The 105,332-nt window shown below is 41.3% G+C and overlaps 10 protein-coding genes across 17 annotated transcripts in view; 3 read left to right on the top strand and 7 right to left on the bottom strand.

The window, feature by feature from the left end:
* Positions 1-1,051: 1,051 nt before the first annotated feature.
* LOC105281854 (basic helix-loop-helix neural transcription factor TAP) lies at positions 1,052-4,458 on the bottom strand. Its single transcript, XM_011343389.2, has 2 exons — positions 2,600-4,458; positions 1,052-2,383 (listed from the first exon to the last, which is right to left on the bottom strand). The coding sequence occupies exons 1-2, from the start codon at positions 2,783-2,785 to the stop codon at positions 1,844-1,846; spliced, it is 726 nt and encodes a 241-aa protein (XP_011341691.1). The 5' UTR covers positions 2,786-4,458; the 3' UTR covers positions 1,052-1,843.
* A 5,430-nt stretch (positions 4,459-9,888) lies between these two features.
* Positions 9,889-25,948, top strand: LOC105281853 (cadherin EGF LAG seven-pass G-type receptor 2). 6 transcript variants are annotated; one of them, XM_026970299.1, is made up of 16 exons: positions 9,889-10,424; positions 12,836-12,947; positions 13,520-13,699; positions 15,565-15,884; positions 16,247-16,518; positions 16,708-16,872; positions 17,424-17,862; positions 18,149-18,390; positions 18,615-19,139; positions 19,335-19,687; positions 19,816-20,030; positions 20,196-20,755; positions 20,930-21,238; positions 21,309-21,603; positions 23,093-24,740; positions 25,131-25,948. In XM_026970299.1, the coding sequence occupies exons 3-16, from the start codon at positions 13,608-13,610 to the stop codon at positions 25,339-25,341; spliced, it is 5,646 nt and encodes a 1,881-aa protein (XP_026826100.1). In that variant the 5' UTR covers positions 9,889-10,424; positions 12,836-12,947; positions 13,520-13,607; the 3' UTR covers positions 25,342-25,948. The 6 variants fall into 6 exon arrangements, with proteins under 6 accessions (XP_026826100.1, XP_011341686.1, XP_011341689.1 ...); XM_011343384.3 differs by lacking the exon at positions 12,836-12,947; XM_011343382.3 differs by lacking the exon at positions 9,889-10,424 and having other exon boundaries at positions 12,741-12,947; positions 25,131-25,945.
* Positions 25,949-27,300: 1,352 nt separating this feature from the next.
* On the bottom strand, positions 27,301-31,882 carry LOC105281852. Its single transcript, XM_011343380.1, has 6 exons — positions 31,716-31,882; positions 31,487-31,655; positions 29,906-30,339; positions 28,935-29,345; positions 28,236-28,664; positions 27,301-28,034 (listed from the first exon to the last, which is right to left on the bottom strand). Exons 2-6 carry the CDS (start codon positions 31,631-31,633, stop codon positions 27,518-27,520), a joined length of 1,938 nt encoding a protein of 645 aa, XP_011341682.1. The 5' UTR covers positions 31,634-31,655; positions 31,716-31,882; the 3' UTR covers positions 27,301-27,517.
* Positions 31,883-32,606: 724 nt separating this feature from the next.
* LOC105281861 (proline-rich extensin-like protein EPR1) lies at positions 32,607-48,663 on the bottom strand. Its single transcript, XM_026970430.1, is given in 5 exon segments — positions 32,607-34,275; positions 34,318-34,710; positions 34,713-34,938; positions 35,096-35,250; positions 48,591-48,663. Coding segments are annotated over 5 exon segments (2,172 nt in total). The 5' UTR covers positions 48,594-48,663; the 3' UTR covers positions 32,607-32,880.
* Positions 48,664-58,882: 10,219 nt separating this feature from the next.
* LOC105281851 (neuropeptide-like protein 31) lies at positions 58,883-60,522 on the bottom strand. The gene is made up of 3 exons (XM_011343378.2): positions 60,365-60,522; positions 59,866-60,052; positions 58,883-59,333 (listed from the first exon to the last, which is right to left on the bottom strand). The coding sequence occupies exons 1-3, from the start codon at positions 60,380-60,382 to the stop codon at positions 59,281-59,283; spliced, it is 258 nt and encodes an 85-aa protein (XP_011341680.1). The 5' UTR covers positions 60,383-60,522; the 3' UTR covers positions 58,883-59,280.
* Positions 60,523-63,021: 2,499 nt separating this feature from the next.
* LOC113562116 lies at positions 63,022-67,913 on the bottom strand. Its single transcript, XM_026970429.1, has 2 exons — positions 67,821-67,913; positions 63,022-64,863 (listed from the first exon to the last, which is right to left on the bottom strand). Exons 1-2 carry the CDS (start codon positions 67,911-67,913, stop codon positions 63,337-63,339), a joined length of 1,620 nt encoding a protein of 539 aa, XP_026826230.1. The 3' UTR covers positions 63,022-63,336.
* On the bottom strand, positions 67,894-71,824 carry LOC105281850. 2 transcript variants are annotated; one of them, XM_011343377.2, is made up of 3 exons: positions 71,739-71,824; positions 69,355-69,451; positions 67,894-68,653 (listed from the first exon to the last, which is right to left on the bottom strand). In XM_011343377.2, exons 1-3 carry the CDS (start codon positions 71,751-71,753, stop codon positions 68,415-68,417), a joined length of 351 nt encoding a protein of 116 aa, XP_011341679.1. In that variant the 5' UTR covers positions 71,754-71,824; the 3' UTR covers positions 67,894-68,414. The 2 variants fall into 2 exon arrangements, with proteins under 2 accessions (XP_011341679.1, XP_019887998.1); XM_020032439.2 differs by lacking the exon at positions 71,739-71,824 and having other exon boundaries at positions 69,355-69,593.
* A 14,393-nt stretch (positions 71,825-86,217) lies between these two features.
* LOC113562115 lies at positions 86,218-87,088 on the top strand. Its single transcript, XM_026970428.1, has 3 exons — positions 86,218-86,272; positions 86,540-86,730; positions 86,804-87,088. The coding sequence occupies exons 1-3, from the start codon at positions 86,218-86,220 to the stop codon at positions 87,086-87,088; spliced, it is 531 nt and encodes a 176-aa protein (XP_026826229.1).
* On the top strand, positions 87,034-88,930 carry LOC105281849. The gene is made up of 4 exons (XM_020032440.2): positions 87,034-87,132; positions 87,206-87,863; positions 87,937-88,266; positions 88,342-88,930. The coding sequence occupies exons 2-4, from the start codon at positions 87,579-87,581 to the stop codon at positions 88,663-88,665; spliced, it is 939 nt and encodes a 312-aa protein (XP_019887999.2). The 5' UTR covers positions 87,034-87,132; positions 87,206-87,578; the 3' UTR covers positions 88,666-88,930.
* Positions 88,931-89,628: 698 nt separating this feature from the next.
* The window catches only part of LOC105281847, a 15,968-nt gene continuing 264 nt past the window's right edge, over positions 89,629-105,332 (bottom strand). The window contains exons 1-10 of one of the 2 annotated variants that reach the window (XM_011343375.2): positions 99,069-105,332; positions 96,539-96,676; positions 96,129-96,410; positions 93,318-93,426; positions 93,107-93,230; positions 92,436-92,609; positions 91,995-92,153; positions 91,321-91,658; positions 90,969-91,245; positions 89,629-90,567 (exon numbers count right to left, since the gene is read on the bottom strand). The exon at positions 99,069-105,332 is cut by the window's right edge and continues 264 nt beyond it. In XM_011343375.2, coding sequence (XP_011341677.1) covers positions 90,339-90,567; positions 90,969-91,245; positions 91,321-91,658; positions 91,995-92,153; positions 92,436-92,609; positions 93,107-93,230; positions 93,318-93,426; positions 96,129-96,410; positions 96,539-96,676; positions 99,069-99,101 — 1,863 coding nt within the window. In that variant the 5' untranslated portion in view covers positions 99,102-105,332 and the 3' untranslated portion in view covers positions 89,629-90,338. Of the gene's footprint in view, positions 90,568-90,968; positions 91,246-91,320; positions 91,659-91,994; positions 92,154-92,435; positions 92,610-93,106; positions 93,427-96,128; positions 96,411-96,538; positions 96,677-99,068 lie in introns of both variants that reach the window. The other variant, XM_011343373.2, reaches the window with a different exon arrangement.

The raw sequence follows: 105,332 nt of genomic DNA, 5'->3' as shown, positions 1-105,332 counted from the left end.
GTACAGAATGGATCTCGAAAGTTGAGCAAAATTTTCTCGAGGACCAGACAGAAAAATATTATCCTTCCATTTTGGATGCCCCGAGCGGCTGTTTTGACAGATCCTCTCTCGCTCGCTCTCCGTTTGATCGAACGATCGAACTCACCTATTTATTTTGCTAACACTTGGCCGTCGTGCTACAATAAGGGGGCCCTCACTTGCTCTCGTTATGTAAATTGCTTTCTTTATCTAGGTACTTTTGCATAATAACGAGCTATTGTCTCTCGAGTGCGGGAAAATTTACGCACGCTTGCGGAAAATTCTTGTAAATAAATTTCCATTGTTTAGATGTTTGGAAAAAGTATCAATCTCTTATGAACCAATTTTATATTGCTTCCCAAGCTTTATGTAATTTTTAAAATATAATAATTGCCACTATTGTTTGTTAATATAATGCATTCGAGCATTTATATGATCAGTGTATTCATAATGTTTGTAGTAGAATAGTATAGTAATAGGAAAGAGCTACAAGATTACGTGAGAATAAAAGAAATGCGGGATTTATACTCGAAGATGACTGGCTAATTGTGAAAATTGGTTGTATAACACTTATGTCAATTGGACGTTTCGCAGTCATGTTTTACGTGCAATCTCCTGGATTATATAGGTAGATGTAACTTCAGAGGCATGATTTGTGATACATCTGCTCTGCGGTGGCTTTGCTGCAAGACGCGTGTCCTGGCACGTGCTATGGTACATTCTCGAGCTACCATTCCATTCCTGTAAAGTGGATTAAGGCCATTACGTTGGGAGAGTGCAGCCAATAAATTGTGATCTCTTATCCACTATAACTTTTCAATTTTTAATGAAAAATTAATAATATATTATTGAATAAGATACGAATGTAAAGAAAACATAGTTGCTTATTTTTCTATTTTTCTATATCTTACTTAATCTTTTATATTCTACTTTACAATTTCACGTAATTTTGAATTTCATAATTATGCATTTTACATATAAAACATGTATGATAAACGCGAGATGCAGGGGAAAAAAATAGATGTTCGACATGTTAGGTAAAATATGTTTTTATTGATAAAGTATAAATTATGTACAATATATATTTCCTAAATCGGCAATTCCGAATTACGGTAAGAGCACTGGCGGACATAGTGTATACATATATATATTTCTTCAATCAACTTAAGTTTAGCTCAAGATATGCTAAACAAAAAATGAGATCGAGAGTCCGAGATCAACTAAAAGAATATTGATGACTAGAACAAAAGGAACGCAGGTAGCACGTTATTCATAACGTAAGATATCCATAATTATTAATTGCATAAAATTAAATCTTCAATAGCAGATCCGACCATTTCTTTTCTGCACTAAACGTTAAATCAAGCTACTTATAATATAAAATTAGCACGGAAAAATCCACTGAGGTTTCGAAAGCGAGATCAAAGTACCGCTTCAATCGGCTTACATTCACACACAGGCATCATGAACGATTCGATAATATTTTACTCGAATAAAATACTCTCTTATAAAGTAGATAACGATAATCATAGAACACTGTTCTTTCTTTTTACAGTCACATCAGCTTCTCGGAGAAAAACACTTCATCTTTCTTGATGTCGACTGTGGTCTCCTTTTCCGATTAACTCTAGAATAAAATTGCCACAAGGGGATCAGCTTACTTCTCTGCCTCTTCCTGCATCGTAGCACTGATTATTAATAACATGGACAGATGAAAAGCCAGAGTTTAGCTAGAGCTCAGCTGAGTCTACGAATACACGCAGTCGACTATCTCAATTATCAGAATTAACGTGTTGAACGCGTAATCCGCACATTCCGTCGACATCTAAAGACACTGGTACATATTGTTGTGATGAGAGATGTGATGATGAGGCGGCGGGGGCAGCTGGTGCTGAGGACGATGGATCTGGTACATCCTCTGATCGTAGCAGGGCTGATACTGCATTGGCGGACTGACGCTTTGATCGCTGTAGCAATCATATTCCTGCCAGTCCGGCGCGATGAAACGCTCTTGAGGAGGATACGGAAAACCCGCTGCGGTGTGCTGTGGCCCGAGCCTCTTCTGGGCCGCCACCGCGCAACTTCCGGACGACGAGGTGATCATGTTGCCGTTCTCGCCGATGCTGACCGTCACGTTGCCGACGTTCACCGTGATCTCGCCGCTCTCGGAGTTGCCCAGAGTCTGCGACAGCGCCCAGATGTAGTTGTGCGCGAAGCGCAGCGTCTCGATCTTCGTCAGCTTTGCGTCTTCCGGATACGTCGGTAGGGCCATCCTCAGGCGTTCCAGGGCGTCGTTCAAGGTGTGCATTCTGTGCCGCTCGCGGTCGTTCGCCTTTATCCGCCGGTTCCTCTTCAGCCTCAGCACCTGTTTGCGAAATGGACGAATGGCATCAGAATTGACGGTATAAATGTAACTTTGCCTTCGTTCAATCGAGTCTTTCATTATGCAACAATGCTTTTTATAGAAATAATGAAAGTAATTTTTTTATAAGAAGTTAAATTATTTTAATTTAAGAACGATGATCTTAATACAATACAAAGTGTTTTACTGTTAACAGGGGATTTTCATTCACATACATACCTGCGTGGGACTTTTGCAACGAGTGTTCCGCGTTTTTTTGCGCTTTTCTTCCTTAGCCGGAGGGAAGAGCGAGTCAGTTGGTACTTCATGTTTCGGTGACTCGAAACTCACGTCGAAACCAGAATCGGAGGAGCTTGATAATTCGTCGAAGCCCCTCTCGCTGCAAAATTGGTACTCTGAAGACATCGTTGTGTCTTGCTGTAATTAAGCAAAATTTTACGTTATTTCTTTTATATTATTAACTACGTGTACGGCGATTATGGCCACAATATAATTACTGTCAACGTAGTTGTAAATTTAAACACAAAACAATTTCTTGAAAATTTAGCGAAACGGAATTCCACGTACCATGCCGATATCCCGTTTTCAGCTGTTTTAAATTTGTGAACAAACTAGAAGCAGTATATTCCCCAAAATGGCACAAACACATGGACACAACACAAGAGAGTAGAAACCGCACTTCCAAAAGATACAAAGAAATGTTACGCGGTTAATGGAAACTTGTAGTTATGGGGCGCCGACCGAACGAGAAATGAGAAAATAAGAATTCACCGACGAGCGGACTAGGCGGGGTACAATTTGGTACTGTGCATGTGGCAAGGGGCTCTTAGAACATATATACCGTCCCGGGGGTATTTCGCCCCCTCCACCAATCCAGGGCCACCGTGAGGTTCTATGGGGCACCGAGCGAGTTCACCCCATAATCACCATCGAGGGGTACCTCTAGCGTTCCCCCTCTACTCTTCGTGTATGCATTAGACGCGTGCCATGGCGATGTAGCCGCCTTGTTAGAAGATTAGAGGTTTTTGGGACGATTACACCGCTTTGAGATTATCATTCGCGAGCGGGCCCTGAATTTGCAATCAATTTTCTAACGAACTTTTAACGCAATTTGTTGTTTAAAAATGCGGATATTTTTCTGAAAAAAATTGGAATGTTAAATATGTGTCTGTTTCATCATCAATGATGCAGAGAATGGATTATTATAAATGTTAATATTGATTAAGTAATATGTGAGTGTGCATTATGTTGTTTTGTTATGTAATATCTGAGCCGTCTATCTGCAATGTACAACGGGTTAATCGTGACTAGGCGTACGAAATAAGCACAGTGAATGAGTATATAATTCTTTGCTTTTCATTACTTATTTCTAATCTTGTAAATATCATCTATTACATTTTTTAGTTCATATTTGTTAACTGTCGAGATGGTCTGTCACGATAATAATATATGATTCTTTACATTTCTAATGTGCAAATATAAAGTAAGAAAGCTTGTTGTTTATGTGACTATATTGCAACAATTATTTATATCAGTCAGTAACATTGAAAGCTTAAAGCAATTTCAATAATATTACGCGTGAGAAGTAAGTTTGTTACATTATGAAGCGTGCATTTATTATAAAGTGATATATATTTTTATTACTTACAGTTTATAATATTTCCTCGTGGAACTTCGCGGTCTTGTAACGACCTAACGGCCACGTACAATCTACGACGGAAAGTAAATGGCAGATAATCTAATAAAATCAACGACGACCATATGTCACATCCGCTAATCAGCTGATAATGTCCAACACATCGCTATAGAAACCGCTCGCTTTAACAAGATATTCACAGGAAAATTTTAACGAACAAAATTACATTAAAAAAATTTTTAATCATTCAGTGATCGCTTTATCGTCTTATCACACTTTGGTTCCCTTCTGAACTTTCAATCTGTAACAATATACAAGACTCCTAACAAAGAATAATACCTTCTACGTGTATCATATTAAAATTCTAAAATATAATCACAAGTAAAAAAATTCAAGAGCCACCATCATGGCGGTTGTCACGGTCAACCTGTTTATCAACCAAATAAACATTATCGTGCCACAAATGCGAAAGAAGCCGTGGCCAGCAAACGAGACTATCAGAGTGTACCTTGCACGCTTAATAGCGCGACACGGAATATCAGTTTGCGAAGGGATCAGCGACGCGAAGATAGGGGTGCTAATCAGTGATCCGCGCGGAGTATTAGCGCCCATCAATCACGGTGTCACCAGGTTTTGACACATGGGGATTCACGATCCTCCGGAATGACACGAGATTTTAAAGGCTGCGTCCACGTTGATCGGTATTAGCGATCCGAGACCCTGATTCGTGATTCTCCCGCTTGCGCGCCCGCGTAATTCTATCGTGAATAATATAAGATCGGGGCGCAACTCGGGAAGAAAAAATATCAAGAACACGTGTCGGCTCTGTTTGCATGGAGATTTGTTATCGAGGGACATTCATGCATTTTGAGTGTACTGTCAATAATTTGTTCAATCGAAACAAACAGATCCGCCGTGCTCGCCTTCCGGCGACGATCGCGTGAATCTTCGAATTCGCACACGATTCCGCGCGGATCGCGTGCGAATAGGGACAATTGTCGTGCACGTGTCGTGCGGTGACGTGGGGGACGATTGTAGATATTTCTAGTCTATCTGTCTATCTGATTTTAAAAATATCAAAAGTCTAACGCGAGCAGAACGCGCGACAGCAGAAGCTTCAAACATGCGTCACGTGTATGCGTGCTTCTGACAGAAAATTCAACAGAATTTTTAATGAGGATAATTTTAAATATTTTGCATAGTTCGTTGCCTCACACTGACATTAGCAGAATTATAATAGATAATAACAAAATAATTAAATATACATTAAAGTTTTCGAGCTATTGGAATTCTTATTGAAATATTATTGCTATTAATTATTAATACTGCGATTGTAATTAATAACATTTGTCATTCTTGCAGTCAGCAAACAGCATAGTCCATACATGTACAATTGGAACATAAATATTGTTTTCAATATAAATATTATTTTATCGTAACAGTTTATTATTCGTGCTGCGCAATTTGTATTAAAGCTGCCAGGCAATTCTACGAAATTAACTACTTCAGGAAATTGCTCGATCACCCTGAAATCGCTTCTTAGACGCTTGATTGCGGCCTGATAACGAGCCGCGGTGCGGCACGTGGAGTCGCGCGCCGCCGGTTTTTGCGCTAAATTTCTCTTACGCCGTAAACGGAAGATGGAGCGTTTAATGCGAGAGGATTACGGCACCGCTCGTCCAATTTGCATAATTGTAACGCTCCTAAACAGTAATTTCCCGAACGCGTCCCGCGTGTGTGTTTACGAGCGTTGCACCTTGCATAGGTGCACCGACCGACCGACCTGGCACAGATCCACCGTCGATGTATCTCACGCCATTATCCCGCAACGCATTCTTCCGAAGACATGGCAATCGTTGAACCTTCCACTATTTGCATAAGAGAGAGGCGCGAGATACACTATACACTGTTGACGCTTTCTTACTTGAAATTAACTGCGAGTGTGCTATGTATTTTTTTTATCAACTATTCTATTTAAATTAATAATGTATTTATTATTTTGTTTCTATTAATAATGCTACGAATTATCAATTATAGTAGCATTATGAATTTAAAGTCGGTTGTTCAACATTTGTACTTGTAAATGTGGTGCTTAAAAATTTAACGGAGACAGATAGAATAATAGAAAATTTTACATGATTGCTTTTATGGAGATATCTGAAAGACTGAAGTTTTTATCGCGTTTATTTAATGACGGTGGTTTGCTTATTCGCGAAACGTGAAACGTGTGAATTGTGAAAGTCAAGGCAAAAATTGTAAAATACCTATTGTTTTGCCGCGAGGAATAGCATCGAAAAAACTGTTTTACGCAACATTTTCAACGGCCTATAAATTCAAGACAAATAAGATTTAACTGCGACGAGCATCGCGCGAGCTTGAATAAAACCACTTTCTCCTCGCGAGACTATGCCACTATATTCGGCGTTGCGTACCTTCGAATGCTCATGGGGCCCATAAACGCTGCGCGAGAGAAGAAATTGAATAAAGTTCTGGTGCTTCGAGAAATCTATCGAACGCGAACTGATCGATCTCAAATGACTTCCTTGATTGATGCGATAGACATCGATCCAATTTACTTCCCGGAAGAGATAATTTTCTCGCATAATTCTGTGCTGTCAAGTGTCTTTAAACGATCGGTGGACGCAGCACGGCTTGCTGTCACGCTTTCTCGCAGTAGTCGTTATTATTTTGTTGATTCCTTATCACGTCGACGCGTGGAGATACAGCATAACGGAAGCATAACGGAATAATTTTCAGGCGACGTTAAACGTGCTCGCGATTAATCTTCTTTCGCCTTTTACGGATCCAGGAGAAAGAATTTTGACATTAAAAGAAAGGCAAAATATCTGAGCGTTTTGTGATAGCGCATATAGCTGCTGCATGTTAAAAATGTGACTTTTTTTTTATTGTTGCCGTGGAAACACATAAATCCTGTGAAATACGTCAGGGGAGAACGCCTTACATTGATGACGATTTCGAATATACATTTCCTCCGCAGTATCGCTCGCCGCCCTTTGGCGGAAAGAGCCCCAACCCTTTTCACACTTTGAAAATTCGCAGCGCGGTAAAAGGTCGCCGTGAAATCGATGCCGTCGCAGACACATGTTCGATCGGCCGGCGGAAATATTGGAAATTACACGAAAGATTTGTCCCAGAGGCGTGCAGAATCGAAAATCAAATAAAAAAGGGGCGGCGGTCGAGACCCGGAAAGGGTTCGGCTACGATAAAGGCGATTCGCTCTGATTGGATAATTTATCGGCGACGGGCAATCAATGCAATTGCGCCAACTGCCTTCCCAGGTATCCGTGAAAGATTTCCGCGAACTGGGGAGAGGAGGTACGTTCGTAAAATTGATTTTATTTCTCCGCGAACCTCAGGAATCTGCTACTTTATTTTATTTTCTCGTAAAACTTGAAAATGATACGTTTCAAGAAATTGATTAATTCATTCCTTATTTTACGGTTGCAGCGAGGCGTTAAGTTACTTATCCGCGTGCTAGGGAAAACGCTTGTTCACCGTATCGCTTTCCGCTCTTTTTCCCAAAAATATTGCCGCAATGCGCTTGATCACTCGCCCGAAGCAGCGCGATTCCTCGCGCAACCGGCTCACGATCGTAAGCGTAATCGCGTTGTGCGCGGGTGGAGTCGCCGCGTGTGCGCCGATTGAAAAGGTCTCGGCGTGTGAGAGGAGCGAGCGTACGCGTGAGAAGTGGGTTACTTAACTGACAGCACACCCCGTGCTTCATGTGAGTACACGGGAGTTTTCCCATAGTCGTAACAGGACGCTCGTAATGCAACGCAACGAGTCCGCCAGTTGCAGAAATAGACGGAGAGAGACACGCAAGAAAGAAGCAATTGCGTCGATGATACCTGAGCGCGCAAATACGCTCGGTCTCTCCCACGCTGGTTCCTCCTTGTGGCTTCGCCATCGCGCGCATTTTATTATCGTAGAAATGCATATTGCGTGTCCTCTCCGTGGACGCAAATTTGCCATTATGCTTGCGAATTAAAAATATAAAAACACATGTATTAGCTTCTTGGGGATCCTGTCTCCTGACTCGATACAAGCTACGCGAGAACTTCCTAATTTTATTTTATTATTAATTAGAAATAACGAGAACCGTGTGATGTGCGATAAAAGAACGCGCAACTTGTTAAGAAATTAATTACACATATCTGTCGTAATACTGTAAAAATTGTTATATTGTATAATACAATTTCGAAATTGTATTTCGTTTAATTAATCGCATTTTTGTTATCCCTTAATTACGCGATCGACTCGATTCCGCGTCAATTGTGGGGACAGAAAAATCGCGATATGACGGCAAAATGATTGTCCATTCTCCATTGCTGCAATTTCGAAATCGCGCCTCGGAAGCCGAGACACGTGCGCGATTGGAGCCTCGGAATCTGATCCGATCTCCGACAGCTTGGATAGGTCTTGATCAGCGTCGCCTTGCCTGTGATCGCAAGGAGAAAACAATCTCTGTCCGACTTTAGATGCCGGACTGATACTCTATCGTCGAAGGTGGAGTCGCGTTCGCCGCGGCCTTTGCTAACTGTACAAGTCCCCTTCTTTGCTCGCTCTGTAGCGAGGTCCTCCTCTTGCCGGTTAATTTTCTGCCTTTCTCTCGGTTCCTCTCTCGTCGTCCTTATTCCCCGATCGTGCCACGATTCACGGATACCCCTTTTCCGCGTCCTTTTTATCCCCACCGAGCTAGAGAGCAAGAGGGAAGAGTAAGAGAGATGGGAGAACAAGACCGGAGGAGGACGAAGAGAGACGGAGGCGCGCCGAGCCTTCGGCATTTTAACGTTGCTCTTTTATAGCCTGTACACGTTAAGCTCGCATCGCTACGGGAGAGACCTTTTGAACCGTCTCTCGTCAGAGAGATGGACGAGGACGAGGAACTCGCGAGAGATCGGCGAGAGATAGCGGCGCAGAGCCGCTCGGGACGCGATTCTTCAAGCGCGATTTAATTGCCAAAGCTGATGCCAGATTATTGTTTTCTGTGACAAATGGGATCACCTGTTTTATTTTTATATAGTAAATTAGAAAATTAATGCTATATTATTCTGAATTTTAAGTAGTTATACTTTGCTGATTGGATACTGAAGTGATTAAAGTGATTCTTAGAGCTCGAAGGTTTTTGAGCTATTATAGGTAATTTTTATGAAGATCAATGCTTCATTGAATATGAAATGTTACTTTCCCTCGCAAAGTTTTCTCTTCAAGGTTCAGTTATTGGCAAGCGAGTTACTTCATTCCAATGTTCTTACGGCGAGACGTGGGATTTTCATCTTGACGTGGATAAACTTTAGCAGGATGATTTTTCTGACGGTGCGTCTGAAGATTAATCAGAGAGCTATACGTCGAAAGGTTACGGCGTCGTCGAGATTGCTCCTAGCAAACGAAATGTCAGGAAAATTGATGACGCAATTCCATTCCATCATTGACTCCCTGCTCATTACAGCTCTGATCTTTTGTTATATCTCATTACTGTCACATCTTGTGTTAAACAGATGACTCACTACGATCCATCACGGATTGCACCGAAATATCGTTACCTGCGACAGGTGAATCAATCAGAACTTTACTGTGAGAAATTACTAAGACAATCTAAATCCCTTTCGACTTATTAAAAATCTTACAAAACTTTGCAGTCGTTTACACAGAAACATATAAAACATTTTACATACTTATTCGATATCTCCAATACAAAAATACAACGAAACATATGATAGTGAAAGAATTTATGTCACCGAAGAGAATTCTCCTTCTCGAAACGAATCTAATTTCTTTGTCACTTATTCTACTTTTAATTTTAATTTCAGGAGAATCGTCCTGCAGACACGCAATCCCTTCAGGATTAAACTTAGCCCTTTGACTGGTTAGGTCGAGCGCACCGTCGAGGGTCACCCGACACCCCGGCCAGCAAATGGAGAAAAAAGGCTCGCCCCTCATCGTCGTCGTCGCTGCTGGAACGGGCTGCGTTACCGGGCGCAGACTATAGACTCTCCTTACTCCGAGGCGCGCGCGAGACTTCTCTCTCTCCATACCTTCCACTCCCGTGGCTGAGGCCGCATACCTCCTTAGGATGCAGTGTAGACCTGTCCATTGGCTGGCAGACACCGGTCGGTTCTCTTTTCGACTCGACGAAACGACGCCGACAATTCGATGAGACCGACTGGGTAGAAGACACGCTCGTTCCTGCGCGTCCTTTTGCTTACTTGTCCGCAGGTGCGTCATGCGGATCCGCGGACGCGGTTTTGCGAGGGTGTTCGAGTGAGCGCAGTAACGGGGCACAGACCGACGTAGTGCGCGGGAATATCAGCACGTGCGGTGTCGTGACACGATGAGGTGATAACCGCGTTGTGCCAGCGCGTCGACCTCGCGGAGCGATTCTGGAAGGTAAGTCCGCCCGCGTTCCCAGGGTTCATGTGGGAGAGATGGGACTGTTCGGGTTCGCTGGTCGTTCGTCGATCCGCGGCCAGGTGTTAATCGCCGAAAACCTGTCGACCTGCTTATTTGCTCGGAGGAACTGTTCAAACAGTGCTGCGTTCGTGCCGGACTCGATATCGATCATCTTCGGATCCTCTTGCGAAGATACCCGCAGGTCGGGAATGCTAAATATTAATGCTGAGGATTCTGGGTTACATCTTGGAGTCGGGCTGGCGGTCTTTGTTTTAGTTGCTGGTGCTCATTTAGGTTCTGCTAATAGGACGCTAATAGTGGAGGGATCCTTATCGTCTTCATTGTTAGAAAAGTTTGCGGCTTCCTTAGACTCGATCTCGCTGAAGTAATCCGCAAACTTCCGTTTTTGTTCATCAGTTGTTCGGTTTGTTAGTTACGCTTTGCGGAACATTATCTGCATACTGAAAGACATTTTGTAAGCGTCTGGAATTTACTTGGCAAATTGAAGAAGATAATATTGTACAGAACGTACCAAAAAGAGGATACTAGGTCCACGATGCAAATTGACGATCATGCAAATCGGGAAATTGAGGTCGTGGATCGAGGATATCGTTTCGTACCGATGGCGATTTCTTGGCGCAACGGTATCACCGCGTGTTTCTCCTTTTGTTCGGTACCCATGGAACGGTGATACCGCGACAATGTTGAAACCCGTCAGAGTTATCAGAAACTTTCACCGTATCTCTGCACAGAATTATTAATTCTTTATTACTCTAAAAAGATTAATCTTGGCATCTTTACGTAAATATCAAAGAGACAGGAACTTGGGTATTTGTAGCTTTACTATTATATTGCAATAATAATATATAATTATTTATTTTACTTTCACTTTAACGCCGTCAAATTACATTTTACTCATGTAGAAATTTTTACGGTTTGCCAGACGCGTTCCCGAAAATTCGAACGGGTTTATTAGGGGCTATTGGCTAGTCTGGCGAAGCCACGTAAGTCTGGTCGGATCCCCGTTGTCTTTTTCGCGATTCCGCGAAGAAACCAGTTCTGACCGTCGACTTTGCGGCTTGGAGAAGTCCTTTCGAGGAACCGATGTCAAGTTCGCGAAACAGAAAAAACCACGTGGGTACAGATTTTTCGGTTGCGCTTCCTGCGCACCTTTCGATAGTGATTAAAGGGATGAACATCATCCGGAAATGATTAAAACTGTCAACGATTAAGAGACGATGAGCGAAGATTTATATTTGCATGATTATAGACTACATTAATGCGGCAATTTTTATTTTCTCACGTTGAATAGCTCTCTTGCGAAGAAAGAAACTTTGCAGGAATTCTGTTACCAGCAGATTTGTGTGCCGTCAATTTTCAAATAATATTCTTCACGTATCACTTTGCTGATGAAAGTGAAGATCCGAGAAGATACGCACGCAGCAGGATATTCCTTTCCTTCGTCATTCATCCTGACAGTACCTGGTCACGCGCAGTATCAGGATTCCAAGCGCGTAACGTAACGGAGGCCAGAGGAAGAAGGGTGTAACGGTTTTTTTCTTTCTCTCTTGCTCGTTCCCTGCCACTCTGCCGTTCTCTCTTTCCATCTTTCTCTCCATCCTTTTGTCTCTTTCCTGCTACCTGTCCCACTTGTACTCTTCTCTCCTCGTTTTCCTTTTCCCACAATTTGACTGTCCGTTTCGAGACTAGAGTGCGGACTAATTTCTAGAGCGAATCTGTCGAGTGTGAATTCTATTTTTATTATAATACTTACATCATTTTGAAAAATTCCCAGAGAGATGTCGCGATTTTTCTTTAATACGTGGCACGTGTCGTTCGTGGAAGCCTGCGTTTCGTGAAACGCTTATTAAAATGCCAAAGAGATTTCTCCGTGCTGAATAATCGACTGACGTGGTACATAACATTCAACGACCATTAATGACCCCGACGAATAAATATTCCTGAAAAAAGTAGCGCAGATCAGTAATAAGTCCATTTTTTATGCCGTTCCTTTTCCACAGCTATTAATGCAAAATAACACTTCCTCTTATACCGCAAACCATGAAACGCTTTTACGCTTTACGCAATTTGCCACGTAAATTCTTCACATCGATGTGCAACTTGAAAGCCGACAAATACATATGACAATATCTGTCACAAAAGTAATTGCAACAAATTTGATTGTTATAAAAACGTAACAATAATTATTACGAAAACGCGATAATTAAATGTACGGTATCCACAATGCCATGCAATCGCGACGTCATCTCACAAGCGTTCATTTGCAAATCATCTGTTACATGCACGTGGTTCCTCTCCCCTTGCCGCATCACCGCGGCCGGGGTCATCATTCAATCCGTCGGTATCATTTTATACTTGGCTGGCAGTAACGGTCGCTTCTGTTTAAGGTTCTCCACGTGTCGTAATCCGCGCGATGCACACACGGTCATCGTCGTCACGGTTTTCGCATCCCGCAGCTTTCCGCGTTACTCTGGACTGCTTGCTGTTGGAGAAACCGGAGTATGCATTAAGATAATGCGGCCCCCATTAACGTCGCACATCATTTAATACCTGCGCCAAACGAGAGCCGCGATTACAAAGTCTCTCGTGGTTTCTTGATCACGGATCAGTTGCATCGCTGGCACTTTGGAATCTCCTTCCGCGGTGAATCAATTTGTCGCTGAATCAACGTTAACGGAATCTTCCTCTCTTCTTCTTTCATCGAGAAAACTGAAACTGAAAAACTGAATATTGAAAAACACAAAATATTGATGATTAATGGAAAGCGCCAAGGATGTTTTACTGTTACGTGCTAGAACGTTGCTTTTCCAGTATGTCGCTGTGTATGACATTTAATTATAGCTATCGTCACTTTCATCTGAAACTAATTGCAAGCTACAGCAGTTGCACGTTTTCCGACGTTACCCATTTTGCTCGAGGATTGCATTATCACGCGACGAAATCGCGATGATGAAAATTAAGACATAATGCGCACAACGATCCCATTGACCCTATGATGTAAAACCCGGGAAACCCGGATCACCATTTAACAGTCCCATAGCAAATCACTTTGCAAAGCTGTAACTGTTCAGATCAGCCGTGAACGAAGTTCGAAGAAAAACGGAGAAAACGTGGACGAAGGATGATCGCTCAGACTTGTAAAAAGTGACATCAACTTCCATGAGTTTCCAGCAAGAACCTGGCAGAAACTTTCAACCGCGAGAACATGCAGCTATACCATGGTCAAGCAACCACCTTGCTCGCGATCGCCGGTACTGTCTTCGTATCCGCTCGCATCTTATTTCTCGTTCTCTTTCCTTCTCATTCTCGTTTTCCTTCTCTCTCCTACTACTATTACACGCTCGCTCGTGCATGCTGGTGCATTCGCGTGTCGTATCCGCTGAAGATTGCATTTTCCATCGCGCGTAACACGCGCTTCCTCCCATCGCGCGTAAACGGGAACCCCCAGAGAGAGAAAACCGTTCTCAAGATACGACGAAGATGCGAAGAGCCAAATGGAAGGTGTACGGTCGGCAACCGTAAATTCTCCCTGGCTCCGCTCGATTGATAATTACATCTTCTGGAGACAATCCCTCCTGGTGGCCGCGGTCGCGCGGAGGAGAACGCGGAAGTCGAGGCCGCTCTGCACGCACGAAGGCGTCGAGGAAATGCGGGGCCATTACCCCACGCTGTATGTCATTGTTGCTCCTGACGGCGTGATTTCTTCCTGGTAACGCTGTGCCTTATCTGTCTTCTTATCTGCCCACGCGATATTAATGATAAGACAACAACGACTCGCCTCGTCATCTCGCCGCGGATGCTGCGTGGGAGTGTTAATTAAAACGGAGCAATCTTATGGTGGCTAACAATAGCGCTCGTCTTATCGACAAATTTTGGATGTGGATCTCTTGTTTTATTTACGTGATTAATGTCTTTAGATGTTCGAGTAGATAGGATGAATGTTACGTAGCAATTTTTCGGCTGTTTGTTTTTTAATGTAACGGAATGCGTGACATTCTGTTATATTAATTTTTGTAAATTAAATTTGAATTTATTAAGTGAAAGCATGTATTTATGTCTCCTTAAAAAATTTTATGACTGTATATTTAATAATATTATATAAATCCTTTCCAACCTTTATGTTACTCTGTCGTGCAACGTGTGTAGGTATAAGAAACGTATTTCTCTGCATCCCGTCAATTAAGAGCGCGTTCTTCACGAAGCAGCTGCTTAGAAATGTCCAGTTTCCTTTTTCAAGCTAAACTTTTATACCTAAGAAGCACATTTCTCGCGTAACTTATATTTCCTCGAGAGCCGAGTTGTGAGTGGTTCTCCTTGTGGTGAAATAGCGTGTCGTAAAAATGGTTTTCCGCGAGGTCGTTTCGCAAGCCAGGATTTCCCCGCGAGTAGGTACGCATAACGTGCGTTAAAAATACACCTTGTGCTTCTCCGCGCGGTCCAATTTGGTTCGGTCACGTCAGCGGGCAATTCTCACGTATAGACCGAGTCGTGGCGGCTTCTGCGAGCTCCCGAAACGGAATCTGATTTCTAACGGCGTTTCTCCCGGCGGAAAACGCATTCTGACGCCGGCCGGTCGCGATCGCCGGAGGTAGCCAGGAGTACCGGTCGCGGTTTGCCAGCACGCTGTGCTTCTTTCTGGAACGAGCAAAAGGAACATGCTCTTGGATAGTCGCGTTTAAGCGGAGGCTAGGGCTCCCTCGGACCTCGTTGTATCCTACTCACGCGATTGCCGTTTCCTATCCACACGCTCGTTTGCATGCGCCGGTTGTTGCTTGCCGAGTAATGGTTCGACGAACCTCGCTGCAAGGAATTCCACGGTGTCTCCAATAGCACCCTTGCACTTGATAGTAGATAAGTGTGTATTTCAATAGTTGCATTCTTGTCTCTTCTCTAACAGACAAGTGCCGTCCGATTTCCTTTGTTTCTATTGGAACACTCAGGGTGAACACTCGAACTGTGATTCGGTTTGCATCCGAATGTCACGAAGTTAGATTAAGAATCCTTATTCTATTTTTTATAATTACATTTTACTCAAAATTTTCATTAACTTTGATTGATTTTATTCAATTTCTTTTTAATTTGCTACGTTGCGAGTATTAATTGCTCTTTGATAAAGCACGAGCCGATCGCAGGTGACGATGTGGACGATTTTGCTGCTACTGGTCTCCACTTGGTGTTCGTCATGGGGCCAGGTGATAAACAGGGCACCCCACTTCATACAAGGTGGAGACATGGCCAGATTGGCCGTGTCGGAAGGCACGCCGCCTGGTGCCCCCGTCTACACCCTCCAGGGCGAAGATCCTGAAGAATCCAGATTACATTACTCCATCAGCGGAGAATACTTCACCGTCAATCGAGATACGGGCGTTGTGATTCTCAGGAAAGCGTTAGACAGGGAAACGCAAGACCTTATCGAAGTTATTATCAGTATAACAGGTAAAGCGGCATATCTCTGCACGTAACATATTGCATAATAATCTATCGTATATGCACTTTTAAATATTATACTTTTAAATGCAGGCTTACATAAAGTTGCCTGAAAGAAGTTATGTAAGAATCGGGGATGCGTTATGTAGATTTTAGAAAATGTGCAACTACATACACACATCAAAAATCACAAATCACTGTAAACTGGATAAAGCAAAACTATTTATTTAATTTATTTAATTCATTTCATTAATTTAAAGTTGTTATACTAGCAAAATTACTCGCATAATTACTCAAGAAAATTGATTTAGTTTGACATATCATTGAATTGGCTGGGTACATGAGAGTTAATGAAATTTGCTCGTTTCCAGACGAAGGTATCGCCGGCTCAGAACCTAACACGGTGTCACTCCGTCGCGAAATAGCGGTGCTCGACGAGAACGACAATCCGCCGGTCTACCATGGTCGGCCGTATGCGGCCAGAGTGCCGGAAAGTGCGCTTGTAGGTGGCCTGTTGCTTCCTTCGGGCACCATCACGATCACGGATCGGGATGGTGGAGTGAACGCCGACATTCACGTGCAGTGCGTAGCGGCGTCGCGCGACGACGACGTCTGCGAGGTCTTCGAGGTCTCCACGGAAAAGGTAATTACATGTTGCAATTTAGTCATAAATATCAAAACAAGTCAAACATCATTATTATTATATAAGAATTGCTAAAAAATTATATAATTCAAAGTTTCAGGTTTACTTAATGTTTAAAGAAACTGAAATTTAAAGAAACTTGATTAAAAAAAAATGAATTATTAAAATTATCGCGACGGCTTCTTTCAGCTCGCCGAGGGCAGATACGACGTGCAGATCACGCTGGCGAAACCGTTAGATTACGAGAGGAGAAATTCGTATTTGATTAATCTGCTGGCTGTCGACGGTGCCAACGATCCGTTGAAGCGATTGCAGGCCAGAGCGACCGTTGCCGTTGACGTTCTCGACGTTCAGGTAAGTAGGTCCCGATCGCTGAAATAACCGTACGCAACCGGTGGTGATCTTAGATTGGATAATAGCGTCGTTTGCGATAAAATTAGCAGAGGATCATCAACCTGTTATTCAATCTCTGCCTGTCAGCAGCGAACGCTGTCAAGTGGAGACTCATCGCGGCCACGAGTGTTTAGAGTTTATTTGCGTCGACGTAACGAGTCCGTCGGTTAGTTTCCGTGTCACATTCCTCGTACGATCGAATATTTGCTGTTCCACTTTAATCTCGACCTACTTGTCGATATTAAGCAATAGAAAAGATATTAATTTTCGTTTATGGAAATAGGAAGGTAATAGAGATCAATTAATAATGACATATAATATTAGCGATAGAACTGATACATAAAAATTCAGAGATCTAATTAAAAATTATTAAGCAAGTTATCTGAATAATGTAGTTCTATTTTTCGTTTTCGTAAATGAAATTATTTTCAATTAGTCTTCTTAACATCATTTTTTTTAATATAATACTTTAGTCGACAAGATCAATTAATTCCCCCAAATCTGTCGTGCAGGATCAGCCACCCGTTTTCCTGAACGCGCCTTACAGTGCGGCGCTTCCGGAGAACACCGCAGCTAATCACATAGTCCTGGTGGTGCGAGCGCGTGACGGTGACACGGGCCAATCCAGGAGTCTGCTGCTGACGTTGGAGGATGACGACGCAGGCCACTTCGATCTCGAGGTATCCCGCAATGGTGATGTCACCGTGGGCAGGCTGGTCACTACCAACGTGTCCCTCGATCGCGAGAATCCTAAGATCCTGCAGAACGGCGGCATTTACACCTTCCAAGTCAGGGCCACCGAACTGATCAACAATGAGATCCCGGCCGACACCGCGACATCGGCTATTACGATTGTCGTCACGGACGTGGACGACCTGGTACCCGTTTTCAACGAGGATTACTTCAGCATCAGGATCTCCGAAGACATTGGAAAGGACACTCCTCTTCCAGGTCGCTATCTGCTTAATCTCCGTCCGTTTAATTAGCTATAAAATTGAAAAATTGTTAAATGCCAATCCTGTTTTTGTTAACTTATGATTGTATTTTTAAATGTCTTTGGTTTTTAATTTATACATGTAAGCAACAATTCCAATATCGTTTCTGTTAATTATTTATGACAATGGATGTATAATTCGTAGTTTTCTATTGTCTTTTTAATTTCTCTTGTATCTCTCGCTTGTGCAATGTATTGTGCTTCTCAAGAAGATCGTTTGTTGATAATATCATCATTATGCAGGCTTGAACATGATTGTGAGCGACGGTGACGTGGGCGACAATGCCAAGTATTTCCTGGCGTTGCGGGACGCGCCGGGGTATCCGGGAATCAGCAAAGCATTCATTGTCAGTCCCGAGGAAGCTCAAGGCCGAGTGCCGGTAGTGATCAAGGCCAAGAACGTCAATGTGCTCGATTACGACGTCGACGATCCCGCAAAGAGGGAACTGGAGTTTGAAGTCGTCGCGACTGTAGCGAGCGAAGTAGTCAGTATTAGAAATTTACAATTAAAAATTTCCTCGCATTATGCAGAGATAGAACATTAATATTTAATTCGATAGTTAATAAAAAATTATGTAAGCAATTGTTAAACAAATATTAGTTAAATATTCTCTTCTTTATGTGGAATTAATTTAAAGAATTATTTCGCGTGAGCTATTTCGCCGATTATTTTACCGAAAATTCTTACAGGAAATGATTTCCGTTTCAGGTGGCTACTTCCAGAGTGCACATTCAGTTATTAGACGCCAACGATCACAGCCCCGAGTTTTCCCAATCGGTGTACAAGCTCTCAGTCTCGGAAGACGCGGAGCCCGACACTCACTTTGGTGACGTTCACGCAAAAGACGATGATAGTGGTTCCTTCGGCGAGTTAACGTACACATTACGAGGCTTCGGCGCGGACAAATTCGCCACCGATCCGCAGATGGGCGGGATATCCGTAGCGAAGAAGCTGGATTACGAGGTGCAGAAGTCCTACTCTTTGACGATGGAGGCAAAGGACGGCGGGGGTCGCGTATCCGCGGTCAACATTCTCATCGAACTCGACGATGTCAACGACAACGAGCCGGTGTTTGAGCAAGCGGAATACTCCAGGACGGTACGCGAAGATGCTACCAGCTTCGAGCCCCAGATGTTCGTGAGGGCGACTGACGTCGATGGACCGAGCCAGGGCAATGGAAGAGTCGTGTACTCCATCAGCCGGCACAATAGTATGACAAACGACGTCTTCAAGGTTCGTCGTTGAAACGCTTTCTGCAATTTTTATTTTAAGGAAACCTAAATAATTGAATTTTGTAAAGATTGAAAGGAGACGTAATCGCTAAATTTTATAATGCAATTATTGTTTTGCATTCCTCGAACTCAATCTTTCATTTTCTGAATCAGTTTTTAATTATTTTCTTAATTAATCTTCTTCAAAAACTTACAGATTAATCCGGACTCAGGCGAGGTGACCATGTCGAAACCGGTCCGTTCCGGGGACACCGAAAGAGGCATCTACGAATTGATGATCCGTGCGACCGACTTTGGAACACCGTCATTGTATTCCGAGGCGAAGCTGCTTGTTCGCGTTGGAGTGCCCGGGAACCAGAAGCCCATCTTCCGAGGGAACTACAAGTCGAACCTACCTGGTCCGAATACTTACCGGGCGAGGCTCTTGGAGAACGCGTCGCCCGGAACGGAAGTTATTCGCGTCGTTGCCAATGATCCTGATGGCAGGGATAATTTGCTGCAGTATTACATCGCGTCCGGTTCCAAGGATAATTTTGTCATCGATTCCAGGTACGATGTAGATCCTATTGGATCTACATAATGAAGAATTTTTAAGATTCTTATATTTTCTGTCATATTTCTGTTGCAATTTCATATCATTTTATTAAAATTAATTAATAAACTTTTGCCGATTACAGTTCTGGTATCATAACTGTGTCACCTGACGCTCGCTTGGATCTGGAGACCGGCGGTGATAAGTACGAGGTGATCATATATGCGGTTGATTCTGGCACGCCCGTCAAGGAAACTGCTACTACTACCGTTACAGTGAATATTATCGATGTGAATAATAAGCCGCCGACGTTCAATGAATCAACGTACCAGGTTTACGTCTCGGAACGTGCAGCCATCGGTACGACTCTAAAAACGTTTATTAAACTTAATTTTATATTTATTCATTAAATTACGTAATAGTAATTATATATAAAAAATATTACTCACATTGGCTTAAGTTTTGATACTGAAGATATTCGTTGGTGTTTTACACAATTGTTATAAAACATTCTTTTACGTGCAGGTGAATCTGTGTTGAAGGTGTCAGCGAGCGATCCCGACGCGGACGCGTATCTGGAGTACTCCCTAGTGGAACCGATCAGGGCCGTCGACAAGACCGGCGTAGCCTTGAAGAGCACCACTCCGTACGACTACAAATCAGCGTTTCGAATAAATTCCGCGACCGGCTTGATAACAGTTAATCGAGGTTTGGATTATCAAGTGGCCGCTGTTATAATACTGACGGTACAGGCGCAGGACTTGAATGCCGTCGTCGACAAGGATAGGCAGATGGCGAAGGTGGAGGTGACAATCTTCATCCAAGCTTACAGCGACGACAATCCGACGTTCACCAATCCTGGATGGTCACCGAACAATCCGACTGTAAAGATCACGGTTCCGGAGGAGCAACCGCTGGGCACCACATTGTTGATGTTGTCGGCAAAAGATCCGACAACGGGACAGCCGGTTAAGAGATTCGAGCTGGTGAGAGAAGACGACGACGAAGGCTACGTTAACGTAGGTGTTCAAAGCGGCAACGTGGTGTTGAGTAAAAGGCTGGATTACGAAGAGCTGAATCAGAAGGTAGAGAATTGCAATTTCCATTCTTCTATTAGACAGAAATCGTCAAAAATCGTAAAGATTGTTCATTACATAAATTTTACGGTAAAATAAGTAATTTTAATTAATCTTTTTTATGTCATTATGTTATTTTGTTGTTATATGAATATTGAGGCATAATTTTGGTCTCGTTTCCAGATTATCCGCTTCAAAGTGCGAGCACTCGGCAGGGACTACGATATAACGCGGAAAATGTCAGAGGCTAACGTAATCGTCGAGATTCAAGACATCAATGATAACAGTCCAATCTTCAGTCAGAAGGATTACAAGATTTCTGTACTGGAATCGACAAAACCCTCGAAGATTGTCCTGAACGTGAAAGCGATGGATATGGACTGCTCTAATACCGAGCAGGAAGTCAAAAGAGGATACGGAGAAGTGAGATACTCCTTGACGGGCGAAAACGCTAATCTTTTCGAAGTAGATCCGATAACAGGCAACATTCAGGTAGAATTGAGAAACTTTTTAAACAAATTTTATACTATGACAGAATAAGTAACGAAAGGATGATTTCTAGATTGCCGCTAACACGAGTCTCGACAGAGAGAGACAATCGGTCCTTCGTTTCTACGTAGTAGCATCGGATATGCCACAGGGCGGTGCCGAGCAACGAAGTAGTCGAGCCTTGGTGACAGTCGATGTTCTCGATGTCAACGACAACGCTCCCAGCTTCGAACAGGACTCGTACACCGCGGTGATCCCGGAGAACGCACCGGTGGGAATCAGCGTGGTGAATATCACGGCTTCTGACCCGGATGAAGGCGAAGGTGGAATGATTCACTTTGAGATCATCGACGAGGGTGAAGCTAACGGTAGGAGCAAAATCTTAGTCAACTGCAACGTCAATTTACATAAATTGTTAGATGTATAATATATTAGGGGTGTGATTTAGTTTTGAGGGTTTTTTTGCTCAAAAACGCATGTATTTAAATATGATAATGAATGAATACCTTAATCAAAATATTTTCCTTCGTTTTCTAGAACTTTTTCCCATCTTTCTGGCAAGAGATGACGATAAAATGACTCTTCTTTTGAGTTGATTCATTCGTCGACGAATTTTCGCACTTCTTCCAAATTATGAAAGTGTGTATCCTCTAAAGCGTGTTGCATCGACCAGAACAAATAACAATCGCATGGAGCAATGTCCGGAGAATACGCGGGGTGCGGTAAGACTTCCCATTCAAGCTCTAATAGTGTTTCTTTCACTGATAACGCAACGTCAGGTCGAGCGTTGTCACGAAGAAGAATCACTTTCCGTCGTTCACTCGCAATTGCTGGTCGTTTTTGGTCCAATGCTTGCTTTAACTTGTACAATTGGTGTCGATAACGATCAGCCGTGACAGTCTCATGCGGATTTAACAGCTCATAGTACACCATCCCACCAAATACAGAGCATTACTTTTCAACCGTGAATATTGCGTCTCGGAGTGGATGTTGATGGTTCGCCTGGATCCACCCATGATTTTCTGCGTTTCGGATTATCAAAATAGATGCACTTTTCATCCCCAGTAACAATCCGAGACAAAAGACTCTTCTTTTTTTGCCTGGCGATCAACGAAATGCAAATGTTCAATCGATGGCACTTTCCGATAATTCATGTCGAACCCATTTCCCTTCTTTCTGAATTTTTCCCATTTCATGTAAATGTTTCGTAACTGTTGTACGATCAACACTTAATGCTCTGGCAAGTTCTGAAGTGAATTCTGTTGGATTTTCGTGCAATAATGCTTGCAAATCTGCATTTTCAAGCTTTCTTGGTTGTCCCGAGCGTTCTTTGTCCTTCACATCAGTATCGCCACTTTTAAAGCGTCTAAACCAGTGTATTCACACGTCTTAATTGATGGGGCAGAATCACCACAAGTTTCCACAAGAATTCTATAACCGTCAGCCGCAGTTTTGTTTTGATTAAAAAACAAAAGCAACGCATGTCGAAAATGCTAAAGAGCTTTCGGAAGTTGGATTTTTACGATGATATAAACACGACTGTTATTGCATCTATTGCTATAATGCTACTAAATGTGATGGATAATGTCAACACTGTAAGAAAGAACAGTTATCGGAAACAGCTATTGGAACAAACTGACACTACAGCCATCTGTTGCAAAACCCTCAAAACTAAATCACACTCCTGATATATTATCGATAATTGAATAGATTACAGCTATTGAATGTATGCGTGAATTTTAATTTTAGTTTACTTAATTCAATTTAATCACAATTTTAATTTAATCAAATGTAATTTTCGGTTTAGTTGGTTTTAAAAAAATACAGAATATTTATTTTAAAATTGCATTTTCAAAGGATTGTTCAAAATCAACCACACAACGGGCGAGATTTACTCAGCACGAGCCTTGACAGGCAAAGGCAGAACAGAGCCTTACAACATGCGAGTGCGGGCACAGGACGGTGGCAAGACGGTGACTTTGTACGCAGACGTAAGCCTAGTTCTGTATATCGGTGACGTGGTGAGCAACGATGGTGTGCCGCTGTTCATCAGACCGACGTTGGAGGAGATGGCCTACATCGCCGAAAATTCTACCCTCGGCAGTCCAGTGTTCCAAGTAGTAGCTTCTGATCCCGATGACCCGAATCTACCGAACGGTAGGATCACCTTCCGCTTTCTGGAAGACGGCAACTTCGGCAAAGACGCGAGTGCATTCCGGATCAACAGTGAGACTGGGCTGATCAGCACACGCAAGCTACTCGACAGAGAGACCAAAGACAGCTATACACTGATTCTGGTGGCACAGGATCTTGGCGATCCGCCACAGCAAGCGACTAGGGTGCTCCAGGTGATCGTGAACGACATCGACGATCACAAGCCGCACTTCAAGCGCAGCCTGGACAGTCCGCCGATCGAGCTGAATGTCTTGGAAGAGATGCCGGTAGGCAGCAAGGTTGGCGTGATCGAGGCGATTGATGAGGACATTGGCGAGAACGGAATGATCGATTACGAGATCGTGTACGGGAACGAAGCGGGTCTCTTTGTGGTGCAGCGATTGGGGAACAATTCTGCCATCATCAAGTCCAACGGCCGTCTCGATCGAGAGACCGCCGAGTTCCACTTGCTGACTGTCAAGTGTTTCAAGTACTCCCGGAAGCGATCAGACATAGTACCGAAACCGTACAACAGACAGGATCCCTCGGAGCGTCAGGTGCTCGTCAAGGTGCTGGACATCGACGACAACCGACCGCGCTTCAAGAAGGACAACGTGACGTTAGGTGTTCGGTTGAACGTGCCCATCGACACTAGCCTGATCACTCTGGAGGCCTACGATGCCGATTCCAGCGCTCTGCGCATCAATTACAACATGAGCAAGGTGTCCTTCACGTCCCTGGTCGATCCTTCCATGTCGAAGCGTGAGATTCCGTCGCAGTTGTCGCTGAACTCGCGCACTGGCGAATTCAGGACGACCGGGTCTATGGCAGGTTACGCGGATGGCTTCATGGAGATGATCGTGACGGCGAACAATTCAGGGACGCCTGGACGCGAGACCAACATCACCTTGAGGATCTTCCTGCTGCGCGACCGCGACATGCTGAAGTTCGTGTTCTCGAAACCGCCGGTCGAAGTCAGGAAGACATTGGAGGATTTCGAGAGAGCGGTTCAGCAAGCCCTCTCGCTGCCTATCAGCATCAACGTCTACGACACGCAGTTTTACTCGAAGGAGGACAACTCTCTGGACTTCTCGTCGACCAGTTCATGCTTCCAGATGGTCGGCAAGGAGTCGTATGACCTGGACGAGATGCGGGCGCTATTGACCGACCCAAGAAATGAAGAATTGAAGAAGGTGTACAGAATGTACCACGTGGAGAAAGTGCAGCATTGCGCTGCCTTGGTGGCGCGTGCAGACGCCTCCATGACGCAGATGTGGGTCCTGGCCATCGCCGTCCTCGTCGGAGTTGCTGCCATAATTTCCAGCTGTACATTGTGCTGCATGCATTCCAAGTAAGCACCAATAATTTTAATCAAGCATATCCGAGTTGTATAAACATCATTAACTTATAGTGTTAGGAAAACACGCAATTTTGAATTGACGTAAAATTATTTCAACTCCTGTATGATGTATTCTGCTCTTTATTCTATCATAGTTACTCAATGTTTTGTTTTGCATCATGTTAAATAGCATTCTCTTAGCTTTGCTTTAGGTCAATGATCATTTATCTTAACTTCTTCATAAGTCTGCGTCCCGTAACTATTTCGTCAACTATCTGCATGTAAAATACAGCTTGACAGTGACGCGTTAAGGTCGCTTACACGCGCGGGACCTGTTTTCTATCAACGTCATTTAGAAAGGAGGTCGGAACGAAAATGTCGCAAGTTATGTTTCTCTTTCAGATACAAGCGGCAAGTGAGGCACGCACGTTTGCGCGATCAACCACGACCGCCTCTCAGTTACGTGTCTTCCGGACCAGCCATGGTCAGTGCTGGATCCCATACGACTTTGGGCCCGGGCACCATGGTCACGCTGGGCCCGCACGAGGGACCATACGAATGGGGCGCCGATACAACGCTTTACCATCCAAGCACGCTGGGTTCAAGAACGTAGAGATCAGACGGAAATTGCAAAGTGTTTCTTTCAAACTGCATTGACTTTTTCTTAAACAAAATTTGCAGTTAACAATTTCAGCGCGATATATAATAATTAGACGATCAAGCGTTTTATATAAACCGAAAAGCATTTAATTTTAAATTAATTCTAAATTTATCTTGAGGAAGCTTCAATTAGCATATGTTGTTCCGACTTTTGTTATTAGCATTAAATCGAGAATAATATTGTTGCTAAGAAAACATTGATTAAAGAAAGTTTACAATGTTAATTATATTTTGGAATAGTGTGTATGCAATCTCGATGAATCTAAAAAATGACTTAGTGAAAGGTGCGTGGGAAGATACAAAATTGCATACAATGTGTAATTTATAAACTTAATGAAAAGCTGAGAAAACATATCGATGGTGCTATATTCGTAATGTAAAAAAGTGATGTGCGAGTAGGACACATGTGACAAAGTATAAAATGCGCTTGTAAAATGCAATAGTTTGTAAGTAATTTTAAGCCTACCAATTTGTATATTTTACTTATTACTACGTTAGCTGTGCTGTTAAGAAATCGTTCTCTACTGTAATATAATAATATATAAGACAAAAGAAAATTGTACATTTCATCATATTTATAACTGACAATATATTTTTAAATTTGCATAATTTAATTTTGACTTTCTTGGCGTATAATTACGAGTATATTAAATAATATACTTTAAACTCATATTACACATAAAATGCTGAGTTAACATTTCAATCAATCGTACAGCTATATATATCAGTAAAACTAAAAAATTGCATTGTCTATGAAAATCACTAAGAAGATTAAAAACTTAAATTATCTATTTAAAATTTCTCTTTAAAAAGGAAGAGTGAGTCAATGTTGTAACTTGAACAGAAAATAATTTATAGCCAAGCTTCATTATCATACAAACGAATTTAAATAATTTTATCGTCTCGAGAGAGAATTTTTCTGAATTATTTTGCATTACTACTAGACTACTTAGTTTTATAGATGTTTTGATAAACTCATCTTATTTAAAAACATGCAATCCAGATGCCAGCATCACAGTGGCCTATGAAGCAATCCTCTGCAAACAACGAATATCTCTTGATCGTTCTCACTGGAGATCACGAGATTTCGAATAACTTCGAAAATGTCAAGGCGAGGAAGCAGTCCGAGCCGGATTCGAGTAGAGTATATAGACATGATATTGAAATTTTTGATCGATCACGTGGAAAGAATATTAACATCATCCTTTTCTTCAAAATTGGCCAACTCGTAACGCTCTTCATGCTAGTGATTAATTAAAGCCTGTCATACGATTATTGAACTCGGTTTGAAATAGTATATTTATATTACCTTATAGACACGTCCTTGGATTTATACAGGGTGGCCCATTTTAATTTATACAGTCGATTTTTTAAAAAACTAAAAGAGATACGAAAAAATGTTTCAGACAGACATGTCACGATTTCGAGGAGGACATAAGATGATACCATTGGTTTGACCTTGAATAGTCGTTTGAAGGTCACGCGAAGATCACCTTCAATTCCTTAAATTGAAACCCCAACTTTTTATTGCAGATTCTTATTCTCCATCGAAAAGTAAGTAACTTTTGTCTGAAACATTTTTCCGAAAAATGTCATCTTATGTCGTTAACTATTCAAGGACTATTCAAGGTCAAACTAATGGTATCATCTTATGTCCCCCTCGAAATCGTGACATGTCTGTCTGAAACATTTTTTCGTATCTCTTTTAGTTTTTTAAAAAATCGACTGTATAAATTAAAATGGGCCACCCTGTATATGTTGCAGCTTCATTATCAGTTAATGATTTCTTTCCTTTTTTGTGAGCATGAAATGTCTTTCAATGTAACATAGCATCCCCAAAACACTATAATAAATTTTTACAGAAAAACTTTGGAAATTGAATATAAACGAAAATAATATAGAATAGAAGCGATAGAAGAAAATTAAAAACTCTATTTCGTCAAACCAGATACAATAATGATTGCGTTATTTAAATAGTTTTTGTGATTCTAAAGAAACAACACAATAGTAAGTCTTTCTATATGATACTATAGAAGATCGAGTAACGAATCATCGATATTCGACAGTCTCTCGTCAGAATAGTTTGGCGTTCTCCAGCGTAGCTGCACTTTCAAATCTAAGCTGTAATTTCAATCTGAGCGCAGAAGACCGTGGCTGAAGCGTTGAAACCCTTCGATATCCTTCGAAAGATCGATGCTGCCGTTCACGCTGGCCTTCGAGTTGTCGATCGCCTTCGTGCTGTCGCAATTCGCACAATCCTTCTCCGTAGTCACTATGATTTTTTGCGCGTCAATTTCGTACTTCTCCGTGCTGGCGTAGTCCTCGTCGATGCTCAATTTGTGATTCGAAGGCACGATAGTCTCCCTTTCAACACTGTCCTCGTTATTCGAATCTGGATAGACTTCCGAATCGTCGTCCAATACGAGACTTCTGCTATTCTCGTTCTTATTGTCCAGGTTGATCTCCTGATACCGCGCCAACGGCAAATTGATCTCTTCTGAATTTCTTTCTTCGAACTTTGATTCCTCGAGCGCGGAATGAACAGTCAAGTGTTTGGCTATCGATTCCAACGGCGACATTATCTTCTTCGCGAATTGCTGCCGCTCGTCAGGCCCCATTGATTCCGATCTATGGATGATATCGTGTCTGGAAATTAAATTTACAAATTAATACTATGTGTTTTTTTAAATATTTTTGTTCGCTAAATTTAAAAACAAAGAATATATGAAATATGATCATTAAGTTGGCTATCGATTATAGTTAGACGATAAGTTTCAAGTATCAGACTTTGCTTTATAAACTTGATTAAGAAAACGATCAGAATTAAAAAATAATATATTATCATACCTACTAAGCTTATTCTTCTTCCGAGGATATAGATTCAGATGAAAGATCATTTGTTGCCTTTCCTCTTCCTCCGGTAGAGTTGTAGGGCTGGGTAAAGCCACGAGAGGAATCGATTGCGGGGATGGCGGGGGTGGGTAAAATGTAGGTGGTGGGCGATTAAATTGCGGCCTTCTGGAGTCATAATCATCTACGGATCCTTGTGGTCTCGGCCAGGACGTTTTCTTGTTCTGCTCTGTAATATCGGTGATGGGATAAATGTCGAGCATCACACTGAACGGTTTCGGTTTTCGGTTTTTCCCCAAAGTGTTTGTCGAATAAGAGCCAACAGTGTCGTAGTCCGTCATGACTGGCTTGTTGTAATTTAACAAGGGTCGAGAGTATAAGGAATTGTAGTGAGGATTGTAACGGTGAATTCCAATTGGAGAGAATCTGAAAGAAATCATTTTAATTAATACGTCAGTAGATCTTTACACGTCAAGTAATAAATAATACACGATACAATAACGTAATTATTTTCTTATTTTTTAGAAAGTTCCATATTTTATTAAGATATAAAATTAAATCTTGTAGATATATAAGAATATATAAACAGTTTTAATTGCTACTTGATTATTTGATCGACGTTTTCTAACTCTTGATATTCAACAATTATTTCTTCTTTCCGATTCGCGTATTGCAATACATTTTTCAGTTACAAACCTCACGTTAGACGTAGCTAAGAGATTCACGTCCGCCGGGTGCTTCGGTTTGTACTGGTAGAATGGATCGTTGTCATGCGAATTGATCGAATAAGAAGAAGGCGTCTCGTTTTCCTCGGATTTCTCGCTACTCGACATCATCTCGTCTATGTCTGGCATCATGTCGTACTTCTTCGGACTCACGTAAACGCCGGTGAACTTGATGCCGCGATGCGGCATATCAACGTTGTTCGCCAAGTATTTGATGATGTCCTGTATGTTCCTGGACGAGTGTGGATACCGGTACTGCGACAGTTGCGGATACCTCGGTCGTTTGAACGACTCCGGATGCGGCGTGTTGTACCCCTGGTAGAACGGTGTCGGTCGAGTCTTCTCCACGCTCGTGTCCTCGTCCGAATCTGGATGTTTGAATCTATCAAAGGTACGACAAAAAATGTTCAGTAATTTTATAATGACAAATTGGATTCTTCCAGTTGTTTAGTAATACTTGGACGATTAAGATACAGCGCTAAAGATATCTTTCTGAATTTTTAGCGCTCAATTTGCGGCGCGCTTATCTTCTAGACGATGAGATACAAGCGTGATTAATGACACTTCGGTCGATGTGCAATATGCAATTTGAGAAAATTGAGACTCAGCGCGCGTAATGTATGGTACAATGTTACCTAACGTAGAAAGTACCCCTCGTAGCCGAAAGGATGTCAATGATATTCGAGGTCGATCGTTTTCGAATTATTAATGATACAATTGACTCCTAGGACTATCAATCCTTCGCGTTGCAGCGCACAAAGGTCACAAGCATCGCGCCGAATTGGCACTCATAAATCGTTATGTTTCGCTCAAGTTGTGCGTTTTAGGCTTTTTTGGCCGTCACCGTATCCTCGACTCTTAATTTTGACAAACGCTCCGGGAGAAATCGAACGAGCCACTCAAGATAATCGCAGGTATCGATCACGACGGCGCGCCGCTCACCTCTGTCTCATTCGATAAACGACCGCGTGATTGTCGAATTGCTTGGCCTCCGATTCCTCCTCTTCCTTGATGTCTTCTATGGCTTTCAGCATTCTCTTCCGCTGTTTAAAATTCTGCAGATTCTGCGCTCTCATCTCGGGCCCGCTCGGTCTCACGATGCGACTCTCGGCCAGCATCATATCTTCCGTTACGTTTCTCTGCATAGGGGTTGCATTGAGATTCTCGTAATTCTCATCGTCCGAACGGTCTTCCATGGGGAAGTCGTCCGTTCGATTGACCATGGCCTCGGGCCATATCGTGGAGTTTGCGGATTTTCTCGCGAGATTGGGTGACTTCTTAAGCGCATTCTGCAGTATGTATATATGCTTTGTTTCCTGATTGATTTTACTGTTCCCCGACGTGGCGGACGTAAAGTCGTACATAAATATCGCCACCTGCAATGTCGTCAAAGTAACAGGAATTTAATTGCATTCTCTGTATAATATTTCGGGTAAGTTGAATGGCATTAAATAGCAAATTGGGCCTCTTAAGGAATACTCTTAACCGCATTAGTTAGTGACGGTGTCTAATGAAACCAATTAAGATTATCGTGTCTGATCTTGATAAGAATTTTTAACGGCGCATGAAAATGTAATAAATTCTATGAGATATTTCAGTGGACTACTACTGGTTAGCGTTGCGCCAATTTCTAGCAAGAACGGTCGATGCCATTTTTCTGTTCTTAATGAAATTCGTAATGAAAAACCGCTATTTTTGATTCAACTGCATAAAAGAAAATTCGTCACGGTGGTGAATCGTGATCAACAGTTAACAGATTCACGAACAGTGTCCGCATCCAGCTGCTGAAACAACAAACTTGCAATTAACCTTATTCTAAAACAGCGAATGCTGTTAATTCGTACCGCAACACAGTTAACGCTCTATATGTGTAACAGGCAGAAATCTTTGCTCGCTTGGCTCGCCATGCATGGAAGGGATAGCCGAAGATTTGCGGTGAAATTACGATTCCACACACGGTGCCGACATTAATCATCAGAGAAAACGTGCGAGCCGGTAATTATATGTCTATTGTGTTCCTCACGCGTGGAAGAAACTCGTGAAGAATTCCACGCCGTTTAATTATCGCGTCTCCTCGGCGCGTGCAGCAAAATCGTGCGAAACAGGATGCACCGTGGATCACTGTACGAAGACGTTTTGTCGCGCAAGGTCGTTGTCCGTATGTGAACAGAACGTGCAGCAAAATGATCGATCATGAAATGAATGCACAAATTAGTGCATAAAGATGAGAATAATATAAACTAAATAAGAAGATATAGATTTTTAAGGACGCAAAAAAATGCCTATGCACATAATTCAAGCTCTTCATGTTATAGATTAGCATATTATTATATAATTCCGGTGTCATCGACAGAGTTAAATATTATATCTTAAATTTAGAGAACACGATTACTGTAATTAAATGCCATGAATTCATCTCGTAAACAATATAAATTAAAATAAAATTCAGATTAAAATATAAATTGAAGAAAACGATGTAATTAACGGTATTTATTCCGAGTAAATTCTCTCCATCACACTCACCAGTATCACCGTCACCACCACCATGACTCCGATCGCAAGCTTCCTCGCGATCAGACCGTAACGACTTCTGCTGTATCGATCACCGCGATCAGAATAGAGTCCCAGCTCAGAAGTGCTTATGGCAGACCTCCTTCCGGTTTCAAGCATCGCCTTTCGGGAAGTCTGGCGACTGGTATCCTTTACGATTACACTTTGGCGATACTAGGCATCTTTAACTAAACCAGCTTACCGTTGGCATGCTCGGGGATTTCGATGGTTGCGATCTGTCGACTTGCTTCACCTCGCCATTGTCACTAAGTTTATAATCGCGAATTATAGGGGTGACTATCCGGCAACGATTCTTTTGGAAGACGAAGGGAGATTTTTCTCCAGTCAAGTGACGACCTACACAGAGCTCTATATAGAGCACGCGATGTTGCTCTATCAGTGCTTCCCATGCAACTGACGGTCGCGCATTTCTCGGCTCGCAGTTTTCACTAGTGATTCTATCAGGAGCGCGGAGATTTCCTTTGTTCGTGGGGGAGGCTCGTTGTGGCAAGTATGTGGAAGGTAGGTTGTTATGGGCTACTTACTGTAACGCCAGACTCGAGTGCCATCAAGCGCATGACACGCGAGGGAAAATCAAGAAATCTCTCACCGTTTCGGTGCTTGACCCGCTAAATACGCTCCTTACGCTCCGTTATCGTTCGCTCGTTCGTCAAAACGACATCGAGATTTCTTGCTCATGATATGCACTTTGTCACATGTGTCTAACGACATGTCAGGGATAATAGAAAGTGCTCGGATATTCGAAGTGAGAGGTCTAATGCACATTTTGTTTTTCATGTACCTACTATCGTGCATGCGTTTTGTTTTTACATGTTTATACATCATTAAAATTGCTAATAAGATATGTGATTATGATTCTAGAAAGTATGATTTTAATATACGTATTAATTTGATACATATTAGCATATAATTATTCCAATTCACTAGTTTAATCCGACAAAATTTCATATTTTATCTGAAATCAGGAAACCAGAGCTCTATAAAATTTCGAACCATGTTTAATTGCTTATCACCTAATTTTAAGAGCATTTTAGGTTTACTCCATGTTAAGGTAAGAATAATACGCAGCAAGTATTTTCTTAAAAATTTTATTTTTCTTTCCCACACTTATTACACATTTAAGGACGCTTGGCAGTCGATCATTTTTTTTTCGAAAGCAAAGTGTGGTAAAGACATTGATACGTAAAAAAGGCGATATTCTAAATGTCCGACGAGCGACTTAGCGCTATCCACGGCCATTAAATAATAATCTTTGCTAATGTAAATATTATATGCATACTAATATTTCAGATGCGCGATTTCGTTAAACGACAACGCGCGCCAAGTCGCTCGCGTCACTAGTTCTCTTATCGTGTCTCGAATGGAATGTCGGGAATCGGGTAATTGTAGCCTAAGGTGGGTCGAGCAGTCGGGGGTGGCAGAGATGGGGGTGGCGCTGGTCTTCCAGTAGGCGGCGGCAGGGTTGAGGTGCTGGGTGTAATGCTATAGATAACAGAGGGTGGTGGTGGCGCCGTTACAGTAACGTAGACTGGTCTCGCGGTGGACGGTGGAAGATATGGTGGTGGTCGGGTTGGCGGTAGATAGCTGGTTGGAGCGAACGTTGACTTGGTGGTTATCGGCGGCAGGTAGGTAGTTCCTGGTGTGCGCGGTATAGTAGGTGGGAGATAAGTAATTGGTTGGGTTGGCCGCGTGGTGGGTTGAGGGGTAGTAGGACGCGTGGTTGGTCTAGTTGTGGGTCGCGTGGTTGGTCTTATAGTAGTGGTGGTAGTGTACGGTGGCAGATAGCTGGACGGTTGTGTAGGTGGAACGTATCTTGTGGTGGGCCGAGTTGTAACCGGTGGGATATATCTTGTGGTGGGTCGAGTTGTAACCGGTGGGATATATCTTGTGGTGGGTCGAGTTGTGACCGGTGGGATATATCTTGTGGTGGGCCTCGTTGTAACTATAGGAGGTCGGGTAGTGGTGAATCGGGTGGTTGGTAGCGTCACAAACGTGGGTGACCGAGTACTTTCTTCTGGTGGTAGATAAGTTGGTGGTACTGGTCGAGGAGTTCGTGGAGGTTGAGGGGGAGGTGGTGGCGGTATGTAAGGCGGTCTGGTTGGGGGTGGTGGTGGAGGTCTCGTTGGTGGTGAAGGTGGTGGTGGCGGTATATAGGGAGGTCTCGTTGGTGGTGAAGGTGGTGGTGGCGGTATATAGGGAGGTCTCGTTGGTGGTGAAGGTGGTGGTGGCGGTATATAGGGAGGTCTTGTTGGTGGTGAAGGTGGTGGTGGCGGTATATAGGGAGGTCTAGTTGGTGGTGAAGGTGGGGGTGGCGGTATATAGGGAGGTCTTGTTGGAGGTGAAGGTGGCGGAGGAGGCACGTACGGTGGTGCTGGAGTTCTAGGAGGTTGTGATGGTGGTGGTGGCGGTACATAGGGAGGTCTAGTTGGAGGTGGTGGCGGAGGTCTAGTTGGAGGTAAAGGTGGCGGAGGAGGTACGTAAGGTGGTGCTGGAGTTCTAGGAGGTGGTGGTGGTGGTGGTGGCGGAGGTCTAGTTGGAGGTAAAGGTGGCGGAGGAGGCACGTAAGGTGGAGCCGGAGTTCTAGGTGGTGGTGGGGGTGGAGGTGGCCTCGTTACGGGAGGGAATGTAAAAGGTACTTGTGGTGTATCATAGACATAACCTCCTGTACTTGGTGGTGGCGTACGCGGAGGTGGTGTTCGTGGCGGTGGCGGTGGTGTTCGTGGTGGTGGTGGCGGTGTTCTTGGTGGTGGCGGTGGTGTTCTTGGTGGTGGCGGTGGTGTTCTTGGTGGTGGCGGTGGTGACGGTGGTGTTCGTGGTGGTGGTGGTGGTGGTGTTCGTGGTGGTGGTGGTGGTGTTCTTGGTGGTAGCGTGAACACTGTCTCTGGTGTTGAATAGACATATCCTCCACTTGTTGGAGGTGGCGTTCTCCGTGTTGGTGGTGGTGTTCTTTGTGTTGGTGGTGGTGTCGGGAATGGAATCTTTGGACTTGTATAAGTATATCCTCTCGTTACTGGAGGCGGTGGTGGCGGTCTTCGGGTCGTTGGCGGTGGTGGTGGTGGTGGTGTCGGGAATGGAATCTTTGGACTTGTATAAGTATATCCTCTCGTTACTGGAGGCGGTGGTGGCGGTCTTCGGGTCGTTGGCGGTGGTGGTGGCGGTGGTGGGGTATTCGGGTCGTTGGCGGTGGTGGTGGCGGTATTCGGGTCGTTGGCGGCGGTGGTGGCGGTCTTCGGGTCGTTGGTGGTGGCGTCGGGAATGGTATCCTTGGAGACGTGTAAGTATATCCATATGTTACAGGTGGTGGCGTTCTTGGCGGCAGCGTCACCGGAATCTTTGGAGTCGTATAAGTATAAGCGGTAGTTCTCACGGATGGCCTAGCCGTAACTATGCTTGTTCGAGACCCTCTGTAAATATAATCATAATTCATAAAAATATAATCAGCAAAAAATAATATTTATCATTATATACATTATGTAGAATTGCAAAGATTGTTATAAAAATTAATTTAACCAGGCTAATAGTATTACATAAACATCTAAATTTTAGAAAGTTTGTACTTACGCAGGGGGTAAAGTAAACGGCTTGGATGGTGGCTCATAGACATAGCCCTGGAATTGTGGGTTGTTCGCTATTGCACGTTTGCTCCTCTCACGGCTGGCATCTGCATGACACGTGGAGAGCAGGGCCACCAGGGCGGCCGCCCACAGCAGCTTCCACTGTAACATAACTTTCATTAGAATCTACTAAATAATATAAAATTTAATATATTGAACAGATACAATAATTCCATCTCGTAATAAATATAAATATAATTAATTTTCGGGTTTTAAAGCTTTCTGGTTAATTATCTCTCTTAATGCCAAATAACAAATGCATATTCCATTGTCCTTTGCAACAGTTATTTAATATATTCGTATAATCGTAATAGATCGAAGATCATCTTCGTGGGATAATCTCACGCCTCATCCACGTTGGTCTTATATAATCGATCACGAGGCGCTATATAAAATACAGTGATGATGATCGTGAAAGGTTCGCTGGCGTGGAATACGGTGCATCATAATATTCATTGACTAATAAACGTTCGACGGTGCAAATACAATTTACCGTAACAATATTATGCCTTTTGTCATAGAATAAAACATTTCGTACATTTCCTGCTAAGCAAATAAAAATATGTTGTTAAGAAATATGTATATTAATTATTCTTAATTTTTGTGATATTTATTTATATCCAGTATTGATGCTGTATTAGAATACAAGTCTACTTTTAGGGGCAAATAATCTTAAAAGAAAGAAGCGTGAATAACTCGAGAGTGGCACGAGAAAGAGTGGAAGTTATGTTGTTTGTTCGATGTGTGTATATGTAATCTTTTACTTTCGAGCAGGTGTTTCGCGGTCTCGTTAGCGTGCGTAGGTTTAAAAGGACCTGAGACCGAACTGGCGTTTCTGAGACTGGCGAATTGAATTGCCGTAACCGCTCACGGCAGCATCGTCTATTCGAGGAATGATGGTTCTGTCTCGAAGAAACATCCGGTGACCTTTAGCCATATAATTTATGTGGAAGGATGGCAAAGCCGTACACTATGGGGAAAAGACGGCCTCTCCCCATCTTGTTAGTTTGTGAAAGGTCCATGGTGTACAGGTGCTGATTCGCTAAAGAGACAATACAGATTGCGAGGTCACGATTTGGATATCCCAAAAGTAGCATTTATTTAATAAGTTCATCATTTTAATGTAAGTTTAATATTTTTTTATAATTACATACTTTTTTAAATACAATAGCAAGAATAGAGATTAGAAAAACTTTTTTGAGAAACGCTTTTGATGCTTTAATTTCTTAAATAGGATCAACGCCAATTCTGAATAGAAACGCAAAATGAGATGTAAAAATATTTAGACGCTTAAGTAAATGTTTAAATATTTTGACAAAGTTTAAGGTGCGAAATATGTATGTGTGTGTGTGTATCTATGCTGTAGCCAATTCGAATGTAACATTGACTTTCACGCATCGATTGCGTAGTTCCTTTTTAATCACTGTGTAGTTACTGAATGTAACATTTGTTAGCGTCAAACACTAAGCAATGCCATATTATATATTACCAGATTTATGGCACAGTCCTATGTGCGCGCCATTAAATTATCATAAGGATAGAAAAGTTACCGCAAAACTTCTGCATAAATACTCCTAAATCACATAGAGGTGCGTGATAATAATGCAAGAAATAAAATACCCTCGCATAAAACAACAATATAATAATACATGAAAATATAAAAAATATTTAACTTTATAGGATTTTCGTCCAGAAGCAAAATTAACAGAATTGAACCATATATTGGGTCGTCCGGAAAGTTCGTGCCGATTTTGAAGGAAAATTCAAAGGCAACATTTTTTTATGTCGATAAATATTTATTGACTTATATATGCACCGTTTTGTTTCACAACCTTTGTCCATCTTTCACGCAACTGGAAGATTCCATTCTCCCAGAACTTCTTAGGTTTCTCGGCGAAAAACTCCTCAAGGTGGTTTTTTATGTCGATCAAAGAGTTGAAGTTCTTGCCGCTAAGAGAATTTTGTAAAGACCTAAATAAGTGAAAGTCTGAAGGTGCAATGTCTGGTGAATACGGTGGGTGAGGTAGCACATCCCAGCCAAACTCCAACAATTTTTGTCGAGTAGTCAAAGAAACATGAGGTCTGGCATTGTCCTGATGGAACACGAAGCCCTTCCTATTAGCTAATTCTGGACGTTTTTCCTGAATCGCTGTCTAATTCGTCCAGTTGCGAGCAGTACTTATCTGCATTTATCGTTTGGTTGTGTGGTAGGAGCTCATAATATAGGATTCCTTTCCAATCCCACCAGACACAGAGCATGACATTTTTTGGATGAAGGCCGGCTTTCGGAGCGGTTAATGCTGGTTCATTTCGCTTACCCCAGGATCTTTTTCGTTCTACATTGTTGTAAATGATCCATTTTTCGTCACCCGTCACTAATTGCTTCAAAAATGGTACGTTTTCGTTGCGCTTGTACAGCGAGTCGCAGATGGAAATGCGATCCATTAAATTTTTTTCGGCCAAATTATGCGGAACCCATACATCATAGCGACTTACGTAACCAAGCTTCACTACATGATCGTGGACAGTGGTTTTCGATATTTTCAGTATCTCTGCTAATTCACGTGTCGTGTAGCGCGGGTTATTCTCGATCAGTGTCTTGATTTGGTCATCATCAGTAGTAGAGGGTCTGCCCGAGCGTTCTTGGTCTTTAAGGTTAAAATCACCAGCTCTAAACTTAGCGAACCACTTACGTACGGTTCTTTCAGCTAAAGCGCCTTCTCCGTAAACAGAACATATCGAATTTGTTGCTTGTGAGGCATTTTTGCCTTTTCGGTAATAGAAAAGCATCAAGTGTCTAAAATGTTCTTTGTTTTCTTCCATCTTCAAAAGAGTACAAAACTGACACGAATCAATTTATCTGAAACAACTTTTTTCCTAAAGATGCGTTGAAATGTCACCTTTAAGCATATGTATATAAATCGTATGTTTTCAATAACATTGATATATTCAGACATGTTCCAACGCCATCTATTAAAAATCGGCACGAACTTTCCGGACGACCCAATAGAATAGCTAACGTTACATTTGTCGTAACAATATGATTTGCGTCATTATTTTACTTTCACGGAGTAGCTTATTACATTGCTAAATTAAAGTCCGGTCCTATAAGAAGCGTTATATGTCAGATAATTTCTACAACTCGCTGATGTATATCTACGGCACCATTTAAGTCAATCGATTACGTCCATTAGCTCGTCACTGCTTGCCTACCCCACCCTTGGCCTTTACAGGTACCCATATTCGCTTAGACAGGTTCTTTTCTTAACGTGCCATCGTAGGAACCTTATTGTACCAGTAACAAGCATCTACCTCTCTTTCCCTCTGCTGCTCGCTTGAGGCGACACAATAATTACAAGGACTCAGTCACGTCGGTCTATTAGACGAGTCAATGGCAACTCGTGATCCCGAATAGATCTTTGCTGCTTACGCAAAATTGTTGTCTGCAGGATTCAAGGCGCTGTTGAACGCCAAGTGCATGATTTACAATATTACTTTACCGTGATTCCATGAAAAGGAAATTGTTACTTTGCGTCTATGTACAGTTTATTATTTTATATTTAAGTTGCATTGATTATCTTGTGTTCAAAGTAACACCACATTCATTAAATTTGCGATTTATAAAGTTTTTAACATCGTTGCAGTCGAGGTTTTATTCACCGCTTCAAAATGATTGACCATGAACTCGTATCGTAATAAAGCGCATTCATTAAGTCCGATCAAGGCAACATCCGCGTATCCGTTATTACATAAACGAAAGAATTCTAGTGTAGGAAGTGTCTAATAATAACGACAGTTGATCTTATTGAGGCCGGAGCACAATTCACTCGCGGTTCTCGTGGCAAATTACGAGTCGCAGTTATATAAAGGGTCTACACGAGAGGGTAACATTCTTGCATCGCGTCGCTGCCGCATACGATTTCGCAGGAGAGACATAGTTGCACATTTCAAACATCCCCGCGCTCCCACCCCCGGAATGTCTTGGATGGAATTTATGACGGGATATATTTGCGGTCCGTTTACTGGTGACGTGAATAATTATCCAATTCTTGCAGCTGTGGAACGCTCAAAGGCTCAAAAGGCTTCGCGAGAGGGAAGGTCGCGCTTTCTCAAGCGACTCGTCATTTAAATTTACAATGCAACACAGTAGAACGCCCCCGAAAGAAGAAGAATTAATCTCCAAACTTCATTCGACAAGTCGCATTTATCGTCTCGTGGGAACCGACTAGCTCGCGGGACCAATAAGTAGGCCAATTACTGAAGCACATGGTAACGACAAACAGGTAGCACTCACTTCGTGTGCTTAGCGCCGTGCGAATTTCCGTGTAAATGAAGTAAACAATCGATCTCGCTCTCGCCGAGAATCTTCAAACTTAGCTTCATTTACATTCGGAGAAAGCGAGAGGCCGCGAGAGGCCGCGAGATGCCGGCCGATAAACGGGATGGACCTGGATGGCCTTTTTCACGTCGTTGGGTCGACGGACGGATCGTGCAAGGTGCAAAATGCCTCTTGCACAACGCGATCGCCCGTTGAAATCTCCAGCCGCGCGACTGTCGCTAATGGCCACGCGGAAGAGAGCCGATGAACGTTCGATCAAGTCGTACGGTAATTACCTAGAATTTGCTTTGCGCAGATCTTCGCGAAAAGATTGCGCGATAAGTGCAGGAGAATTTCTGGAGGATGTTGTTTCGTTTTACGGGAAAAAGTTTATGGGAGTAAATGTGATTATTATAATCAAGACAATGTGATTAAAGGGGCTTTCTTCACGTAGAGTTTGTGTGTTAAAATGTCAGTTAACTTAACGATCACATAATGGGATACTTAGAATACTCGGCGAGCAGAGGCTTACATCGGCTTCTATAAACGTAAAGACCTTTTACGAAAATCCACTGAAACTTCGTTGCGAGGGGTATACTTAAAATAAAATTTGTATAATTGAGGGAAAAAATTATATTCTCGAGTACGTGTCAGATTTATGCGAATCGCGCGTATAATCGCTCTTATTAATTAAATAAATGTCGAGAATCGAAAGGTTGTTCGTAGCTGAATGAGAAGCATTATGACTTTATCGGATTATCTTATCTTTATCTCGCGCTTTATGTCCGCGCGTAAGAATTGTATGACGATGAAATGTCTCTTTAGTAGCGTTAATGTTTAGCCAGTAGTCGCGCCGTGCGTTTTGCAACAGCGTGCTGTCAAATCGGCATTATCCATTAATAATCGCTCACTAATTGAATATTAATTGCGGAAAAGGCGCGGTGTAACAGGGATTCAACAAACTTAGCGGTACGCATCGCGTTGCGATTGCGGCCATTTGTAACAGGTGGTTTACGCGACGCGGTGTCATTAATATTCGTCTATCCAAACGCGAGTTACGAAAGCCGGCAACTCGTGACAGATGTACAGTCTACAAACGCAGGATTCCGGCGAAATGAATATTTCGCCTATATGTTTAAAAGTCAAGTCAGAACGCGCGCGCGCGCGCGCAAGGTAATTGAGCGGACGATTTTGGACCGTCTCGTTACTTCTTCTTCTGCTCCGAGCAGAATCATTTGTCATTGCGCGATGCGTCTGCGATTTGCATGAGCGAGAAGCAGTTAGACGATACGTATCTGTACACGTTCATTTCTCCGCGCACACGCCAATGAGAGACGAACTCACGTTGCGCACGGTCGCGGTTTCGCAAGACGCTCCTCCGCGTCTCGCATCCTTGACAGAAAAAAGGCAAGTGCCATAATTCGCGAGCGAATTCAGACGCGTGTGTGTCGGTCTCCGCCGCGTCTCGGCACACACGTTAAACCATGGAGAAAGCAATTCGTCGGGTTCCCCTGCTTTAAGGGGGGAGCCTGCTTTAGAACGTTGAAAATAAGGTATAATTTTACGAATTGTTTTGGAGAAACTATACAGCGGATCATTATAAAACTTTGATGCATTTATTAGTGCATGTTTAAAGATAAAAAAAATTATTTTTTTATTTGAATATATCGCCTGTAGAGGTCGTCCTGGAGGCATTTTAGTGCAGCCGGCATTGTAAATCGGTGAGCATTCTCCTGCCTCCAAATTTCATCCAAACTGAAAAATTGAAATATTTTCTAGTTATTTATGAATTCCCATCGTCGATGAACCTTTAATATTCATAAAAACATTAAGTTAAACAATTACTTTTGCATGAAAAAGTTCAACAACTTTGCCTAAAAATCGTACTTTTGTGTTCTAAGCTCGACCATTTTGGCACTTTTCAACTTTTTTCTTCTCTCTTTGGTTCATCGACGATGGGAATTCATAAATAACGAGAAGATATTTCAATTTTTCAGTTTAGACGAAATTTGGAGGCAGGAGAATGCTCACCAATTTGCAATGCCGGCGACGCGGCTGCACTAAGATTTCTCCAGGACGACCTCTACAAGCGATATATTCAAATCAAAAAATAATTTTTTTTATCTTTAAACATGTACTAATAAATGCATAAAAGTTTTATAACGATCCGCTGTATAGTTTCTCCAAAAACAATTCGTAAAATATACCTTATTTTCAGCGTTCTAAAGCAGGCTCCCCCCTTAATGCTCTTAGCGGAGCGGGCGTAATCAAACGCGGGGGGTGCGTACGTTTTAACGGCCGCCGGGTCAACCGTATAAGGTGCAAGTGTAGTCTCTTGCGTAATAAGCAAGACGAGATCAGCGGCCACTCAGTTGCATCTCACGCACTAACGAAATGCAGCCGAGGAGGGATCATCAGGACTCTCGCGCTGTCCTCATTCTTAATTGTTAATGATTATACGCTGTTCTCGCTGCCCAATTTTGGTAAGGGGTAGAAGAATAACGTGAGATCGATCAGGCGGCGTTCAGTAAGGTGCTATTCCGCATTGAGATGCGGTTGTTTGCGAGAGGAATGCGAGGCTGTTTAGATCGTCGACACTTTATCAGCTTGTGTCACTTTCTACCTGCGGAGTCACGTCTCTATCATGCTGGAGAACAACGGCGCGGCACGAAGAGACGACTAAAGAACTATTGTCGAACACCGACAAAAGAGTCCCGGACGTGTGTTTTCGCCGTTTAGCATGACACAGGTTCCCTCCGCTCGTCGGCGGCGCGGGCGTTCGCGCGTGCGAGCGGAAAACTCGTGTGTAACTCCGCTTTCCAACCCCATGACATTTTCCCCGTGCGTTCAGCCGCGGTCGCGTGTCGTGCATAACATCGAGAAGCTGCAGCATTCGCGTCCATTCGCCACATAAACTTCACAAAAAAGTCGCCGCTTTCCTCTTCGTAACCGTACACGAGGAAGAATTGCCGCGTCGCTGTGTTCCGTGATGTCTTCATCGCAGTGAAAACTGTGAGTAAGTTTCGAGTTGATTCTAAGTCGAAGAACAAACTCATGAACTCTTCTAATAAACGATCGCGATAAGAAGATCTGAGTTTAATTAGAGTTAAATTTAATTAATTATGAAGTTAAGAATTAAAGAATTGAAGTAAAAATTAAAACATCCTTTTTCCTCCGTCCAAATTTAGCGATTGCTCATACCGGAGCGGTGCTACCTGTCCTGTCTCAATCTTGTCTCTCCTGCGAAGTCCCTCTTCGAAAAGTGCTCCTCTGATTAATGATCCGGACGAGGTGGACTGAGGACACGGTGGCGGGTTCTCTTTATGAGCTTGCGTGGGACAGAGTGGCATGCATAATTAAGAAGAATCCGTCGCGACGAATCTGCTCGCATCAGCGCCGAAAGGTAGAAGTTCGCGCGCTCGTCGACCGGACGATGGGCTGCATTATAATTATATTTCGCAAGCAGGGCAGTCGACCATGCGCGGAATCGTCCGTGGTCACCTCACCGCCTCCTGGCCGCGGGGAGAAAAACGCGGGATTAGGTGGGAGAGAAGAAAAAGGACACCGGGCATTTATCATTATTGCGAAAGGATGCAGACTCATCTTGAAATTTACTGACCAATTTGGCCCCGCAGCGCGCCGCGCTATTGCATAATCGAAAATATCACGGCAGACGCTGGCGCTGGCTGACTGGCTGGCCGATCCGATCGATCCGATCGATCGGCGCGAATGCGAGAGACGAGGACGGTGCCCGATAAATGCAAATGATCGCCGGCGCTTATGTCAGCGTTACGTCGTGTGTAACTTGAACAGTATGAGTCACGTGTGAGATAGAACCACGTGGACGGATCGATCTCGTATTTGGCTCCAGTCGACCAACAAGTGTTTTGATATTGATGGATCACTACATCATGGGTGACACGAACCGCTTTCTACATCGCGTAACGCTGCTTTGCATTTCTTTCATAATAAATGAATGGAGATCGTAATATCTGAGTGATGATGTTGCACGTTGATAGCTGACAGCCTAGTTGTGTTCTTGAAGTGCCTACAGACGAAAGTAAGAGTTATATCATTTGTGGTCTTTATTTTACTTTGAATATATGTTTCATCTGTATTTTTATATACTCCTCTAAGTTTTGCTCACTTTTTAAGTTAAATTATAAAAAATTTTGTTCCTTGTTCCTTTTAAATTTCAGTAAATTTTATATGAATGCACAGAAAGAGCTCGATCGAATGAAATCGATACACGATAAAATTTTGTAATCTTGGAAAGCATTCTTGGGCAATCCGAATGTTTATGACACGCCGAAAGTCTTAAGATGTTTATGAAATCATCGATAATCTTCTCCTTCCTTTCCAAAAATGTGTGATTTTTGTATTATAAATATCATAAATTTCATCAGTCCTTGAGTGTCGAAGCCTTCACGCAATTATAAATTTATAAGATTTGTTTCTCGGCAGATCACCCCGTGGGATTTCCATTGCTCAACATAACATGAAATTCTCATAACTCCGAAAATATGTGGGTTTCTTCAAGGCCGCAGCAGCCTTGAAGAAGAACGCGGCTTCTGCTCACCGTCATTAACAGATTCTCTCGTTTAATAGCGGTATCATCATTTCCACACCGGCTAATTTCTTCTGATGACCACAGAACTGGCGAAACTCGGAGTTTCTCTTACGTATCGAACGATAAAACGGCCAAACGGAGGATTTCCGAGGACTCTTGTGAAACGCTTGTTTAGACGGACGCATCTTCGATGAAATAGAATTAGAGGCATATTTTTTTGAGGAAATCAAATGATATCGAGTTCTTTCGCTTTTGCTTGGCAAAGTAGCGAAATAATCAGCATTCCTATGTTAACACTTGACTCATCGTCTCTCGGGATGTGACGATGAGCTATAAATTCGGTGGCACCAATATAATCAATTTCGACATCATTATGCTTCGTCGAGTCTCTAAACATTCAATTAATTCGTACAATAATTAATTGATTCAATTATATGAATCGCTGATTTGTTTACCTAAATGATCAATCTTGTGATCAAACTAGCGCACCGCTCCGATCAATAATTATAATGGAGTAATAATTGTAATTGCTATAACACGCTGTTGAACTTTACGTGTAACAGGCATTTATTAAACCTTTTAAGTCATGTCAATCGCAAATCATCGCGATATTTAAATGCCTTTGTCTTCAACTGGGATAACATAATTAAAGATTGGAATAAGATTAGGAATACCATTAATATATATACTCGGAAAGAGACTGAAAATAATATACTTTTACTTTACAGAGGGAGCAGAGACGTGACTGTAAATCAAGTTATGAAAATGTCATCCATGCCGTAATATTGTAAATGCCGTGGTCCAGCCTTCGTAATATATGTCAGGTATGTCCGATGGATTAGCGATCGAAGACAAATCGTTTCGCGACGACGAATACCACGTGCGGACGAACGCGCGGAGACACCGAATTGAATCCGTGCAAGGAGAGAACGACTCTGGGGCATGACGCGTGTCGTCAACCGGGCGATTCATCATCCTGTCGATGGCCGCTAATCTGAAGATTCAGAAAAAGATGTTCCCGTAATGGTGATCGGCTTCGGTGCGATGCGTTTGCGTAACGCACGATGCCTAACACACGCGCACGCTTCGGTAATAATTACGACATTTTTGCGGCTCGCTAACGACGAGTCATTGACATTCAGCCTGAATGAACGAAAGAAGCAACGTGCAAACGAACGACGAGTGCCAGCCAGGCGGTGGATAGATCAGTGAAAGTTACGATTATGTTGCAAGGCGGTCAATTAGCAGCGTAATCAATTAATCTCAGGTTACAGTTCGATATCGCTCGAAAAAACACAGCGTCATCATTCATGATTCGTAATTTATGTTTCATCGCTCAACCCGTCGCGTCGCGGCTTCAATTCTCCTCTTAAGGTGCATGGAGTTTAATCCGCTTTAAGTCGCGCGTGCTTGCCACGGTGATTAATACTTGGAGTAATAGTAAGTTTCGATGTAATTTCATAATTTACGTTTCGCCATGTATAGGCACTTTGCACAATGTGCATTAATTCTGGAACAACGAAGTGCATTCGCACGTTATGTTACGCCTGCAGTGAGAAGCTGATGTTTGTGTAGCTATTGTGATACGACGTAAACGGAAAGTATCGATCCTGATACCTCTCGTAACATGAAAACCTTTCACGTGAGGATCTCTCGTGCGATCGTACCCAGTTGGCGATTGAATATGCATTTCCATTATCTCGTGTATTAAATGCCGGTGAGTGTCGTGGATAAGTGTGACGTTCTTGCATGGCATGCAGAATTGTGCCAATGACGTAAGGAACACAAACATCGTCATTATGCATCTGTGTCCCACCCGTAGTTTCTACATGCAGGTATCGTATGATTGTAGAATTTACAAGCACCGCCGGTTCTGTCATTTTTATACTAATATCTAAAAAAAAGAAAATAAAATATCTAAAAGAAAGAGATAAAAATGAGATCAATGTAATGTGGCAATTATAACAATTTGCATTTTTATACTAATATCTAAAAGAAAGAGATAAAAATAAAATCAGAATTTAATGTGACAATTATAACAATTTACATGTTCATGAAACGTTCTATGCAAGATCCCACTATAAAACCATAATCGCTATAATAATATGCAGAAATTTTCATATATTTCAATGCGTCAACGTTAATTAATTATACAAATGGAACATTACGCAAATTCTAATCGAGACTACGTGCAAGTCGATCTTTAACCCGACACAGCCAAGACTTGAGCAAGATTCTCAATTATACGTATTGCGTCGGGATTTGCGTGATTATTTCGCTAATCATATGGCTTGTGCGCAATCGGTAGTTACTTACTATTAGATACGTTCAGTTTATATCTAATCGAAAGACTGCACCGCAAAGGCGTTTATAATTAATTAACGACATCGTTCGTCTCGTGGCAGGAATCATGCTACACATATCGGCGCAAGTCGCATACGATCGAGAATCGAGAATTCACGATATACGATCCAGGATCGAGAATTCTTAATTTTAACTTCAACCGGAAATTTTTTGACAAATAAACATTAAGATACTCAATCGGAGCACGACGCTTTCAATCTATGCAAAACATATTTTAAATTTCTTAATACTTATTCAGAGTCATTATTTTTTTTTTTCAATATGTGGAATAATTATCGCGGTTTGTCTTGCTAATGTATAAGAAGGATAGTGCACAGCAAGCGACATGGGAATTATTACATGGAAATTGCCGATCTCTCTCTTCTTCTTTGCGCACATATTTTCTATGTAGCTCGGATCGGCGTCTGATTTGCATAGGGCGTGTTGGTGAGACATGAATCGGTGAGAGACTCGTAACACTTTATCCGACGACGAACAGAAGACATGGTTGTGTTATGCCACGAGATCCCCGAGGCCTAATAGCACGCGAACCAAATCGTTTGATGGCGTGTAATTTTTTATGCGCGAAACCGCGCGATTGACCTTTGCGGGACAAAAACCTCCTCGTTGTGTGATCGGACGAGCGTTCCCATTTTAATTCACGTATTAAGCAAAAATAGACGATTCGTTAATTCAATCGATAGAGTTCGGAGAAAAATATGTACCTAGAGATTATAGAAATTAGTAATAATCAGAAGAGACAGGCGCGATCTTTTTCAACTTAATCGTGATGAAGTGTGATTATGATGCGAATGCGCGCAATTGCTCTAGAATTAGGTAATTAACAAATCACCTAAAATGGTATAAAAGCTATTGATGTTTATAACGTTTTATTTTTGCAGAATAATTTGAATAATTGAGGCAGAAGACAGAGAAGATGATCGTCGGAAATTATGTTTACGAGTAAATGTAAACGAGTTGGGGGATTACTCGGTGAATGCCGTGTTTTATAGAAATTTTATGTACTGTGGCCATACTAAGAAGAGAGAATGTACACCTTGCATCTAGTGAACTTTGAAATATAATTTATTAGTCGAAGTAAGTGTGATATAATATGCTAATATATTTTACATAATCTTTATAGCATCATAATTGAAATAAAGTAGCAAACTCAGAATTTCCCTTAAAATTACAGAAAAATGCGGCATAATTTTACGTCAGGGAACAATGATAACCCTTGACATTTGCGATGGTCGCTACAGCTGGTTGTTTCGCTATTAATTCCCACGACTGAAGACTATGCACGCTGATTTACGTGTAAATACCAAGTGGCAGGTTTACCAGCAAAAATACTATTTTGTAGAGAGGAAAATGCAAGTGTAGGAGGAAGGTTCGAAAATTGAAGACCCAAGAATAGTCAGGCACTCGTTCCTGTCGCGAGGATGCATGCGGAATAAATTATCACCGATGCTGTGCTCGATACTTTCTACCGCGAATTTTTTGCGTTATCGCGCACAGCGAAATGGTGGTCCTGGAACAACGTGGTGTGCAGTGTTTCAAAAAATACTTGTGCAATGATAATGGACATGGATAGCCAAACACGAAGAAACAGTCATCTCTCATCGAAATTAAAATATTTAAAAAATTTACGGCATTTGACAAATTGTTCATCTCAGCCAAATGGAAATAACTGAGTTTGATCTTTTTCATTTAGTTCAATTCTTAGATCTTTATCAAGAAAAATCAGAGATCACTTGGCTACCATTATCAAAGTTTTTCGAAGAACTTGTACATTCGTGATTAACTATACTGTTTTCTTACGAGTCTAATTATTTGTTTCACTTGTCCGAAAACAATAACGAGATCGCACTTCTTATTTCTCGCGTTTCCTTCCGTTCCTATCGCGCGGCGCATTTCGCACGGGAACACGAGGTTCTCTGTGAATCTCGTTCGTCGGTACTTATACGAAAATCGGCGAACGGAACCGGAAACGCAAGGCTCAACTCTCCGAATCTCGAGCAGGCGATTTTCCAGCAGCTTGTACACTGTGTCTCACTTTTCAAGCACTGTCTGACGGAAAATGGTCGGTCGCAACCCCCTCGCGCGTCGAGGGCGTTCACCACCCTTCTATCTGCTGTCCCGCGCCTACATACCCCCTTCACGTCACAACTCGATGTTCACGCTCGATTCATGTGGTGCACTGCTACTTACCATGGCTCGATCGCCGCGCGATAAATCGACCGAAGGAAGAGGACCGAAAAAAACGGACACTTCAAAACGGACACATGCCTCACTCGGGGGAGCTCGAGCGTCCCGGGAGGTGACTTCTTCGTCTGCAGGCGACGAAGAGCATTTATAGGATTCATGCGATTGGCTGGTGGGGAGGACGTAGCGTTCGGTCCATGACGATTATTGCCAAGCGCAGACGTCGCGGGAGGATGCTGTAATTCTTCTTCTTCTTCCACGCACGTGTACACAGGTGGGGGTTGGCTCGGTGAACGAGGAGAAAGATTCCGCCGGGAAAGAGAGTAACAGAGAAAACGAGAGGGAGGGTGGGTGGAAGGGAGACAGAGAGGGAGAGAGAGAGAGAGAGAGAAAGTGAGAGTGAGCATCTCGTGAGAAGGACGGAATCATCCGCCGTGTTCCAAAGGTTCGACCGACCGACCGAACGAACAAACGAACGGACATACGATGGATGCTGAATGGTGATAGCCGAAGGACTCCGTATTCGTCCCTGATCTCCCGGAGCGCTGACAAACCGTCCGGTTGATGATGATTTCGAGAAAGACAGAGGGAGAGAGAGGATACTCAAGGATACGCACGCGATTAAAAATGAGGAATGCTGATATCGTCCATGTCGCGCGTCTGGTGCATACGCGATTTCTCGTAGGCGTGAAGAAACGACTTTGATGGCAGCATGATGAATGACGTCTCGTTGGGGAACGAGCTAATTTAGAAAAACATTGTTGCCTTTGGCTGAAGATGTGGAAACAAAGTGGTCGGGCGTATAACGGGGGTGGCATAAGCTTTGTGCTACAAACTTATGTTCTGAAATTTATGAGAAATGCCACTATTTCACGTTTTACGTATTTTTATCGACCGCCATATCATCCAAAATTTTATACAAAATTTATCAATGTTTATTATTCGATATAATTCGGCCTATTAATAAATCTTGACAATTTTGTACATCCTGATAATTCTGCGTACACAGTAAAAAATAAAATGTTAATTTTAACATTTTTTGCATGTCCCAGAAAGTCCACTCTAAATTTTAAGTTAAAGTAACTCATTCGTCATATGTTACTTCTTGACAAACTAGAAATGTTAAGTAATTAACACAATATTTTACATTTATTTTTGTTATTGTAACTTTAAGTGTGATGTAAAAATAACATACAAAGTAATTGAAAACTACATGGAAGAGAAGTTACAATAACTCGTCAGAAAAGTTGATAGAACATTTTCGTTCATACAATATGAACATTTACTTTTTATATTATATTAACACATGATAGTAATTATTTCAACTTAAATTATTTTTGATAGAAACATTTAATTTTAGTAAATTTGATTATTTTATATGTCAAAGTTCATGATTATTTGAAGATTTACTTTAACTTCTTTTAGAATGTTAAACTGACTTTGTGACATGTTGATTGTTTAAAATTATTGTGTTAAAAGCATTTCAAATAATATTCCATTTCTAAGAGACATACACAAAATGTTAAGTTATGAAGTTAACATTAATGTGACATATAAAATTGTTATAAAAATAACATATCAGTTGTATGTTAATTTTACATTAAAGTAGTAATCAAAATATGGCAACACAAGAAAATTTTAACATATGGACGCACAATTTTTAACGGTGTATTTTTCAAATAAACTCGTTGTTAAATAAATGCGGATACATGGAATCGAAACGGATGTATCGAGTCTCTCGGCTGACCGTCCTATCGGCGAATGTTAATCGGCTTGATCCAGACATCACATAAAATAATGTATAATTTATTATAGCATTACGACCACATGACGCGGCCACTTCCGCGTTCCTCCACGCGGGCAGACAAGGATGCCGGGATCGCGTCGCGATTTACCAAAATAGGGTTGACGTACGCATTCCAAAATGCTGGCGAGACCAGGTCTCACTTTACAATTCCTCTTCGACATATAATTAAGCAACGCAGGCACAACTATTATTACTGGATAATTGTTGCTCGCCAGTTAACGCGACGATAAAATCTCACGGTTGCATTGTGCGTGCGTGCGTGCCGTTCCGCTGAGCTCTAAGGGTTGTAATTCAAAGCGCCGATAAATATCGATGTGATGAGTTTTCCCGTGCGATCGGTCGCTTATGGAAATGCTATAACGTATCTCCGCCAGCTAGTAAACGTCACTCCACCGTGTCTATGGTGTGTGCGTTTGTCAAAGGTATGCATATTTGCCGATACTAGCGTAACGTAACTAGCGATGTAACAGAAGCTGAATCGGCCGTTCGAACGGCAATCACGAATTTAATTGCCGTCATAAAGCGGGAGAGAAAGAGGGTAACGATCTCTTTTTCCGTAAACCTGGAATCGCGGGTGGCGCAAATTTACAGCTTGTAAAGTTTGATATTGTTGACATTTGAATGTTGCGCAGGAGCATTACAGACTACGCGTGATGTAAGACTAATCGATTTACGACCGGTGGCCGGACGAAAGCTGTTAGCAGAATTTTGGTAGCTCCCTGTTAATTTCTCTCCTCGTAAAGGCATTAGGTCGATAATTGCTCTCTCTTTTTGGCTCGTGGGCTACAGAAGTTACTTAATAGTCTGGAAGTCTGGAACATTGCTACATATCCAGTCTCGTTTAAAAAATGCGTATTTATCTAGATTATCTTCTACTTCTATTGGGTTGGCCAAAAAGTAATTGCGTTTTTTTCCAATAGATGGACATACATGTCTTGAAATGTAACTAACTGTATTCTAAACCGCAAATTCATTATGTAGGTTAACAACTCACAGTTCAAGCTTGTTTTAGAAAAAGAAAGTACACGATTTCGTTAACAATTGTTTCTTTACCGTCGATTTCAAAATGGAAAATCAAAAAGAACATTTTCCTCATATTTTGTTTTATTACTTCCGAAAAGGGAAAAACGCTGTGCAAGCTCATAAAAAGTTATCTGATGTATATGGCGAAGATGCTTTAAAACTGCGGCAGTGTCAAAATTCGTTTACTAAATTTCGATCTCGATATTTTAATGTGAAAGATGCACCACGCTCAGGAAGGCCAATCGAAATTGATGATGACAAAATAAAGGCACTGATCGATTCCAATCGGCGTTTAACGACACGAGAGATTGCTGAGAATCTTAACATATCGAAATCGAGTGTTGAAAACCATTTAAAACGACTTGGATACATTAGTAAGCTCGATATTTGGGTACCACATGAGCTGAAAGAAATTCATCTCACTAAGCGTATTGACATCTGCGATTCTCTTTTGAAACGTGAGGAAAATGATCGATTTTTGAAACGTATGATAACAGGCGACGAAAAATCGATCGTCTACAACAACGTCAAACGAAAAAGATGGTGGAGCAAGCGTGATGAACCTGCTGAAAGCACTTGAAAAGCAGATATTCACCAAAGAAAGATTATGCTGTCAGTCTGGTGGGACTTTAAAGGTATTGTGTATTTTGAGCTGCTTGCAAGGAATCAAACCATTAATTCAGACGTATACTGTCGTCAACTGGATAAATTAAATGATGCCATCAAACAGAAACGTCGAGAATTGGTGAATCGCAAAGGTGTTGTGTTTCACCATGATAACGCTAGACCACATACAAGTTTGGTCACTCGTGAAAAATTGTTGCAGCTTGGATGGGATGTGTTACCACATCCACCATATTCGCCAGACCTGGCACCATCAGATTACCATTTGTTTCGTTCTTTGCAAAACGCCTTGAATGATAAAACCTTTACTGCTGATGAGGATATCAAATCGTTCTTGGAATTGTTTTTTGCTGAAAAAGATAAGAACTTTTTTGAGCGCGGAATTATGAAGTTGCCTGAAAAATGGCAAAAGATAATCAAACAAAATGGACAATATATTGTTTAATAAAGTTTTTGTTTCCCATGAAAAATTCGTCTTTTATTTATATAAAAAGAACGCAATTACTTTTTGGCCAACCCAATATATTATTTCTCTGTTTCTTCTAATAAGCACGGCGATCTGCTTCTAATTTATACATTTTTTTGTTTAACAAACTAAAGCTACATGAAAAAAATAATTAAAATTTCTCTCAAATTTGTAGTCGCCTCTCACTTTTATCTCTTACTTGAGTTGTCTGAACGCAAAAAACGCATTCTACACGACTTTTTCATTTACCCGGAAAAAAGGCGGTGGAAAAACTCAACTTTCCTTGCGCAAGCATGCAATTAACATCTCCACTTGGACCCTATAAAGTCGTTGTCGGGGTCCGGGATGCTTAGACACAATGACGCTCGAGGATCGTCGATGGGTCATCGCAAATATTACGCGAGCTTCGTCGGCTTGCTATTGCGTGGCTACTGATGCACCGTCTGCCGTGGGGTTCAATAAAAGTTTAGTGCCAGTGGCGCAAGTACTTGGTGTAAGTATTTAAGTCGTGTACTAACGGGTGAGCGAGTAATACTAGCATAGAGGAATCTTCCGTTTTTGCGCACTTTTTCACATTGATTTCGACATAATTAGCAATTAATTGAGGTATTTCTAAAAAAATGACTGGATTGTTAGATCCACGGTAATTCTTGCCAAGAGAAATTAATTTCAGATGTAAACCAAACATAATACAGAGTGGGACACCTTATATACTCGAGATTGGCTTTAGAAGATTAACTCGAATATTGCGAAGCATTAATAAATTATTTTATTTCAATTAAACGCTTTCAGCATTTGTACGTGAACTCTGGATATACATTTTTGTCCGCACCTTAACTACTTTTATATATAATCGTCGCTATAGAGTAGTTTTTGATTAATAAAGAATTATGTATATACATATATTTAATATAAAAATTATTTACAAGCTAACCACGAATTCTACGGTGCTTGGAAGATATTTAGTTTGCGCGGAATGCAATGTTCCTAATTACGCGGGAATGCAATCGTCTCTCGGCGACGGAGTCTGTGTATTTCTTTAGCTCTGTCGATTCTTTTTTGCCATCAATATATTTTATAATGGTTTGCAACACCGGCGGCTGTGCGATGTTAATAAAAAAGCAAATAAACATTCTACCCATAGTACACCGTCAGATTTATCACCGGGATATTTCTCGCGAAAATAACATGCAAGCAAAAACCGCGCATCAACATTAAAATAATTCTAGTAAAAAGTATTTTACCCTGAATACTAAAAAGTGCAATTTAATTGTGAAACCATTGTAAAAACTAAATCGCTCCTCACATTTGAAAATTGTGATCTTCACATTTAACTTTACAATCACTCTTTCTTATTATTAAACTAAATTAAACTAACAATAAATTAGTTTTAAAACCTACGAGCACACTTTATGTTTCTTTTTACGCGTATCACCGTTATGAAAACATGCTTTTTTATTAATACTCGGAATGTTAATTTTATCACGTTTGAGATATTGATCACGTCAGACATGATGTACAGGTCATTACCAAGTATAATGCAATTTTAATGCGGGCGGAATAAATATGAACGCAAAAAAGGATCACGGATCCTCCGCGCAGCGCGTGAGAAATTTCTCCGCCATCGCGCTCCGAGTTGTCTCGTCACGATGCGCGATGATTTCAGAAGCGTGGGCGCCGTTCGTTCCTGGGAAAAAATTAAATAGCAATTTCCACCGATAACTTTTCCAGCAAATAGCACGAGCAGAAAATTGGGAACAAGATTGTTCTCAACCGTTCGCATCCGAATAAGTAATAGCGCACCAGTTTAAAAAAAATTCCAGCTTGAGGTTCGGCGTATAATCACACAAGGATCGGAGTCATGATTGGCGTGACCTTAGATCATCGCTGCCGGCTATCATCGGGATTAATTGACACGTTCCTCCTGACCGTTGCTTCTTTTGTATTCGCCGGTGCTTTTATCGATCCGACCGCGAACGGTAGATAACATCCGGAGCGCCGCAATTATCCATGAATGAAGTTCGTTTCTCGTGCGGGTAACCTTTCGCTTAGTATTTAATTCTCCATTGAATGAAGGGGCTCGACACCACCGCGGAAAAGGTCGTGATCGACGCCAGTACGACCTTCGCTCGTTTCTGCCGGATAACTGCAGGAACCGATATTGACACGCTGGGAAAATCGGCGTTCAGGGAAACACTCTGTCACGCGTGTCTGAAAGAGGCAGTTCATCAGGTAGGTCCGTTATAGGTCTGACTTATTATATTTTTCACAGATTTATTATATTTCTCATTTTTCTCTTTTTTATTCTGATCTTAGATGCGGCACGGTGCTCTTCTGCATAATCGGGACGCGCCTTCTCTGCTCGCTGCAAGATGCAGCGGATGCTGCATCGGGATTTACGATGCGTCTCGCGCAACGATAAAGACCGGCAATCCGACATCGCACGAACGCTTCTCATTATTACCGGCGGTTATCTCCGCTGCGCTTCAAGACTACCGTCTCCATTAAGGTCGATCACGGCAAAATCGCATTATCGGCCTATCAATGTGCAAGCGAATAATTGCGACTTCGAGGCGAGAAACGTTGCATGCAATATTATCACTCATGTTTATTCGAGTTTTGAGACATTCATGGATGTATGGAGTGATGGTATGAAGATTTGTTCTTTCAGAACTGGTCCTGGTCTTCGTATCTGATCATTTGATTCGTATGCTACGCTCAGAACGGCTTCTGAAAGAGACATCAAGTGCTGAGAGTGACATAAAGTCAAGTCTTGTCGACTCGTGGAGTTCGTCGCACGCGCGAGGAGAATCTGACATGGAGTACCGTCACCTTGCGCGGAGAAAAATTCTTTTTTATTAACACGCGTACATTACCCCTTCAAGGTTTATTACATGGCAAGAGCGTATACACATCTCCGTATTAAGATTAGCCGGCGGCCTTAGAGACTTTGGATTAGAATAATTCGCGACCATGAACTATAGATTCGGCGGGCGATTACGTGGCTTCAAGTCCGTGTTTCAAGCACGGCAGGTTTCACGAGTTTCTAAGAATTTGAATATACGTTTGATTTTAATTAACACATTCGCAATAACACTGGCGCTTGCCCAACTTCGTCCCGTAACTCAATTAAACGCGATCCTCCTCGTGAACTACGAAGGACGTACACAAATGCTCGAGGACGCGGAATTAATTTTTATGAGAGCATAAATATCTACATTATCAAGATCATGTTATATTAGGACAACAAAGAACAAGAAAAGGAATGAAGCTGATTTAAAATACGGAAATAAGAAATTACAAAGATAAGTTTCTTGTTTAAACTTTTTACTTGCGTAATTTCAAGAGGATAGTAACACGTATCACATCATTACGTGTTTGCATTTACAATATTATTATTATGTGGATTGTTTTATTTTTAACAAAACATTTATTTTCTTTTGGAATGTTGGAGCTCAGGTAGCCACCACGCATTTAAGAATTATCATTGATTTGCATTTAAATTGTCCAGGATATTATTATCCTCTCGTGCCCAATATTATTGGAATTCGGAAATTCCGAAGGACGCGGCCAGTTCCACACACATTCCTTACTAATGCATTTTTTTATCGAATAAAACTCTGCGTCTTTAACCGCCTAAGGTCGTGTCATGAATTAATTTGACTTTTTCATCGGGGGAACGTTTTTTACCGATTATTATCGAACTATTCACATTAAGAATGTTGCCAAACGTACGTAAAAGCTTACACGAATTAACATCCATAATATTTTCCTCCATCATAACTATTACTCAAGAAGTGATAAGCATTATGATGCGTAACAAATTTTCGCGCCTCGGTAATTAGCGTATCAACTGCGATTACGGGATGCCCGGGCTGCAACGCTATTAGCATGATGCATTCTCTCTTTAGCATGTTTCCCAATTCATTAGTAATGCACATGCGGAGGAGTAGCATTTCGTCGTTGCTGGATTTCAGGCCTACCCGATTTCGCTTCAGCTTGAAGAGTTCACGCTGGGAGATTTACATTATATATTCCTTGAAGACTTATTAGCTCTGTTGCGTTTCGCAGAACGGCGTAAACATGTTGCATACGGCTATGGAAGCGGTCTGAGTCATGATCTTTATCATCATATCAGATCGATTGCATGTAATGGGAATAAAAGGAATAAAACACTGGCAATTATTATACAATCCTGGATAAAAGCGTGGTATATTGTTGATAAATCGCGATAGATTAAACAGATTGAACAGGTAGTCTGGAATTTAATGCTACTTATTTATTTGTTTCAATACTTATCATAATCTTGTCTGAAATATTCAGTTTTTAATTAGCAAATAATAATTAAGTTTGCTTACCTGGATTCATCAAAAATGCTTCGCGCTCTTGGTCAAGCCTGTAGCTGCAATTTCTTAAGTTTCACAGTAGAATAAGTACGCTCTTCTCAGACACGCAAACGGTAAGATGAAAACGGAAGTGCACGCATCGTACTTTTCTTCTCATTAATTGCGCGCCGTTCATTTAACCGTTTTTTTAACCGGAATTTTTAAGTAATTTGTTGAAACGAGGAGGAGCATTAACTCTCTAGTAAATTTAGCAAATTTATTGCAATCTCCGTTTCGTGTTGCTGAAAATTACTTATTTACACGCTACACGATTCATACATAGATAAGACTTCGTTAAACAGTCGCAACCGAAATGATTGCAAATTCTGCAAATTCCAAACAAACAAACAAACCGTTTTACTGCCAAAGTCAGATAAAATATGCCGCCGGCGCCACCGTTCAAGGTTCAAGCAAGTGATAGCAATGATGCACTCGTGACCTCGTCGACAAAATTTTCGCCATTTAAATGTCACGGGGGCGCCGGAGCCGCTCGTGGCAGCCGCGATGCGTTAATCGTCATATTAACTGGCGACTTGCCGTATATCAGAGAAATTTTGTTTATCTTCTCAGAGCTTCATAAATTACCTGCCAATACTATTTTACATCTACTCTGTATAATATCTCGTCGATTAAATTCCAATTAATTATTTCTCAAAGAACCGACAGATATCGGCGATCGATTGGCTGCTGTAATAGAGTTACGCATCCTTTTATGCTCGGTCGAAGTTATCCGTCTGGGATTACTCTGGCGGATAAATAATCATCAAAAAGTCTATGATAATATATGATCTCTCTCACTCTCTCTCTCTCTACCGTTCTTTTTTGAGCTGGAAGGTATTTAGGTCACACAGTCGAAGATGTTCCTGTGAAGATGTTGCGGTCACAGGAGGTTTCGCCTCTTACAGTCGAAAATTGTCAGCCTTCGCTACGCCCTTGAGGTATGGCGAATGTGATTATAAGACATTTCCCGCGATTAAAATATTGCTCGGCAGCTGTTTGACTTTTAATTCCCCGGATAGCGTTACTCATCGACGCGTGCATCGATTGGCTAGATTCTCAGTTTACCAATAATCGCCTAAATCCAATCGTAGATTGACGTTAATGAAGCTGTTGCTATCTACCCAAAGAATTTGCTCGAGAAATGATCGTGATAAATTTATTACTACTCTCGGACATATATTTGTTAATAAATATAATAAATATTATAATTAATAAATATTATTAAATCTGTCAGGATACCTCAAACGAATAATTATTATCTCATTTAATTTCAATCCCCTAGGTTTTGCTTACCGTGTTATTAGTCTTGACATTTTATTGCTTTATAATAATTAATCAATGTATTATACATGAGAAGTTAAATGTTAAATATATTATTGATAAAATCGCGAGGTGAAAACGGACCTTGACTCCCGGCTGTAAATATTTTATAATAGTTCGCAACGATGATTCACACGCGCGTAACAGTATGAGTCTCCGACATAATTCGACACGGATTTACGTTCCCCATGAAATATCAAACAGGCTGGTACACGGCAACCGCGGGCACATGATGAGGCCGTTCGGTGTTACACGGTCAGTCTCCAGCTGTCGTAATCGTGATGTAAGACGAAGGTGGAAAACAAGACAGATGCGTGGTCCGCAATATAATAAGACAAAGAGTTCTGTATCCTGAGAATGAATCTCTTGAAGTGGCCGTGAAGAGGACTCGGCGATCTCAATAAGTACGTGTAGCTGGATGTGCGATGCTCTTCCTCGTCGAGTGCAATCGAAACTCCAAGATCGCAGCGGTTACACTTCGCGTTTTGCATAATCATTTGCACACAGAGACGCTTCGAAAAGTCGTTCTCTGCGGTTGACAAAAGCGTGTTATTACTGACTCACGTCGATGTATTCGCTTTCGCGCTTTCAAAGGCGAGCGCAAACAGATTGCTGAGTTGGAGTTTTATTAGAATTGTCGAACTGAGTTACTAAATGATCTGCAATTATTTAATTGCGATAATAATAATTATTGATCAGTCGTTGCTATTTATGCACAGGTAATACAGAGATTTTATTTTCTTTCATGTATCTATTTGATAATATATTTGATATATTCGCGATATTTGAATATCTCATAACGTAATTGAGATATTGCAATATTTTTAAGAAGGTTTGTCCTTTTCTTAGGATTTTGTTACAGGTTATTATTATTTGCGTGTACGATTTTACACGGGTGTAACATGTGTGTGCGCGCGTGGACAGAAATGTTTTTTCGAAGCGTCGGTTCGGCTTGGGCGACAAAAACGACACGTAATTAAGAGAAATCGACGCAGATCGTCTTCGAACTAGGTTCACTCATTGGATGCTGTTGCAGGAAATCAAAGAGAAGCTCGTTGTTTTGTGTTCGCCTTAATAATAGCCGTGACCATAATGACCACCATAGCCGTAGCCGAACGGATATCCTAAGTAAAAAATGAAGAAATGCTTTAATATTTTTGTGTGAACGGTTTCTTTGTTAGAAATGCATGCGTTGCGTGTGCAAGTGCTTTAACGTCAATGATTCCGTTGTCATGAAGAGACAAGTTCTCATGTATATGTGAACTACTCCCTATAGTTTTGCGTGACGCAAGCTTGTGTAATAAGAAGCTGTTGTAAACGTTCACATTCGAATAAAACTACTTCGCTAGAAATATCTCATTTGCGGATAAGTTATGCTTAACTTAAACTTTTATAAATAAATGTAATCAGTTAGTTTTACATTTACATACAATAAATTATCCAAAATATACTTGATTTTACCTTGATTAAAGATATATATTAGATCAAACTTAGAAAATGATTTATTAAATAAGTATGTAAAATAAAAAATAAAAATTACGAGTATTATGCGATAATGAAAAATTGGACAGATATATTAATTGATGGGAAAATAGCCACTAATGACACTGCGATATTGTAAACTATAAACTGTGTAGATTTTATTAAAAACCTTACCAAATCCATAGCCATGACCATATCCATGCCCGTATCCTCCATATCCGTGTCCGTATCCATGGCCGTAGCCTCCATAAAACGGATACTTATAACCATAAGAGTATGGATAGTAGCCGTAGCCTCCGTATAAATATCCTGGTTTTGCAACTGCCACACCAATTACAACGGCCAAGAGCAGAACAAAGTACTACAAAGCAAAATCAACAGCAGAATCGATTCATTAAGCAGATTGCAAGTAGCTCGAGACAAAGAAATAAGCATATAAAGATATACAAAACAAATCAGAAGGGACAAGCTTCATGGAAATAAAATTTCTTATTTCTCTGCTCAATAATGTCACGTCGTAAAATAATATGAAATATTAAAGTAATTTTTGATATCATCACATGTCACAGTAAATGATTAATTAAAAAGAGAAAAGTGAGGCAAAACACAGTAAATGATTAATTAAAAAGAGAAAAGTGAGGCAAAAGCTTCTCTAGGCTCTCCAGGCACTTACGATCTTCAGACACGCCATCCTGTCGCGATTACAGGTGTGGTCCAGCTGTGGCAGCAGCCTCTAGTCGATCTATGAACTATCTCGTTAACAGTTGCACCGATTAATTTTTCTCATCTGTCGTTGTCGTATACCACTGCCCGCCGTTTCCGCAACACGTTTCTTTTATAACAAAGGCGGGGTCCCGCCGCGGCGCGGTGGACCCCCCACGAGCGCCACGTTTTCCGGGCCTCGCGCTCTGGCCTCCGCCTGTCCTGTGCTAATAGAAAACTTCATTGTTACCCTGAGATTATGTGTGAGTTGCGGCTTTTGCATTATGAAAGAGAACCGCACGCGGCGATGCGCGGTTACGCACGTGTGCGACGGGGGGAGGGGGCACGTGATCCCGCCTTGACATCCAAAATATCTCCCCCCCCGAGACGACGCGAGAGCGGTGGTTGCTCGCGTGCGTCCGCGGCAACCCCCTCATTATATCGCGAGACAGAATCGTACGTCGCAACCGTCGCCGTTGCGATATTTGGTATAGCTGCCGTAATCGCTTATCACGCAGGAAATAATGCCCGGGCCCGAAAGCCGCACGACGGAGTCCGCCAACGTAGACCCGGGCAGGAAGAAATGAGCCCTTTCCCGAGTATCGTAAGCGAAACAGAAAGAGTCGACACGGACGGCGATACGCGCGCACCGCGGGCGACTGTTACGTAACGCAGGATTCTGTTACAAAATCTGTAGCTGGTGAAATTACGATGATACATTGCGACCGACTGCGCGCGACTGATCTATGCGTGTCCACGATTTGCCAATTTCGTGGCGACACGTTTGTCTTCCCTTACCTCGCGAGAAGAGAACACAGGATGATTTATATAAAATGTAATATTTAAAAATATATGTAATATTTAAAGATATAGTATTTAATAATATAATGTAATATTTAAAGATATAATTCCTATATGAAAAATATACGTGACATATGTAAAGATAATTGAAGAGGAGATCATCATTTCTTCACTCTGACGCCTGAACTGGAGACGGTCGATTGGTCTCTCGGTACTTTCTTGAGTTTCAAATATATATGGAATACTAATTCAGAATGACGGCAAATTACTGTGATACATCGTTCGCTGTGTAGGACGCAACGATGAGATATACGAGACGAATTTGCCAATCTGACGTGTAACACAGAATTAATTAATTTAGCGGAGTTTTAGATCCTCGAAGCGTATATCCCACGGCGGATATTCCAATCTATTTTTATCAAATTTAGCGAGTTGTCCCGATTCTCGTCATCAATCAAGCTTTGGTGGGACACATGTAATACACGTCTCGTATAATTCTGGTTGATAATGCTGAGAGATGCGGGTTTGTCGTAACGTATATTGGTGACCGTGTGGTCATCTTTTGTAGACAGTTATTTTGGCAATGCATAATAAATATTTAAATTTATTCTTGTTAATAATTCATATGATAGGCAGATTTTAAAACATTTTTAAAACATTTAACACAGTTATTTTCTATTTTAGCTTGATAGTTGATGCATCGCCTATTAGACTTGCGTTACATTGTATTCCATCTGTAACGTTTACGCAATTAGTAATGATTTGCATTCTGATCGGTTGGTGCATTCGAGGCATCATTGATATAAATATTCCGTGACTGTCGTTTCTTTTTATAGGATGTTTTTGCGTTATCTTTACCTTCACGGTCGATTATCCACATTTTCCACTGATCTATATTCCGTTCCCAGGAGCCGAGCGATGAAATCTGTAATCGATATTCAGAACAGCGAAGGATTTCCTGCGCGTTACATAAATCCTTATGCATTTATCCTTGAATGTATCATAATAATTTATTTTACGGTTGTAACGGGGATCGCAACAATAGTGCAATAAATAACTCACGAATGCCAAAGCAATTATCACACCTTATATGGGATTAACGCGTTAAATTAAGCATCAGATATTTAATCAATTTTTTGTCAAATGTTTTATCACGTTCAGGATTTGTTAACAGCTCCTTCCCGACACAGGAAAACGGATGTGACTAATTATCTGGAAATGAAATGTCTTCAACTTTGCGTGTATTCTACAATCGCGTTTCGTATCGTCATTGACGCAGTAGATGCGACGTATGTGCAAATCGTATGGAGGCCACGAAAATTACTGGACCATATCCACGCCCTATGTATTATTGTCGAGACAACAAAGAATAATTGCGTAGATAAAGGCCGGCAATAATCATGAGAATGTTTTCTATATCATAATCATGGGAACACCACAATGGAAACCGATGATAAATCTAAATGTGCGTGTCGCACGGGATCTGTAATTAATACACCCGTTAATTATCAACTTCTCTTTTGTAGAATCCGATATCGTTGTCACTTGAAGGATAACGATGTGACGATGGAAAAAATGCACATGCTACATCTTACGAATGTAATTACATTTGTTTCCAACGAAAAAGTCTTGCTTACCTATTATATGAATTAATAATTCTAAAGAAATGAGATATTGTTTGTAGAATGTTTCGAACTAACAATACACTGTTCGTGAAATATTTATGCATTTTCTATGATAGCGATATGTAATAATCGATACTTTACACACCTCTCAAACATTCTTCGTCGATGCTGCGGCGTGAATGGAATTTACGACACTCGCCTGTCCATGTTATCAGTTTTACATTTTATTTTTTAATGGAATACATAATTAGCAACAATCAGCATTTAAATCACGCATCGCCTGGCAGAAGAAAAATTATACATAAAATACGAGAGAAATATACATTCACCGACTCGTAATCATCAGTACTTCACCCTCTTAATTCATTACTTAATTTTTTATTTAATTTTTCGCAACCTACTTCGAAATCTGGGGAAAGAGGATGTACCTTTAAATTTTTCACATCTTATATTTCCCTCGCAATAGAACTTCAACTTTACTTTCGTTTGCCAGATTCAAAGTTACCGCTTTTGTAAATCAGACTTTCCGGCCCTCGAGATTAGCCGGGCTGATTCGCTTCGATCCCTTTCGCCCTGATGTTTTGTTGTATCGATTGTATCGATTCGAGCTCGGAGCCGGTGCTACCACCTCGCCGCTAAGCGCGCTGATCCGCTCGGGATTCTCGTTTTGCATGAGTCCTCCAGCTGGTGCCTGCGTCATCTCGCGCGATTCACCCGATTCACCCGAGTCGGCGGGTTTGTCCTTCGGCAAGTACTTCTTACCGTAGAAGATTGGACCGTAAGGATAAGGGAACGGAAAGCCAATCAGAAACGGATCGGCATAGATAGGATAGCCAACTTGGCCGACCCCGCCCACAGGACCGCCTTTTATTACGCCGAAATGATCGTACGGAAGCAGATTGAAAGGGGATGGGAATCCGTGAGGGTGGAAAGTTCCCAGGTGCGGCCCGTAAGGCCGCGGATAGCCGTTTTTTGTCGAGTTACTCTGGGGGTCGGCGGATCCGTCGGTTTGTCTGCTGTTGCCGTTATTACCGTTTCTGTTGCCTTGACCATTGCTATGACCATGACCGTAACCATAACCAGGTGGTCCATAGAAATCGAAACCTCCGTGATAAGGCCCGTAGCCGTATCCGTTCTGTCCGTTCTGTCCGGACGTGTTATTCCCGTTGCCATTGTAAGACCCGTAAAACGGGCCGTGATTAGGTCCATATCCGCCGTAAGGAAACGAAGAATACGGATGATGATAGCCATGGTTTCCGAAGTACGGCGAGCCGTAGCCGTAGCCTCCATAGTTGGTCCCATTGTTCTCCTGTCGCGCGCTCTGCTCCGGAGCAGAGCCCCCATTACCCGGTGGCGGCTCGTCACCCCCGTTGCCCCCATATGGACGATGATGGTGACCGTGATGATAGCCAGGAAAATGCCCGTAGGGCCCGAAACCGGGGAAGCCTGCGTAGGGCTCGGGGGCGAGAGCGGCCTTATGAAAACCGACCCCTTGATAAGAGGAGTATTGGTTGGTGGATGACACGTCGATCGATGGCGCGACATTTACAGCGGATTTTTGGGTCGCTCCAAAATTCTCGTTGTTCGCCGAAAAATCGTAGGACCCGTAAAAGTTCGGTCGCTCCTGGCGCCGGTAGGATTCATATCGAAGGGATCCCTGGAGCCTTCCTTCGTTCGGCTGAGAGCTCGCTAGTCCTGCGGGAGTGTCTCCTTCGTACAGCCCATTGTAAGGGTAAGTGCGTGGTTGATAGTAGCTAGCCGTGTTCGTCGTCTTGTCGACTATGTTGTCTATAGTCGAGGGTGAGTTCAGATCATAGTTTGCATCATTGTTTGCAGGGACGGCGGCCACCAGGTAGGACGATCGGTTGCTGCGGGTCTGTAACTCGCCCAGGATAGCCGGCGACAGCACAGAGGCAACATTCTTGGCGAAGTTTGCCAGTATCTCTGGACCTTGTGAAAAAAAACGTGTATTAGTACAAAGAAAGTTGCAACGGAACCTGAAGAAAGTGTCTTGGATTTTGAGTAGACTTTTTTGGCGAGCGATCTAATGAAAAGCACCTTAGAAACCACCGTTTCCTTAATATTATTGATCATCAAATCTATATTATTTTATTTTTCCATATTTTCCGTTGACGAATTTTAATTCGACTAATAATGTTTCTAGATACACATAAATTTTATCGAACAGTTTTAATTGTTCCGGAGTGCCTGTTCACACCTTTCAAGCTGCTGAGAGAATCTTAAATACCACGGCACCTCACGTGCTCAACATTTTCTATAACTCGCTGTATCAGCATAAACCGCGAATGACTAATAAATCTCGGGAAAAGGTCCATTATGCTTACTGACTGAATTTCTTGCTGTATTTCCGTTGTTTATCGCGCACCAGAATACGATGCATTCCAACAGTATCTGTGAAAAAAGGTCAGCCTACATTTAATGTAACACGTTACAATATTATATACAGAAAATGTATTATAAGATAAAAAAATTAATAACTACTTAATATTCTAAATGCTTCATAAACACTTCGTTAAAGAATTCTTATTCCATCTGTGATATAACTTTGTACATTCACCGTCCTTTTAACGATCATTTAAAAATGATAATTGTAGTATTAAACCAAAATTATGCGAATGTTTAAATATTTTTATCACAATTTACATGATTAATTTGCATAACGTTAATGTTATTACATCAAGGCGATCAAGATAACGAGCCTATGCTCTATATCCCAGCACGAGACGATTCAATAATCGGGAATGGATTTCGGTAATACCGAGATTTCCGCAAAGAGACCGCGAGCTGCGTAACACACGGCGACACGAGTAGCGTGACCGGCGCAATTCCCCCATAGCATTATCTTTTATTCGGCATTGCGCAAACACAGACGCGGAGAGAGACGTGGGTATGTACATACATAAATCCGACGATCAACGCATCGTTTCAGCAGCGGGTTGTGCAAAATCTCAGCGCAAAGAAGCTCCAGGCATGCACGCGCGCGCGCAAATGTCAATCTTCGGTGCGCTTATTACCGTGTTTTGTCGTGTGGAACCTGATTCTTATAATAATAGAATCGGACCGGTCTATGTGCGGTCATGCCGATTGCATTTTCGCGAGGTACGCGGTATGCGCACGCTGAGGAAACGCCGCACGTAGCTTCCGGTGAAGTTACTCTATACCGCCGCCGCGTTGGTAACTTCGCGGTGTGTAATAAAGAAGGCTTTTGCCGCATTGGTCGAAATCTGCGAAATTCATGGACTTTAATTTCAATGTGCCTAGTGAAATCCCTCTGAGAGAGAAGACAGAGAGACTCGGTAATTTGGAAATTTATATACACAATTGGAGATTTTCTTTTGATTTACGTAAGACTTGATGCAAATTGATTATCGTGCGTTATTATGTTATGTATGAATCTCTTTCTCTCTCTCTTCCTCTCGCCGGCTATTATTTCGTACTCGCTGCTTCATGAAATATATGGTTATCAAGAAATAAATTTGAGAGATTTTCTTAATGTGGGCGTCCATGTTCCCATGGGCGGAGAGAGAGATATCATTTCCGCTATGTACTATAACATTAATGTGCCAAGTTACGTCATGCTAAGTATACGTATAATTAACATATATATATATATTATTTTATATTTTTATTGTTCTCTATTGGATGAATCTAATTTATCGGACTAATAAAATTTCATGGGTGCAAGAAGGGTGTGAGAAGAATGCAGAGATTCACGTTTCTGTCACGAATACACCGCACAAAATACGCGAGAAATAAAGTATTAAGATGCAAAGTATAATTGTCGATGGAATTGTCCGTGGAAAAGCTGACAATAAATCATTTATCCTGCATGTCTTGAAGGAAAATTCAATTTTTGTTTATATTTGTTCATTTACGAGATTGATCTCAACGAGTCGCGTGCACGTCTGCATTTCTTTATGCACTTTATACTTTACTACTCGTGAATCATCATTATCGTAATCTGAAATATTGAAGTAATTCTATCATTACGCTCTCGGTATGAAACGGCATATTCAGATAACGTTTAACGGTATTTAATGATGCGTTTAATGTGACTTGTTGGACTCTTCTGAGATATATGTATTTGCGCCTTGAACTTGATCAAAATAGAAATATGTTTTTAGCGCAACACGTGTACGATCTATCAAAGGCGACGTGAATTATAGATCTACAGTTTTTTTACAATTTATGCAATATGCACGTTAATATAAATCCTAAGATTTAAATCTAGAAATAAAGTTGCGTATATTACTTTCATTATAAGAAACTAATAACTGTTAACAGCTTGATAATAAATAATCGTTTAATTACTCCGAATACATTTTCTGCTTTAAGATATATTATTTATGTTAAATTTTATCATGATTTAGCTATAAAGTTTCAGCGTAGGTAGACATTTAAAAAAATTAACAATTATTAATACTAGTATATTATTTTCCAGATCATCTGAATCATTTTGTAGCAACCATTCGCAATACACCGCGCATGTAAGTAAGCAACATCGAGAGGACAAGATAATGATCTAACAGAAATAAATTTATAATAATCTCTAATCGATCATATCAGATTGGGTCACGCTGAGATTAATTCATTCACATTCATAATTATTTATGATTGAAAGACCGATTCTCGTTTCTGTCCAACGCATAAACGTGTAATAGTCACGTCGAATTACACCTCGATAATGGAAAAGAAATGTAAAATATTTCGCAAGTATGTCGTTGGAGATTCCTCAGAGTTCGACACTTGACACTAATCTATTCGGCACGCGCCGCAAATTTTCGTCATTTACAATTTATCTATTACGTTATCGCGGGACCGACGCAGCGTCGTCACAAAATTGCAATTCCTCACGGTTTCCCTGCACAACTTTAACAACGGTTTTTACATGCTGAGGGTACTCACGTGCGACGTGTAATGCATCGTGCGTGCGGCTCGTGACGACTAAGGGACATACATCGTGCCCGATGTCATTTATACTTTCTCCCCTTGAACGCCTTCACCCTCAAGTATTAGGGGGTACTTGGGTACGACAAATGAACCAGCAGCAGTGTTCCATTTTCTTAAAAGCATTATGTATTCGCCGTAAACTCACGTGTTCTTACATACAAATTATAATATAAATATTAATTTAATTATAATATAAATAATATGACAGTAATGTTAACAATGGCGTATAAATACAAGACGCTAAATGAGTGCGTGAGGTGTGTATCGCGTCATGAGATTTCGATCTCCAACTGAAACTTGGAGGAAACCTTTAAATAGTGTATTCTCAAATAATGAACGTTGTTACTTGCAATTACAGGTGATTCGCGCGAGACTCGTCGTCAACGATAATCTCGCGTACATAAATCGACTCGGCGAAAAGCACATGGCTAATAGCGCCTCGTCTGATCGTCTTTATACTATAATTGCTAACACTGTGTTGCAAGATGCAACCTGGCGACGTGAGCGGCTCGTTAGGAGAGAAGATCTCCTCGCTTTACAGTAAGAAGCTCGATTGAAGCTGAAAATCGAAGCGCTGGACATGTGTGCGTGTACGATGGCGAGGATGCCCGACGATTCGGTGGATTAATAGCCGATATGACTGATTGTGCCGACGATGCCAGGAGCGATGACTCCGGGGAGATTGTAAATTTGCACGGGTCGTTGTGCGATTCCCACCAGCCGGGTGGCTCGCAGATTCGGGTTGATAACTATCGGCTGCTGAATGCCACTTAATTGTCTCACTGGAGACTGAGTGTTTACTTCTATTCCGTATCCCGGGTACCTAGCCAGCATGCCGCTTACACTTCCGTACGGGATTCCACCTGTTGAATCACACAATCGATATTTATTACATCAATGAAGCTATTACAGCATAGACTAATAATTGCGACCGTAGAAGACAGAGAAAGAGAGAGAGAAGATATCACACACGTTTTGTAATTATTTTCCTTGTACGAGAATAGTCGTAAAACATTCTGCTTTATTTCTTTGTTTAATGTATTATTGTTTTTCGTATATGATACAATTGAACATCATGTATGAAAAAAATTTTAACTTGTCTAAAACCAAGTAATATATTAAAAATTTATTAAAATGCTGTGTCTGATGTGACTGCCAGTCGGATATTGCTATTTTTCTCGGGTGAAAGGTAAAACGATTTGAACGCGAATGATCACTGGTGCTGCTTTCTGTTGGAGCTTAATCTGAAGCGAATAGCGCGAAGAGATCAAATAAAAATATTTTATTTAATACTCGCCTCTCTCAATCGAATTACGTAATATCAGAATGTATGATTTGAATGGCACAAAAATAATTACAGAGAAAAGAATTAAATGCTTATATACATGATAAGTTTCGAGAGATATCTTTACAAGAAATCATAGAAAACATATTTATTATTTATATTATTCATTTTTACTTTTATAAATATTAAAATGATAGTAAACTCAACAATTTAACGAATGTTTAATAGTGTATTTCTCTTAAATTTGACAGAAAAGTCGGAAGTAGGAGTCTAACTTACCGTACGCCAGTCCGTTCACCATTTCTACTATTCCTGCACTGTCTGGTGCTGCTATTGATAATTTTATTAACGTTGCGAGTCCAAATAGCAGGGAGATCTGCGGAAAACCACATGATGTGAGAAACATCAATTTGGTGACTTCAATGCGTGCGGAAGAAAGTCTTCGTTTATGTAATTCTATCAGGAAAGCGATACAACTATTCATTTAATGTATTTTATGCAACAATATTTAATTTTTTTCTCTTTCTGCAATCGTGGATAATAGATATCGTAAATGACGTAAATAAATAAATAATATATGTATACAGGGTGTCCCGGGTTTTAACCGACAAACTGCGGGAGCATATTCTACTAGTGGAAATAAGAAAAAATTCTTATATCGAGTTTGCTTAGAAATGCTTTATTACAAAGTTATAAACCAATATTCAAAAGAAATATGAGATAAGTAACAACGGAACATAGTGTAGAATTTGGAAGGTCGAAGATGTTTATGTTATGTGTATTCACATGTATTCATGTTCACTATGTTGAAACGATTCAGTATGATTGTTACTTTCACAACAGTAGCTGTTAGATTTCAATCGTCGTGTCAACTAGCAATTACTATCAGAATGCCAAAAGTGTTTTCAAATGAGGAATACACTGATATTCATTTCGTGTACGGATTCTGTGACGGAAATGCACGAGCTGCCGTACGAGAGTATCAACGTAGATTTCCTAACAGGAGAGTACCAGATAGATTTAAAGCAACGAATTACTAATTCAGTTACTGAGATGCAACAAAATTTTCAGGAATGTCGTACCGTAACAAATTCTGTACTACGTCGATGTCTAGCTTGTATCGATGTGCAAGGACAACATTTTAAAATGCGTCACTAAATCATTGCGTAGATAATTTTTATTTTTGTGAAAAAATCCGTTGTTACTTATCTCATATTTCTTTTGAATATTGGTTTATAACTTTGTAATAAAGCATTTCTAAGCAAACTCGATATAAGAATTTTTTCTTATTTCCACTAGTAGAATATGCTCCCGCAGTTTGTCGGTTAAAACCCGGGACACCCTGTATATTAATAGATTTATATATTTACACAGATTCTTCCTATATTAAAAATTGCGTTACACACATATGCGCACCTTTTGGCAATTTTTATTATTAAACCTATTTTTATTATTAAACTTGGGTTTAAAAATAATTTATAAAATAAATTTATATAAGATAAGATTAAATTTGTTACGTTTTATTATTTCATGATCGAAAGTATTATTGATAGCGCAAAGTGATAAATGGAAAAGTTATTTCACGATCTTGCATGCTTTCACAGTAAATTGCTTAATAACAGTTCGTGCTTATTACTTCAATTATGTAACAATGTAGTAACTCGTGCAGTAAAAGATACTGTTTAAGCGGATCCTGGAGTCGTTTGTATTACCGATGAAATGAATACGTCTTTTTTAATAGATCTTTCATTGGTTGCGCAGAATGAAAAATCATTTTGCACAATATCAAGGAATTAATCTTGTGCTCTGTTTTACTCTTGGTCACGATTTCACATACGCGCATATTCACAAAATTTTAAAAAATGGTAATCTTTTTTACTACGCTTCTAAATTCACTTCTAAAGACATCCTATACTTATATACTTTAATCGTGGAAAAAGATTTTTCATTCTATATAATCAATAAAAAGTTTAACGTTTATAAATTTTGCGGTAATATAAACGATTCCAAGATACTCTTAAGCGATGATTTCTCATAGATTAAGCATGCAATTGTGACGCGATTGTGTCATCGCTATTAACTAGCTCATGTCGATCAATAAGTGGGATTCGTGTAGGCCGCGTAGGCGATTGGCCTCGAAACCAGTTGCATTAATATCAATTTAGGCAATCGAAATAAAACAGCAATCGCGCATAGAAAGTGTTTCTTGTACCGTAAGCTTCATTAAATAGTCTGTATTTTAAAATGCATTTTAAAAATTTCTCTCAAAGCAGATAAAATTTCATCTGACTCAATATGATTATTTATTCATCCTTACTATTAACGTAATTATTAGAAAGAGTGTGTGTGAAAAACATAGGATATCATACACCTTCAGAAAATCATCAGAGAAGCATCACTTCTCATTCTCCAACTGTAATTAAAGTAACAATACTATAAAAACGAGCTGAAAAAACAAAAAGAAGAAAGAAGGAACAACACAGAACACACTCAATTATTATCTATTATGAGACGCGTCGCTAACTGTAAGCTGTCATCTTCAACCCTGCAATCACAGGAATCCCTCGCACCTCGCGCACCATTATTCACTTCCCGTGAATGGAACCACTCCCGAAATGATCCCGGAACTCGCCTTTTCTGAGCACGGAACACCTTTCACGTACCTTGGCGGGCAACATATTGGCGTATCCAGCGGAGTGCACGTCACGTACTAAAGGTAAACTAAGATACAAAGGCAAAGATCGAATTATATACGCGTCGCGTAGCGTGCCGCGCGTGCTAAACGTCAGCCAATCGTAGACCGGTGCTCCCTTTCGATCGCGGTCCGTTTTATTCGCATCTGTCTAAGATTTCATTTATCAGCGAGGCTATAGCGAGAGGGCCACCACCTTGGGACACCTTAACCTTGGGCCACCACAATCACCTCTCACATTGCGACTCCTAAGCCTTGCCAAGGATTTCCGATTTCCTCCTCGAGACGGGCGGCATGTCGCTTTTCTCTCTGCTTGACTGGCCGATTCAGCGCGTCCTCGCTGAACGTTGCCGATGATGTCCTTTTAGATTGCGATTGATCGTGCCAATAAATCAAAACGATGCGAATTAGCGATGATGACAGCGCTTTTATTCGCTTTTGTTATCGGAATCCTCGGCGGTGGATCTGAGACGGAGAAAGATGGCAGAAGATAAATGCAACGAGATGAGTAAGACGAGAGAGTGGAAGGAATCTTGAACGGACTGCTTGAAATTTCAGAAAATATACTTCACAGGATCTGCTAGACATGGATGTTGTATGTACGTGTGTATTTGAACACGTCGCGTGTCTTGTCCAGGAACTTTGTTCTCGCAGGGTTCCCAGTAGATTTCTCCACGGATTTCATCGATACCTCCACGGAATTGATTGATGGTTCTGCGCAGAGATACAGCCGCGAGATGCAAGAAGGAGAAGTCCTGGTTGGATATCTTGAACCACATCCGCGCGCCTGCGATTTAGTTGACAACGACGGATTACTCATAGCGGATAGGTATTCGTCATGCCTGCTTGAAAACGGCTGACACCTCTCTTCTAGTTGTGGTCGCCGGCGAGCCATGCGATTGGCCTACGCACCTTTCCTTTCCGGTGCTGTATTCCATTATCGTAACGCGAGACGAAGTTCGTTTTCCTCTGCACTACTTGCGTACGTGACCTAGGTAAAAACGGATCAGTCACCCACCGAGTAATTTTATGCTCGATATAACTTTCCGAGCACGTACCTACAGGATGTCTTTAAAGTAATAAACTTGTGCGCCGAGTCATATTGCGCATTTGTAGAGACTTGTGAAAGACAAGAATACCTTGGAGAGACCATTCGCTTGGAAAGAAATCAACTTTTCCTACTTTTCGTCAGGAGGAACAATAGCCTTGACGAACGTCAAATAACTAAAATTATTGTTAATAAATCGGTAAAAAAATTGGTGAGAGATAAGATTCCGTTACTCGCGTTACGATTTGCGAGAAGAGAATCGTTAAGAGATTCGCCTTAAATTAATTACAATTTAATTAATGACGCTTTTCTAATGCTTTACTGTAAAGTAAAGAAAGATGCAGTATCCGGGGAATGATCTCTAACTTTGGAGCACTCTGTATGTGCGCGATCGCGCAATACGGCACAACGGTAAAGCGGAACGCAACGGTTATTTGCATGCACTGAAACTTTATCGCATTACGCATAATTGCCCGGCATTTTCTTCATTAACGATGCCAATGGATAGAGTAATCATTAATAATCGCTTATATTAAGCAGCTCAAAGAGATTATCGCACTCGTGCACCAAAAATTGGATCAAGGCTATCCGCTCCTCGAAGACGGGCAACGATTACGTAACGAGGCTAATAATCCAGTACTTTCGTAGATCGCAGCGATTGTTGTGACGATAAATATCTGCCGACGAAAAGTATTGCGATTATAGAAGAGAAAGACCGATGAGAAACATTAAGAATTTAATGACAAGAGCGCTTAATTAGGCGCTAATAATGGCATCGTAATTATGTAAAGAAGCAATTGACACAATTTAAAATTTAACGAATTTAACGTGAGAAAGTAGTTTCACTAGATTAGCTTTCCTTGCAGAAAATGTTACATTATTTATATTAATGTCTAAGTATATGTATGAATTATACATATACTATATCTCATAATTTAATTAAACGCGTTTTAGAGAGAAAGAGAGATCAAATTGTCGCGTATTATTAAGAAAAGTATCCGTGAAATTATTTGCTTTCTCTTCTGCTCTACATAGAAAACGTTACACATTATTTTTAATTACGTTAATGAGATAATATATTGTAAAGCGTCACTGTCTTCTCACCGTGCCTACGAATCGTATATAATCGCGCAATTAATCTCGCGTTTTTCTAGAAAATGATCAACGCTGCGCGATTAGCCTAAAGTTCGGTTTCGAAAGCGGATCAAGTATGCCAGGCCGAAAAAAGATCGCGATTATTGCCGGCGCAATGCGAATTCACGCATGGGCAGAAAATCTCAGCTACTAGTGAGATTTCTTTATCGTCTCGAACGACAAGAGAGTTTCTCCGCGATTTTACATTTCTTCGCGGTGCGCGTAGGCCGTGCCACACAAAAGAACAGATAGAGCGGTGTCTCGAATGAGACATTATGTAATCCTGCCGTAACATTTATTTATAACAAAAATATTCTCGACTATGTACAACAATAACGTAGTTACAAGCCAAAAGAAACTATTACAACACCCTCGGCTACGCCGCGTTTAAAACCGCTATCCATCTAAAAATGCGCTTTCTCTGTGATAAAGCTAAAACGGTAGCCAACCAACTATCGCAAAAATTAAGAATGTCGAATTTGTTGAAGTAAATTCGCAAGTATTCGCGACATTATCTCTGCCTTTGTAAAAGTTCTAAAATTCTGAAAAATAGTTATTCGGGTGCAACTTGCGAATATTTAAACATGTATGACGATTTCTAATTTTTTAAACATGATCAAACAATTTCTTGTATTATATATTATTAAATGAAATTAAATAAAAATATGAACATAAAGAGTCTATAATTTGTATGAGCACTAAAAGAATTCTTTATAATTATCCACAGCTCTTAACATTATATGAGAAAATGGAAATGTCTCTCTTCTTAATAATCAAACAATAGATGCGTTGGCTGTAACCAATTGCGTAATAATACGAGAGTTAATATTACGTAATAGTACATAGTATTATTCTACGTAATAGTATAGCCTGCGTTCCGGATCCTTTATATACTCGGTCTGTAATAAACTTGGTCTCCGCGTTTCTTCCGCAGTTTGGTCTTTTCTTTCTTCGCCTACTTCCTCCTTACTGATTTGCTTTTTCCGATCTTCCTTTGCTTTACTCCACTCAATCCTTCCGTTGATTCGATCATTTCTTACTCGATTTGGTAGAGTATTATGCAATAAATTGCTTATTGCGTAAGTCTGAAATCATAAAAGTTTGTTAAAAACCAAGTATGTTAAACGCATAATTGTAAATATATTCAGAATCATTCTTAATCTGTGTCATAATTTATAATTTATGGAAATATTATGTTATTTTATGAAATTTGTTTGATAGATATTCTGGTATTAATTGTAAGTGTTTGTCTGTTTTGTACATTATGAATAAATTATTCAAATTCTTAACAAAAATTCGAATGTGTTTTATATTACAAGCCTGACATTAATTTTTAAATCATTATTATGATGGTATCTTGTTTGAAAATTAAAGTGCAAAAGGATTCGTGCCTTAATAATCGTAATTCTTTGAAATCCAGGACATAGAGGAAGTTATCTGTCTGGCGCCGTATTGGGTCAGCTGAACCGTCCTGTGATGTGGTGACAAACTTACTTCTGACATCCAAAAGTCATCGTTGTTATCATCATTAATTACTCTGTCAGGTAGGCTGAAATTATTTATCCTCTTAATTTCTTCCCTCTTCACTCCAAAACTCTTCAAAGGATTATCTTTGCCTTCGACTTCAGGATTCTCTAATATCGCGAATCTTTTAATTTCATCTTCACCAAAGAACTTGTCATAATCCTCTTCCTCATTCTTCTGCTTCATTAATTCCTTCTTATCATTATCTGTGTTATCATTCCGTTTATTATTATTCTTTCTACGTCTCGATTTGATTTTTAATATTTTTACTGGCTCTGTTCGAGTTGCGTTCACTTTTACAGAGTCAAAGTTTTCGTCTGGATAAACAGTCTTCCTAACAATCTTTTCCTTTGAGATCCTCGATCGGCGCTCGACTGTTCCTGTTTTTGGAGTTGAAGTTTCCGCTGGATGATCAGCGTCGCTCCTCTCAGCGGAATCCGAATTATTATGCGTTTTTACGACTTTGCCCGTTTCCGAATACTTCCTTTGCACAGGAATGAGAACCGATTTACTTGTTTCAAGGTCTGTGCTAATTCTCGTTAACCCGTGAGGTTTCCTGCGTCTTCTTTTAGCGGGTTTGGTGATAGATTCGACAGGAGAGTTGTCGACGGAAATCGTTGAGTTATTTTTCGATATTCTTCGTCGGCGTTTCATACGTTGCCTAGTTGTAGAAGAGATTTCCGTCGTGGATAACTGGTCCGGCTGGCTCGTTGTCTCTATCCGTGACTCTGAATTATCCTCATCTAAATTATTCTTGTTTAGCCTCAGATATTCCCCTGCACTCTCATCTTCTTCTTCGTCTTCATCGGTCTCTCTGCTTTTCAAGTTCTTTGAATCAAAGCGCGAGTTGCTGGACGCATTTCCGTCGACTCGGGAATCCCTTCGTCTTCCGGTTCTCTTTCTCGACGGCTGCGTGACGTTCTCTGGCACGAGCGTTCCTCTGGAGATTCCTCTTTCAGACGAAGACGATGATTTCCGCCCAAATGATGGATAATCCGCGACCTCCCTCGAATCTTGCTCTTCATCGTCCTCCTCGAGGATTTTCTTGATGGATCTGCTGATCTCTCGCGCTCTGGACGACTTTCCCGGGAACGGTTTTACGTCGCTGGAACTGTATTTGCTACTGAACTTTAGCGGCGGTTGCTCACTGTTGGATTCCTCGTTGTCGTTCACGTACCTGCGCGAGATACCGCGTCTAGCATTCGCGCGAGTCGTCGAAGGAACGTCGTATACCTCCCAAGGATAAACGGGTCTCTCACGCTTCGCTTCGCTTTTGGTCTCCTCCTCGTCCTCGTCCTCGTCGTCAAAGATCAGCTTCTTGAACCTGTTGGCCCGTTTCCGTTTTTCTCGTTGCTCCTTCGCCAGTCTTTCCCTTCTCTCCCAAGGATACTCGTATCTGTCCGAGTCGGGCAGCCGCTTGCGCTTATTTCCTTTGTCGGCCTGCCAAGGGAACACGTAATCCTCGCTTTTCTCCTCGCTCTCTTCCTCAGACTCATCCTCGTTACTTTCCTTCTTGATCTTCGACTTGTACCTCGAAAATGGGAAAGGATGATAGAAAGTCTCCTTCTTGGAGTCTTCCTCGTCATCTTTATCATCGCTTTCAGCTGAGGTCGGTCGTTTCGTATACGTGAAGAATGTCTGTTTGTTCGAGCCTTCCTCTTCCCTTGAAGAGAGTTCTTCAGAATCGTCGTCATCCCGCGTAGATGATTCTGTCTTCGTCGGTGTCTCGACCTGTTCCTCAGCTTTCTCGGAAGAATCGTCGTCCCATAGAGGCGCTACATTTTTAGGATAATTGTTCTCTTCATCCTGCTGCTTCTCTTCACGTTCTTCGGATTCGTGATTCGCATCCGCAGCACGTTCACTCGACAGCGTCGTCGTTTCTTCAGGAAACGTTTCCGCGTATCCTGGTGGATCGGACTCCAGATACTCTCGCAGGTTCAAGACTTCCTTTGAGGCCGCAGGAGGATTCGTTGATCTAATTGTGGTTGTGGAAGCGTTCTCGTCAACGTGCTCGCGGACCTGATACATGCTCGTCGTACTTTCCGTTTCCTCTTCGCTATTTTCTTCAGATTTCATATTCTCGAGGTTCTCGGTCTTCTCCGGTTCTGGATCCGATTTGTCTTTTCTGTCATAGATCATCTGCATGACGGATTCTTCTGGATGATGAACTTCGGTCGTGCCGCTTTCTCTACCTCCTCTTATCGATGGCATTGCGCTTTCGATTCTCCAAGTGTTCTCGATAGAATTCAATATCGTGGAATCGTTCCGCTGATCATCTGTTGGGTTGTTCTTTCTCTTGAAGTGATTGTACCGGGGTTCCTTTCGCCTGTTGTCTTCGTCTACCGCCTTCGGATTTGCGCTGAATTTATCGAAGCCCCTTGCGTCCCACTTGGGCTTTGAGTATCTGATACGATCTCTGATCGTGTAAACGATCTTCTGCGGGGGTTCGTTCTTCTGATCGCTGCTCGAAAAGTTTTTTCTCCCTCTATCATCAATCTTCAAAGTCGTCGACAAACTTCGATCCTGCATGTTGATCTGTCTGCTTTCCTCGATCTCCAAATCCGGCATTTCTGACGTTGCGTTCGTCTTTTCCGTCGTCTTTTCCGCCGATTCCGGAATCGTATTATTTCCAACAATAGTGATTCGCGTAGACGCTTCAGTCGCAGTCTTGTCTTTGTTAATTTCCGAGGAATTCCTCGCAGTGTCTTCCGTCACGCTACGCTTGCTCTTGATAGCGTGATGATGCGCAATGATGCGAGAAAGATTCGGAGATCTCAGCAAGAACGCACTGCTCTTGCTCGGCGGTCTCTGCTTTCTGTAACTTGCAGCCTGTCGTAGAACCAAATATTTTGGTGGCGGTATCAAACCTTTGATCATCTTTGGACTATTGGTGGCGTCAGTGACATTCGGCAAAGGGGTGCTCTTTTCCTTCGGTGGACTCGACGTGACGTTTACAATTTTCAACGAGGTCTCGCTTCCTGCAGTCGATAGAGCTTGCACAGCAGGTGGCATAGTGGTTATTTCATAGACTTGATAAGTGTTCACCATGTTTCTGATGTTGCCCATCACGTCCTCATACACCTGGTTCTGGTAGGATGCGGTCTGATACAATTTCGGCGACCGTGTGGTAGTAGTACTAGCGACTCTCGGTCTTGATTTTCGATTGTTCGTTTTGCGTCTCGCGTTGGACGGCCTTGTGCCTCGCACAGTGTGCAAGTAGGCATTTCTACCTCTTCCGGTCTGAGGATCGTGCTTATAATTGACACGTATTGACTCATGGGCCTCATATGGCCGATTCCTATTGCGCCACTGGCGACCGTGGCGTTCCGGCTTCTTCGAGACCTGCTGCACGACATAGTCGTCGTCCTCTTCAGGAAGCACCATGATCCTCGAGGCGAACTTTGCCGGATCCAATTCAGACGGCGGAGTCGGTTCCTCGACTGACTTTTCGGCGAACAGCGGATTATCAAAAGGGTTTTCGTCGAAGTATTTGGCCTTGAAGCAGTCTAGCTTCCTTCCGAGACCACGAAGACGCGGTAGATCTTCTTGTGGACCCTTTCGCTCGGGATCGGGCTCTTCTTTCTCGGGCAGCACTTCGTCCAGGTTTGGCTCTACCTCGTCGCACTGCTTGTAAGCGTTCCGAGACTCGTAGAACTCCATTCCACGCGCGGTCTTCTGCGGAATCGTTCTGGGATCAACGACGTATTTCAAGGCGGACGCGCTGGGTACGTCCTTATTATTATAAAAAGGATACTTCTTCGAATCCACAGCGGCTTCCGTCGTTGCGGAAGGTCCTGCGAGGCTATCCTCAGCGAACTCTTCTATGTAATCGAAACTGGGAACATCAACTTCGACTTTCTCATCTTCTTTGATCTTCGCTGAAGTCGCATTGTCGTCCCTTTCGTTAAAACGTGCGGCGATCTCTTTGTCGATAACGTCGCCGCTGATTTTGGGAGATTCGTCCAGCAACTCTTCATGGCTTCTTCTTTTCATTCTGTTTCTCAAGTTTACTTCTGACTGTGTTTCGTTCCGTAAAATATTTTTCTGCTTCGTCAATTCTTCAGTGTTCGTGACGTTCATCTGTCCATCTTGGTGCGCTGACTGGATCAGTGCTGATTCCTCTTCGGTCAATTTTGGACGATCGATTACTACTTCCCTCTTGTCTTCGGCATTCTCGTTTTCACCGTTAGCAACGGCTCTATTGTTATTTATCAAGGTCGGGGATGTTCCGCTCTCGCTGTCTCTCGATTCCGCGAAGGACGCTCTCGTTGCATCTGGAAATTAATCAGTGCACAGTTACTATCTGGCACAATAACTTTCCTTTCGACTTGTCAGTTACCCTATTGAACGTACTCTTATCTCGCTGCTCCGGTTTACCTTCATTGGTCACACTATTGTTTGCTTCCACTTTCACACCAACCGTGCCATTACGATTCGAATCATTGCAAAACTCACCTTGTTCGGACCTCTTTCTCCTGAAATGTGTTCTCCAGCTCGCCTCAGGGAAATATCTGAACACATTATCATGCTGCTGTCGCTGCTGCGGTTTGCTGTAAGAAAAGTGATGGTCGTTTTGCCTGTTGATCTGATAATTGGCGTAAATGTTCGCGAAAGAAGGTGGCGATGGCGGCAACAGTTTCGTAGCCAGAAACGCATCCTTACGATAGGTCGGATGCACCGGTTGAATAGCAGGGGAGGAATCGAAACGATACGGCAATTTAACCGATTGAAAACGATGCCGATCCTGTAATGGACTTCTCCAGTTGGCCTCTTCCCGAGGCGATTCACTTTCGACTGTTACGCTCGAGTGATCTGCAACTGAAGGACGGTCCGCCGAGAAGATTGGATAGACGGCTTGCTGAGGAATCGGTGGCCTCATCAGCGTAAGATCTTCCGGAGAAACGAGCTTCTTCCTTTCCGAAAAAGGTTTCTGAATTTTGGGCTTGTTTTTCATATGATCCAACATTTTAGTATACTTTGCGTTCAGCTCATTATGGAGTTTCTTCTTTTCCGATTCTTGAGACGGCGATGAAGCTTGTTGATGAGTTGACTGAGGAGTGACGGATTTAACGATCTTCTTTGTCGGTCTCACTAATACTTTGTACTTGACCTTATTTCGAGTAACGGCGATGTTGCTATTGTCAAGTATAGGTGCGAGGAATGGGTTCTCAGCTATTCGCGAGTAAGCTTCTTGCGTGATGTTGAGCGTCATGACGGCCGGGGTGCTGCTGAACGTCGAGTCGTCAAGAACAGTCGTCGTTGAGCGTTCTGTTCTCTCAGAACTTGAAGACAAAGGAGACAGAAAAGGCTGCACGCTGGTAAACGTCGCAACTGTGGATGTCGCGGCTATCACATTAGCGACGTAGCCGCTCTCGTCGTTGTTCTGTCCAAGCAGATGCCGAGTATAAACCTGCGCGGAGCTCGGATCGAATTCAACGCGATCGGAGAACGAATCTTGCGGATGAAAATTGAGGAATGGCGATGTCGTGGTTTCCTGTTTCACCAACAGGTATGGACCATGACCGTCGATAGTAGCCACTGCGATTGGCGATTGTTTCTCCAGTGGAGAGTCCAGAATCGTCGTGTTTGTTACAAACGTGGATGATTCAGTAGTTGATATTGGGTCTTGTTGCGCCTTGAAGTAGTCCCAGAAGAGCTGACTATAACTGATCGTCGTCGGCTCGTCAATCTGCTGGAATGAGGATGTCGCAACCGGAGCGACGTAGCGCAGGGTTGTCCGATCGATGGAGTACACTTGCGAGCTCGCGGGATTTGCCACGAAACCATGGAAACTCGGAAATGCTTCAGGTTTGGCTGAAGTACTCGTTTCCTCAGATGGAATCGCAGTTGTTACATAATTCTTCTGATGAAGCTTCTTCTTCCGTTCCAATCTGCGTGACGGTTTAGTTCCTTTACTCACAGAGTCGACTTTTTCATTTTGCGACTTGGATTTCTTCTTCTTCTTCTTTTTCATCTTAACTGGCTCGCTTTCCTTATCTTTCAATTCATCTTTATCTCGATTTGATTCCTCCAAACTATCAACCTTAATGTCATTGCGAAGTTTCGATTCTTGCGCGTTCTGATAGTCCTTCGAACTCCTCTCAGCCTCCGCGGCATCCTCCTCGACGTCCTTCTCTAGCCTCCGCACACCGTCTTCAGCAACGAGTTTGGGATCTATCTCAGTTCCTTCCCAGAAATTTCTTCCATATCCTATCAGATTATCTCGTCCTTCCGACGCCTCCACTGGCTTCCTACTTTCTTCCAAATGATTCTGATAATCCTCTTGGTATTCCTTGAATTCTTCGGGTACTAGATTCGTGTGTTTCTCTGCCTTCCTCTTACCACTCGACGAGTCACTTCTGTCGTCTTTTCGGTCGTGAAGCTTGCGCGCAAATCCTTCATGGAAATCAGCATCTCTGATATGTCCCGCGTGATCGTACGCTGAATCCTCGTAACCCTCTTCAGTGTAGACCGTGTTGACTTTCGAATTGGTGACGATCTCCCTTAGACGAGGTGCATTGCGCTTCTCCTCGTCGCTCTCCGCGTTCTCGATCGCCTCTTGCTGCGGCAATCTCTTCACTGTGTGAGTCCCACGTACCTGAGCGTGCAACTTTGTTGGCACAAAGTCTAAGGAGATGTCTTTTTCTGGTGGCGGCTTTGCCCAGGTCCCTGGAGCGATGTACTTCGGTCGAGTAGGCACGTTTATCGCCTCTTCGTGTTCCGAATACGGTATCACGTGATTTGGAGCCTCTTCAGGATCATCATCTTCGGTAGAGTCTTCATGGTGATAGGACGGTTCGGCATATCGATTCAGGATATTTGTTTCTGAGGTCTTCAGGGTTTCTTCCGTCTGCACGCTCGTTGAAAAGGGTAGATATGTTGTGGTATCTTGATAAATTGATGTTGTGGTGCTGGAAGGCTGGGACGAGGCGTGGTCGGCGTGTTGATCGTTGCTGGTGGTGCTAATATCGATCGTGGTGGTGAACGCATATAGATCCTCACTCGATGACAACGAAGGATGAACACTCGCGATCGTCAGGAGGACGATGATGATTAATTTACGGGCTTGTCGTTGTTGTTCCATTTTTTAAAATTATTCTCCGCTTCATAGCAATGAAGTAACGAAGTTCGATATGCGACGCGCAATGGACATTAGAGAGTGAAAGTTTCAGTACATTCGTAGATAAACGATTGTCTTTTGTCGCGATTATTATAATGAATACAATTTTTGGGAAACTGACTATTTAGATTAAAAGACATATTACAAATTTATCAACCATGAGTTGCATTATTTTTTAATCAAGCACTAAGTGAATACCAAGTCTATAGTTCAAGCCTTTAAGAATTCAACGTTCGACGGAAAAAGACACTGTTACCCTTCGACTTTTCGGCGACTGTAGAATCGCGTTTTCAACAACCTATCTATGTACTTATCCGTCTCAGAGGAGAAGAGAAAAATTCGTGATTCACGCGCTCGCTGGCTGGATGATTTCTAATCATCTCCGATCGCGGTCTTTCGTCAAACTGGCCAGTGGTACGGACCGCGTAGCCTAATTTATATTTTCCAACCATTTGAAAGGCGAGGTAGGGTGAAAAACGCTGGAATAGCTTACGGAGACCCTGCTCCGCGAAGCGTGGAGATTCGATCGTTCAACGATTCTGTCACTCTCGATTGGATTCGTAAGAGGCCAGGCCCCCGTTTCACCCAGACACCTCGACTCTCCTGGACTCGCATATTAGAAACTTCGACTTATATCGCTTCGGCATTCTAATTACGATGCACTCGTATGCATAATTACGGTACGAGCACGGCTGTCTCACAAAAGACGAGCGGAAGGCGGACTGTCTACATTAATCGGGGAAAATACGCTGCTATTTACTCGAAATAAAAAAGTACTCGGTAAGGTGAACGAGGAGACACGAGGATGCTCCATGGGAATGCGTCCATGGCGAGTGCATGGCGATTTGCTTGATTCAGTCAGCTGTGAATCGTTCGTTTCGCCGGCTGCGCTCCACTCGGCGATTGTCTCCCGCGTCTTTCCGCGTTGAGCCGCGAAGCGTATCGCTCCGGGACTTTCTTCGCTTCGACGAGCCCACGAGAGGACCGTCATAGAATGGAACTTCCATTTCCAGAACAGCTTAGGCAGATATGTGAACTTTCTCAAGCGCAATACTCGTAATTGATACAAGCAAGATCTGCAAGATATGGAAATATGATAACTTTACACTTTACGAAAGTAGGACAAACAAATTAAAATCCGAAATCTTTTCTCACAAGATTTAGCGATTAGTTTATCCTGTCATTAAATGTTATTTTATAATATATCTTTAAATTTACAGTGTAAAGTTGAAGTTGCCAAAAATGCAATCTTCAAAGATAAGAAAACGCTATATATATATGTAGAAACAAATGAGAATAAGAAAATTTAAATTTTAATTGCACTCTGATTTGATGAAAGCTAAACCACGACAACGATAAAACAAACCTGACTCCTTCCTGTTTCTAATTTGTTATCCGATGCGCACCTTCGAGAGAGCAGTCTTTGCAAAACACATAGTTGCGAGGAAGGATTCAACTTTCTCCATTCACGCGAGGATGATGCGGTTGGACTATATCCTCCCGGTTTTGCATAAAATAAAAATCCTGATATCCGTGATTCGCAGTGTAAAAAATATGCGATGGTCAGTCACCCTGGCACGAAAGCGAGAGGAAGAAAGAAGTTTTCGACTTCCAAAATGTGAAACTTCATTCACAGATCGCTGAACGAAGTAAGTTGCGGCGAGTAAACTGTGAAACGTCGCGCGTTTCATGCTAACGGCGATCGGCATTGTTTGCATCACGACTAAAATTTTGTGTCACTTTCACTCACACCGGTCGTAAAGAGGATTACATGAAATCAGTCTGTATCAATCGAACGATTAATAATTAATAATATTTATTTTAACTAAAATCCTATATTATTTATATTAATGTGCCTTTAGCGAAGGAATTAAAAACGATGACTTTCATCACTTATTTCAGATGTAAATCAGATATTTTTGAACCTAATCTAAATATACATCTCTCGATTACGCGCGTTGCGATTATTTATTATTCTTTCCCCATATGAGCGTCATCTGTTGCTTGTAGATATGGCGACAAAGATATCTGTCACCAGCCTTTTAGTTGAGCCTGTAAAAAAACACTGGAATATGCATCGAGCTATGTGCATTGTACATATTGTCAACCATGGACATGTAGTAACAGCTGCATTCCTTGTAGAAGGAAACCTTTTGTCCGAGGACGAATAGATTATGATGAAATAGATTAAAGTCGATTAAAACCGGTTAAAGTCGATTTACGCTACGGCTTTTTAACAGTTTTATCAATTGCAGAACGCTGCTTAATCAAGCACTTGAATCCAATACCGCAGATGTGATTTATTTGTGTGTTGCGACGTATCAATATTTAATATTAGATGTCGCTTGTGATAATTAAATTGCTCATTAAATCAACAAGCAGAAAAGCAATGTCGCGGCAGGATATCTGGAGGAGTACTTGTCGTATGAATAGATGAGACACATTGCCGATTAATAAACGTTGATACTTTAACTCGTGTATTATCTTCGCACAGCAAGCACACGAGAAACACGAGAGAGCCGTCATTTCACATATTTATCCACTCAATGTTGTCGTATAAACACAGATCACGATAATAGGTCGTAACGACACAAATAGATAGCTGTAACGACGACTCAGTAATTCCTTCCTTTAAGGCATTGTATAGATTTGACGTGTTGGCAGTATTCGATCATCCTCGATCGACTGTTGACAATTCGTAGTTCCGAACTAACCGTCACATTTAAGGCGATTAAAAATGGCAACGTCCAACCCAGATACAGTTATTCTTGCCAAATGTATGCTTAATTACTTTCATTTGAACAAAAGTGCTGCAGAAGCTCAAAAATTCATTTGTGAAAAGTATGGAGAGAATGTTATATCTCTTAGTACCTATGAGACGTGGTTTGCCAGGTTTGAGGTGATCAAGATATCTCGATAGATAGGATAAAGATCGACGAATTGAAAACATTGCTCGAGAAAAACCCGTACCTACTAACAAAACAGTTTGCACATCAACTTGGACTTACAGTCTCAGTAAAGAGTTATTTGAAGGAAATAGAGGAGGAGGAGGAGGAAGGACGAATGATAGACAGGTGATATGAACTGATATTTTTATATCTCGCGTGTAATTTCACGTGCATAACTTTTAACGTATAATTTTAGAATACAGTGTTCTTTATCCGACGCATGCTTCGTTATTTTCATGGAGGCAAAACTGCTGCAGATGCTCAAAGTCTGATTTGTGAAGAGTGTGGAGAGGATATTGTGTCCCTTAGTACTTGTGAAGTGTGGTATAATAGGTTTAAGTCAGGTGATTAAGATGTCACAGTACGTAGGATAAAAATGGAAGAATTGAAAGTATTACTCGAGGAACATCAGGGTCAATCAATAAGAACGTTAGCACAGCAGCTCCGAATTCATCATATCACAGTAGCCATATATTTGAGAAAAATGAAGAAGGGGAGAATTGATAAACAGGTCGAATAATATGAGCTATTGTTTTTTATCTCGCGTGTAAAACTATATGCATAACTTTCAACGTGTAATTTTAGACAGATACAGTTTTGCCTGCCAACTCAATACACCCTTACTTTCGTCAAGACAAAAGTGCTGCAGAAGCTCAAGGACTGATTTCTGACAAGTATGGAGAGAATATTGTATCTCTTAGTGACTGTGCGACGCGGTTTGACAGATTTAAGTCAGATAGCTGTGAAGATGTCTCGAATCATAAGATAAAGATCGACGAACTGAAAACATTGCTCGAGAAAGATCCGTACCTATCACAACGAAAGCTTGCACAGCAACTTGGAGTTACTCATTCCTCAGTATGGAAATATTTGAAGAAAAAAAAAGAAAAAAAGAAGAAGATAGATGAAGTATAACTAGGTAATTTATGCATAACTAATAAAACGATTATGACAGTATGGAGAGAATATGTATCTCTAGTGACTGAAATGCTTGACAGATAAGTCAGATGGCTGTGAAGATGTCTCGAATCATAAGATAAAGATCGACGAACTGAAAACATTGCTCGAGAAAGATCCGTACCTATCACAACGAAAGCTTGCACAGCAACTTGGAGTTACTCATTCCTCAGTATGGAAATATTTGAAGAAAATAGAAGAAGAGGCAGAAACACAGGAAGTTGATAGACAGGTCGAGTAGTATGAACTGCTATTTTTAACTGGCGTGTAATTCTATATGCATAACTTTTAACTTGTAATTTTAGGATACAGTTTTCTTTCTCCGACGCATGCATCATCATTTTAATCACGGCAAAAGTGCTGCAGAAGCTCAAGGACTGATTTCTGACAAGTATGGAGAGAATATTGTATCTCTTAGTGACTGTGCGACGCGGTTTGACAGATTTAAGTCAGATAGCTGTGAAGATGTCTCGAATCATAAGATAAAGATCGACGAACTGAAAACATTGCTCGAGAAAATCCGTACCTATCACAACGAAAGCTTGCACAGCAACTTGGAGTTACTCATTCCTCAGTATGGAAATATTTGAAGAAAATAGAAGATGAGGCAGAAACACAGGAAGTTGATAGACAGGTCGAGTAGTATGAACTGCTATTTTTAACTGGCGTGTAATTCTATATGCATAACTTTTAACTTGTAATTTTAGGATACAGTTTTCTTTCTCCGACGCATGCATCATCATTTTAATCACGGCAAAAGTGCTGCAGAAGCTCAAGGACTGATTTCTGACAAGTATGGAGAGAATATTGTATCTCTTAGTGACTGTGCGACGCGGTTTGACAGATTTAAGTCAGATAGCTGTGAAGATGTCTCGAATCATAAGATAAAGATCGACGAACTGAAAACATTGCTCGAGAAAGATCCGTACCTATCACAACGAAAGCTTGCACAGCAACTTGGAGTTACTCATTCCTCAGTATGGAAATATTTGAAGAAAATAGAAGAAGAGGCAGAAACACAGGAAGTTGATAGACAGGTCGAGTAGTATGAACTGGTATTTTTAACTGACGTGTAATTCTATGTGCATAACTTTTAACTTTCAAAAGCGGATTTATGACATGTATGGAGAGAGAATATTGTATCTCTTAGTGACTGAAAGGTGGTTTGACAGATTTAAGTCAGATGGCTGTGAAGATGTCTCGAATCATAAGATAAAGATCGACGAACTGAAAACATTGCTCGAGAAAGATCCGTACCTATCACAACGAAAGCTTGCACAGCAACTTGGAGTTACTCATTCCTCAGTATGGAAATATTTGAAGAAAATAGAAGAAGAGGCAGAAACACAGGAAGTTGATAGACAGGTCGAGTAGTATGAACTGCTATTTTTAACTGGCGTGTAATTCTATATGCATAACTTTTAACTTGTAATTTTAGGATACAGTTTTCTTTCTCCGACGCATGCATCATCATTTTAATCACGGCAAAAGTGCTGCAGAATCTCAAAGGCGGATTTGTGAAAAGTATGGAGAGAATATTGTATCTCTTAGTGACTGTGCGACGCGGTTTGACAGATTTAAGTCAGATAGCTGTGAAGATGTCTCGAATCATAAGATAAAGATCGACGAACTGAAAACATTGCTCGAGAAAGATCCGTACCTATCACAACGAAAGCTTGCACAGCAACTTGGAGTTAGTCAATCCTCAGTAAGCAGGTATTTGCAGGAAATAGAAGAGGAGGAAGAAAAACAGGGAGTTAATAAACAGGTCGAGTAATATGACCTGGTATTTTTTTAACTGGTGTATAATTCTATGTGCATAACTTTTAACTTGTAATTTTAGGATACAGTTTTCTTTATCCGACGCATGCATCATTATTTTAATCACGGCAAAAGTGCTGCAGAAGCTCAAGGACTGATTTCTGACAAGTATGGAGAGAATATTGTATCTCTTAGTGACTGTGAGACGTGGTTTAATAGGTTTAAGTCAGGTGATCAAGATATCTCGATACGTAGGATAAAGATCGAAGAATTAAATGTATTGCTCGAGAAAAATACGGACCTTTCAATAATTGAGTTAGCACAACAGCTTCGAATTCATCACATCACATTAATCATTTATTTGAGAACAATAAGAAAGAAGAGTGTTGATAAACAGGTCGAGTAATTTGAGCTGTTGCTTTTTTAGCTCGTGTAATTCTACGTACATAACTTATTGTTTAATTTTAAGTGAATACTGCTGCAGCGATCTCGGATACAGACGATGATAAAGATTAACTCTCTCGGTGCGGCGCGCGCGTGACAAAACTGCTCGCGGCGTATAGCGAGTGGCTGCTTTCCCTTTAATCGGACACTTGCGACACTTACTAGCAATATTTAAATAGACATCTGTTAGGGTAATATAATTTTTTTAATATTTGAAATTTTAGAAAAACATATACATATCTCTACTATTTATTATAATACTCTATAAATCTCTACTATTTATTATATTTATTATTATAATACACGATTTAATTATCATACAGTTTTTATCAATCTTAATTGTCGCTTTCTCAGGATGTAGAATATACGTTCTTCGCACATAAATTTTATTTTTGTATTATTCAATTATTATAAGAAATATTTTGAATCTAATGTATAGATGTATTGTTTTGTACAATACGCGATAGGTGACAAGGACATATAAACGATCGTCCTAATAGTATCTTCGGTAGAGACGGCTGTCGAAAATAGCGAGAGACAAACAGAGTCGATCGCGAGTCCGCGATTATTGTATTATCAGATTCCGTAAATTGTATCCATTGTATCTGCTCGACAAATAATATATACATATTATATCTTTACCCTTTTGAGTGCTATAAGCGCGCATATGCGCATTTGCGGAGAAAGTTATCCGCGTGGACTATGGACGTATTACCTGCACAGACGTAAGCACGTCGCGTAAACGTGCACAAGATGTAGTGACGTCATAGTGACGTGCTTGTCACGTATGGTACTGTCAAAGATATATGCATCCATAATGAAAAAGTAAGTCCACAGCGATCGCAACTGCGAGCCGCGCACTGTCCACACAGAGCGTTTTAATTTGAAGAGTTCCGCACTCAAAGGATTAAACAAGTACCAATACGAAAGAACAAACTAAGAATACTTTATTGGTGATACAAAAGAGACAAAACATAATCATCGTACATTCCTTAAGTATAATTTATTATAAATAACTCATCGAGGTAACGATTAATAAATAGCAGGTCAAAATGAACGTAGTTAAAGTAACGTGTTAATGTAACGAAAAGAGAAAACAATCATTGCATCTGCCCGTGGCCATAATACTCTTCTACCGAACGATTACATCTACGAGCGTTAACATCTACTCTCTCTGCGATTCTTCTTTTATCGTTACATAAAGAATCCTTCCCGAGCGATACGATTGCGTAAGAATTTATAATCGTTTTTAAATCCACGCACGATCGAATTTGACGATAAAAGTTTTAATTGACGAAACGAAAAACGTGGTATCCATTTAAATTTTTGTAATAATAAAGCGCCTCGCAATAAAATGTATATACTCAAATTAGGCATCTGTTAATCTGTTTTATTTAAAAATCACGTTAGATCATAGAACTCGATCAAATTTTAAGACTTTTTTATTCTTGTTAATCTTTTCAGTCATTGTTTTAAATGTCTTATTGCGAATTGTCCTGTATATTCATCTAAGAAATAATACTTTCTTAGTATCGTAGAGATTACTCAGTGTCGTAGAGATACCTCGCAAAGTACATTACTCGTAATCTTCACTAATATAGAATTTCAGGTACTCTAAAAGAAGAAGATTACAATCTAAGATATTAATGGTTTCCAGCTATTATCGCTTTGAAGCGATGCCGGCTGGGTGACGGTGAGTTGTGGTTCCGACGATTGCAGCATGGATGCTTCCGGTTTGAAAAAGTCTATGATAGGGTGATAATTGTAGTTAATCCTTCTCTGCGGCTCCTGATACTCCTCATCGAAACCTCCGTTCTGTAGCCTCGACGTGGCGTCCACTTCCTGATCGTACGGCTGACTATACCTGAAAAATAATTTATTGTATTAGGATATAGTGTTATATATTTGCAAGCATTCATATATCTAATAGTTTTCCAAAAGTTGCTTATTTGTATGTTGCTTTAGTGCTAGATATATTAGAAGCGAGAACGCAGTATTAAATAGTAATTTTTATTAAAATATGCATCTTTCAGAAAATAATCTCTTTGAAATATTTAATTAATTAAATACTCCTAAGATTTTGATTTATATGTACGCCGATTGCAAATCTTAGACACTTCGTAAATTAATCTAATTTTATTCGAGAGGATTAGTTTCTGTGATTTTGTAAAATAAAAGTTAACACCGATTTTTTGTTAACCTAATTCATCATAAACTGACATAAATCATTTTATGCATCGTAGATAAAAAGAACTATGCACTCACCGAGTGTTGGTCGAGTTGTTACCGGAAGTCTCCGTGTAGTCCTCGACGTGGGAGGTGGACTCTCGCCTGAAGGGCGGCCTGTTGAGTCGGTTAGGTCGGTTACCCATCGTCAGCGGCCCTTTGTAGCCTGGGGCCCTTGTATTGGGCGCGTGCTGCTGCGGCAATTTGTCGTACGGCCTCGGGATCGGCGTAGGTTTCTTCGACCTGTTCCGGGTAGGCAGAGTGAAGCTGGGCCTGCTGGGACTCACTTCTACCACCGGTTTCTTGTTAGTGGACACTGATAGAAACGAGATGTGTTCAGCAAGGTCGTTCGACGTCGTAGATGACGGCGGATAATTTGGAAGTAAAGTACCGAGACTTGAGTCATAGTTCGAGGATGGAGTGTACTTGCTGATGTGATTGAGACCGCTGGGCTTGCCGAGATCCTGGAAGTCGTCCTTCTGACTGTTAATCGACACGAAGTCCGCACCCGGGAACGTCTCCTTAGGCTTCATCGGCGGATCCTTCTGATGCGGCGGGAAAATCTCGGAATAACCGTGCACGTGGCAGCTGCAACAGGTCGGCACTTTGAATATGTCCATGTGTAGTCCCAGTTTTTGATCCCATGTCAGCAGTCTGTGGTAATTGTAGATTTGCACGCAGGAGGAGCGGTAGTTCTCGGAGATGAACGAGCAACTTGACTGCGGATTGCTGAAATAAGAGAGAAATGCCAATTATCCAAAATATAGAAGAAATTATGTCGATTAGTTTATTTCTTTGTATCTGTATTATATTCAGTGTATTTTAAAATTTAATAAAAAGAATAATATTAAAAACATATCTTTTTTCATAATGAATTTTAGTAAAACAAGTTATGGTCGGTAAATTTTAATTAATTAAATTGCTGTTCTCCTTTGGTTGTACATGGCTGTGACTGGATATTTTATTCAGTAAATTAAGATGGACTTTTACGTAAATCGATAATTACTGCCTATATAATTATATCTCTTACTTTGGATATTGTATATTAATGGTTGCCGCACTTACGAGCATTTTTCCAGTCGTATCGTCTGCGTGTGCTCGCCTGTATTTATTATATACTTCCACACTCCGGAAGCAGCTCTCGCCAATTGCGGACGAGCGTACTTGACAGTTGACGGACAGGTGAAACCCTCCTCTATGTTGTCGAAAGGATTGTCGGATCTTCTGAAATCAGAGATACATAATGAGCAATAAAAATAATTGCTAAAGTTTCGTATAAGCATGAGAACTTAATCTTTCGATGTTACATTTATAATTTCAACTTCGATCAAATTTAATGAAGTGCACAAAAATTATTTTTAAATGCCTTCATCTAAATAAATGGATTCTTTAATGTTCTTGAAGATGATGAAAATTATAAAGTTAATTAGAAAGTTATAACGCTATAATAAACTTTACTTTCAACTTTTTTAAGATATACGTACAAATGAATATTTTATTGTGTACCTTTTAATCTCATTGCTCTCGTATCTGTTCTCGTAGCGGTTTTCATACTTGGTCTCCAACGACAGGGCAATCGGCGATTTATCCTCCGTACTTCCGTAATCTTGCGCCTTGTAGTCGGTCAACAATGCCGCCACCATTTCCTTATTAGACCTTAAACTTCTTGTTATCGCTTCACTAGAAAGTTAAAACTGCTATTAACGTTTTTTCCGCGAAAGCGAGCAGTAGCGATATTTTCTCCAAGACGGAAAATTATCTTTACAGAAATTTGCCATTTAGTCGACGGAGATAAACGAAGAAACGAACTGAGAACAACGTAGACTCAGTTTTCAGATTAACTTCTCGCAAAAGTAAGTTTAAAATCTTGCAGACCAAAATTCAGAAGCAAAATGGAGAGCTTGGAAGCATCGTGCGATAGAAATATCTACTAATTTAATCTATATTAATTTCAATGACAATTAGAGATATTCTTTATTCGTCTTCAAAATTCGGTCATCGTGTTTGAAGCCCTCTCTCTTCCTCTTTCGGGGAGGAGGAGACACGCGGAAAGTGAAAACCGCAGCCTCGCCAATTAAGACGACCCGAGAGATTTTAATCTGGCCCGCATGCAAATTGCCGTGTAACAATGTCCGTCATTAATTCAACGCCAGAACGAAAGTTCGTGCCGGACTCACTGTGGGTAATCGTTGGCCTCAAGACACACCGTCTTCGTGAAGAAAGTGCATTCGTTCTCCGTGGGTCTCCTCTTCGGCTCGCTCGGTCGTTTAGACGGTCGTATGATGGACGGCCGCGGCAGGCCTGGAAATCGAACGGTCCGTTTCGGCTCGGTGGCACTTTTATTCATTGCGATTCGATGATGATTATTAACCGCCAAGGCAAACTGACCTGTGTAAACGTTCCTTCTATTCGGAGGAGACGGCCTGACAGGGCGCAATGGTTTAATGTGCACCGGTCGTCGTCGCTCGTGAGTCCTCACTAATCGCAGCTCTTGAGCCTGCAATTAAAAGGACTCATTAACAAAAGTATCGATAGGATACAAAAATTATGAAGATTTCATTCATGATCTATTTATCAAGGATTATTAAAGTGTTTCTTTTTACCGAAATAATAAAATTATTGTTAACTCAGTTATTTGTTAGTTTATTAATACACGATAAGCTTATAATTACGATTAGCTTGGCACATCTTAAATTCGCAGTGTGGTCCCTGCAATTAAACGCCTGCGAGCATTGTTCGTGCGCACTGACCTTAATGATCATTTACTTAGGTACAGTTAAGAGAAGCAACGTCACTTGCATTGAATGCATTTTCTGTGCATTGCTTGTTCTTAACAACATATAATAAATTCATTAATGTCATCATAATTTTAATACATACGTTACTTAACAATTGAATGTACTATTAATTGCGAAGATAAGATGAAATAAAATAATTCTATTAGGGGTGTGATTTAGTTTTGAGGGTTTTTTTTGCTCAAAAACGCATGTATTTAAATATGATAATGAATGAATACCTTAATCAAAATATTTTCCTTCGTTTTCTATCACTTTTTCCCATCTTTCTGGCAAGAGATGGATTCCACCACGATAAAATCACTCTTCTTTTCAGTTGATCCATTCGTCGACGAATTTTCGCACTTTTTCGAAATTATGAAAGTGTGTATCCTCTAAAGCGTGTTGCATCGACCGGAACAAATAATAATCGCATGGAGCAATGTCCGGAGAATACGCGGAGTGCGGTAAGACTTGCCATTCAAGCTCTAATAGTGTTTCTTTCACTGATAACGCAACGTCAGGTCGAGCGTTGTCACGAAGAAGAATCACTTTCCGTCGTTCACTCGCAATTGGTGGTCGTTTTTGGTCCAATGCTTGCTTCAACTTGTACAATTGGTGTCGATAACGATCAGCCGTGACAGTCTCATGCGGATTTAACAGCTCATAGTACACTATCCCACCAAATACAGAGCATTACTTTTCAACCGTGAATATTGCGTCTCGGAGTGGATGTTGATGGTTCGCCTGGATCCACCCATGATTTTCTGCGTTTCGGATTATCAAAATAGATCCACTTTTCATCCCCAGTAACGATCCGAGACAAAAGACTCTTCTTTTTTTGCCTGGCGATCAACGAAATGCAAATGTTCAACCGGTTCGCAATGGCACTTTCCGATAATTCATGTCGAACCCATTTCCCTTCTTTCTGAATTTTTCCCATTTCATGTAAATGTTTCGTAACTGTTGTACGATCAACATTTAATGCTCTGGCAAGTTCTGAAGTGGATTCTGTTGGATTTTCGTGCAATAATGCTTGCAAATCTGCATTTTCAAGCTTTCTTGGTTGTCCCGAGCGTTCTTTGTCCTTCACATCAGTATGACCACTTTTAAAGCGTCTAAACCAGTATTCACACGTCTTAATTGATGGGGCAGAATCACCATAAGTTTCCACAAGAATTCTATAACCGTCAGCCGCAGTTTTGTTTTGATTAAAAAACAAAAGCAACGCATGTCGAAAATGCTAAAGAGCTTTCGGAAGTTGCATTTTTACGATGATATAAACACGACTGTTATTGCATCTATTGCTATAATGCTACTAAATGTCATGGATAATGTCAACACTGTAAGAAAGAACAGTTATCGGAAACAGCTATTGGAACAAACCGACACTACAGTCATCTGTTGCAAAACCCTCAAAACTAAATCACACTCCTAATATTTTAACGCGGCTTTTACGCATGTCGTTCATCATTTTACACAGCTTATCGTCAGAGATAATTCGCGATTACTCGCTGTAACTGTCATTCCTTATCTATGCGTCCACGCATAAATCACCATCCGTCTATATCCGTCACTCATTAATTAATATACGGAATGGAAAGTCGTTCTCTCGCGCGATACATCCAACGATGTATGTAACTGCGAGACGCAAGAGATTCACGAGATGGTCCCTGCGACGCCGCAATAAAATATGTCGAACGCGTGAAAGTACTCTCATAAAAGGTGTCGTTTTAAGCCCGGTTACAAGTGAAACCGTACGATGCGCCGGATGTTCTAAATTCGGAGGTGCCGCGTGCTAAACGCGGTTCACGGTCTAAAGATGTTGGACGGATACGCGAAGAATCTGATTCCTGATCAGTTTCTGATCAGATTCTGACGGTAACATGATGCAAGCGACAGATAAGCGAGAAGTTTGAGAAAAAAATAATCAATAAATTGCAAGAGATCAAAATTCTGCACAATAAAATGTTTAAAAAACGTAATTACAATTGAACAGCTTTTAATTAATATCTAGATTCGCTGGCAAGCAAAAGTAAACAATCTGAAATTCACGCGACAAATAAAGCGATCAGCGATTCTCACTTGGGCTGACACGACAATCGATTTAGACATCAACTTTATAGTTTAGAAATCGTCGCGCGGACTTTGAATTTATTACAGGTTGCACGTGTAAAAACCAATATTTACAGACACGTCGCGTCATGAGAAACTCTCATTTGCCGGGGAAACGTGTCCGCCGCACGTATATTTAACCGGCGAGATAAATCTGTTGAAATTTACGGCGAGTCGACACGTCAAACGTCAAACTTTCTACCGATCCTAGTTGGCTAGAAAAAAGTCGACGCGACAGTTCATTTTATGCGCTCACCGCATAAACATATATGTAAATGCATGTGATTTTTATTCCCGTAGCTTGACTCACCTCCGGTAACGCTTCGGGCATCTCCTCGTTGTCTTCCTCCTCACTCTCGTCGAGGTCGGAGTCCTCGGATATGATCTTCGCTATATCCATGCTGATCGGTAGCTTCAGTTCCCTGCTGGCGTTTTCTCTGCTGCTGCTACTTCCGTTCAGAGTAGATTGAACTTCTTTGAGAACTCGTGATGCAGAACTCGTGGGAATTAACGCTGCCAGCTTCTGCGAGGTTGACGTACCGCGTATTGTCGATATCACTTTGCCAACTTGCTTCTCCGATGCCTTCATCCCCTGGGAAGAGAGAAGCGCAGCTTTAGAACGAAATAAATAATTTCGAAACATGTACGAACATCAGAAAAATATGATGAAAGTCTTTCGACTTGAGTGCAGGCGTGTTCACGCATTACTACTTCTCGTACTTTGCTCGTTATGTTCTTGTCATCTTGTTCACTGAGTTTGAGTGACGCCGATATCTTCTCCTGAGCTTCCCCATCTTCGTTCGCGTTGGTATTGCCAGCGTCCTTCTCGGCATAAATCGGGGATAGTAGCGCGACCGTCTAGAGAGTGAAACAGAAAGGTGAATGTCGCGCGTTGCAACATGTAATTTTTGGGTATAGGTAATGCTATGAGATAACTAAATCATTGATTCCGTCGCATTATGCAACGCATTAATAAATACGCACTGGAATTCAGTATTACGTATTATTAATACATGTATTAATCGCCTGTCTAATAAACCGGAAGAATTAAAAGCCGAAAATTCTGTACCCAACGAGGCGTTTAATTAATTATAACAATTAAGTTTTGGAGTCTCAGACGTTATTTAAATTTTATTATAAAGATAAACCGCAATTAACTGTTACTTCAAAATTAACTGTGCCTGCTGCAAAACGGGGTCTAAACGAGCAGATTTTCAAGAACTCATTAATAATGCATTAATTATTTTGCGGCGCTGCTAATTAGTGGACGTCGATTTAATGAAACACAAGTGAAAACGGCGCTCGTAGCACCGCGCGAGGGACAATAAAATGCAACTTCCGGAAAGAACAATCGTAACGAGCGTGCAACGCCGCTATAGATAGCCGGGAATGCATCGCAAGGAAGCGTAAATTACATTACGCGTATCTCTTGTTTGCCAAGAGCGTGGACCGATTATCGCGCCAAGGAATCTCCCTTCTTTTTCCCTTCCTTTTTTGCCAGGAGGAAACCCGTCCGAGGAGAAACGTCGGCTGCGAACGTTTACGTTCGTTGCACCGGAAGCGCGGTGGCTGCAACGCGCTTTTGCAGCATGCGGGAGGTCGCGGCGCGCCTTTGCGCAATCGTCCAAGAGCAGGTTCCTCGAGAGAGATCTCCACGGTATTACGAAGATCCCATCGCTTGGCCATTGATACTCCGATTACCTGAATAACTTAAGCGGGTGATTTATACGCGGCATTTCTGCGAGCTTTGAGATTTCGTGAAAGTAAATGGCCGTACATATCGCGCAAACTGGGTCTCGATAATTGTTATATTATAGTATCCTGTAATTGGCATACATAAGCGTTCTCCAATTTAATTATTCTAAGTTAAGCGAGTTAATTGTCACGCGCGAGTAATCATGTTGAAAGTCGTATGTGTAGACACGATCGTCGCCGATAATTGTGAAATTTATATGCTCCTTGCTATCACAGTATATTAATGAACCACGGCGATATTGTACTTATCGTTACCTGCGTTTTGTCAAGTTAGTAGGTTGCTTCGGTAGCCTTATAATTAATATTTATTCATTTATTCCTTTAATGATTTAATAATTTAATAATTAACGAGATGAACAGTAGAGGAATATGTATCTTTTTTTTCTCCATTAAAGGCAGCCTCTTGTTCCGCTAAAATACGATCAAGCAACAGGAAATGTAGAATATAGCTATATGGACGCGAAAGTGCATTAACTTTACAATTCACTATTCAATTTTAATCTCAGCGGAATCAAGTTCTTGGTTGTAATTTAACACGTGAGCATTGGTCTCGATTGTAATCTAGAAAAGGATTTTTCTTTTCGTCTAAAATGCAACGATACAGCAGTTGGACTATTTATATATTTACTTATGCCTTACGCGCGAGAAAATTTATAGAGCAAGCAAATTTGTATATTATCTTGCTATGATTAACATCCCATCGCGCTCGCCATTTCTGATTGTAACGACCCAATAATCATCGTGGTGAGCAGACGATTTCACTGGTATTCAACGGGTATCTCCTGCGACGAAGTCGCGTGACTGCGGCTGAGCATTTCGCAACGAATATTCCGAGTGTGAATTCCATATATATCGCGTTAATGAAAAGTCTCTCGCGAATTCCCGCACGAGAGCGAACTCGGCATTCCGGAGCGCGTGTGCGAGGTATCTATTACTTTTCCTCGTTCCAGCGAACCGCTGGATCAAGGCCGCCGCAAAGGTTGTTCCACTTTGGACCCGGCAAGCTGATGCAGAAAGCGTCACACGGTCAGCAAACTGTAGCAATGAAAACTTCATTCACACGGCTGCGATGTTTGAAAGTGGAAACTTTATTTGGAAAGATGACTTGGAATCAACGGCGGATACAAAATTACCTCGCGACGTAATTGTCGACGTAATTGTGAAGAGATTAATGCGATGGTATTATCTTTGGAGCTCTTGATCATATTTTAGAGAAAACAGTTATCTCTCATAGAGACCAGTAGGAAATTGGAACATGCTAGTTTTTAACGGAGAAAACCGAGAAAAGAGGACATCTACACAGAGATATTATAACATACTTCCCACTTCCTTCTTTCCCGAATATTTTTCGTGCGGGCAGATAAATAAAACAACCGTAATAACAGCTTAAAAATTGGATATAAAAATGAACTTAGAAATACTTAAGAATTCAAAGTCTAGAGATTTCGCAATCAAGAGATTTACTGTCATTACAAAAAGAAATAAATCATTTTACCAGCAGCACCCAGCACAACCGTCCTATCCTCATCCTAGCAAGCTTCTAAGTCTCATCAACAGTGTCAGTATCTACCGCTATGCAATCAGCACGGATCTCACTGTCACTACCACTGCAACCGTTTGCCAATCTTGCACCACTGTTATGAAACGGTATCATCAAACACTCCAGAACGTGGGAGAATATTCACGATCCGCGAGCACCACGATGTTCGGAGATTCCTGGAGGACTTCCGTTCCGGCAGGACTCCTCGGTGGCAATGCCCGTTCGCCAAATCCACCTGCGGCCGATCTGCTCTTCGAACTGGCGCGAAACGGACGGTTCTCCAGCGATACGGTACGGGACGGCGAGCCTCCCCGTGTGGTCCACGTGGGGATAATGTAGGAACTCCCGGGTCTCCCCCTCGTGCAGCCGTGACCGAGAAAACCGAAGCGTCGTTGGGTTGGCGGAGAAGCGTGTCGTACTCGAGAAGGAGAGAAGGAAGAAGTCGGCCAGTCTGCTCCTCCTCCCCGTGCGAGAGAGCGCGGCTTTACTCTCGGCTGGACTACACGCAGCATCGCGATGCTCGCTTACAACGGTATACATGGTGTCCCAGGTTCAGCGCACTTTCTTTTGTCCAGTTAGTCTTTCGTCATTAAGCGTCGAAGAAATGCTCGAGACCTCTCAGAGCTTCCGTGAGGTTGAGCTATTAAACGTAGAATTTCATGAATCGAGCTCAAAAAAACATTAAAAGTGGCAAAGCGTTTTTGTGTCCCACTTGACTTGAAAGAAACTTTGCTTTGAGTTTTGTTTCACATTATATATATTACGAGGATGTTTGAAACTGTGTGAAAAAAGACGGCGCTATATATTTAATTTAAAGGTAAGTTCAAATTAATGAACGAACGCGTGATAAGAGATGACGGGAACGTGAGGCACTCTGTATATGATTGCATGTTTAACAGATGATCAACACGCCGTTCCCGCTGTGATTACTATTCCGGATCTGGTACTTTCGATGTGACACTCTATTGTGTCGAGAAAGTTTTTCCTCGCCATCAATCATCGCGACGCTGGTCTTTTTTCTGGCGTGCGTGAGACAAATGATCCTTACAGAACTGCATGCAGAATATTCTCAGTAACTTAGATGCAGTGATAGTAAGACGAGAAAATCTTTTTCTTGAATTTTAACGCTTAAATAGTTGCGTTTGACAAAAAATATATTAAATACCTTTATTTCTTGCTGAGAGACTATTGGATCGTCACGCGTGATTCAATCTATAAAGATCCAATGCGAGGCGTTCTCTAAAATTACGTTTTTACTCAAATCTCACGCCTGACTAGTTGCGATTCGTTCTGTGTATAAAATATCACTTCGTTGAAAGAAATTAATTGAGAGACGAATTACGGACTGGACTAACCGATGACGTGTTTTCTCTATGATTGCCACTCTGTATTTCTTACTTTCGATAAAGCGATTAACAGTATGTGATTGTTTAGAGAAAGTTACTTTACCCAATTTTACTTGGGTACTTGGTATTTTCTACGTAATGGCATTGACCACATGTATTGAACTGCTTCCAGAGAAATTTATTTACGTTCATGAATTTAAGAATTTTTTATATTTACGCGATCCACGTTCAATTTAACGTTCTACAAAAACTTTGAGTATTAAATCTGTTCGAGGAAAAATATATTTTATAAAAGATAATTTTAAAAGATAAAAGATTAATTTTTTCAGAAGGAACATTAAAAATGAATTGTATAATATTATATTGACATTAGAGGCAATCGCAAATTGTAATCGCAGACTTTCTCGCCTCAGATTAAATCATTTATAATTGCTTTGAAAGCACACACCAGGTTCTATAATATCAAGTGATCTATGTAATATCCACGCGCGAAAAAGTAAACGGCGAAAGTGATTATTTTGCATACGTAGTAAAGTCTACATGCATTTCGACACGAGACACTTAGAGGCGCGATGAAATCGCGCTAGGATTAGACGAGTCGAGTCGCGCAAAAACGCTTTCTCACGTTAATTATATTTCGTATTCATTATGATTGTCGTGAGCGCATTTACGACGATATGAGTTTCTTAATTCCCGCATTTTTTGCGAAATCTCCTTATGTATCTGAAAGACGATTTAAATATATGTATATCATATGCGCGCTCTTTAATTAATACCTTTTAAGAATTAATTATGAGACTCCTCTTTCTCCTGCAAATGAATTTACTTAATAGAAAAAACCGAGTACCTCGCGCAATTATAATTTGTACCGCAAAATGACAATCGAATACCGTAATTCCTTGAAACTCCACAAATATTTCCTCTCAACGTTGTAATTTGCAAAATTACATATCAAACGCATCAAAGACACCATTTTTATCAACAAAAAATCCGAACCTAGTACTCGAACGTAAGTCGAACGCAGAAAGTCACGCATTACGCTTATGTTTTCGTTCAGGCAATTTGCAACGGAATGGCAGGAATTGACGGTCGGGTCTAGGACCTCTTACGTCAAGGTGGACTTTCTTTTTCTTGGAAGCGATGCTGCGCCCGAAATTCACTTCATTTGAGATTGGTCCTCGGTCCCCTTGCACACTTCGTTTCTAATGGCAGCTGCTTGATGACAGCGGAAGGGGTGAAAGCGACGGTTTTACGCTACGCGCGAATGGCATCTCGATAGCAGGCATTAAGTGTCTTTGGTTGGCGAAGTCAGTAGCAACTATATGCGGCTGCCATGGTGGCAATACGCATGGCATCGCCATAAGACGTTTATTTGGTTTTAACAATTTAAGCGCGCGGTTAAATTGTTTCGCAGAAGTAAAACGCGAAATTAGCCACGCGCGATATTAAGGATTACCACCAACCTACTTTCCTGAGAGGATAAGTATTATGGAATAAGGGACGCGCTAAATGAGGCCTTAGAGAGTCTTTTACCGCCCGTCGTACGACATCGATTTCAAATCGCAGCTGCGTTGTAATTCAATTATTAGACTCTCGAGAGAATTAAGTTGATGGAACAAACACGTTTGATTGATCAATCGTTAAAAAAGAGAGCAACTCAAGATCATATGATCGGTAAGAGAGCACTTTTCAAGACTTTAGTTTGCAAAATAAATATCATTTTATGAGATGTAAAGCAAAATATGAAAATAAAAATTTTACCATTAGTGTCATTTAAAATTCATTACAAAAATGCATTTGTCCAGATAATTTATATCGTTTGTGAATGCTCCTTTGTCGGCTTCTCCCGTCGCTTTATAAGGTGATCGACAGGCAGATTGATTGATGTACCACACATACACGTACAAACACAGACATCAGGATTGCAACGGGTCTTCTGCCGAACATAAATCGGCATTAAGTCGCGGATTACATAAGTCTGCGCAAAAAGTAGTAAACGAATCAACGGTAAACGCTCTAAACCGTGAGAACGTAAATTCGGGTATCAAGCTAGCGTGGGAACATGAAATGGTCGGAAAGCGAAAGAGAATCCACTTACCAGAAAGTTTTGCTAATTATGATAATTGTTTGAAAAGACATTTAAACACATATACGTCAAAATATCGTGAAAAAGAAAACACATAGATTTAAATTCGTGTAAAAATATCTTAACCGAGGAATCGCTTGATGCGTCCCAAAATAACTTATTCATACTTCCGTTTTCTTTTTCTAAATACGAAGTATCGTCGGGGATAAATGATTCCGCAAACCACACTCTCACGTGACGCTGGCGGTCCCGGAAACAGGTTTACTCTCATTTTTATTATAATTCGCCGCTTCGAAAATCTGATCGTCTCGTTCCTTCTTCCCTTTCCGGACTCGCGGCCGAATCGCGGACAGGTGAAACGCCGTCGGCGCAGAAGAGTCGCAATCAGAAAATGTGGGTCGCCTATTACGAATTCTCACGTCCGCAAAATCACGCTGATTAGAACTGCGCGAAGTAAGATCCATTATATTGCGGTAATAAATCAACCTGCAGGAAACATTGAGCGAAAATATGTATTTGTTACCGAAAAGGCGTAAGTGAGAATACTATAGTCTCAGAAATGAGATCCAGAGTTATCCATCATCAATTCTTCACGTGGCATTATCCGTTATGAAATAAAACATTGTCATGTTCTGACATTGTCATTGTCTTCCAGTTTCTAAAATGTTCAACCATGTAACTGTAAAATTGTTGAAGCTGGAGCTTGTTTATACTCATAAAAATTAAAGTAGAACATGCACGACTTATCTCATGTCTAATCTCGTATTCTAATATTCCGACTACATCAGTATTCTAATCAGCTGTGCCAAAAAAAAAACAAAACGGAATTATGAGTCAGCGTGAAGACGCTATTCAGCTATATATGGTTCGATTTCTAAACGACCACGATGACAAGCACCTGTGAGAAAAACAGAAGAAAAAGGAGCCAAGTGGGTTGTATTGGGTGGCGTTATGAATGAAAGTGGAACGCGGTTCTGTCTTTGGGTCTTCCTTTGATCGCGCTTCGATTCTTGGCTCCTTTATGGATTAGAAAGGTGCCCGAGCACAGGCGCGAGGGTTATTATCGCCGCGTGAAGCTCTCGGCAGATTCTGCGGCGAAAGTCTTTCGCTAAAGATAGCCGCCCGACGTCGGCATTCTCGGCGCAACCACATGCATGCGTTGCAACTCTGATGAAATTGAGCCGTGGCCTCTGAGAAATGATACATCATCAATAATTTCCGACAATTCTAATGATCGAAGACTTCAGAAGACTCGTTTGGTGGTCAATCACAGCGGAAAGATAAATAGATGCAGATGCAAAGATGAGGGACAAAAGTATAAAGTAGATAAAAAGTAAAAACTATAAATGCAAAATAAGAAAGAAAGGAAATAAAATGTAAATGCATACAATAGATCAGATTCGCGCGTGTTTTGCATTTAACTCGTTTTGATCAGATTTCTAACTGTTTATTAATAAGTTCTTCCGTTTCACCGTGAGATTGATGCGGGATTTCTCGGTTATATAGTGTTATTATTTGGCCATATAAAATGCGAGAAGAGAGTGTCACATGATTATAATTTATGATTATTGCTGGATATCTGAAAAATCGCGTGTGTCCGTTTAGTACGTCAATCGACGTCAATGTAAAAATCGTTCGTCTTCATCTTAAAGTTTCATTTAATTGAACTTTCGAAAGTACGATGAAAACACGATTAGTTTCTCTATTTTAGAAACCATCGTCATCAGCCGATGATCATGGGCATACATGACGTATCATCTGGGAAGGTCAGCGAGGTGCCAATCTCGCCTATTTGATATGCAGAAAAGCGCAGTATCACGCTCGAATGACGAAGACCGTTGAATCTCTCCCACTTTTGTTGCTTTTTCACGGTACTATTTACTTGATAAAATCGGAAACAACGGCAGGTAAATTTTCGATTTTCGGAGAGAATATCGGCTCGACTGGAGCTCAACGTTGCGCTCGCGCGTTCTTCAGTGTAATCCAGCACGCAGCTTCGTCATCGAGAGCGTAAGGAGATCCGCTCGGAACCATAAACGAGCCTGCAACGTTTTATGGTTGTTTCGAGAAATTCAAGAATGCGATCCAATTTACGATAACGATCCGGAACACCGGACACACGCTGCACTCGTTGCATAGCCGCGAGCCACGAAGACAACCGCATGGAACGAGCAAGGACGAAATCGTTGTTGCGGGTGCACTCTATCGTGGACATCGTACGAGAGCGAAGGAATATTTACAACTTCGAGACGAATCCAAGAATGGAGGTCTTGCTGCTATTAAAGATAGAAAAGCTCGCTTGCTCACGTGGCTTGCAGCAATCGCGATCGTAGGAAGTAATTGCATGATTAAACGCGTGTGAATGCGTAAAAAACGCTCCAAAGATTTTCAGGATGGCATTTAAAAATTTTCAGGTGTCATAATAAAAATGCTGAGTATAAATGACACGTTAATCACCATGCTACACGTTAGTTACCATAATCCTAAATTTTTAAATGTAAGATTTAACGTTTCTGTCTTTAAAAGTAATTTTTTCTAGCATTCTTCTTTTAAACAGATACGAAATTTTTAAAATCTGCCTTTTTTAAATATTACTTTCTACTGTTCTTAAAGTCTTCCTAAAATCTTTTTAAAGATTTATCTTTCAACTACGAGAAACGGGAGTCGATACTACAGCGCTTTGCTGTGGTCCCTCAATCAAATCGCCACGGCGAGAGGCGAGGAGGTCTTAATTAATTCCATTAAGAAGCAGCCTCATTCGCGGGCCCTCGTGTCAAGAAACGGCGA

The sequence above is a fragment of the Ooceraea biroi genome, chromosome 6, assembly GCF_003672135.1.
Source record: "Ooceraea biroi isolate clonal line C1 chromosome 6, Obir_v5.4, whole genome shotgun sequence".
Taxonomy (NCBI): domain Eukaryota; kingdom Metazoa; phylum Arthropoda; class Insecta; order Hymenoptera; family Formicidae; genus Ooceraea; species Ooceraea biroi.
Note: the sequence above shows the minus strand (reverse complement) of the source record. Positions and strands in the feature narration are given on the sequence as shown.

Excerpts from the sequence above, each read along its gene's own strand:
- LOC105281854 (XM_011343389.2), bottom strand. The coding sequence starts at position 2,785 with ATGTCTTCAGAGTACCAATTTTGCAGCGAGAGGGGCTTCGACGAATTA. Across the intron at positions 2,384-2,599 it reads GTTGCAAAAGTCCCACGCAG|GTGCTGAGGCTGAAGAGGAA; the intron begins GTATGTATGTGA and ends TTTCGCAAACAG.
- LOC105281853 (XM_011343384.3), top strand. The coding sequence starts at position 13,608 with ATGAGTTTCCAGCAAGAACCTGGCAGAAACTTTCAACCGCGAGAACAT. Across the intron at positions 18,391-18,614 it reads CGACTGTAGCGAGCGAAGTA|GTGGCTACTTCCAGAGTGCA; the intron begins GTCAGTATTAGA and ends TTTCCGTTTCAG. Across the intron at positions 21,604-23,092 it reads CGACGAGGGTGAAGCTAACG|GATTGTTCAAAATCAACCAC; the intron begins GTAGGAGCAAAA and ends GCATTTTCAAAG.
- LOC105281852 (XM_011343380.1), bottom strand. The coding sequence starts at position 31,633 with ATGCTTGAAACCGGAAGGAGGTCTGCCATAAGCACTTCTGAGCTGGGA. Across the intron at positions 28,665-28,934 it reads TTAGCTACGTCTAACGTGAG|ATTCTCTCCAATTGGAATTC; the intron begins GTTTGTAACTGA and ends GATTTCTTTCAG. Across the intron at positions 28,035-28,235 it reads AAGAAGAATAAGCTTAGTAG|ACACGATATCATCCATAGAT; the intron begins GTATGATAATAT and ends TTTAATTTCCAG.
- LOC105281851 (XM_011343378.2), bottom strand. Across the intron at positions 59,334-59,865 it reads TGGTCATGGCTATGGATTTG|GATATCCGTTCGGCTACGGC; the intron begins GTAAGGTTTTTA and ends TTTTTTACTTAG.
- LOC113562116 (XM_026970429.1), bottom strand. The coding sequence starts at position 67,913 with ATGCTTTTAAGAAAATGGAACACTGCTGCTGGTTCATTTGTCGTACCC. Across the intron at positions 64,864-67,820 it reads AAGGCGTTCAAGGGGAGAAA|ATCGCTCGCCAAAAAAGTCT; the intron begins GTATAAATGACA and ends GCTTTTCATTAG.
- LOC105281850 (XM_020032439.2), bottom strand. The coding sequence starts at position 69,559 with ATGAATAGTTGTATCGCTTTCCTGATAGAATTACATAAACGAAGACTT. Across the intron at positions 68,654-69,354 it reads GGTGAACGGACTGGCGTACG|GTGGAATCCCGTACGGAAGT; the intron begins GTAAGTTAGACT and ends GTGATTCAACAG.
- LOC113562115 (XM_026970428.1), top strand. The coding sequence starts at position 86,218 with ATGGAGAGAATATTGTATCTCTTAGTGACTGTGCGACGCGGTTTGACA. Across the intron at positions 86,273-86,539 it reads ACGCGGTTTGACAGATTTAA|ATAAGTCAGATGGCTGTGAA; the intron begins GTCAGATAGCTG and ends AATGCTTGACAG. Across the intron at positions 86,731-86,803 it reads CACAGGAAGTTGATAGACAG|GATACAGTTTTCTTTCTCCG; the intron begins GTCGAGTAGTAT and ends TTGTAATTTTAG.
- LOC105281849 (XM_020032440.2), top strand. The coding sequence starts at position 87,579 with ATGTGCATAACTTTTAACTTTCAAAAGCGGATTTATGACATGTATGGA. Across the intron at positions 87,864-87,936 it reads CACAGGAAGTTGATAGACAG|GATACAGTTTTCTTTCTCCG; the intron begins GTCGAGTAGTAT and ends TTGTAATTTTAG. Across the intron at positions 88,267-88,341 it reads AACAGGGAGTTAATAAACAG|GATACAGTTTTCTTTATCCG; the intron begins GTCGAGTAATAT and ends TTGTAATTTTAG.